Genomic DNA, 144179 nt, shown 5'->3' on the forward strand with positions numbered 1-144179 from the left:
AAATAAACTCTTTGTTTAGTAGTTTTAGTTTAGAGCTTTAGTAGTTTCAGTTCACTATTTTTTTTTCCCTGACACTTACTTTCTTCCATAGCACACATCCCCACAGCCTCCTCATTATGTCAACAGGTCTTGACCAAAAGGATACGGAAAGAAGTAGTTTACTGAGAGCAGCCCAGAGGAGAAGGATGTGGGAGTGTTTGTTGACGAAAAACTCAACATGAGTATTTTTTGTATTTAACTGCTGCCTAGTCAGGATTTTGAATTTTGCAGTTAGAGACCTAACTTGCCATTTCCGAATACAATACTTTACACTCACATTTTAAAGAAGAAACATACTAGAATTTCTAGAATCTCTGATTCTCTGTTCTGGAGGAGAAACTCCTTTCTGATTTCAAATTTAGAGATCAGTGGGACTGATAAAGTGAGAAATCTTACTTACTCTTTCATGCAATTTATGCCTACAGTCCAATGCTGTCTGACTGCATCTCAGAAAATGTTCTGTTACAGGCAGAGCAATGTCTAAGCACAAGCAGAAGTCAAAATCTGGTGTTGGTAGAGGTCCTGTTAACTTGCAAGTGGTGGTGTAACAACCACCTCATGACCAGTCTGTTTTAGCCAAGTGGGATTTATTAAAGCAGTTTAGTATTCATTTGAAGGAAAAATTGAAGGAAAGTTAAAACTAAGCAGATCTAGCCTTCCTACGTGGCTTGCAAAAATTGTGTAACTCACATAGTCTCTAGGGATTCCTGACTTTGGGAGAACACATAACTGCTATCTTTAATTTCCTAGATTTCTTCCCCAAAGTTCCTCATCCTGAGCTCCCACTACGGACACTAAAATTTTGGAGTATTAATGATAATTCTCAATATCTGGCCCTATTATCATTTCTCTGGACCTGTTTCTACAAGCACTTAAATATTACCATTCTCTATTGACACTGTTGGGAGAGGAGTGCTTCCCATGCTATACGGCTTCCATCCAACCTGTGAATTTCCAATGCCATTCTTAAAAAGCATTTCTGATTATCAGCTTAGAAGAATATTTATTGGAGGTTCTTATTTATAATTTGGCTGATTACTCCATTTACCATAGCTTTTATGCCTTTCAAAAATGATTAGTTTGTCACTCTACTATGTTCCATTCTGTTTAGTCACGCTTGGCTTAGCTCTATTAGTTTATTTGATGCCTTTGATTCTAAATCTTCACTGGCATGATCACAGTATATCCATTTTCAAATTATCACATAAATATCTCCCATTCCTCAGATTTCTTTAAAACAAGTAATTGACTGTAATCAAGGGCTTGAACGTTTCTGTGCAGCTGCACATTCATCTGTCTGCCAGAAACTTTTTATTACAAACTAAAGAAAACAAACAAAACCATTTGTTTTATCAGTTTCTTCCATGAAAGGATGTTGCAATTTGAAAAGGCAACAAAGTTAAGCTACACTCTGATGCCAGTCTTAGGTTATTGTCTCAAAAATTACATCGTTAATGTAAACTCAATCACTGTGAATACCCTGATAAAAGAGTAAAACATGATGAAAACAGAATTTTCTTTTACAACAAGTTTCACCATTTGAATCTCTACCTCTACCATCAATATTGTTATTAAAAAAGGACTATTCTATACTGTTTAAGATCCTGAAAGTTTATCACAGGGTCACAGCCTAGGGGTGATTAGGATCTTGTTTCAATTTTTAAATTATTTAAAAAGACAAGTGCTTCCACCACGTCTGCTCACAATTAGATACTTTGGTTTTATATCTTCCAAAGCCTGTTTGGTGATATCCTTGTTTGTGATTAATGAGATGGATGTCACACATACAAGTTTTGAAATCAATATCTGATTCTTGTTTTTACGGAAAATAATTTTGCGATCAGCCACTTTTACGTAACCATAATTAAAAAGATACACATTTGACAAATTATTAGTGTTTAATGAGTCAGTGAAGAAACACTGTGTGAAAATAAGTTAATCTTCCAACATCTCTTTTTAATAGGTAACTACTCTCATTTAAAAAAAAAAAAAAGAGAGAGAGAGAGAGAGAGAGAGAGAGAGAGAGAGAGAAAGAGAACAAGAGTGAAATTAATTTCCTTCAGTCCAAGATGCTAATACAGTATACAAGGAGTCAATGGCAAGTAAGAGTCCTATACATAGGTTCACTCTGCTACTGCAAAAAGTTTAATATGTGTATATAGTTATACATAAAAAATTTAAGATCATCAAATTCTCACACAACTTTTTAAGTACCTTCTCAAGACAAAAAAAAAAAAAAAAAAGGAAAAACTTTAGGAAAGGGTAATTCAGCCCATTTTCTCAATGTCAGATAGACAGGACACTCTGTGTGGGTCTGTTAATTATAGAATCATAGAATAATTAGGGTTAGAAAAGACCTCCAAGATCATCTAGTCTAATCATCCCTCTACCACTAATATTACCCACTAAATCATGTCCCTAAGTACGACATCCAACCTTTCCTTAAACACCCACAGGGACGGTGACTCCATCACCTCCCTGGGCAACGTGTTCCAATGCCTAACCACTCTTTCTGAGAAGAAATTTCTCCTAATTTCCAACCTGAAATTTCCAATCAATCCACTAAATTCTGAGCTTCATATATGACAGTCCCTTTACTGTAGGTTTTCCATTCTTCATTGTTCACAAAGTCATGTGATGGAGCACATTTAAACATTTATTTGTATTTATGTTACACAAATAAGTGGTTTGGTCATTGGCAGGCCCTCCCACAGATCAAAGCTACATGAAGTTTCTGTGATATTAATCACTGGTGAATTCCTCAGGAACAATTGTAACACCAGCCCTTAGTCCTGAAGAGAAGAACACACTCAACTTTTCTGGATCCAATACTGTGGACTAACCTTACATCAGGTCTTCAGGATATGTGTAGATGTAGCACTTAGTAGAATGGTTTAGCAGTGCACTTGTCATTATTAGGTTAAAGATTAGACTAGATGATCTTAGAAGTCTCTTCCAACCTGAACAATTCTATACGCCTGCATTTAAAATGCTCTGTAAATGACACCTTCCACTAAACCTTCCAGAGCCTTTCAAATTTGCTGATACTGTGATTAGATTCTGAATGCCAGCCAGTTTTAATATTTTTATTTTATTTGGCTTTATTCCTAGGACTCAGTCCAGAGTGTCTTTTGGTCTTGTTAGTTTGTCAAATTAGCATATACTGTCCATAAATGATATTGCTCTTTCTCCAAGGACTTTTCTTTCATGATATCAGATGACCTTATCATAGACTCAAAAGTATTGTTTTCCATATTATTGCAGAAATTATTATAAATTATTGACATTAAAGAACTGAATCATGAACCTGGGGCAATCAACAATTATGCTGAGAAAACAGGTTCTGCTAAGATCTGGATCATCTATCTTCAGGTCAAGTCCTTCTGAGCCACACGAAGACTGAGAAAAATATAGGATATAAAGAGAACTGAAGAACAGGCTCTTGCTGAAAGCTTCACCGAAAAAAAAAAAAAAAAAAAAGGTTGAGGTGTATTAGATATGTTTCTAGAGTATCCATTTTGTTAATATTTATAGAGCCTCAATTGCAAAGTTTTCACATAATTTCTCTAATTGCAGCTATTGCACTTGCAAGAACCTTGCTAAGGGTCTTTCCCTTAAAGCACCCACTGCTGAAATATTTTTCCATACAGGTTTACGCTGCTTTTCCTACCACTCAGAGATTCCAATTTGATTTCTATAAACATATCTGATTTGCAAAATACTATTGTCTACTCAAAGTTGTTCTTTGCTTTACATATTATTTTATTCATTTTCGTAGACATTCTCTCCCTCTTCTGGGAGAGTCCTTATATCTTTTCTTCTTAAAACTGAGACAAACTGCAGTATTTTGTCCATATATTGTAAATATATGCAAGCAAAAAATGTCCCCAAAGCTTGAAAAGAACTTTGACTTCATAGGGCTATAGCACTTTGTAAGCACATAATAAGTTGAGACAGACCTCTTCTGTTTTTATTTTCATCTACATGGATCAGATCAGATGGTGTTCAGGAACAGAAACAAAATAAAGAAGAAACGAGCAAACCAAACAACCCATAAAAATACCATCCATAACTTTTTCACCTAACATAATTTACCTGTACCATGTTGGTATGGGAACACTAAGGTTCCCCAAACAGTAATATATGTGTAATAAATAAATAAATAAATAAATAAATAAATAAATAAATAAAATGATCTACAATTTAAATGCTGGACTTCATATTTTCCACAGAAAAATTGCAGCCTCTCATAACCTTTGAACAATGGCTTTTGTTTTGAACCTGGTATTACTAGTAAATTTTATGTCATACCCTCCAGGCCTGCATGAGCTGCATAGTACAGGAAATTCTTAATGTTTGTATGTCTTAATCCTGGCCACTACTAGTCCTTATTACATTAAAAATTTGTGACACTTGGTTCTTTCTCCCTTTCTTTCTGTTTGTGGGGCATTTTAAAATACTCCAGGAGAATTTGTCATATCTCAACATTCCACTCAATCATATTATTGGAGCGAAGTGTACAGAATATAATAAAATGGTGTAGAATAAAGTCAAAGAAATTGGATGTTTTGTAACTTATTTCAGTAATTCACATTAATACTTTTTTTTTGTCAAGGTTTGACAGGTAATAAAAACTCAGAATTTTCCATTACAGAAAATGTAGAAACTAACATTTACAGGTAAAGCACCCATCCTACAACCTGGTGGCTTTCTATTACCATATAATGAAAAAACACTTTCACAGGAAATGCACCTAGTTGTCTACTAGACAAAAATAAATTTTAAAAGATAAAAATAAAATAAAATTAAAACAAATAAAGAAATCCCATATATGACCTGATTCCTGTTGCTCTGATTTGAACAAATACTGAACAGTACAGTAGTGACAGATTTTATAGCATGAAATCAAATGAGATCGGAAAGACAGCAATATGTGAGATATCATATAATATTTGCTAATAGATAGGGACATAAAATGTTTTTTCAGCAGTGTATGGTCCATGTAAAACTGTTGATAAGTTATGCAATTTATTATCTGTTTTAAATATCATTTAAATATTCTTAGTTTAAGGGTACAAGCTGATCATATTTTCAGTCCTTCAGTGCAGAATGCATTATATCAGAAGCTGTTATTTAATAAAATAAAATTGAAAAGTGATGGCATTAGAGAACTTATGTTACACATACAAAATTTCAAATGAAGGCTCTGGGAAACTACTGAAAACAACAATGGTAACCTGTGCCTTTCTTGTCTTCTCTGGCCTCTCACTTTATAGCAAGAGTCAGTAAATACATTTAATATTCCAACTACTTATTCATTTCCCATGTATGTTGTTTCTTTCATTTCTTTCCTCCTTCTTTTCTGTTTATTCCCTTTTTCTTCTTACCTACTTCTGTTAGACGTTGACATTTTTATTATAGTAAAATATGGTTTAAATTGACACGTGTGAATCTCTTTTACATCCCCAGGACAGGTCTTTTACTCATCTGTACACTGTCCTGTATTTAAACTGTGTGCTAGACTGAACGCCTAAGGAGACCCCTCGTTTCATCACTAGACTTTGCTGCGTGACCATCTGGCTTCTCTATTGCATGCATTGCACAAGACCTCCTTATACTGCCATATATTTACCCAACTTAACCCCCCCCCCTTTTTTTTTTCTTTTTTTTTTTTTTTTTTGGCCTAGACACATATATGGGAGCTGCTACTCATTGGGGTGCAAGATCAGATATCCAGGTGGAGACAAGTGATGAGTGGTGTCCCTCAGTAGTTGGTATTGGAACAGGTGTTATTTAACTTGTCTGTCAGCGACATGAACAGTAGGATTGAGTGCATCATCATTGGACACCATTGGTGTGGATGACACCAAGCTGTGTGGTGCAGTCAACTTGTGGAGGAAAGGGATGCCATCCAGAGGGATGTGGACAGGCTTGAGAAGCAGGCCTGTGAGAATCTCATGAATTTCATCAAGACCAAGTGCAAGGTTCTGCAGCTGGGTTGGGGCAATCCTAGGCACAAATACAGACTGGGTGAAGAATGGATTGAGAGCAGCCCAGAGGAGAAATATGTGGGAGTGTTGGTTGATGAGAAACACAACATGAGCCAGCAATGTGCACTTGCAGCCCAGAAAGCCAACTCTATCCTGAGCTGTATCAAAAGCACAGTGGCCAGCAGGTTGAGGGGAGTGATTCTCTCCATCTACTCTGCTCTTGTGAGATCCCACCTGGAGTACTGTGTTCAGCTCTGGGACCCCCAACATGAGAAGGACATGGACCCATTGGAGTAAGTCCAGAGGAGGGCCATGAAGATAGATGATCGAAGGGGCTGGAGCACCTCTCCTATGAAGACAGGCTGAGGGAGGGAGGGAGGTGGTGTTGTTCAGCCTGGAGAAGAGAAGGATCCAGGGAGACATTATAGTGGCCCTCTAGTACCTAATGGGGGTCTACAGGAAAGCTGGGGAGGGACTCTTTTGTTAGGGAGTGTAGAGATAGGACAAGGGGTAACGGTTTTAAACTAAGAAAGGGTAGATTTAGACTAGATAATAGGAAGAAATTGTTTACTATGAGAGTGCTGAGCCACTGGAACAGGTTGCCCAGAGAAGTTGTGGATGCCCCATCCTTGGAAGTGTTCAGGGATGGGTTGGATGGGGCCTTAAGCAGCCTGGTCTGGTGGAAGGTGTCCCCGCCCATTGCGGGGGGGGGGGGGGACGGACGACTAAATAATCTTTAAAGACCCTTCCATCCCAACCCATTCTATGATTCCATGACACAGGTCACGCTGTAAGAGCAGGAACAGAGGTAAATGAATTTTTATATCTTAGTTGGCCTTTCACCTCGGACCAACTTTTCCTACCTCAAACTCCTTTCCTCCATGCAATTGTAACACTGGGTAAAAAATCTGGGCTTGAAGACCAGCTTGTGCTGGGCTTCCCTAAAAGGCTTGTCAATATTGCCCTTTCTACATGACACTTGCATGACACTTGTCATACCAACAGTCTCAGGATAGGAAGACTTGTCATAGAACCTCAGTCTAAGAGATTTTGTGGACAGATCTGTCCTCCACAATTTTTTAATGGGGCTGTCACATGAAGCAGACTGAAGAAGCACTCTTGTGGGATGGGGCAAGTGTGGCAATTACTGGTTCACACACACCTGGTACATAACTAGGAGCAGAAGCATCCTCTTGTGGGCCAAGGATCCAGCTCTCATTACTGGAAGTCAATTATCACACCATGAGCGAAGTTGATGAAAGGCTATGGGCAGTATCCAAGGCTAGATCATCTTACTTTCAGCCATACTCAATAAATCCACACTCTTAAATTATATATCTAGACTCTACAGTCAATTCATAGACAGGTTTCAGTTAATAAGTAAAAAATGATAAAGGCAACAAATATCAGGGTCTTGTAATCAAGTTGCTTTGAAGAGGCAGGAATAATTCTTCTTGGCTGGGATTTTAAAACTGAAACAATGTCCTGGAGCTACATGTGGTCCTCAGACCTTCTTTATGCACCACCACCTGAGGAATAGGTAATTGTAAGCAACACTTCATATAGCTAATATGCTCAGCCAGAAATCATCAAATAGGTTTCATTCCTTCCTCTGACAAAGGGAAGTTAAAACTCTTCTACTTTGCAAATAATTGAATATTAACTGGGCTGTGAAAAGAGAAAAAACGGACTTCAGGAGGATTACAGCATTTATACATTGCTGTATTCTTAAATATTTTATAATAATTATCCACTGGAGCTGAGCATCTGTTCTCCCGGGTGAATGTCCTTCTAGTCTACTTTGTGAGTGGCCCAGTATGCTTTGACATCATCTGAGTCTAGCTGGCTAGACAGGTTAAAGATAAGAATGAATGAAAAAAAAAAAAAAAAAAAAAGGAAAGTATCTAAAGTGGGTTTCCTGAACTGCATTACATAATCCTGCTGCATCACTTCCATGTTTTCTTCCCTATTGATCTCCTTAAACATGCAGCAGCAGCTGTGTTTCTGTCCCTCTTCTTTTGTTTCCCTACCTATCTTCTTGTGAAAAAAGAAGCTGTAACATCTCCTAAAATTCACACACTCAAGAACTCAAGGTCAGGATAGAAAAATAAATGAATAAATAAATAATTCAAATAAGATTTTTTTTGCAACAAAATTTGTCATACATCTACAATTGGAAATTTCTATAATTGATTTGAGTCTTAGGTACTACCTTTGTACTACTTAAACAATATCAGGGATCCCTCAGGTCTGCACTTAGTATTTGGATAGATACAGGTGTTGTTATTTTTGCAAGTTCATGGTAGACCTTGAAAATCTTGTCCCACAGAGCTGTGAAGAGTCTTTTTACTTCACTGGTTGTTCACAGACTGATGCAAAAGTTAGTTTTTCAGAAGAGAAAAGATAGGGTGGGAAAATAGGTTTAGTGCTTCTTAATGGCAGGTCACTGTCAAGCATATCCCAGCTTCTTTTTGCCCTACGTGAAAAAATTATTTTTTCCTGGCACCAGAAGATATAGAGAAGTAGTATCTACTGGAGTTTATTTGAAGGAAGGGGTGTGAGGTGTCCCAAAAGGGAGACTAAATATTCTGAGTAGTGGAGTTAAGGTCCTCATCAGAAAGCAATGATAGACAACAGGGTGGAAAGCTGTGAGACAGAGTAAAAGGAGTTACCGTGTAATTAAAAATGGAAAATGTGCATTCTGTATGTTTTAAAGAAAGCCTCCAAATTTGCACTGAAATTGGAATTGAGCAACTGCTCTATGGCAATGCTGAACTAAGACAGCACTAGCAATGGTTGTGTCAGTTATTTTGACAGCCATCATTTTTGTCTAAAGTTGGAAGCTGCTGTTCCCCAAGCTGTCATTGGTTCAGAGACATGTTCTAGATTTTATGAGACCAGCAGTGACATTTAAGTTATTCTTCAAGCAAATAAGCAATATGGATTTTAAAAAACTCCTGTTCTATAGAGCATTGTCCATATCAATGGTAGTGGCCTGTGTTAGAGACAAGAGACATAATATTATCTTGAAATGGAGTCACAACCTTTGATGGAAATTTCATCTGCCAAGCCAGGGACATCCCTTTAGTTGAAAAAAAAAAGAAAAAAAAAAAACCTAAAATTTATTAACAACTTTAATGAACATTTAGTACATCTAAAAACAGTGATAACCCTTCTCCTCCTAAATTTTAAATATAACTAATGAATTATAGTTCATTAATTCAACACCTCTGCTTAATAAATCAGAACAGTAAAAAAATAAGTTATTTATTTTTAATATGTTTCAAATATCTATGTAATTTAAGGTTAACTAAAATTAAACAAATCTGATTTGCAAAATGTGACAAATATCCAAAACTGCATAAAGAGGCAGCACAGAAAAAAAAAAAAAAAAAAAGGCACAACTCTTTCTGTGTTAAAAAAAAAAAAAACACAATACTTTCAGAGGCTAAAGGCAAAGATTTTTCACGTTTTGAATGTCACTGTCTTGCTAACAGCTCTTTAGACTGCAACTTCACAGCAATAATACACTGTTTCATGATTACTGTCTCTATCTGAATTCCATCTTGTTTTTTTCATTTCAGTTCCCTAGCACTCAACTAAGTAACACGATTAAACTAGAGTATTTTAACTCCAGACATGAAAATGTTGAGATTGGTGCTTTTAGTCCAGTATTTCCTTTTAAATGGTACTTTTCAAGAGAAAAACACTTCAGGAAAAAAATAGTAACTCTTACAACACAGTATTTACATATTACCATACTTTAATATATTTGGAACACAAAACTAAAAAAAAAAGAGTAGAAGGAGAGCATTTTAGCTGCTGCAAGTACTATTAACTATATACTATTCACCAAGGCAAGCTAGTCAAACTCAGTCCTGCACTTAACAGGTACAGCTACACAATAACCTGCATCACATGGTTAATGTTAAGCACTCCAAAGTGTGCATTTGTGAATATTACTTACTTTTTCTTCAGAAAATTCAAGAAAAATAGGAATTGAAAATCATATGTAGTAAGATTTAATCATCAGAACACAGTCCAAGGTCAATGACTTCTAACCTTGATTCTGATATTTTGTTCAACCTCCTTTTGTTTTTTTCTTGACCTGTAAAACAGAGATAACATTTTACTTAGGTATTAAGATCCTTAGATATAAAATACTGCAGAGCGTAGAAAAGAGTGTTGTTATATGCATCATACACCTCTTTCTTCATAATGCTATTTAATTTTTCCCTGGGGTACATACTCACAAATACATAAAAAGACCCTATTTTATTCATAGTATAAATTCTTACATACAACAAGCCATAACAGTCAAATTAACTTTGAGAAGTGAGAAAGAAACTCATTCATTTTTTCTTGAACTGAAGAATAAATTTTAAATCAACAACATAGTAACTTGAAATGGAGAAACGAAAATTGAGTTATGGATGTGAAAACTACCATGAAATTCATTTAATACATGAATAATTTTCATTAATATGTTTGTGAGCTTTTTCTCAGTCTTTTATGTACAAATACTATAGCAAAACTATTCTCATGGGAACAGTTATTAGTTGTCTCAGAGTGCTAAACTAACTGTAGATTAGAAGGGTACTGTTACATTATTCAGAGGTGTTAAATCTTCCTATTTTTCTGTGAAGTGTAAGTCTGAAATAAAAAAGAACATAATATTTCATTTTTATAGGAGCATAGTAAAAATTCATTTAAAAAATAATATTTAAAAAAAATCATAAAAACTTAAGAGCCCAATGTAGTGGCTGTCTGCACATATATTCAAATGTTTGTACCAGCTTTGAATAACTAAATGGGATATTAAATCCCAAATGATAAACAAGTCCTAAGATTTTGACTCTGTCTCATTCTCATTATTCTGCCATGGGGAAGTGATAGCAGCCTGCACGGGGCAAGGAGGTATTGCTGCTACCCAAGTTGCAGCCATCAGCAGCCAGGTGGGGATGTATCCTGGTTTGGTCTCCAGCCATAGCAACAGTCTTTGTCAGAAGCAGTCCAGAAAATAGCCATTATCCCAAATGACATGCCAACAGGGGACTGCCAAAAAAAACTACCAGGAGATGATCAGCTTGTGGCCTGGCTTGGTTTGTGCTAGGACAGAAATAACGATTACTAAGTCTGGTGAGATAAGTGACCTGGGCTGAGGATCTTAGCCTTGATCAGCTCCCAGTTCAGTCTTTCTGAATCTTCCTCAATGGATTTTTCTAATTTATGAAATGGGAGTGAAATCCTTATAACTGTTTTGTCATGAAACTCTGAATGTAAGCAACTTTTTACATTTCATTACTTGCTTTATTTCTGATAATTCATGTGGTGATACTGAGACAAGCATTATACTCTCTAATATGCTCAATTTCTAATGTAAGAAATTGATTTGTTATTTCTGCTCTTACTGAAGCATATAAACAGACCACACACCAAGCAGAATATATGGCCTGCTCGGTGACGTTAAGTCATAAGCTTCTGTAATACAAAATTACACACACCCTCCAGTGTGCTTAGGAATTGTTTGCTTGTTTGTTTTATAAAGCTTTAACAAAATAAGTAGTAAGAAATAAAAACACTATTCAAATTGGTAGAGCAGTTTTAGTACAGGTGGCAATGGTTTTCCTGGAGAACTGTGGCAGGTTCTTTTGTCTGAAATACAGTTCAACATTTTAGGTTGATACATTGTTGGGACTTTCAAATTTTTCTTTTACTTTAAAAGTCAGTTCAAACAAGCAACAAGAAAGCTTGGCACACAGAGATCACTCTTTGCACTACATGGGGCTCTAAGGGGTCTCCTGGAAAAAAAGGAAAAAAAAAAGTAAAAGCAAAATTGCATGGCTCTTAGAATAAGCAGAGCAGCCCCAGGGGATGGCCAGAACACAGGAGAGGTCTAGGGGGCATTTATCTTCAGCTGCAGTTGAGGAATTTCTGGAGAAAACCTAGAGGTCAAGAGGGAGGTAGGCTTTACCTTATATTTAAATGACATCTGTTAGTAGCTTCACTCTGGTAACAATCTTACCTAAATGGGGGAAAGCAATGCTGGTGAGCTCTGTATTAGTGGAAAGCCATTAATTAAGCATTTAGAGAGCCTTAGATGGCCTTTGGCCCGTCTGAGGTTGTCAAATCTCAGTTGACAAAACTGCTCCTTTGCAAGAAGCAAAATAAATATTCAGTTGTTCAAAAGATCTTCTGCAACTTCTATGTTTTCCTCTATTTTTAGGAAGATCTATTACGAAAATATCTCCAGAGGTAGAGTGAGAATATATATCTGGAACTAAGAATATTGCTTAATAGTAAATAAGTCTGAATCTAGAGAAATTTGCACAAACATAGTAAAGAAAAATTTACCTTCTTTTCTTCTCATCTCTTTTTTCTACTTCACAACGATCTTGGAGTTTTGGAAACTCTTTCAGTTATTGATTGAAATCAACCAGTCCTGTTTATTGACATATGTGTCATATTTCTAAAATAAACTAAAACATTTATCACGTCTTTACATTTTCATTTCCCCACTTGCAAGACTTGAGTTGCAGTTTATTTTAGACATGGCACTTCAGTTTTAGAAACCCAGTTTATTGGACTCATTTAAAATAATAACATACAAGCGATACACTCAATGGAGCATAGAATGTCTTTCTGCGTAGAGCATAGTAAGGATTGGTTTTGCAAACTAGATTACTTACATGATGCTGTATCTAATGTAAGCAAGATCTGAGAGTAGAAGTTGTTTATGTGATTGAAATAGTTTAGTCTGCTTCCATCCTTTTAAAATATTCTGCTGGCTACAAGGACAAGTAGAACATCGGTTAGAATCTTGTGTTGATTATTTCACCCCATATTTTTACATGGATATGAAATTACTCTTGCAGTAACTGCTGAACTTTTTCTTTTGATCATCTCTGTTACCCTCTCAGCATTTCTTTCCCTTCAATGCCTTTGAGATGGTTTAATTTTAACTTAATATTCCAGGCCGAAAATAATATTTCAAGATCTGATTCTTGAATGGACAGCACCAGTCAATATAAGGCTGCAAGTCCAAATGGGACTTCAGCACAATAGTGTCAGCTGTTGGAGAGCTGGCAGCAGTCACAAAGAGACGGTAAGGAAGCTGGGATTCTCCTATTTTTTGGTTAATGTGCCGCAAGTCATAGAGAAAAGATTTCAGTGAGGTGTGCACAGAATGCCTTTCTCTCGCATGCTGACATTACACACTTTCTCATGGACAGTAAATCAAAGCAAGGCTCATTCTACATGGGAGAGTTCATGAACAGAGCAATTTTCATTAAAATATTGTCAGGAACAGTATCTGAAAAACTAAGTATTTTATGCACCTCTAAGAGAATTCTAGATTTTTAGAGATATGTGAGCAACATGGAAGAGTGAAGGTTGGTTTAAAATGCTGTGCTTTTCTTTACTGAGAAACAAGAGGTAGTCATTGGAGGATTAGAAGCAGTAACTTTTGAGAGAGGGTAATTTATCTATAGTCTGATGACTGATTCAATATAGACAGGGTGTTTTAGGAAACAAATGGAACCAAATAGGATAGAATAAGTAGATAGTAAGAACAATCCTGGATTACAAAGGAAGATAAAAGAAAAATACAGAGAGAGAGAGAGAGATAGGGAAAACTGCATATGGAAGATTAATTTGTCCAAATCAAAGTAGATAACATACATTACTTGTGTTTTTTCTTCTTTGGACCTGGTTACATGTGAGATCTCAAGCCTTCCTTTTTAATCAGAACATGGCACTTGTAAACATGCTTGCATTATTATCGTACTGATGAGTTGAGATGGATTAAACCAACTTCATGTACCCCATACTGTGTTTTCTTTGGTTTTGTCAGCCTCAAAAGCGACCTCACCAAAGCCTAAGTATTGCTTAGGTAGCTCATTAGCTCTACCAGTCTTATCTTCCTGCCTAAGACTGTCTACTATTACTAAACTCTACTATTACTAAATTTTTATTTAAGATCAATAAAAAGAAAAGCAACTTTTCAACTATAGCTGAGTATGTTTGAGGAACATGTTTCATGAACAATCTGAAGAAAAGTAAATGAAAAGTACATAAGGTGACCAATGATTTCCTAGAGGAAATGAAGCAAAATGAAGAAACAAAATGTTGCTCAGGATTTCGCTGTTAGTAGAATGAGGTAAGTAATTTTTTTTATAAAGTAATTCATTAGAATACTATATCTTGGTGTGACATAACTGGCTGCTAATACCAGGCAGTACTGAATAACACTTTCCCAAAATACCAAAAAAATGAATGACATTATCTCTGACAAGTCTAGAGTTCAGCTGTGATACAGAAATACCTAACACAAAATAATATTACATATAGGTCTTTTATGAAACAAAAATCCTTGTAAAAATCAAAGGGGAAAGAAAAAAAAATATTTTAAAAACTCCATTAAGATAACGAAGAAGAAAATTTTCTCACTTTTCTGATTCTGTTTGATTTCACATTCCTACAGTGAAAAGTTAAAAAGTTATCGAGGCTTTGAAGGTAACATTTTCAAGGAAGATAAATTATGTGCACAAAGGTCATATAATCAGCGGTTTGAGCCACTTCTACCTAGAAAAAAAAGAAAAAAGAAAAAGAAAGCAAAAAAAAAGAAAAAAAAAAACATAAGAAATAATACAATGGGGAGTTTCCACAATATATATCATCAATACTTCAGAAGGCCTGAAATGAATGTGCAAATTATATGAACATCTATTCCTCTTGGAATTGGTGCTAGTGAGTAATATTACGGGAGAAGTCATATAAAATGATATACAAGCTATGAAATATCTTTTCATATACAAGAAAAACAAATTATTGTAAATTTGAGCATGAGAAAAATGAGCTTCTCAAGTGTAGTGCTGATTTCAGTCACCTGTTCGGTGAGCTTGCATTGTTACACATAACCGTAGCAAATATGCAGCGTAAAAACACCCTAACTCAAGTAACTCTCTGCTGGAAATCATCAACCACTACTCCAGAATAAAGCAGATTCATCCACTTGAGCTGGATATGCAAGAGCAGATGTTTCCTAATTAGAGTCTAATAGACAGTCATCAGCATTATATATCTATTAGATTTACAACAGAAGACAAATCCCTCTTTGATATCTCTCAAAGCTATCAGCCAAATATATTAGCAATTAGAGCACAGAAAATTTTCTGAAGACTATGGTAAAATCAAATACTATTATTATCCTATAATGGTAGTAGAAAGGGAAAGCTTTATGATTTCTTGTCCACTTAGACCATATAGAACTACAAAAAAAACTTTGGAAATCATCATCATTATCTTTCTCTGGACAGAGCTTTAAAGTCTGCCCAAGGGGTGGTTCACAGGCTTGCAGGTGAATGTTATGTTGAATAATGGTGGATATGATCTGAGCTAATTAATATTGCTAGATATAATCTAATATTATATATCTATGACATTCATAATACATAATGAATTTGAAATACAACAGACACATTTTTAAATGAATTATTAATAGCCAGAATGAATAATCTGCTGTTCAGTTTGTGGTATATATTAATGCTTTTGGCAGATTTATAGGCTATTAAATATTTTGTCACCAATCTTGATAGCTATATACCAAAAAATAACTAAGTTAGTAACCATTTTAGAACTAATATATACTTATGTCTTTTGGGTATTATTATTTTATTTTTTTTAAGAGGCAACATGAACAGGGTAACACCATTTAAATGAAAACTAGTGTAATAATGATAAAAAGCATTGTTAATGAATGATACTTAACAATGAAATTTATTTTGTGTGTCTGCATGTTCAGTGCATGCAACATATAAAGTAACTTCTTATTTTGATAATGAAAATGTTACCTGACTCAAGGTTACATACATGAAATGAATGTAACAGGCAGCTCCAAGCAAATTTCTCAGTCTTTCTCCCAAGCTGTTTTACTCAAGGTGGGGTTTTAAGATGCTCTCGCAGTTGTCCCAGTGCTGATCAGTTGGTAATTTTCTCATTAATTTGGATCTGCAGGCCACCTAAGATGACAAAAGATGAATGCCATCTAAAGGAAGATAAGACTTTTCAAAGCGGTATGAAATTCGCAATAAATACTGTGTAAATACTTTATGTCATCCAAAAATCTAGGGATCAGAAATCAGTACAGATTCAGAAATAATATTAAATACTTAAAATTTATGTAACAAAGACTCGCTTTTCTGCTAGAGAGTGGTTGTGTGAAGAGAAGTCTCTTCTAGTTTTTTGTAACTCAATTAAGAAAAAAAAAAATCAGATTGGAATAATTTAACTGAATTTACTCCCAGAACTTAGAGAATAAACTGCTACTGGTCAGAGCAAACACCTTCACTCAGAATATCGCTTCTCTCCATTAGCAGTAAATCTGACATTTACATCAAAAAAAAAATTCTCTGTTTAGATGGACCCAGAGAATTGTTTTGATCCTGCTGTTTGGGAGCCATAAAGCACATAAAAGCATTTAGGAATAAGTAAATGTACCGTAGCTGTTTGGATTTAACAGAACACAAATTTGTAACAGAAGAACACAAATTTGAAAACTTTTGGTGTTCTAGAGATCGTATATTAACAAAATATCCACAAAATTCTTCAAATCCTGTAGTATAAAACAATGAAAACTTAGATGAATATATAGTATGACACAGTTCATTATGCCCCAAAACATCAGATTATCTGAAACATGTAGCTCTTTGATATTTTTGGAATTCCTCATTGCTTTATTTGTCCTGGCAGAAAACTTAGCATGCATGTCATAAGTAGAAATAAATAAATAAATAAATAAAAAATAAATAAATATATGTATTTAATTTTAAAGGAAAGTTTGCTAACTTTGTTGGGTGTATATATTTATATGTAATTATATATCGCACACAGGCAGGCTAATTATTCCAATACTAATGGTAATTCCAAAAGCTGATTGTTCCAGGAACAGTCTTTATCTTTATAACCATCACTTACCATCACTTTAGTTGTAGTCTCAGTCATTTCAGCAATTAACAATATCATTCTAAAAAGAGCCAGCAAAATGGAGTCTCTTTTTTTTTTTTTTTTTTTGATACTTTTGACTTTCATTAGTAAACAAAACTCTCAACTCTGCTCTATCCATATTGGTACTTGACACAAATTCATGTCATAGCTTGAGAGAACTGAATGTAGCAGGCTGTACACTTGCTGTCTGAAGTGTACTAACTTTCCATTTACTATATTTAATACCTCTGTATGTCACTCAGAGTGTGTGAGTATACATGTGTAATAAAATAGTCTCTGCTACAGATCTGAAACAGCTGGTTTTCACCTTTTTTAACAGCCCAGATATCAATAAAATAGAAAGAGCTGATGTTTACTTGATCAAAAGCTAAAAATGTGTCAGCAACATCATGATGTTGCAGAAAAGGGTCTTGTATGCAGACAGACATGAGAGCTACTGGTAAGACCCATGGATAATCCTGCATACTCTGATCAGGACTGTGGACACAGTGGTCAGATCAGGACTAGGACACAGTGGAAAGAAATACTGTGTCCAGATTTAGGTAGTATATCTCAAGAAAGGTATTGACAAAACGAAAAAGACCAGGGAAGATCCAGGAGAAAAGTCAAAGCTATTGGAAACACAATGTGGGGAGGAAGAGAATCTTTAGGAGAAACAGTTCTCTATTTTTTGTTTTTCTTGTGTTTTTTTTTCTTTTTTGTTTTTTTAGAGAAAATGTTCTCTAAAGGCTCTCACGGAAAATACTAACTAACTAAATAAATAAATAAAATAAAATAAAATTGTGGACAAGATAAGTGCTTTAATCATTGGCTTTGGCAGCAGGAAGAAAAAATAATATATATATGCAGGAAAAGATCAAGCTTTATTAAAAAACAACAACAAAGAACAACAAAGGGAAGATGGGGTTGTTCATGTAGGCTGTGGACTCTCCTTTGCTGCATGGCTATGCCAGGAAATATCTCACAGGAACAGTGTAGATAGCTGATCTGCAGAAGAGAATAGCAGGTAAGCTCCAGAAGTCCTCTCCAGACTTCTCTGATTCAATTCTCTGATTCTAGGCGTTAGTAAGAAAAGAGCAAGGAGAGGGGATTGAACTACGATAGTGTTAATTCTTATCAGAGAAGATTCAGGGTGTCACAGAAATTATTTCTTGCATTCGGCAATGGAGATATCAGAAGAAACAGAAGGAGTTGCTAGGTAATTGGAGCCCAGAGTTGGAGAAAAATAAGCTGCATACATGACAGTTATGTACCTGGACATTTTATCAGTAAATGTATTGTCCGAACTACAGGACTCATTTTTTTAAAGATTGCCAAAGAGAAAATGAGAACCATACTTCTGCATGTCATTGCAATTAATTTTTTTTCTGTGCTGCATGCTCATGTCATCAGTTGTAGCTTGCTGTTAAAGCTTATAAACACGTTTCTACGAAGCACATTTACTGCTGTCATCATGCAGTATTCTCTCTGCAACAAATACGCATCCTTAAATTGGCAATAGCTGATTATTTTCCTCAAAATCAAACATCCAGCACATGCTTCAAAGCCTGTGTCCAGTGGCTTATAATTATAAGAAAGGTATTATCACTTACATTAATTAATTAATTAAAAGACTTAGTATCTGCCATTATTCATCCTGTCCATACACTTTCTTGTACACAGACATAGCAGAGCCCAGCTCAGCTGGAAGTGAACAGTTTGGTAGCTTGTCCTTCTTCAGTGATACCAGAAGGTATCATGCTTTGTGGCACTGATCTGCACAGAAGCACTGGTCTGACTGTGGCAATAGTGTGCACCAGCTGTTGGCAGCAGGCAGGGTGCCCTCTGCTGTATGGGGTGACCCATGAAGCTGCAGGAATTGATAGGTGTAGCTTCCTGGTACTAAGTATGTATGTCTCAAGAAGGAATTTGAAAGATCAATGAGTACTGGGAAAGAGAGAAGTACTGGTGGTGCTGACCTTCTAACTTTCAAAGAGTAAACAGACTTTCTAAGGAGAGGTGAGGTCTGTGATATCTTTTCCTCATAATCAGGGGGACAAAAATTGTAATTACATGAGCATTTTTTACAAGCAGGCATCATTTTGCTTTTATTCATATGCAGGATAGTTCAGTCTCAGCTGGGTTTCCTGAGTTTCCTGAGGTGGTTTCCTACATGTTGTTGGATAAAATTGTTCTTATTTTTTAAAATTCTCTTATGTTAGGGAGCAATAAAAATTTCTGCCAAGCAATTAGCTTGTTTTAACATGGAAGATAATGCCATGACAATTATATCATTTTAAATGTTTTTTTTTTATATATATATATAAATTAAATTGTTTCTGAGTAAAAGACATTCTAAAGCAAACCACAAAGAACCACCTGCATCTACTTATTTGAAAAGTATGAAAGAGAAGACAGTACTTAGGGTTTTATTTTTGTTGTGCTGATCCTTAAATTTTGAATGGATAATTGGATGTGTATATAAATAAATGTATCATCAACATTATGGCATAAGATTTAGGCACTTGCAGTTTATTGGAGAATTTGTTGAAGTTGCTTTAGCAACTCTACCTCAGACCTGTCATGAGCACATGTGAGATGAGGACAGCTGTGTGAAAATCAACACCTTCAATAAAAAGTTCATAAGTTCATGACTAGTAACAGGACTGAAGCTCACAGATTGGTTCAGCAACTACTTAAAACCCTGCCCCCAAGATACACGAAAAAAGTGAAGTATTTTATATTAACACCTTCTGTTGTATTGCCTACAAATATCTTGAAGCAATTTAATATGTTATAATGAGCCAGAAACTGGAAGTTAAAATGAGGAACATGAAGGCCCATGCATTTGCAAGCACCTTAAGCAGGCTTTTAGATTTCTTTTTCTCTCATTTCTCTCATTTTTGACTATTTGGATAAGCAAGTTTGCTTAATTTTTTAAGCTGTTACAAATGACTTCCTTATAACACTTTAACAACTACAACAGGGCAGAGACAGATTCTGAATAAAAAAATAAAAATCAGTTTCTTTTGTTTGTTTTTAATGGTATTCCTCATATAACTTTTTTTTTTCTTTTTTTTTTTAATTCATTTGTCACAGTATTAAAATTCCCTCTTTCTCTTATTCAGAATTATGTGATTCATCAGGGAAAAAAAGAATCATATTGTTCTACCTTTCTTCTACGTAAACTGTCATTGCAAAGACAAACTTATGTTTCATGAATATCATTCCCCATATCATCTACTTCCTTTTCATAGATCAGTAATTTTTTTCAAAAATAAAACAAAACTTAAAGATGCATCCCCCAAAAACATATTTAGAAAAAGGTGTTTCCTCAACTATTAGTTAAGCCCCACATGTGAAAAACAGTAAATATATAATGATTTGCTCTTCCTTTCCCAACTCATTACTAGCTTTTTTTTTTTTTTTTTAATTGATCAAAGTTTTCAAGACCAAGTGCTTTGTATCTAGTTAGTTGAACGTATGGTATGACTCTTGTCACCAGTTGTGCCATGTCCTCATAGCTCTTGCTGAACTCTGTAACCTCTCATGGATTTACATATTCAGAAAGCTATGGTCCTTTAACCTGTGATTTAAGCACAGCTCTAGACTCCAAGCATTAATCAAAGGAAAAAAAGGAAGTTATGTAAGAAAGCATTTGCCTTGCTCTACAGTCTGTAATCTCCAAACCCCGTAGAGTTAGTGTGATTGTTTGGTAGTTAAATTCAAATCAAACAGCTTGCCATTTCATCTCTTTAGTTTTTACTTTGTTTCTCATTTCCAAATATGACCACTCTGAACTTTGCTGTAGCAAAAGCTGAGAAGTGAGCTGGTAAGACTGACATCATGGAAATCTGCTCATTATGATCCCACCCCATCCCCCTTATTGGTGCTCTTTTGTTTGTTTGCATTAAATCTGTAAACAAAATAGTTTTGCTGAGGAAATAATGTAGAAAGGATGTGATTTGATATTGTGGACCCTTAAAAGAAGAAGGTCTAATATCCACTGAAGCTTACTGGAGGACTTCTTCACTCTGATGGTCCTAGAAAAGACCTTATATCAGAAGTTTTGTTATATTTAAACTGTATGAAGCTACAAACCAGCTTAATGGCTTATGCTTGTGGAAGTCAATTGGTTACACAGAATTTCACATATAAATCTATTTCCTGTAACTAGAAGAAAAATAGCAAGTGAAAAATTACAGATGCTACTGAAGTTAATACTTTCAGATTTACCTTATTTGTCCCTGTCCAGCTCAGTGTATGTGATTTTTAACTCTGAATGAAGGAAAAAGATTGTATTGTATTCTGTTTGCACTGCAAATTGGTTTAACAAGTGATCTTGGTAAATCTTAACATTTTTGTAAGGTTGGAAATAATGAAGGAAAGTTCTATGTTTAGTAGGTCTAATTTATGCATTCTCAGTTTAGCCATACACTGCATAGGCCTAAAAAGAAAGCTCTAGTTTTAAAAATGTCTTAGATATTTCACTGAAAAACTTTATAATCTTTTAGCCTATTTAGTTACTTCTATGTGTTATGCTCTTATTGCATATTCAATGACATTTCATTAAAAAAAAAAAAAAAGGAATGCAATCTAGCATAGCAAAAGCAGCACTCAGAAAAGAAATTATTTACTCACGAGGGGAATATAGCATTTGAATTGAAATCAGTATCCTTGGCAGTTAAGTTGATGACATTATATGAAAAGTTGTTCTTTGAGCAGCACTAGAGTGTGCTTCTGAGTTTTAGTCTTTTACGTATGCCTACAGCTGAGACTGTCCCTGTAGGTATGCTGCAGTCACCACCTGCCCTGCCAAACAGAGCCCAAGGTTCACTCAGCAGCTGCAGGAAATTTTACATACACATGAATTTCCAGAAAGTTCACAAAAATGCATCATGACTTATGTTTGCTGGATGTAGTTCTGTTTCTGTGACATGCAAATTAAAAAACACATCTATGGACTGAATAGTAAAAAATCACCCAGATCCTTTAGTCTAGACCTCTTGCTTGCTGTCTAATGCCAGCTGATTACCTTTCTATAAAGGTAACGTGTTCTAAAGCAGAAAGTCCAAGATTTGTCCTTTTTGGCAACTATTTTGTTTCATGATATAAATAGTATTTCAGGAACAACAAACATGGAAACACAACATCCTAATCAGTAGTAACACGATTCAGTTGTTATTTGAATTCCCCATGCATAAGGAGAAGAGATTGTCAGGGTAAGGGAATGAGCTGGAGCTGCAGGTGGTAGGCCTGCATTTTATTAACATCACCAGAGATCTACAATTACTAGTCATATGGCTCTCTGTCATTTCACTGCACCGGCTTTTATTTCATATCTTTGGGAAAGTGATTGCTGGGACAACCACAGAATGTCTTTGTGCACTGGAGTTTGCTTTCTATATTTAGCACCTACATTGTGCTTTCCTTTTCCCTGAGAAATGGTTTGACATTATAGTTTCAACTTCTAATTAAAGAAATTTTTCATATTCAAAGGTCCTCGGAAGATAAAAATGTCACTGTGCACTGAATGTTGCAAACTCCACCAGCAGAAATCTTGCTGCCTATTAAGAGCATAATGGCAGCTGCACCATAGTGGAGATTGGCAGAACTTGGGAACAAAAGACCTAAATACCCTTCTTGAGGTCACGTACTACTTTCTGTATCATTTTGGCCCACTTTTCTTGTGCCATTTTGTTTCTTTATACCAAAGAATTTGTGTTAATTTTACTTGATTTCAGAATGTGTTTACAAAACAAGGCTGTTTGGCAGAGTGTATGGCACTATTCAATTCTGTTATGTGCCAATTCAGAGATATGTCTGATTAGATTATTTCAGACCAACTCATGCAAAAGAACTACACAAGGCATGTGTGAGTGATATTGCTTGAACCAGAACTAACCTGACCAAAAGTTGTATTTATTTCTAGCTAAATGGACATCTCTTACAGTAAAAGCTAAAATTACTGTGTGTTGGTCTTCAAATCAGATGCAAGCAGAGTAATTGCCAAATTGCCATTACAATAGCAAAGTAAACATGAAAACAAGCTAGTAAAACATATCTAGTAAAAACTCAGCGTCCTCATTCTCTCCTGTAATTCAAAGTGATGATTCCATTTTAAACTCTTTAACAACAGTTAAGAGCAAGAACACAGATTTCTTAAAATAAGGAACATACCAGCTTGTTCCAGGAAAGAATTTGACTTATGGCATTTTCATGACACTTTTTAGCAACAACAGAAACATGCAAGCTTAGGCTATGTAGTTCTGGAAGGACTGGAAGGCTAAATCCTGCTCATCTTCTTTACACCTGTGCCATCTTTTAAACTATTTTTTTATTGCTTCTTGTTACATAAAGATATCTGAAAGACCCTTTTTTTTTTTTTTTTTTTACCCCCTGCATGGGGACCTATGTCTGTGGAACAGACTAGCATGGTAAGGGATAATTTATCAGATGAAGTGTTTCCAATTATCATTATGAAGTGCAACATGTCTTATTTTACACATAAATGTAAAATGGATCTGTTCAGCAAAGCACTGAGCAGTACTCACACATATTTACATACTAATTAAGATAATAGTTTAGTTCTAAACAGTACATGTAAACATTGGTGACTTTTGATTTCAAGTACATTGTAGTTCCTATAATTTCCAGCGGGGGTTCACTCAGTTTTCTTCGTAAACTCAAAAGGCCCTTTAAGTCAAATGTGAAGAGATCTTCTTAAGCATATGGGTAAGAAGACACTATACAGGCTGAACACTATACATGTCCTGAACATAACAAAATGCATCTAATAAATATTGAAATCTTTCACATGATTTTTCAGTGAGACCATTGCAAACAGAATTTGCCAACTCATATAAGTTTAAGGGAATAACTAATTAATATGATTTATTTTTTTCCTTAGAAACCTCTCTAATAGTAATCTGAAATAATTAATCTTGACCAATAAACTTTGGACTACAGATGGCAAAGAAGTATTAAGGGAGAATAATGTGTTTTGTGCATACATATGGGGACATATGGGGATATGTATGGGTGAACACTGATATACCCAGTCTTGGTAGACTTGCAGAACCTTGCTGTGTCTAATTGTAAAAATATTATTCATATAGTATACTTAACTGGCAAGATTCATTCATGTAAGGATGCATGAGGAAAGCAAACAGTTCAGTTGTTTCGTACATAAATTGTGCCCATGAGCTGACAGTCATACATCCATGTTGTAAAGGAGGAATGTCAGAACATGTGGGTCCAGCAATCCCTTTAAGACCATAGAATCATAGAAACACAGGGTTGGAAAGGACCTACAAGATCATCTAGTCCAACCACCCTCCTATCACCAATACTACCCACTAAGCTACTAAATTGTATGTCGTAGCACCTCATCCAGGCACTTCTTGAACACCGCCAGGGACGGTGACTCCACCACCTCCCTGGGCAGGCTGTTCCAGTGCCTGACCACTCTTTGAGAGAAAAAGTTTTTCCTGATATCTAATCTAAATCTTCCCAGGTGCAACTTGTGGCCATTTCCTCTAGTCCTATCATTAGTTATCTGTGAGAAGAGGCCGACCCCCTCCTCATCACAACCTCCCTTCAGGAAGTTGTAGAGTGCACCATGAAAGGTCTTTGGTGAGCTTCTGAAAAATATGCCATACGCACATTTTCTGTACATACGTACAGAATGTCCTAGTGAGCTTTACCATTTTTCTCCCAAAGTGATACTGCATAACAAATGCTGTATCCAAAGTAGTCAAAAATTGTTCCCAGATACTCCAGGATGTAAATCCAAGCAACTGCTCAAGAGGTTTTAGAATATGCATCTGAACTCACTACTCTGCTGTGGATACAGTTCCAGGACAATCTTTCAAGTTGTGATACATTAGGGGGAAATACAGAATGTTATCTTTCCTGTTCAGTCTCACAGAAAGGAATATTATATTTTTCTTATTATCTGCTTAGCTTTTTTTCTTCTTTTTTATTCTACTGTTTTTTTTTTTTCCTGACAGTCAAAACAGTTTTTGTTTTGTTTTGTTTTATCAAGTAAGAAAACTTTCTTCTAAATGGGCTTGAATGTATGGGACCTGCCTACAAGTTTATTTACTATATTCCCTTTATTGTTTTCATCTTATGAATTTGCAGTATAAAACCATCATCAGTACCCATTTTGTCACATGAAAATTTAAAGCCAAAAAATGTTGTTAAAAATATCATTTAACATAAATTTGTGACAAATTTGTAATGCTAGTTGTCTGTTGACTGTAATGAAATGTCAAGTGGCCTTATATGCATACTTTTCAGTTTTGCTGTTGGCAAGCAGTCCCTTTATGGAAAAGCAGACAACCTCCCATGAAGAAAAACTTAAGAGGTATTTTTTGCAGGAGACTGGCAGAACAGAGAAGTCCTAAAGTTAATTAAAAATCATTCTCACTTAGACAGAGAGAAGTAGCAGTAAATATATGAAAAATATTTTATTTCTTCAAATTTTCAGCTTCAAAACTGAAAACCCTGATATGAAATGCAAATATATTAGGTAAATTACTAGATTATGAAGTCTTAATACTTCAAGTGCTCAACACATTTACTCAGATCTTGACAGTAGAAGAATAAGGAAACTTTCAATTTTTTTGAAAAAAGATAGTTTGAAACACCTTCTTACTTACTAGATGCCTTTGTTGAGCTGAGCTATTCAAGAAATTTAACTGGAAGTAGATACCTACATAAAGACATAGAAAGATTGCATAGACTAAACTGCAGATATCTAAACAACAAACAAAACCACCACCAACAACAAAAATTATGAATACCAAGTATAGTGCATCTAAGGTTCTCTTCAGAGTAGACCCTAAAACTAGTACGTATGCTCAAACTCAGCTGAAGTGAATTGGAATTATGCTTTCATTTAAAAACATAGCCAAAATAATAATAATAGTTGCATGTTTGCAGACGTCTTTATTCTCTTTTAGACAATGGGAAGATTTAAAGAATTATGGATATACTTTAATTTGCATACATATAAGTACTTTATGATAAATTTGTGATATTAATTTATATTTAAAATACATTTAAATTCCTATTTTAATATTTCTGTACAAATAAAATTGAAGAAAGGAATGAGTAACTCTCTGTAATGTAAAGCAAATAGTATTTTATTTGCCTAAATCATTCTTCATTGGCTGACAAGCTGAAAATTTGAAGCAATGCGCAATGTTATTCTTGCTTTTCCTAGTTGAAGTCCTCACGTTTAGTGTTATGATATTCCTAGGATTTTGGCCATTTCACAACCTAACTTAATGTCCTAACTACAGTAAGACTGATTGTTACTTAACACATGGCTGAAGTTTTGTTTTGTGTGCTTTTATTAACACACAATTATTTTTCTTGCTGATGACTTGTAAGTAGCTGATGATAAAAAACTGCTATTGTAACAATTGTGATGTGCTTAAGATGCATGTTTTACACTTTTAAAATCAACTAGTCAAATAAATTAGTATAAAACAAAATAAAATAAAAGAATAAAATAGAAAATCTCAGAGGTTTTGATGGTCACACAGTAAGTCCTGCAAGTACTAACAGCAGGATATTCAGTGAGGTGGTTGGGCCTGCAGAGCAGCCTCATTGGTCCCATTGGCTTGAATACCACCTTCTGCCTCAGATTCATTTTTTTCTGCTCAGTCTTATTTTGTTCCACATCAAAGTTTACCTAAGTGGGGAAAAGACATACTTCTTATGGAACTATAAGGACATTTCAGCTTTCCACTGTCTTAAGACCACTTAGGAAGCACACAGTGTTGTGGTAGAATGCTTTTTTTACTCTTCCATCCTTCAAATATTTAGGGCTTTTCATTATGTCTACTACTATGTTTTGGTAGTGTTTTCAAAAGCACTTCTTCAATTATTCCAATAAAAGCATTTTTACGTTCCTTCATTATACAGCATTTATGCTGTATTTGAACGTTTTGTTTTTTCTCCTGATGATGACGATGATCCCTTTTCCTGTTTCATTTTTACCACGTTCTCTGTCTTCATCTTTTTAACTACAAAATGTGAATTTTAACCTCTTTATTTAGTACATGTTTAACTCTCATAGTCCTGTGTTAATTTGCACTCTCTCATCTCTTTCTAACATTGAAATAATCTCTGATAACTCTCCATTTTGTCTTCACTTTATGCTATGAACTGTAACATCTATATGGGTCTGGACTAGAAATGTTGCCTCCCAGGACTGGGAGACGATGGCTCTCTGCAGAAAATTGTGTTGACCTTTTTTCTTGTCAAGGTAGAAAAGGAGATATCTGCAAGGATCCATATGCTTTAAAATGGGAAGATAACAGAAACGTTATTTGACTATGCTTAATACTAAGTCAGCCTGTTTTGGATTTCTTGTTAGGGGGAAAGCTATGCTAATACATTGCTATTCTTTTTAGTACAATGCTTTTGATTTTCACTATTTGAATTCTGATTCTTATATGTCCATACATCTTGGCCGAGCATTGTACCCATTCTGGGAGTGATTTTTACCATATTTAGTTCTAGAACAAAAGAAAATTCCATAGAAATGCCAAATGCCCCTTCTCCTTTGATGTCTCTGTTACAGCTTTGAAGAGCAAGTTTATTACATATTAGGAAGGATAAATAATCAACAGTCATTAAAAAAAAAAAAAAAAAAAAACATGGCTTGGTGAGTGAATTATGTCCACAACACAGGACAATAGTTGCTGATATGCACAAGAAGTTCAGAAAAATAGTTACTGTTGTGCTTCTGTCCTACTCCATGAGAAATGCATCTCATACGGTCATATGGCCTACTATCTAGTCACATAGTGCCAGATTCAAATATGACATTCTGTTACATCTAGAAAGAGCAGCCCTGAAATTCCCCTCTGAGATGTTGCCCAGCTCTATTAGTGCCTAGATTTAAAGTCTGTGAGAGCTGTTCTTTTTTATGTGTTTCCTAGTTGCTCTAGTAGTGGCAATACTGGGAAGCTTGGCACATGTTTCACATTCAGAATAGCTAGGATTTCAAAAACAGGCATTCTCCAAACAGGTAAGTACTGTACCTATTTCAAAAGCATGTCTGAAATGTAAGTTTAGGATCTGGATGTGAAATAATTGACTTGTTTTCTATCAATGACACCTGTGAGATAATAGTCAGAGAAGTCTTCAGGAAAGACACATAGCTTGGTATCTATCACCCTCTAGGAGAATGTATGAATCAACAGACTAAGGGTATTTTCCTGTTGTTGAAACAGCTCTGTTGCAGCAAAGATGAGTTGCTCTGGCTGGAAACAGATAACGTGAATCTCTGTCAAAGTGAACTCTCCTCCCTGGCTTAAGGAGTACATGTGTTTCAAGGAGTAGATTCTTTTAAATGGAGGGCAAAACAAACAAACAAACAAAGACTCACAAAATGTTACTGTTAACTATTCAGAAAACACCAAGAGGTAAATCATGATGCAGTTTTTAAACTTTTCTATTATTAAACATATATCATAGATGTATCTTTCCTTCCTTAAGCAGAAGGTAACTACTGAAATAAATTTTGTTCATACATTTTTTCAACACAGAAAAATTATTATCTAAACTTTGACAAGACCTTTGACAAAAAAGGTCTTGAGAAAACAGGCCCTTCTAGTCACAAAAATCTGATCTCCCTAATGGTGGTGAACACAAATGTATGGGACATCACCTGTGGCAGTAGGTACTTAGCTAATGAGTCTAATTTCCTGCATTAAATGTAGCTGCTCTAAAATTAAACTAAAATAAAAAAGTAGAAATATTTTTTTTCCTCATAACATTCATTCTGTTTTTATTTTCATAGTACAAGATACATTGTCATTATAACTAATAGCAGACTTGCTATTTGTCCCTGTGTGGGGACTTACAAATTCCCTGTGTGGTAGCTGAAACTGAATTTTCTTTAACCAGATTGTATGAGTGATATGATGGGTGTAAGAAGAAGAGTTCTGTTTGTTTTCTTAGTAGTTTTATTAGGTTCGTCATTCAAGATTTATCTATAAACTACATTCTGTCAGAAATCCTCAGGGTGAAAATGAGGTGACATCAGAGGCAGCAAATGACACTGACTTCTTGCTCAGAGTGTGGTAAAAGAGTTGCACCCACTAAGATAAATTGGAAGAGTTTTCTTGTTTTGTCTGTCATTAAAACCACTCCCGACTCCATGGTTTGTCATATACCCAAACTGGGTTTTCAAATAAGTGGCCCAAACAAAAAGTAGAAACTATAGAACAGGACTGAATTTATTCAAAAATTCTGTACATTTATTTAGGATTGCATTCCTTTGAATGCACTCAAGAATAAACTACTTCATCTATAAAAAATGACTACTTATTATAAATGGAAAAGCTCAAGTACAGAAGGATATGAACCATCTGCACAAGCTCTAGTTCAGGAGAAGTATTTTAATCATTATGCATCCAGGGAGATGAAGCTGCTGCTATATCGCTACAACGGTGAAGAGTGGTAATACACTTTAATTAAAAGTCATGGCCTAGTACAATTTTTTAGTCATCATTTAAAATCCTAACACATATTTTATTTCTTAGTCCAAAAGAAAAGAAAGGGCTTCATTCCTAACATCTGAACTCTCAAAAATTAATTTAGTAAGTGTACAAAAACATGTCAGAGAGTGTTCTGGAGACTTAAGTGTCTGGTATTCGCAGGACAGCAGCACTGTTTTTAACTTTATAAGCATAGTTCAGAATCCTGGTTACACTAGCAAAATTTAATCCCAGATGCATACAGCTCCAGTGAGCAAAGTATTCTCTGAACTGAAAACTGAATTTGAAAATATTTTTCTATCAGGTGTACTTCATTACAAGTTTGAGAAAACCAATAAACCAACCAACAAACAAACCTTCTTTTTAGATGAAAAGTTAATTTCATGTCTCTGAATTGTTTATTTTTTGCTAACTTTTAGGCTGACAATATCAAGAGTAATTAAGGCTCTAGTATATATATATATTGCCTTAGCCACCAGAAATTTGATGTAGTATAGGGTCACTTTTCATACAGGCTAACAGATAACGTTTGACTTAAACCTGTTTTAAATCTTACTGAGACATTGATTTTTCTCTGGTGACCTAGTATAGAGAAGTCCGTATTCCTGAGTTCCAAAAGGCAGAAGTGACAAGGATACTGAGATTACAGAAGCATTCTAGTCCTTTCATTATTTGTTCAGGTGCTGCAATGAAGTATAAGGCAATGGAATGGTTATGAATGATGGAAATAATGACACCAATAGTGATTGGAATCATTGCTTCGAGGCTTATCATCATGAAGGACAGAATGAAGGAAAAATAAGGGAATAGAACATAAAATGGAATAGGCAAGGTGAGAAAAGATATTATAAACATGATCATTTTATATAGTTGCGGGGAAGCACAGAAAAAGGTGTCATACATTTCAGAGATAAAAGAAGTAAAGATAGTGGACAATGAATATATATTTATTTATTTTCCCTTTTAATTCCTACTCCTAGTTTGACTTTGGTAACTATTTCATGTTGTTTTTCTGCTACCTTTGCCTTTCTGTTTTTTTCAATATTCCGTTATTTGTAAGTGAATGAAATGCCCTGTAGTACATGAACCAGTTTTGCCTATAGCAACATTTGAAAGATGTGTGCAATGCAGCTAATTAAATAAAAAACTAACTTAAGCACTGCCTCTGCTCTACTTATTTTTTGTTGGCTTTGTGATTACAAAGCATCATCCACTTTCCAGATGAAAAACAGGCTTAGAATAATACAGGCAGTATGTAGAATAGCAAATTCTGTTGGAACTTGGAACACCATCTGAAATAATAATGAATATAATATTCTGCAGATAATATTTTGATGGAAATAGGCACAGTCAAATTATCCACTGCAGATGAATAAGAATGAATCATCAAAATGTTCTAATTCTGCCAGAAGAGTAAAAGAAATAGATAAATATTTTAAAGATATTAGCTATTTTAAATAGTTAGTAGTCTTTAATGGAGTTATTAAATAGTCAAGTTCATGTTTTAAAGGTCTTACCTAGCTCTTCAGGTCCTTCAAAGCAAATATGTTTTGGAAGAAACAATTTCAAATACTTAAATATCTCAAATTTTGCCACATACAATTTCCTGTAATTAACAATACAACACAGATAAGATTAAAAAAAAAAAAAAAAAGAATAGCACAGAGGTAAGGTCAGGGTTGAAAAAAAACAAAGGTGATTTGCATTGTTTTAGCCAGGCTGAAAAAAAAACCTGAAAAGCCAGAAAATATCTAAATAGGTTTCAGGTGCTACGAGTAGGGTTCTTCAAGGTATGTGGTAGATCCCAGAGACTGGCTGGAGCAGGAGATATGAATATATCTCTTTGAACACAAGTACAATGTTTCATGATGTTATCTCAAAATGTTATCTTGATATCAGCAGTGGTGGACCAGTGTATGTAAATGTTCCTTAGCCACTGCAAGGCAACATGAAGTGCTCTAATTACAATGGAGATGAAAGAGCCTCATGTAACTGTCTTACTGGTTGTTCTGTAAGGATAAAAAACTCTGTGCATAAGATTTTCTTCATTAAAAATGTCATAGGATATATTCTGCAATCATTACTCATACTGAACAGTAGATTAGTATGTGAATAGGCTCACTGAATTCAATAGCTGCTTTGAAACAGGTTTTAGGATGGGAATGCCTTTCAATAAATGACCCAAAATCGAGTCCAGGCTCCACAGGATGGGGTCCGGGGCAGCTTAACGGAATATGATAATTATCTGCAAATGTACTGGCAGGAAAAAGTAAATCAGTCCTTTGTTGCTGTCAAACCTGGAAGGTACAAAATTCAGAAATCTCCTATTTTTCTAATATGTATTTTAGTAATAAATTGGATCGCTGAGGTGTTAAATGTCTGAGATGAAGCTGATGAAGTCCAGTAATGTAGCTTGACCCCACCTACATCTTAAAATGTAAAACTATCCTATAGTTTTGGTCAGTTTCCTGCAATACAAATGTTTATCAAATTAAAGAAACTCACAAGTGGAAATCTTAGAAAAAAATAACATTTTCATGATGATGGCTGCTTGAAAAATTAAACAAAAATTATGTGCATTGAGAAGACAGTATAATCTTCTTCAAAATGCTTTTTAGCATTCCTTGATTTGAAGTCAGTTTGACAGTCAGTGAACAAATTAAGAACACATTTTGTTAGGAAAATCTGCCATTGTCATAAAACATGTAAATACATCAGGTTGATGGCCCCTTAAATCTACACAAAATGTTTGTATGAGATTTGAGAATGAATAGAGTCACTTTTGGAGTTTTGCACTGAGCAAAGTTTTTGAACTGGAATTGCAGTATCTCAAGTCAGCATACTACTGATACGGAGTTTAGTATAGCACAACACCTGTGCTAGACTCAAATAGGGGTTATTGATTTTTAGTTTCAAAGGAAGACTTGGAATTTAAAATCTATGTGTGCAAAAGCAAAATTCAACACTAACAAATCCAACAAAGAATAAAATGCCAAGCATTTGACAGATATTTCTCAGCTCATGTAGACTGTTGTGGCAAGAAGTTGTGTAAAAGGTTCCCATTACCCTTCTAGTAAATTAGCAAGAACCATTGTCTGTGATTCATTTTCAAATAGGCTGCAAAATGAAAGCTAATCAGTGTCTGCCAATGATGAGTGTAATTTTGAAGGTCAATTACAATCAGTGACTATTTTATTTGAGATATTAGTTTGCAAATAGTTGTGTTCTGGCATGCATTCACAGCATTGATTCTGATTGCTTGCTCAGTGTGGGGAGTTCAACCCAGTCACCAGCAAGCTGCAGTGAAGCTCTCTGAGCACTGGAGGATTTAGTAGAATGACAGGACATTCCATAGAGCCTGAGATGCACTTTTACCATCTGAAATGTCTGCGTGGGTGTTTTTCTCTTGGTTCATTGCTTCACCAGCCACTGTGTCTAATTTGGAATTACTTTTCATTCTACATTGCTTCTATGTTCTTCCCTCCTTGCATTTCTATAAGCCCAGGGCTGCAAGTAGAAACTTCTAAAATCACCTAAGCTAAACCCAAGTCTTACACTAGTGGTGCAGGAGCAATGCCTCTTTGCTGTTACAGTCAGAGTGATGATTTTCAGACATTTGTCATATTTGGTCTCCTTCAGTCATTTGTAATCATGTATATGCAATATAGATCACCCCTTCCCTTCCCTTCCCTTCCCTTCCCTTCCCTTCCCTTCCCTTCCCTTCCCTTCCCTTCCCTTCCCTTCCCTTCCCTTCCCTTCCCTTCCCTTCCCTTCCCTTCCCTTCCCTTCCCTTCCCTTCCCTTCCCTTCCCTTCCCTTCCCTTCCCTTCCCTTCCCTTCCCTTCCCTTCCCTTCCCTTCCCTTCCCTTCCCCTCCCCTTTTGATCTTTTGCACTTTGTCTTCCAAGATTTTCTTCCTGTCAGTCAGGGTGACTCTAAAAGAATGCATCAATATCCAACAACCAGGTTTGTGAAGGGTGAACTGTGACACAACTTGTGAAAGATTTTATGAAGGGACAATGTACTGGGAAATTGATGCATTAATGGATGTCACCTATAAATCACACAGTACTTTTAAAATTAATACCAGTATTTGTGAATATGCAAAATAAGACTGTTACTATTTTAATAACAAATCAAAGATGGAACTGGCAGAAGTACTATATTTATAATATGCAAAATGACAGTGAATAGAGTATGGCTAAAGAAAGGTTGGTGATACTATGTTTTGTTTTCTTTCTCTAATATGTAGCTTCTCATCTGAATTCCTGTGAAAACAGATCCGTTATTGGGTGACAGCATTTGGAGCTGGGAACCAATGCACCAGAAGCAGGCTGGGGTATTACTGTAGATGGCATGTGACCTGCACTCTGACAACTACAGCAAAGCACCTACTGCCAGACTCTGCCTTTAAGGATCTGAGTCTAAGGCTGTTGTAGCAATGTGTTTACACATAAATGAATGTGAAATGTACTACCAAATTTGTGTAACCAGATGTCTCCCTGCAGGGATTCCTATAGACATCTAGGTTCCAGGCGGTTTTTGTTACAAAGCTTTCCAGTCTTTCCCCAAGACAGAACAGTGCTACTAGCATATGTATTTACTGGCCACTTCTTTCAAAGCTGACTGAAGACTTACAGTAATTTAAGGACTACTTTCCAGTGAGTAGATACCTAAACCTGTCTGAAAGTTGGGCCCAACTGTAGCTCACAAGCAGAGAGGAAAATCACCCAAATGTGCATTCTGGAATATTGTTGACATATATATTTGTCAGCCCCTTGCAACCAGAGGTTATAAATTAAGAGCAGCTCATACAAAGGCTTGATCAGTCCCTAGCTGTTCCTACAGGTGTGCATACTTATATGCAAGGGAGGATGCTATCTACGTTGAGACTTCTGATTTATGTGAATAATCTCAGTTTAGGTAGTCTGAAAACAGTCATTTTTTTGAGTCCACTTGCTAAGCATGCTACATCACAGAGCTGCAAAAGATTTTAAGCTCAGGTATAGCATAGTCACACTGCTTTGAGATCCATAGTTTGCTCATGGACAGACAGGTACCAGCTGTGCATTGCACAATGTAGTCATCTTCTGCTCAGCTGGGATTTAGCACGGTCATTCAGAAAATTGAGAATGCACACTTAAACTAAATATTTTCTAAATGGTTGGCTAGGGACTCTTTTCTTGGAGAGCATTCTTTATTACAATTTCTCTGTGATATATCTCCAATTTCTCAGTAAGTATAACGGTAAGACTTCACATAATATGAATGTTGTGAAATATAGCTGTCTTCACAAAACCCATAATTAGTTGCTCTTCTGAGTACCGTAAAATCACATTGTATAAATGACAGAATTAAAGGACATATGTTAAATGATGAAACCAGAATGAAACAAAGAATTTCTGATCGCATAAGTGGCAGTGATTTTAAGCTTATTACAGGACTTTGTGATATAATGCCATATGCATGTGGAATAATGGATGAAAAGCTATGGAATACCTGAAGACAGTATTATAGCAGTTTCTCACAAGGAAACTGAATTAAATGTGTATTTTCATCTTTAATACTGACATTTTAAAATATAGTAAATATTTTATTTATCAAGCTTTTGTATAAAACCAAAAAGTAAAACTAATTTGTAAATGTTTTTCTTTCTTTTGCCTGCAACATTTTTTATTTCTACCAAAACATGCTTCATTAACTAACGTATGTAGATGGTGTGAGTGAAGGAGTGTTCAAAATTCTCTTCTAGTTGGTCTGATCTCTGAAGTCAATGAATCACACTGGTGCATTCATAAATAATTCTTTTGGGTCTCAGAAACATCAAATACGCATGATCTCTCATACTTACTTTCCTTTACCCACCACCTTCATGCCTCTGAAAGCAAAAGAAAATTCCATACAGATTAAAAATCAGGGTGCAGGTGATGTTTCCTCATTCTGGACTACACGCTCCATTTGGAAGCACAGACCATATCCTACCTCCATCAAAATGGTTAATGTTTAAAGTAGCTTTAATTTTACTGCAGGTTTTGTGATTTCTTGCTACCCTTGTCCACCCCACATCCAACAGATAAATATTTTCATAGATCATTTTGCAAAACAAAGTTTGGGGAGAGATTAATAGTAACTTCCCCTGAATTATACACCATTTGTAATTTTCTTTTCTACAAGTTTCTACTAAAATCATACATTTGAAGTGTATCAGATACTCTAGTAAACAGGAGTGTTTTGTTTTCTTTTGTTTCCCTTCTGCTATTTCCACCATGGAATAATAAGTGTTTATGTCTGGGACTGCAATATTCATTCTCTTAGCTCAAACAATGTTGTAGAGGTAAGAAGACATTGTTATCCCCACATTATAAATGAAACAAACAAACAAACACACACATACACACACACAAACTGGAGTCAAAGAGATGAGATCATCTAACAAGAAATACATGAGAAAAAAGTGTGGTAAAGTTTGTAGGTATCTTATGCAGTGCCTTGACCTCTCCATTGCTTCTTTCCAGGAATCACTGAATAAAGAACAGGATAAGATAAAATATTTTGTGCTTGTTTGTCTAAAATATATAGAGAAAAAGGAATAAATAAAGAATGCCTGGCCATTTTCATTTTTTCTAGGCATCCTGGAAGAAAAATTGCATTTAAGAAGGAATTATGAAGAAGATAAACATATAGTTTTACAGGTTTTAAAAAAGACCAATCTTTCCAGTCATGTATCATGTCTATGAAAGCACATGCATGTCTTTGAAAACATAAGGAAAACAGCTTTGTGTCATGATCAGAGGTAAAAATGGATCTCAAAGATTTAATAAAAGTGAGAAATAGCGAAAGGTCCAAATTATTAATATATATATATTATTTTTTTTTCCAAAGAAACGGCAAAATATTTAAAGTCTCTTTGAGTATTCTTTGTTGTCAGTAAAAAAGAAATTAGCTCTGAGAATGAAATTTCCAAATGCAGATTCATTGGATATTGTTAAGCGGTCAAGCTAACAATAACAGGACCTGCCTGAATCTGGCAGCATGACCCTCCTTCTGACGGCAGTCCAGATAAATTGTGCCATGCCCAACATTACAACATCCTTCTCTCCTTTGTAATGAAATTAATTCATTGATGCTAAACAAAAACAAAACAAAACAAACAAACAAAAGATACAGTCTTATTCTTAGAAAAAATAGGCAGGAGAGAAGCTACAGACTTACTATAAGTTGAGTTCAATAGTCAATATAATATCTTGTATCACAGTCCATTTAGATGGCCAAAATCTTTGCTATCGGGTCCTGCATCCTATTCATTCTCACCTGCATATTCCAGTTTTCTATGTTTGAAGCTGGGAACATGAGAAAAACAAATTGGGAAAGAAACTAGCTACAAATTGTAGACTGTAACTACAACACAATAAAACTTATTATTTTCTATAAGAAAAAAAAAAGTAGAAAAATCTACCCAAGAGGCATAGAGATACATCTGTTTCAAATAGTAATGTCGATTAAAAAAATAAATTACTGAAAACAGAATCAATATGTGCTGATCCAGTGCTATCTATATATAAATTAGTAAATTGCAAATTTTATGTTCCATGTTAGATCTTCTTAGAAAAGACTTGATTCCTGAAACTTTGTCACAACACAAGTCAAACAAACTACTTTGAATAATCTTAATAACATTAAAAACAATGACTCTATGGAAAAAAATAAAAATAAACATTTTATATCATCTTAGAAAAATCTTCTAGTATGATATAGAAGAAACCGATTCCCATATTTTAGCAATCATTGGTCTGTACTACCAAAAGAAAATATTTTTTTTCTTGTGTCTTTTCCCTTATTGAGTATCCTGTTAAATTTGAGCTTAACATCATCTTTTTATCCTACCCTTTTCCAAAATCATTTTCTCATTAGCTACAGATGTACTGCTAACTAAATTAAGAAGGATTCTTACTACTAAAGGATATATTGGAGAAAATTAAATTAATTTTTAAAATGTCACCGCATGTATTTTGTAGCTAAGAAAACAGACCACGGTCAATTACAAATGCTCGCATTTGCCTAATGTTTAACCAGCTTACTGTAGCTTTAGTATAGAATAGACTTAGACTTATTAGAATATTCATTGTATTCATAGAATAAAATTCTTCTGATTTTTAAAATGCAATAGTTTCAGAGTATCAGAACAATAACATTTATATTTCTAACATTTCACAAACATAGCTGGCTTCACAGCTTTGCAGGTGGGAGAGCACTGAAACCAAATAAACCATGTATGAAATCATTACTTTCTCATAGGCTTCTGTCATCAGTCCTACCCACAGTTTGTCAATATTCATCTCTCCCTCTTACCAGCCAAAAAAAAAAAAAAAAGTAATACAGGGATTCAAGTTCTTGTTCTCTTGTCTTTTGTAACTTGAATCTGTCACCTTCAATAATACTTTTTTTTTATCTCTCTCTCCTCTCTTTTTTTTAATGCAGTCAGATTCTTTATATTGAAAGAATATACATGAGAAAAGTTTTGAGTCTCAAAGGAAATGGCATCACTCCTTACCTTCAAGACTTAATGGATAGTGATTAGCTTTCAGTTTATTACTAAAAGAAATCTTTCTGAATGTGAAACACATTTCAAACTTTTAGAAAAATGTGGTAAGGGAATTAGTGCCAGAAACATTGTTTCAATTGTTTTGGGTTAGGGTAACAACTATGATAGTAGTAGTAGGAGTCTGTCTTTCTATATAAGAAATGAAACTGAAGTTAAGTACCTCTATAAAATACACACACAAAAATAAATAAATAAATAAAATCCAATCAACAAAATGTAATGGTTTTCTGTAATTCTTTGCCTACAGTTCTTAGTTTGATATGATTCACAATTCACTTTCATGAAAGATATATTTTGATAATACCTTATCAAGACAACCAAATACCACTTATAGGAACATAATACTATAGTAGCTCTGGTCAAAGATCATAAAGCCCAATATTGCATCTGAAACACCTAACAAAGAGCAGGCACATGTATCACTTTTCCTCTTCATCCTCTGTCCACTTTTCCCAGTCTACAGGTATCCTTCAGGGGATTTCCTGGGACCAATAGGGTTTGCTATTAACCTACTATATGCCTCTCTTCCAAGTGCATGTTTAGTTTCTCCTTTAGCTCCACTAAACATATTGTATCTACAGAAGTGAGTTCTTAAATTACAGCATGATGCTCTGGCACAATATTTCAAGCTATCTCAGGAGAAACTTCACCAAAAAATTATCACCTCAGATTTTTGCAACACTGTCTCTCCACAGAAAAGTCCTTGGCCTTCCTGCCATCACAGAGCTTATGGTAAGATCTCCCTTGGTCTTACAGCTTAGTCTTGCAGCTGTCTTCTCACAGGATAGCTCCATTCTCATATGTTCTTTCTAAGAAGGTGGTAACTTGAAGGGGAAAATTCATCTTAGTATACTTCATTCCTTCTTATCTCCTAGAACCAATACAAGTTTCAGTCCCTATTCCTGTCCTCAGCACAACTGTCTTCCCCCTAACCCCAACGCTATGTTCAGCTGTGAGAATGGATCTATAATTTACTGAAATGCTACCCTCAAGTTACTCTTACAAAATCCTTTCCAGTGAATCCATTTTTTTTCCACTGTATGCAGCTAGCCATTGTTCTTCTTCAGTTTCATCTCTTGCCCTATGTTACTAATGACATATCTCAAATTAGCTCAGAAACCTATTATACCCAATGTTATAGGCACACTGTCCCATTCATCTTGGGTGTGGAAGATGCAGATAATCTTCAATATGGGTTTTTCACAATCCAGCTAAGTAAGCTTATTCTTTCCTTAAAAAGTTCCATCAGCAGTAAATTGCAAAACTGTGTCCAGAAATGATAAAAACATATTAAAAAATTCCCATTAAAATATAGCTGAAAGTTGTTTAGAACAAGGAAATATATATATATGTATATATATATATATATGTTCTTTAAATCCCTATTACAGTTTTGGATATATTTTAGGATAATAAAATAAATAAATATTAGAATATCTGTCCAGGAGGTTCCAGTTTCCTTTTTCAAGACTGTTCAACAATACTAAAAAAAAAAAAAAAAAAAAAGATATGTAAAAAAAAAGTATGAACTGTCATTATGTGCATATGGTGAACATGAAAAAAAATGTACAGACTTTTATAGAAAATTCTAATTCAAGTTTTTCAAATATATATATGTCTAAGATGATTATATTGAGATGGTTATAGTTGGTTCTGAAGTTATTAGTTTATGCTTATTTACCTTGGATTGTCAAAATAAGATGTCAGAAAAATCTACATTTAAAAAGATGTTTTTAGGTTTTTTCTTCAAAATGCAGGCCAAACTTATAAGTGAAACTCCAATAATATATTTCTTGGTTTTGAGGCAAAATAAGGAGTACTTGGACAGTCTCCAAAATATGGCTTATTATGTTTGACAAGTCAATTTATTGTTGTTGAAAAACAAAAGGACTTTAGGTTCAACATTTTATTATGTGTGAAATTATAACTACATGATGCAAAATACTTATAGAATAAGACCACAGTAGTACTTGAATTTTTAGAATAAACGACTCCAAACATGTTCCAAAGATAAAAGATAACACTTTTCCAACGATGGAAAAAATATATATATATATACAAATACTGAAATAACTTGTTTGATTTCCTGATCCACAGAAAACACAAGAAAGAGACGTAAACATAACTTATTTTGTAAGAGCTACATTATGGATGTGTACGTGTGAAAGAAATATAAGAAAAACCAAATATGTCAGGTTGAAATGAGTTAAGATAATTGTGATAAAAGTAATTCAATTTTTAACATATTTTTTTCACATTAGTTGATACATCCACCTTCTTTTCTACAGATACATGGTCAATATGTATAATAAATTATCAATATATACTACAGATATATATTTTATATTATCATTTTACAGCTACATTTTGTAACATTTTCTGAGTAAAGATAGTTAAATCTTTTGATTAAATATCTTCTGTGCTGTTGTCAAAAGTACTGACAAATCTTACATATATATTTTCTTATACATCACCTTTAAATTCACTGAAATTTTCTCAGAACATATGTTCTGCAGAAACCTACAAGATGAATAAAAACATCTATAAATATAACTTCTCAAGTTGTGTGTGTGTGTACATAAAGGAGGAATGGAACGTATAATATTGAAGCTTAAGCTTTGGAAGTCAGTAGAATGCTGACAGCATTTCATAGAGAAAGAATATGTAATTTCCTGGTAGAAAGAAATATCGAAAGACAAGAGCTGGTTTCATCACAGTCTTTTCTGAATTTTTTTCCATCTGCTTCAAATATGTGAAACCACTTTTTATTTATTTATTTTTTAAACAACCTTGGCATTTTCTACTAGAAAATTGATTTCTCCAAGAATCTCCACCTCATATACTCTGCACAATGATAAAGCTGTTTCACAGTTTCCTGTCAAAACTGGTTGCAAGTCTAAAGATTGGAAACTATCTGATTTTATTATTATTATTATTATTTTATTTATTATTTTTACCATACGATATTTCACAGTGAGATCCTATCAGTTTTTCTTAAGAACTCTCTCTAGGTATGGAAGAGCAGTTTGATGAACTCTTATTAGAACAGACCACCCGCAGTCTCTAATACAAGCATGCTGATGTGCTTGGTGCCATTAATACCTATCTACAAGCAAAGTTTAAAAAAATCAGATCTTAATTGTCCACAAATGGTGGAAAACTGAATTGAGCTTCAGGAACATATAGGTCTCTTGTGGTATTAAACACTCTGGGTTTAAGAGAAATAATAAGAAAGTAGAAGGAAAGAAACCCAATTTCCAAATCAGTTCTGGCCCTTTCTAAGTAGAGGTACTCTACAAACATGTACAACAACATCAACAAAAGAGATGAGCCAAAAAATAAATTAATTAATTAATTTTAAAGCACATTTGTGAATGAATTGATAACCATATTGAAAAGATGACCCCAATCCAGAAAAACACAGAAGTACATACTCACCTTTCCATTTATTTATTTATTTTTCTTCTATGTATATTAAGAATGTATGTTAGAGGAGTTGAATAGATGATTCTTTAGTTCTGGACTATTTTTAGTAATATATCTAGGCATAATGATTTCTGTAACCACAGATTAAAAATGAGTACCTACTATTAAACAATATCTTTCTTCAAGATTCATTATCCTATGCCTTCTTTGCATTAAGTGTTAACTTCTGAAAGAGATGCTGTTTTTTTCCAAGAAACAAATATTTGTGTTAGTTCACTGGCAAATAGGCTGAATTTATTTCTATAGCAATAGATAGTCATTTTCACATATTATTATTTTTTATTAAAGCTGTATTCACAGCTGTACTCACAAAAATATATTTGTATAGCCAATTATAAAAACAGCTGGTTAGAAGAAGCTTTTGTTTATTTATTATTTAATAACATCATTTTAAATTATATGCCAGCTTCTGCAGCAGCTCACCAACAAACGCATGATTCATTCTGAGAAAGCAGAGGTATCAGAAGGACAAGGCTAGGAGTACATCTAAACTATGAAACACTCTAGGTGGTGTTCTGTTTTGGTTTGTCTTGTCTCATCCTGTATTTGTAGGGGAATTTCCCAAAGAGTTCTGGAAGTGTCCCTTTCCTCGATGACTATTGCATGTTTAGGAGATATACAGATATACATATTCTATTTTGAAATGTAGAAACAATTTATTGTTTCTACAATATGTATTTTTACATATTCTTTCTACAATGTATTTTTATTTAGCAAATTAAAAATTGATGAGCAGGGTAGAAGCAGAAGAGGAGCAGCTAATGAAGGGACAGGTCAGTTGGTGAGGACAAACCTTGCTGTACAGAATGTGATTAAATCTATTGGGATTCAGTAAGCTTCTTTCAATAAGAATTTGTGGAAAATGATTAAATTCTAGTAGAATTTTGCACGTAGGTATGAGCGTACACTTAAAGAAGAAATCCACATTTTTGGTTTGGGGCAAAATTCTGAAAATAAAAGCTGTCCAGGGCAAAGGTTTTGTTAACTATGTAAACCTTTGTTAACCTTTTTTTTTTTACTATGTGTAAAAATGTATAAGTATATATGCAGAACATACACATGCATATATGCAAAATATGGTGAGACAAATTAAGTTGCATAAATTATTATGGATAGCAACATATTTCCTCATGTTTATACACATTCCAACTTAGTCACAGAGATTGTAGTGATTTTTGACTATGGCTTCTTGAGGAAAATCTAACTTTTTATTAATAATCTTCAGGGATGTTTTGTATAAATACATATGAAAAATGAGTAGCTATCTATGCACATCCTTAGGCCAAGACTCTTTTTGTCTACTAATTGATAAATATTTTTAGTTCTCAGTAAGTCCCCAGAAAAATATTTGAGAAGATCATCAAAGCCCATAGGAGGCCAACAGAGCCTGAGCCAAGCAGACGTGGAGGGTAAAGGGACGTGGAGGGTAAAGTAGATCTGTAGGAAGTAAAGGCACAGTGCTGGCAGCTAGGGTGACAGCCCAGCCTTTGTTTCACTGAGTAGCTATCCCTTTAGGAAAACACTATTGCTTCATATTAAAGACTATTATTTCCATTACTTCTTACATGAGGGAAGTTAAGCTTTATCTGTCACACCTGTGAAGAACAGCAATAAGTAGTGCAAACGCTGACTAAATCTTCTTTCCAATGTCAAATTCAACCCTAAGTTTTTAGCTTTTTCACAGTAAATTACCAGGAAAATAATAAATATGGATGTAGCTTCTTATGTAAGACTTTTACTGTGGAGAAAAGATGTTGCTCTAGGCATTTGTTATGAACTTACAAGAGAGGTAAGGTAATATCATGTAAGAAATACAATTTGTGAAAAGATTAATTAATGGCTAAGTGGCAAATGCTCATTACATCTAGTTGATAGCATGTTATATTGCAATTATTCTGAGAGTAAAGTGGGCAGACTAGAGTCGGGCTGAAAGCATGGTGGTAAGCCAGCTCTTCCCAGCACATCCTGGGGGAAGTTTCTCTAGAGAGACCTTATCAAACAGCAAAGGAAGACTTACTGCATTGCGGCACTGGTGGCTTTTATGTTGTTCAGCAGAACAGTCTGACTTGCTTGATTAACCCTGCCCATTTGAATAAAAACATGTAAAACGTCCAAATGTGAAGGTTTGCACAACTGAGAAAAAAAAAAAAGACAACAACAACAACCAAAAAAAAAAAGAAAAAGAAAAAAACGGAAAGCATACAGATAGACCAGGAAAATAGTAAAATAGTAACTGGAGCTGCCATTATTGTACTGCATCAACATGGGCTAATGCATTCCTTAGATAAAAACAGAGAAAAAGATTGAGTAGAAAGCAAGAAGTGATTTTGCTTTTGTCTGTTAGTACTGGAAGGTGATGTAGGATTATTATTTTTCTTCTAACATTTATAAAAAGTGTTGTCAAAAATGTGAAGAGATGCCAAAGAGAGATGTGAAAATGAGTTGAGGGGTATAGAAAGTGCCTTTCAGGAAGGTACTTGGAGTTTAGTCTGCTTAAATCATCAAAAAGAAGTCTGAGAAGTGAGTTGAATGCTGGGCATAAAAACCTTTACAGCAAGAAAATACTGGGTAGTGAAGGGCTCTATTATCCAGGAGAGAGAAGCGCAACAAGTACCAGTAGTTGTAGGCTGAGCCCAGGCCAAGTGAAATGTGAAATAAGCCACATCTTTTTAAACAGCAGAGATGGTTAATCATTGGCAAAGAGGCTTTCGGTACCCTAAGATCTTCATAACCAGAATGGAAGCCATTCTGGGTAATATTTATTATCTAAGCACAGTGATTGACTCAGTAGTTGGTAGAGGGAGAAAAACAGCAGATTAACTGTTTGACTTCGAGGCAACCTAAAACCCTGCCCAGAGCAGCCCCCGTGTAAGTCAGAAATCTATAAAGCATCTTTCAGAATGTCAGAGAAGCAAACACTGGGGTCAAACTACACTTTGCAGCTCTGATCTCTGGCCACTCCAGTCTAATTCTAGCCCTAGACATCACTTTGGATTTAGGAAGCCAGGCAAGACCTCAAGGTAGGAAAGAGAGGGAGGAGCTGGGCGTAGTGCAGGTTTAAGTACCTGCTTCTGCCACAAGGCTGTGGCACCTTGGATACAAAAGCAGAAGGAAGCACCTTGCGATATGCAGAGACAACAGCCTGAAAGGGAGAGTGGGCACTGTCATTCCTCTCCAGTGTCTGTACCTCCGGGACCATGTTACTCACAAGCTAGAAAGAAGCCTGCTTGTTTAAATGAGTCACTACCACAGGCATGGGCAGATATATGTATGTAATCCCCCACCCACTAACAAAGTTACAAAGCTGCATAATATTCATGAAAAAAAAAATCAGTCATCCTTCCTACCTTTACTCATAGTTTCTTTTTTTTTTTTTTTTCGTATTTGTGTTTGTTTTTCCAACAGGCTAGTCTCCACTTTCATTAAAAAAAAAAAAAAGTTCTAAGGCAGGTTAATAAGTTTTAAATGTTTATTCATGTTCTAAACTATTTTTCCTTAAATATACATAGAGATAGTTCAATTCGACTTTCCAATATTTTTATCTTATTTTTTGCCTTGCTGAACGAAAACTTCTAAGAATTTCTGCTTAAACAAATATTTTGTAATGGTGTATTCATAATGAAAGAAGTGAAAACAAATTTCTAAAGTTTCTGATAGAGTGGTGGCCTTCATTTTGGAAAATAAGTTTTGGAAGAATTAATCTGAGACCTCCCATTTTTGAAGCAGATTTCTTCTTCTGCAGGATAATAATCAGTTTTTTGTTTGTTTGTTTGTTTTTAATACAAACTCCAAAATTCACACCTTAGCCATGGGTGCTTTTTTTTTTTTCCAAAGATTTTTCTTGAAAATCGTGGTTTCACTTTTATAATTTTTTCTGTTTTATTATTTCTCTCTCTTTTTTTTTTTTTTTTAATGTTGTTTAATGTTGTTTTTGTAATGAAAACTGCTGTTGATGCTCGTACTTGCCTTATAGGTAAAGAATATGATTAAGCCACTCTTCTTTGATATCCAGATACTGCCAGATGATTTTGGTATTGTTAAATCCTGAAAATAGATTCCCTGAATACACTGCCCTGAAAAATATATTTTATCACAAGCAATGGTATGTACAGAAGGTAGTTTCACGGCTTCATGGACTGAGCGTGGCTTGGAAGATTCTGCTAGGCTTTCTACATTAACATTTTAGCTGTCCATGTTGCTCAATCTTTCCTGCTATTTTTTTACTTAAACTACCTGAAAGCAAATGTAACTATTTCTGATTTTAGATTGAAATCTCATTTCACATGTGTTGTTACCTTCTGAAATCTGTGCATTGACACATTTCAATTTTTTTTTCGCTCCATTTAAATTTGAACTGAAAAACTAAACTCAGATGTCATGTATCTACTTACAAAGTAAACAATAATCACCCAGACATTAGGGTATTCTTCAGCATTTTAAAAAATAGTTCTTCTCAATAAGAAAACTTCATTACCAAAAAATTAATAAATCCTATAACAAGTGTTATAGTAACATTAGTTTAACATTTATTTCTCCTGCCCCAAGAAAGGAAAACAGCTTCAAAATTCTATAAATCTCAATTCTTACAATATTATACACCAAATTTCTCTTTGGTACTTCTGTCAAAATAAATCTTCAAACCAACACATATGCCTATTCTGAGATACATATTTAACTTGGTGGAATCAATCCAACAACAAAAATGTCATTTTTTGACAATGTTTTCTTCTCAGCCTTTACTACCCACTTGTTTTTTAATAACAACAGCAAGTTAGGTGAGAATGATAGCTTTCAGCCCATAGCATCAGAGTCAGCCAGTAAGTGGGTAAAAATGTGGTGATGGAACTGGAGCCTCAAAGTAGTTCCCTCTAAAAAGTGATGGTGCAATGGAAGGGCGATGTTAAAAGAGTCATTGACATAGTGAGACTGAGGCATGTGTCAGAAAAACAAGGGTGTTTGGTACAGTCTCTGGAGCCCAGCATTAGGCCTGATTCACGTACCAAGTTATAAACCTCAGGTTTAGTGCAGGTGATTGGCTGGCAGCCATGGCATGTGCTCTTGGTGACGTGAATTTCTGAGGTAGCGCAAGTTCAGCCACATGACCACAACAAAAGGATGAGAAAAAACTTTTCCTGCCTACTGGAAATACACGTCTCAACACACCATCATGTCTTCCCAATCAGAAGTGCTTGCTGCCTCATTATGTCTGCAGCTGTGAAAGACTGGTAGGAATCAGCACAGTTGGCTGGAGGAGTGCTTTCTCTCTAACTTTAACTTGAGGGACAGAACTGTCAGAGGAAACAGTTGTTTTGCTCTTTTCATAAAATTAAATTGTATAAGCTAGCTCAGGTGAAAGGCATTACCTTACATAGTACTAGGATAGTTTTACAATTTCTGAAAATAGGCCAGCTTAAATAAACCTGAAAGGGGATTAGTAAATTTAAGGAAGAGGAATAATAATCACGTATTCAAACCGGAAGCAAACTTCACCCTGGACTAGAGTTGCATCTTTAAACTGGTAATTAGGCTCCAAGAAACAGTCAGTGACTATTTTGTTCTGTTATATTGATGGATGAAGATTTATGTGCTGATATAGCCAACACTAAGTAGTCACAATGAATTTAAATCCATTTTTGCTATTGCAGAGAGGTAAGGACAGCCCAGCTCTGAGTGGGTTGACCCAATGAAGAGGAATTTAAAACAATGCTTTTCTGACCAAAGCCGATATTAAAGGATTAGTTGTCATCATATCAGTGCATCTTTTCCAGGAAGAGAAATACAGCGAAGGTTTAATACTTTCCTTCTTCAAGAATGAGGGAAAGAAAAGTATCTCAGAAAGCATCTACAGGGAGCCTTACTTTGCCAAAATGAAGTTGGAGCTGTAGCAGCAGAGTGTGAGGCTGAGCTTGTAAATTGTTTAATTTTAAGGCACCGAGAGTTCTTTGCAAGCATTTATGCATATTAGACCATTATTTCTTAACAATCTCAGAGGGCATGCCCTGGTTAACTGGTGTGGCTGCTAGTGTATTCATCAGTGAATTGATTTGTCAAGGTGACAAATTTTCAAGTGGGGGCACAATATAAAGCTGGTGGCTAACAGAAGAGCAGTCCCTCACACAGGGCTCTAAAGGAAGGGAATTCAGAAGAGAATACAGATGATCTCTTGCTTTCTGCAGCAAGAGAACTGAACAAGCACAACCAATGGTCAGGCTTCAGACATATTCCAGTTATCTGTATGTTATAGCATATTTTGGGGCTAAAACAAGCATATAAATCATGAGCCTGAGGTGATTATATGAATGCTGTGAAGTGTTTATGCTCTGGACCAATTGGTTGTGCTTAACCATGTCTGGTGACTTAGTAGCTTGCAGCCCTAGAGAAAATGAAGCAGACAGTTGTCCATTTATGAAACTTGACACAGGTGGCAAGGACATGATCCCGTGTACAGTGATGACCTGTCTCCCTAGCATAAATCTACTACAGTGCCTGGATGAAGCTTTGAGACAAGAGGAGCAGCTACCAGCCCACCAGTATAGGATGCAGCACCCAGCTGACTGGAGAGCAAACAGACATTCCTGTGCTGCAGGGTAAGCTGCAGCCATTATGTCCATCCTGAATAAAGTTACATAAGGAGGGCCTGGGATTTCACACCAAAAAGTCATGACTAAGACTTTACTGGAATATGGGATATAAGTCAGAAAAGCTAGTTGTTTCCTGACCAAGAAAACAGAGCGAAAGGCTTCATTCTTTAAGAAAAACTTATCCTTTTTTTTTTTTTTTTTTTTTTTTTCCTGTTTATACATAGAGCACGAAGACTTGTAATTCAGGGGAAAAGGTCTTTTTATACAAAGCACTTCTATGGTACAAGTCATACCAAGTAACTTGTAGGCTGAAAGATGCATTAAAGGGCCCTTGTCCGTGGGTAAGGAAGATTTATTTGCAGTTTTTCTTCAGCATTTTAAGCTTTCTGAATTAAAATATCTAGATTTGACCTTGTGAAAGAGAACTTCACTGCTTGAAACTGCCAATGAGTGCAAAGGCTGCATCATATTTGTTGGGAACAGTAAGATTAGGTCTTGTTATTGCAATGCCTTTTTGCCCTCATGCCAAAGTCTGGCAAAGTGGAGAGTGGGAAGTATAGGAGGATATCTCTGGGACCAGCTCTATTATCTGTAAAATGAAAAAAAAAAAAAAAAAATTAACAAAGAGTTTAATGAAGCAAATCTATTAATTATTAGGCATTTCTTTATTCTGTGTATCTTCTCCATTGTTTTAAGGGGAGAAATTAGTGGAGAGTAGGCAAAGCAGGAAATATGTCAGGATTTTTTCCATGCAGGAATGTATCTAATTCTTGGATGATATTGTCTTCTTACAATTGCAAATGAATCAACAGGATGTGAATTGTCCCTTGATAGTTAAATTTGATTTCAATGATAAGAGTCTGTTTGGATCTGAAGCAAAATGTCTTAGTATGAGTGTCAAGTAACTACAATAAGAATTTAAATTTCATTTCCTCTGGCAGCCTCCTTTTTGCAAGAACCATCTACATTTCTCTTTTGTGGTGGTCCATAGCAAGAACTAAAAAGTGATTGCCAGGTGTTCTGCTTAAGAGATGCAGTACTGGAATTTCATGCGGTTAGATAGGGTCTGAAAATATGACAGGAAGACCACAGCAACTCTGATTTAGCACATTCTTATAAAATACATATGTAAATGGTGTCTCAACTATTAGGAAAAAGATGATTTAATCTTACTGAGGTGTCATTTGAAGACTAGTCAGCCCTTGGTGTGTCAGTACTCAGTTATACTGAGAACAACTTTCAACACAATTTCTGATACAAATGTTATTAGACATCTCAGCAAAGGCAAGGTTGCACCATTAAAACCCCTGCCATTGAATTATGAGTCAGCTGTGCTGGTAACTATGCATGAGAGGAAGTGTGGCAGAGACAGAAAAGTCCACCCAAATGCCTGCAGCTGTCTATAAGAAGGGTAGCCACGTCTTAAGAAAACATTTGAACCAAGGGGTGTACAGAGTCACTGTCTCTCACAGCTTTGCTGCCCCACACTGAGATATCTGGAGGGAGCTCTCAAACTGGCCCTTATTTCTTGCTTAAGAGAAAATTCAGGAAAATAAATCCTTCTGGATAGATTTAGCCTGGAAGATCATTTTAGTCCACATGAATTTACCCAGCAATATATAAGGTGTTGTAAAGCTTTCTATGTTCAGGTATAGTTTTTAGTAAGCTGCTTTTGGTGGTTTTCAAAACATTCTTTTTCATTGTCTTACCAAAGTCTTCAATGCCTTACTGTGCTAGACACAATGAAAACACTGATTACACAAAAATGTAACACAGAATCAGATCATTCTGAATGATAATTTTCTTTTATGCAGGTGACAGGCACCCGTACTGTATTGAGTATGCTGTGTAGTCCATTCAGAGACAAACTGACAAGGATTGTTTGTACCAGGAATTACGTTGTCTGTGCCTTTTGAAGTCTACTTCACAGAAGATCCGTAATACAAATGAGTTTCCTCCCTTGATAGTTACAGTTCCTGGAGATTTCCCTTCAGCTTTTATTTTCAGTAGAGGTCCACAGCTATCAGATGTTTAGATGTTTTCTCTCCTGTGCTTGCTGCATCCTCTTTACTAGCTCTCAGTTAAATTAGGAGCAACTTTGGGGGCAACCCCCAGACCTCACTTTTCCACTTCCTACTAGCCAAATAGACTGTCTAAACATCACCACAGTCCAGATGCTTGACTTTAAGACAAAGTCAGATGAGATGGGCCTGACCTTTGAACAAAAGGATGGCAGCAGAAGAGAAATGGTGAGGTGGGAGAAGTGCATTTAATTTTAGAAAATAATAACATTTGTATTTACTTTAATAAAAGATACTCCATATATCAAACTTCTTAACTGATAAAACTTCAGTGGAATATAAGAATACCTTTAGATTGTTTCCCTTATTTTATTTTAACTGAGAATATTGAATACGCATGTCTATGAGATTCAACTTATTTTGTCCTATAAACTGGAAGATAATTACTGAATGGGACTCTATGTCTAAAGTATGCTTATTCAAATGTTAATGTCCTCAATAAATGAATTGCGTTCATTCTCTCTCTGACACATCAGGGCACTAGTCTCACATTTTTCACTGACTAATAAGAATAACAGTGATACAGATGAAAGTGGAAAATACACTGAAACAATATCAATACACTGTTACTAGGACAATAACATTGCACCAAAAAGACTAGAAAGAATTAAAATCCAAATAGTTTATCTCCAGGCTCGTAAATTCCACTGATGAACTTAGTTCCCTCATTAACACTAGTGAAAGACAACATTAGATGATAGCATTTACCAAGCCAGTTTTCATTCAGAATGAAAAGTAAAAAATAAAATTGTATAAAATATTATGCATGAGTGAAGTTAAAACAGCATTGCATGGCATGGATAAGTAAGAAATTAGCTCTCATTAACTAACAATGTATTTTTAATATTTCTTTATGTCTTTATGTCTTTAATGCTTAGACATGTTTCTTTCTCTTTAAGTATGTGTATTAAATAGAGTAAAATTTACAACCACCCTCTCCATCTCATTGCTTTATAAGTAAGAAAATGCAGTATTCTCACTTTAAAAGGCATTGCTTGCTTTTCAGTTTTATCCACATGATTCACAGCATAATGAAGTCTCAGTGCAGCTATTAAATAGAATACATGGGATGACAATCACATATCTGTTAGGTCAGGATTCAGTGCAGTGAAACCAGGGATCATTGTTTTTGGCCACCCTTGCAGGTAACCAGGGAATGTGAACCAGTGGATGAGAGCAGTGCCTATCTGTTCCACAGCTGGCCCTGCAGGGGAATCCAGCACCACACAACATCAAACCCATTTCTGTTCAAGAGAGAATACAGGTAGTGAATAGTTAGCTGTTTTTTAAACCTGGAGCAAAAACCTTAAGAGTACTGGGCTGGAAAATGAACCCTTTATTTGCCACTTAAATAAAGAAAAAAAAAATTTGATTTGAATTAAGTAGGTTCTTATCTGTCTTGTAACACAACATCTGTGGAAATATGAGAGTCTTATTCTGGTGAGAAGAGTTTCTGTGAGCTTCTGGGTTTGCTTCGCTTTCTGGGTTTTGAAAGCCAAAAAAAAAAAAAAAAGCCTAATCCCAAAGATAAAAAGACAAAACCATGTGAATTAATTAAAAAGAGTGCTGAGTGAAGCAATGAGCATAATAAGTCAGTTTAAGAGGAAAGTAAATACATTTATGGAGAAAGAGTTGATAGTTGATGGAAGGTGGTGATAAAATAGGAAAGCTAAGTAGAGACAAATTTGTTGTGTCCTCATGCGGACCTAATATGTAGACATTAAAGAGAACGGCATTCTTTTCTATTTCTTTATTTTCTGGTTCCAATATTATTTTGACTCCTGTTGATGAAATAGGAATTGATGAATACCTCACAAAGCATTTTACAGAGACAGCAATTAAACTTAAAAATAGAAAAAGCAAAACAATCTTATATAAAGCTTCTCAAAGATGAAATCACCTCTAAATGACTTATGTTAACTGGAAAGAGATTTCAGAAACAAGATGTTCTCTGGCCTTGAATCTTTGCTGAACAATAACACAAAAATCTACACTCCATACTATAAATCAAATGTTTTGTGGTTTACAAAAAAAAGGAATAAATAAACACTGATGATTTTGATTTTGTGCTATTTTTATTTTTAATATTTTTTATTTTATTTTTTAACAATTTGCTTTCTCTCTGTGATGAGACGTGCTAGCATTCTGGCCTTCCAGCAAGGCTTATAAGTCTGGAGAAAAAGAAAATGGTATAGTGTAATGACTGATGCACAGCGATTTTCCTTTAGAAGAAGGAGACATGATTTTTAGTGCAAGAATGAATGTCATAATTCTAATTGCCTATTACTTCTATCCTTTACTGACCAAACCAGAAGGAAAAAAAAAATATGGTGTGGTGCTGTGAGAATGCTGGGGTGGGAAAAGAGGAGATTTGGAAAATAAAAAGTAAGGAGATTAGCTTCTCGAAAGACAGATAGAAACTTAGAAACTGTATTCATAGGAAAAGAATCCAATACTTGTTTGATCTAAGACCTAAGAAAATCTGGGAATGTTGGGGAATCTAAGAAACAAAAATGAATGTGAATGTCTATTTTCCCTAGATGCATACATATGCTTTTCCTCTGCTAAGTGATTGATTGCAAAAGCTCCAAACAGGAGGGTATTTCCACTTCCACTTCTAGGTGCTTCAGAAATTGAGATATACTGGTTTGGGCTGGAATAGAATTCATTTTCTCCATGGTGGCTTGTATGGTGTTATGTTCTGGATTTGTGAAGGCAATAGTGATGATAACACAACCAGTGTTTTATTTGTTGCTGAGCAGCGTTTGTATAGAGCTGGGAGCTTTTTTGCTTCTTGTCCTGCCCTGCCAGTGTGGAGGATAGGGATGTAAAAGAAGCTGGGAGGGGACACAGCCAGGACATCTGACCCAAACTGGACAAAGGGATATTTCACACCATATGGTGGTTTACCCAGCGATAAAAGCTGGGGTGAAGAAGGAGGAAGGGGAGGGACATTCAGAGTGATGGCATTTGTCTTCCCAAGTAAATGTTACGCATTGTGAAGCCCAGCTTTCCTGGAAATGCCTGAACACCAGCCTGCTGATAGAAAAGAGTGAGTGAATTCTTTGTTTTGCTTTGCATGCACATGCAGCTTACCTTTAACCTTTCTCCTCTTCCTCATCCCACTGTGGGGGAGTGAGGGAGCAGCTGTGTGGAGCTTGGTTGCCTACTGGGGTTAACCCACAACATGAGGAAAAGTGTATTCCCAGAGTGCTTGAAAAGCTGAAATACAGACGAAGGTCTTGAAAGTCTGGGTCTGGCTCTCTAGGTAAGCCATGCTGCAACATTCCCTTTGCATAATGAGGTTACAGAGGTAGTGTCTGCACCTGGCATCCATTCAGATCAAGGAAAATGTATGAACATATGGTCCAAATATCATGGGATTAAAAAGAGCAGCTCTGTGGGTAATCACCTGGGGTATATAATATGTTTGTTATATAAGATAATTACAGGAAAATAAATCATTAAAACAACATGATTAAAGTTGCAATCCAAAAATCAGAGTTATTAATTTCTCTATGATTTTGCTGTTGTGTTCATAGTTGTTCTATAGACATGGTTACTTATATTTTTCACATCCTTTTATTTTTCACATTGTCTTTGTGAACAGAGAAAAGGCCTTGAGTACACAGTCTAAAAGGTATAGACTAAAGCATCTGTTAAGAGGGAAGAGTGAAATGAGTTAGGATTCTGTACAGGCATTCTTGATGTTTTTGCCTAGACAGGAATATTATTTACAATAGATGTTGTAAATGGCATGTCAGAGTTGAAGATGCCTGACTTGGTTTGAATTTCTGAATGAAGGACATATATATTTTTATTGACGGATACAAAGGCCTCAAAGTATTTTCAACCTCATTGGACTTTCCATGTGGAGGTGCTGATTTTTAGAAATGTAATCTGGATAGACAATTTTTAGATGTGTTCTTTTAGTTATCTTTATCGAAGATCTCTTTGGGGAGAAGTAACAAGAGAGAGGATGCTAAGCACAAGTTGTCACTTGTGCACCGTTCTGTTAGGGTGTACAGAGGACACGTGCAATCTCTGATGTAAAGTGCAGGACCACTACTACCTTTGCAGATACGTATCAAGGAAACAACCAAGAGTCCTTGCCTGAAAGACCCTCAAAGGCAGAGGTAGAAAGAGAAGCTGAAGAGTTTGTGAATTTAAAGACAATGTAAGGTGAAGGAGTTAGTTCTGAGCACTATCCTGTCGAGTGGTGAAGAAAAAAAAAAAGAAAAAAAAATACTCTTTATTACACAAATGTGAAACTGAGGCACTAAATGAGACCCACTGGGAATTCAGACCCAAGAAATATTTCAGTCTGTCTCACACATTTTTGTCCAAAGACACATTGCTCCACGCTCCACTGGATATTCTTTCCAAGTTTTCCTGAAGAGTCACTCAATATTGAAGAATTTAAATCTGAATTGCTACTGTATCTTCACTTTTTTTTTTGTGTGTATACATTTCCCTTATCATACTGCTATTACTGATCTCATGGATCTAACCTATCCAAAATCACAGAGTCACAGAATGTTAGGGATTGGAAGGAACCTTGAAAGATCATCTAGTCCAATTCCCCAAAATCTACTGCCACATTTAGTTTTATGACTAACATGTCACTTCATCAAAATTGTTTGATTAGAGAAGTAGTTTGTTCACAGGAGTGAATTTATACAAAAACATATATTTCCCCAGAAAACAAACTGAACCTGCTCCATAAACTTAAACTGTAACTAATTATTTCTAGCTTTCAAAATTATTTGACAATCATGCAACTTTTACTAGAATTAGAAGTAATTAAACATCACAAGAAAGGCCAAATCTACTGGAAGCTTTGGATGAATTTTGACTCTTGTGCATACAAGAGGCTAGTTATGCTTTCAACTAACAATCATGTGAAACTGGATGATTTCTTTTGTGGGAAGGGGAAATTTGTCCAGATTAGGCAGATAACTAGAAGACAGACATCCCAAAGTTCCACTGATGGTGTTTTTTCTTTCTGATTATTTCCCTGTTTTTAATCAGTTCAAACAAGAAACTTGAAACAAAACCCAAGGAGTTAAATCCTGGCTTGGCTGAAGACAGTGAACTTTTATTCTTGCAACTAATAACACTGTGAACTGACCCTTCCCCCCCCCTCCCCCCCTCTCCCCAATTAATTGCATTAATATTTGGGAAAAAAAAAAAAAAAGTTTTGCCTCTGTCTGCGAAGCAAACTGGAAAGTTGCATGTTTAAATATGGTCATTCTTATGAATTACTGAAAAAGTATTTTGGAAATATTCCTATCAAAGCACCTGTGTCCTTTTCACTTGGATCTGACTAAGAACCCTGTTTTTCATTCACATTTCAAGAGCTGCTGACTGTAAAGCTGTAAAAAGGAGCTTTCAAGATTGCTTGGGCATACTGAGGCAAAACTTCATTCATTAAAAAAATATTAAAGTGGCTTTTTTTTTTTGTAAAAATACCATATTTAAAAATGATTATCAAAAATCTATGAGGATTTTTGATAATCAATTTTAAATCTCTTTTCAACCTCTTAGTCTTAATAAATATCTCTTAACAGTTCCCTTGCTACCAGCCAGTTCTATCACTACTTTATTTTCTGTTTTGCTTTGACATTTGTTTTAATGAGTATTAAATTCAATATTATACCATAATGAGGTCTACATACTTCAGATGAAGACAAAAACATTATATAATACTGGAAAGTCAATAAAAAGACTCTATAAAGACATGAAATTTTATATAAATGGCAAAAATAAAAAATAAAATAAAATAAATAAATAAATAAATAAAAACCTTTGTGGGATATCAGTAGACCTGCTGAAAGTTTGTTTTTTTTTTTTTTTGCCATCAGATAATGAATTGTGAACCTTTTAACTCTCTGAGGAAAAAGGTGAATTCTATGTACTGAGAATTCCAGTTCATATATAAAATTCAGTATTTCAATCTAAACTTTGCTGAGACATTCTCTGAAATTGGATGATTGTATGAAACAAGCCACAAGTAACTGGGCTCAGTAGAAGAACTGCAGAGTTAAATACGAGGACCAATATTGTAAAATACAATAGGAAGTCAAGATGAGTTATAGGCCTTGCTATGACTCACTTTCAGTAAGCAAAACTGTCCTCTAGAACTTTAACATTTTTCTTATGAACTTTCTTATTCCAAAAATATGCAGTTCTGTGAAAGTATGAAGCTGCTGTGTTAATAAAGTAGCTTATCCCTCAGTGATATTTAAGAATTCAGCGTTCCAGCAGTAATAGCTAGATACAAAATTTTCCATATCCTTGACTCATTGTCCTCTTCAAATGAAATGAAGTAGCCTTAGTGGCTAAAGTAAGATAGATTGAACAGAAATGCATTTCTCTTTAGTAATGGAAAAAATAAAATACTATTTTGATAATATGGAAATGATTAAAAGAATATCCCATTGATGTACTACCAACTATGAAGCTCTTGTTCCAGAGGACTGACTCAGGAAATTAGAAAAACAGCCAAAATGCTATTGGCTCCTATTTCATTACTTTGCTTCATACATATCGATTATAAACATGTTACTCCTTTAGTATGCCTGCGTCACTTGAAAACAGTATTGGTTTTCTTTTCACATCTGATTTCTCAACATCTGAAAACTACCATATGTGAGGTTACAATACTGAAAAAGATAAGGTTGTTTGTTCATTATTTTTTAATTATAAGGAGAGAACATAACATAATATTCTATTAGAAATTCTGTTCTTCTTCTGGTAATCTATTCCCAGAAATATATTTATTGTTGCATTATGTAAAGACTGAACCTTAAGGAAACAGAAGAGTATGTGTTTGTCAGAAGAAAATGTTTCCCAAATTTAACTGTGCTAGAGTACACTAGACATTCAAGGAGAATCATGATTTTTTTTCATCTATATATTTTGAAACTCTTTGCAAGGTAATTCTGATTTTTGTTTGTTTTCCTTCTCAGAAATCAAGATATATGGAAAATTAGTTTTAAAGGAGAGTTATTTTGCTTTTTTTGTGACTCAATTTTGTCATAATGAATACTTATGAAGCTATTTAATGTTTAAAATATTTCTATAGTGTTTTTTCCTTTATTGCTCTATAACGTGCAAGTCAGCAAATTTCACGACTGTCTTATATCTCTTGATCCAAAGACTAAATTCTAGCTTTTCTCTGATCTAGATAACTACACAATGAGAAAATTGGAACAGCTGTTGCTTTTAGAGAAATTCTTTGCCATATTAGAAAGTGTTATAGCAAATGGTTTTTTTTGTTGTTTGTTTGTTTGTTTTAACTAGCTGTTGGAGCTGACAAATAAAAAATCATTTGAAGCAATCTGTCTTTAAACAGATTTTTTCAAGGGTATGGAATACACCAACTACCTCAAAGAGGTGGAATAGGCCATTCAATATGTTGTATCAGCCACTTAAATATATTCAAACATTCAACCACTACTCCATTAGATCCTCTGTTTCTTGCAGGTCTTATATCTGTTATCTGAACAAATGTCCTGGTTATCCCAGATATTGATTATCATCAATATCTGGCACAAGAAAACTGCCCCAATGGCTGATGTTTATTTGTTTGAGGAGCTTCTATTTTCACTAAAGTTTTATGGACTTCATATTTTAATTTTTCCAGAAATTCAGATTTTTTCTGAAATTTCTCATAATCTATGTGGTAAAATAAGCAAACAAACAAACAAAAAGGTACAGAAATGAGTAATAAGATTATCACAATCTTATGTTGTGGGAATACTTCTATATTAAAGATAATTCACTTGAAACTTCTGTTTGGAAAAACTGTCAGCAGAAGGAAGATTTAATAAAATATATATAGTTGTGAAAGATATGGAAAAAGTAGATAAAGAATGATTATTTATTGCTTTTCTTAAGCTGAGTGTTATGATTGGATACCAGACTGAAAACAAAATGGAAACTTTTTTTTTTTCCCATGAGAGAACTTATTCTTACAGGAAGTTTTCAGACACAAAAAGTGCAAGCAGATTCAAATGAAGCATTAGTTAAATTCACAGAGGGTAGATTCAGCTGTGGCTGTTTTCTATGATAATTTGAATTCATAGTCAGGAAATTGCTAGATTACTGACTGCTGAGAAGATAAAATAAACCAAATATCTCTGCTCTATTTGTTCTTATACTCTAATCCTGCATTGCTAGACGCTCCTAGACAGGTGGCTTGCTACACCAATGATCTGACCTGGTTTTCTCAGTTGTGTGACCTGTCAACCTGGACGTAACCTCAAAAATAAATTACAGTCCTTATGGGAACAAGGGGGGTGGTGGTGGAGATGGCGCTAACCAGTTTGGTTGGGTCTATAAGCAAGTCTCCTTCACTTGCCATGTGTAGGCTACCACCTGATTGTGTGTAATGGTTGGTGAGCACACATGACACATTTCTCCATATGCTTTGTTTCAAACCTAACTGCAACTTTACCCACACAGCAGAAACCAATAAAGTTTGCTTTGTTGCAATAGCATTGTATCTTGTGTTAGTGATTCTCTTAGGAATTAGACTACGTTATGCCTCTTTGCGTACATCTTCCACTTGTGTTGGATGGTTGTTTGAATTGATAAATATACCTCACCTTAAAACTGAACATCTTAAACATTGCTTTGCCTTTTATTTTCTGTACCACAGCTGAAAGCATAAATGATTTGGGTCATTTCCATTGCTCGACAGATTGAAACTGGAGTGGAAATGCTACCAACCACTAACCATAAGCAAGACTGGGAGTAGTAATAATCCACAGCAAAATTAGTAGCAAATGTTTTCAAAATACGTTCTGCATTAATTCCTAAGTCCACTGAAAAATAAATTTCAAAGAACAAGTTCTGATACTGATGTTGAAAAGAAATAGGAAAAAATAATAATAAAGTAGATAAAAATTGTTTCCACCATTATCTCTATATTTTAGTTTTTTTCACAGAATCACAGAATCGTCTAGGTTTTGTTTTGTTTTGTTTTGTTTGTTTGTTTTGTTTTTTTTTTCCCAGTCAGCTATATCTGTGAAAATGGTTAGGGTGTTTTCAATAATTGTTCTTTGCTGAAACATGAATGCTAGAAAACCTTGCCAATGATTGCACATGATTAATACTCCTGGGACAATTCAATTAGAAAATATGAACTACAATCCATTTAGCTGTTTAACAACAGTTTTTGATTTCCTCATAACTCTCTTTTCAGAACTTATCCTTCTGTCTTTGTAAAAGGAAGGTATTTTTTTGAATGAAACTGACTCTAAATACTACAGGTGCAGGTTTTCCTGGTTGTGCTGTACAAAGTATGACTAGCCTTATTTTAGATATATTTTAGATATAGCCTTTGATAAGTAACCTTCTCACTCTTATCCACTGATTTAGGGATCATAAAGATCAATTACTTACAATGTAAATATTATAAAATTATATACCATTCTTTATTCTTTTAAAAATTTCATTCCTTTTTGCTATATTTATAAAACAATCTTGAGGTTCACATATTTGGATCCAGATTGAGTAAGAGATTTAAGCTTAAATGTTAAACTCATTTCATTAAACAGAAAAAATTCCCGTTAATTTCAGAGAAGGAGTTTTGACTTAAAACATTTATGTTTAGGGTAAGATTCACTAAATGTTTACGAGTCAGGCAAGAAAGGCCAAACAAGTCATCTCATCTAGGCTTCCTACATGAACAACATAGGTCACCTCTTGATATGATTGATCTGGCACTGAGAGTCACCCAGACAGGGAAGAGGACTCCAGTCTAGAAATGCCTCTTTCCCTCTTCTGACTGCGCAGAATTTCTAAACAACAATGTTGAACTAGATGTCTATGTTTGGGTGTCTAAACACAGAAAAAATAAAGACCACTCAATGTTAAACATCTCATAGCTTTAAATGTAGGCAAAATTAATCCTTAAGGTCAGGAATCTCACAGAATCAAATCTTTTTTAATCTCTATGCATATTTACCTCTTGAATTTTAGGAGAATTGGCTTTGTTTTTTTTTTTTTTTTCTTCCCCTTTCCTTCCAGGAGAAAAACCCATTGCTTATCAGTAAATTCATTGATTTATTAAAGGACCATCAATTACATGATGTATCAAACACTAGTAACTAACCAACTTGAAGGAAAACTGCTATGAGAAAATGTATATAGATACACAAAGCATCTTCCAACAAACAAAAAAACATCACTCATGCCACTGAAAGGCTGTAGGTACGTAAGCCAAAGAGGCAAGAATCCAGGACAGAAGAAGCCAGAAGAGAAGGAATGGATGAGGAAATCTACCAGAAAGTAGGCCTGAGTGTTAATTTACAGCACACCTGCTATTTCAAAAGAATTGGCAGAGCATTCCACCTGCCTGCACTATGACAATACAGGTAGCCTGCTTCTCACAGCAAGAGGCTTGTGTTTACCAGATGCAGAAATCATGTGTAGAAACATAAATTCCTACTATCCTAAGGCTCTGAGGTTGCTTATGCACTGAAACATTCCTGCTTCCTTTTCTTGCTAACACAGGAAAAAGAAGAAACTACACAAACATTTGTTTTGAGTTGAATTATGTCAAGCAAGCTTAAAAAGAGAACACTATGTCACTTGACGGTGTATTTAATAATAATAATAATAATAATAATAAAGCACTTACTCTTGGGTTTGTAATAGTGTGATGTCTTGTGGCAAACATTTCCTTTCCAGGAGAGTGGCAGGCAGCAGGTGATAATCAATCGGAAGATGAGTCTAAGGGAAGGGGGGGGGAGGGGGAAGAGAGATGAGAACTAAGGGAGAGGAAGGAAAAACAAACAGAAGGGATCCTGCCCCAAGCTCAGAGTGGCTCAGTGAGCTTCCCCACACTGCAGTAATTACTGACCCTGCTCCTGACATTGCAGCTGTCACAGGGGAAGGTGAACAACACAGAGGAGCCTCAGCTGGGGGCTTGTTCTCACTTAAGTAAGGTGTAGGGGGCTGGGCACTGGGTCCATAACAGAGAGCCCACAGCTCTCCTCTGAGAGCCTCTCTCTGTCACCAGTGTAAGCCCAGATGCTTGGGAGATGACTGTTTGAAGATACGTAGCCAGGGAGATTTCTCCAATACTGCTTCAAAGGCAGTCGGTTAGAACTTCCACAGCAAACAGGAGATGATTACTTTCCTGATTATGATAATAAGAAATATGAAATGCAAAAGCTTCAATTTGCTTTGAGGTAGCTGACATTAGTTTAAATCACTTGTCACTGCACTAGATGGACTGCAAACACCTTATGAAGAGACAGATAATTTTCTCTGAATATAAATCTTAGAAAGCACTATAGACTGCATATTAAAATACAAAACCAAAATTAACCTCTAAAATTACGAAAGATAAAATGAATACTTTGTATAATTTTCAGGACAGGATTCTACATTTTTATTGGAAATATATTTTTCAGATACATTTTCCTAGACTTTACATAACTGGTGTAGAATATTCTAAGGTAGACAAGTAGTTTCTTGCTGCTTTCTTTCTGCATAATGAATAACAGTTATAGTGTTTTCACATAGATTTCAATTAGTTTTATGATAAGGAACATTGCTTTGTTGATATTAAAAAGGAAAAATAAGCTGTCTAATCTCATCTGGTGTAAGGAAATGACTTATTTCACTAAATTGCATGCATGTACAATGTGTCTAATTCAGAAAAAGAGATGTCTTAATAGTATAATGCATATTCCATTTGGATTAGATGTGACCAGATGCTAGAGGAGTAGCAATGATTGAGAGCCTAATAGAATAGAGAAGATAATACTCTTTAATGCCTTTCTTGCGGATTCCACAAATCCTCTGGATATCTTCATGTGAGAAGTGTACAGGATGCCCCAGGCTCCAGAAGAAATTGCTGTACAGACTGAGTGTAGGCCTGTGACTGACTTCTAAACTGAAGGAAGTCTGTGTATCATTTCCCTACTTGCCAAGTATATACTGTGTTTATAATCTTGGAAGGGTTGGAAGGACTTGGTCACCCTTAATAAATAGCAAATTTCAATTATATCCCTAATGCTTTATTTATAGAAATTAATGTAAATAAAATGTCTCCCCAGTTCCTGATAAAGACAAATATGTTTTTGCTTTTGATGTTCTATGGTATTTTAGGAAGAACAGAGTAGAAATTATGTAAACTTGCATGTCTTCTCTTACCAGTATTTCAGAAGAATGATTGCATAAGTTCTGTTAGTCCTTATCTGCAGTTTTGATACCTCCACAATCACAGAATCACACAGAACGGTTGAGGTGGGAAGGGACTTCTGGAGCCCATCTGGTCTAAGCCCCCTGCTTGTGGTTTTACTCAGGTGGGCAGCCGAGTTCCACCACGGCCATTCTCTCACTCCCCCTCCTCAAAGGGAAAGGTGGAGAAAATACGATGCAAAGGGCTCAAGGGTTGAGATAAGGACAGGGAGATCACTCAACAATTATCATGACAGGCAAAACAGACTCAGCACAGGGAGATAGTAAGATTTATTGCCTACTACTAACAAGCTAGAGAAGTGAGAAACAAAGGAAAGAAATCAAAAACACCTTCCCCCCATCCGCCCTCTTCCACCTCCTCCCCCCGAGTGGTGCAGGGGAACTGGGAATGGGGGTTCTGGTCAGTCTATAGCGCTTCATCTCCACCACTCCTTCACAGTCACCCTCATCCCCTGTGCTGTGGGGTCCCTCCCACGGGATGCAGTCCTTCCTGAACTGATCCTGCGTGGGCTTCCCACAGGCAGCAGCTCTTCAAGAACTGCTCCAGATATGGCTCTGTACCACGGGGTCCATCCCTCAGGAGCAAACTGCTCCAACCTAGGTCCCTCATGGGCAGCAGCTGCTCCCAGGTCACCTGCTCCTCTGTGGGCTCCTCTCCACAGGCTACAGGTCTGGCCCAGGTCACCTGCTCATAGGCCGCAGCCTCCTCCAGGCCACATCCACCTGCTCCACCAGGGGCTCCTCCACGGGCTGCAGCGTGGAACCCTGCTCCATTGTGGTACTCCATGAGCTGCAGGGGGACAACCTGCTTCACCATGGTCCTCACCCCAGGCCGCAGGGGATTCCTGCTCCAGTGCCTGGAGCACCTCTCCCCCTTCTTCTTCACTGACCTTGGTCCCTGCAAGGCTGTTTCTCACTCCTCTCTCTCTCTCCCAGCTGCTGTGTGACAGCAGTTTTGTTGTTGTTGTTGTTGTTTGTTTGTTTATTTTTGTTTTTTTTTGTTGTTGTTTTGTTTTGTTTTTCCCTGTCTTAAATATGCTCTCACAGAGGCAAGACAACATCGCTTATTGGCTCGGCTCTAGTCAGCAGCGGGGCCCTTATCTAACATGGGGCAACCTCTGGATTCTTCTCACAGAAGCCACCCCTACCCCTGCTACCAAAACCTTGCCACGTAAACCCACTACACTGCTCCAGAAGTGCCACCCACAGCAGGCTGCCCAGGGCCATGTCCAGGTGGCTTTTGAAGATCTCCAAGACAGGAGACCCCCACAGCCTCTTTGGGCAACCTGTGCCAGTGCTCAGGCACCATGACAGTCAAAAAATGTTTCATGATGTTCAGACAGAACCTCCTGTGTTCCAGTTTGTGCTCATTCTCTCGTATCTTGTCACCGGACACCAATGAAAAGAGCCTGGCCCTGTCTTCTTTGCAATGTGTCCAGAGAAGGGCTACGAAGCTGGTGAAGGGCCTGGAATGCAAGTCCAATGAGGAGTGGCTGAGGGAACTGGGGGGTTTTTAGTCTGGAGAAGAGGAGGCTCAGGGGAGACTTATTGCTCTCTACAAATGCCTGAAAGAAAGGTGTGGGGAGCTGGGGGTCAGCCTCTTCTCACAGGTGACTACTGATAGGACTAGAGGGAATGGCCTCAAGTTGTGCCAGGGTAGGTTTAAGTTAGAAATTGTGAGACAGTTCTCAAAAAGAGTGGTCAGGCATTGGAAAGGGTTGCCCAGGGAAGTGGTGGTGTCATCGTCCCTGGGGGTGTTCAAGGAAAGGTTGGACCTGACAGTTAGGGACATGGTTTAGTGGATGACATTGGTAGCAGGGTGATGGTTGGACCAGATGATCCTGAAGGTCTCTTCCATCCTTAATGATTCTATGATTCTAAACACTGATAAGATCTCCCCAAGCCTTCTCTTTCTTGAGGCTGAACAGTCCCATTTCTCTCAGTCTTCCTCCATAGAATTGATGCTCCTCTCCCTTCGTCATTAGTGGCCCTTTGCTGGACTCTCTCCAGTACGTCCCTGTCTCTCTTGTAGCAGGGAGCCCAGACCTGGGCACAGCTCTCCAGATGTGGCCTCACCAGTGCTGAAAAGAGGGGAAGGATCACCTTCTTCAACTTGCTGGCAACACTCCTCCTAATGCATTCCTGGATATCATTGGCCTTCTTTCCCAGTTAAAACAAACCTAATTAAGAGCCTTACTTAGAACTGATCAAACCTTGCTAAGTGCTTCTATTATGCTGTTTTTACTTTTATTATTATATATGTTTCAGGGAAAAGTAAGGTATATCACCACAAAAGTCTTAAAGCAGGAACATAACAAACAACTTAAAACAAGATTTTAAAATTCTTTGGATGAGAAAGGACATCATTCCAATCATTTTCCTATCCCCTTTGTGTTTCTTTTCAGACTTCACCTCAGGAATGATATAGGCAGAATAGGGCATTTATAAAGTTTTCAGTTATTGTTTGCAGCTTTATGCATGTAGATAAATGAAATGCAAAGCAGATAAAACATATCCACAAACCCTGTCACTCTTTTGCAGATCTGAGAACTGCAATGATGTCTCTACAATTCACTTACTCTCATGTTATTTGAAGAACTTGAAAGCCACTGTAAATGGCTGTACATGGTAGAAGATTGAAGAAATGTCAGTTAGTAGTCAAAATTCACTACAGCAGTTGGTAACTACATGTTTTTTACATTTCCAATCCATAAACATATTATCTACTTACTCCTTAAGGCAATAAAATTCTAATTAATTTTTACCACCAGTCACACGTAGCTTTTAATAAGGTCATTTGTAAAGGAATATTTTTGAAATACTAGAGCTCTACAGGTGCAAAAGAACAAAGAGAAACAAAGTTTTTTGGCTTTTTCTCAAGCAAGGCTGTTATGCTTTGTTACAAAGGAATTGCCTTCAAATGATGTACTATATGCTCGTTATACTGCTCACTATAATTATGATCACAATTAGACCTCAAGAATTGTTACTGTCACTTCAAGATGTATGAAGCTGAAAAGAAAGTTTGCACTATGATGACTTTTATTGTTATTAAAGACTAGTTAATCATAGCCAGCTGCATTTGATCAATCTTGAAATCTCATGAATTTTTTAATATTTCTCTCAGCTGATTTTCTTATTTTTTGTTTGTTTGTTTCAGTTAAATCCTAGTTATATCTGTGGAAAGAACAGTCTTAAATGTCTTTTCTCCTTCACCGCCCTTGTACAACAATCTTGAATTGATTGAGTACTTTCTTAAGCAGTTTATAATGCATATGGGAAATTTCTTGTGATCAAATAGATCCTGTAATGTTATCATTAAAAAGAAAATAGTGCATGCATATGGAAGTAAAGTATGAAATAACTTTACCTTCTCAAATTAGGTCTTGGAGTCATAAATTGCATGTATAATATTATGAGGAATAGTTCAAAATTTATAAGATTAAATCATTTTTCCATAGTTTTTTAGATTCATAGGTTTTAAGTTTAGTATTAGTATTAAGTTTAGTATAGAACTTTAGCGCTTTATCTGATACCACAGTGTAATGCTCGACTATATATTCAAATATGTAGATTATATTCTAGCCACAACTCTTTATGAAATAATGGAATAATTTTTACTCTCTAGTTGTTTGGTCCAACTGGAATTGTGAAGTGAGTGCTAAGGATTTATGCTTAGATGAAAGAGTACAAAGTTAAATATTTAAAATGATCATCAGAAATTTCAGTGTTATTGTATTTGTTTTTAACTTAGGTAAATACATAAATTTTCATGCCACCTTTATTTCTGACCTTTGACAGCAGGACGTATTTCAGTTTCTATGTTTGATCTGCCCCATAGATTCCAGTCTGGTTAACAGATGAAAGAGTCGAGCCCTCTGTTGACACCTGCCAAGAACTACTAATGCTTTTGAGTTTGTAATATTTGACCATTTTTATAAAAGTTCTGTCACATATGCCAATTTTCAGTTACTCATTCCTTAACTTTCATTCGACCATAGTTCTTTGTGTTTGGGATAGTGAGAAAAATACAGGTTAAATCTATGAGAAATCATGAGAAATATTTTCTAAAAACTTAGTTACTTTTTAAAAGTATGTCATGAAAAATAGTCATTGCAAGATATTGAAGGGGAGCACAGATTTCCAATTGATCTCTATTATTTGAAAGCTTATTTAAATAGAACTTTGCAATACACATTACACCACTGCTATTTCTAAATATAAAAATTAACATGTTTTCACACCCACCTAATAAACAAAATCAATGACTTTTAAAGATAGTGTCCACTTGCCAATTACAAAAATTCATTTTGAATTTCCTGTGGTATACTCAAGAAATCTATGCACTATTCATATGTAAAGAACATCTGAGAAAGTGGGGGTCTCAAGTGGGTGAGAATGGGATAGAGACAGAAATAGAGGTAGAGTAATTTCAGGAGCACTTGGACAGGCTTTCTATGTCCATGACTATTTAAAACACTGACCCTAATGATTTTGCACAGGAATATGAATAGCTTCTCAAAGCACTCTATTGTCATGAAATTCAGAGTTAAGACATACCGTATTTATTTATTTATTTATTTATTTTAACTTTGTCCCTGAACAATACCTTCAGGAAGATATTAAAAAAAATAATAATAATTGTTTTGTGAAATTCTGATTGTATTATAAAATGGAATTTCTTAGATGATTTTGCCTGTTAATTCACAGTATCAAAGTATTTCAGCATTCAGCAATATTCAGAATCTCAAAGTCTTATGTCACTCTTTATCTGTGTTTCACAGCTGGACTCAACAATTTCACCTGAAGTGATTTTTGGGAGTTTTTCTTTTCTCACAAAAGTTGTTGCCGAAGTCTCCAGTGATAGACTTGTGCCTGAAGACAAATATAAGATCTTGCACTGATTTTATTTTAAAAGTGGGCTGTCTTTTTACATTTGACTCTGTTTTTTTCCCTTTCAATTCACTTCAAACTGACAATTGTGCCTGCTTATAACTATGGCAACAGCCACAAGCTTGCTTTATTGGTTTTCTTTTTCTCTGTATACATCAAATATTATGCTAGTTTTGGTAACATGACAGACATTAATAAAGACTTTGTTTTCAGTAGTGCATTTAGTGGTTAATTTCCTTTTTTGTTGAAATAAACATGCCTAATAGTTTTGAAGTTTGGAGTACTATTACTTGTTGTTTGATATTTTAAATGTAATCCTAAGCTTATTTCATGCAGAAGAAAATATCTGCAGTATTGAAGTGATGCACAAAATACAGACCGTGCCACCTGTCAGGTGTTTTCTGTAGGTTAGTCACTGCAGTTGCTCCTCCAGTTGTCTCACTGGATTGGGCGGGTTGGCAGAAGGACACGGTGCACTGTGGCAAAACAGATACTTCTGCCAACAGCTCTGTACAGCTTTAGCTTAGCAATCTAAAACCTTTCTAGGTGAGCACTAGTTGTTAATTTTGCTTCCTCCTGTCCTTCAAAGTATATTTGCAATTCATTTTTAGTTTGTATATATTTCTCAGTTCACATGAGACTATACTTTACTATTAAATGCAAAACATTATAGCAAAAGTTTCCTCACCCCAAATAATCAAGCCCAGAAATTTACCAGTTTATTCAAAATTTGATTCAAATTTTATACTAGGACTATTCCATATTCTGCCTAGCATGGTCATTCTACCTCATCTACCTCTGCTACATCTACCTGATGTAACCAGCCCAGTTACTTTGACTGAAGTCTAAGTTGTACTGCTGATGACTCTGTATATGCTCCTTACAAAGGTACAATTTTATAGCAAAACATCATACTTCAAATCACTCATTAAACGCTTTTGGTGTGTAACTTTTGTAGCCGATAGTAGCTCAAATACTAACTTCCTGAAGGTGAATTAAGGAATAGAGTGTGAAGAGCTTGCATGAGGATAAATAATAATAGGAATGAAAAGAAAATCCACTGTTCTCGCTTCTTCAGAGGTCTTCAGCTCTATTCACTAATTTGACTTCTTTTTAGCTTGGTTTAATGTTATCAGTCCTATCTTTAAAGTTCACAACTTTCAGTTGCATATCGATGTTTATTCTGTTCACTAATATATGAATTATAAATGCCTATGACTTCATTGCTGCATGTAATACTCAGATTCCTAGGCAAACCTGAGTTGTGTCCTGAACAGCAAGTATCAGAATCCAGCTATAAGAATTATTATTAAACCTGTTGTATTTTTGTACATTTTGTACATTTTGTAATTTCACATGCTATAAAAACAATTGTTTTCCAGTGCAAAGTATGGCCCCAGGAAATTACTAAAGATTTATTGTAAATCGAATATCTGCAGTTATAAGGGAAGTGACTGGAAAACCTTTAAGATATGTTTATCATACTTTCTAATCCATTCTATTCCATTTTTAATCCAAAATATCTCATTTATCATATTACAAAACATAAAAGATAATTAAATAATCTTCTTGTTACTCATAAGAAAGCTGCAATAAAAATCAGAGACTATTTCCCCTTGCTCATGTCTTTCTTTGAGCATATCCAAACCAATATGATTATTGAAAACTTTTTCACAGTTATCGGTATACAATTTGTAGCAATACAGGGCAAATTTTCATTCTGCAATTCTCGTTTTAGATATCTATAGAAAATATTGGATATTACTAAAAGTTATAAATTGTCTTTATTCTTCTTTGTTGTTTCAAGAGCAGGATCCAAACAATATGTCCCTTTTTAATGTAGCAAAACTAAAAGGAAGATATTTCAGAACGGAATAAAAGATAGTATCCAAAGCACACCCATTACTAAATTGACCCATTTCCAGTTCACACTGTCTCTAACACAGAGGATCATGCTTGAAATTATGGAATTTATATGCACTGGTAGAAGTTATTTCCTGGAGGAAGCTCTGTTGCCTTTAAAACAAATTAGAGTTTTACCATGGAGTTCACTGAAGAAATGAAGCCATCTACCTGTATATATAATGTTAAGCCAAGGCACAGAGTCCCATTGTTAATAGCTAATAGGTACTCGTAGGGCTCTTCAAGCCACATGACAGCAGACTGCTGCTTCAGCTGCTGTCCAAATTCACCCTTTGCTCTGCTTCTGGATGTAACCTGAAGGTGGACAGGCTTCCCTCCCATGCAGGCTTGCTCCTCCTGGCCATCCAGCACGCCTACCTACTGCTCTGACAGTCTGGAACAAAGCACTTTTTGCTCCCCTCATAGAGTTTTGCTTCTAAGCAACATGATGGCAGTTATTCACGGTCACCTTTTCTTTTTTTTTTTTTTTTAAGCTAGTTTCAGAGCAAAGTCAGAATTTGCATCCCTCTTAAAGGTGTGTATTTATACTGGGTAAAGCAAGGAAGCATAGCATGGAAAACAGCCAAGATCAGTCTGTATATTCTGTCTATTTACTTGATTGGAAGGCAAATCTTATGCTCCTTTTGTATGAGAAACTATTTTTCATCTCCATCACAGACTGCAATTTTAACTTTCCCTCTCTTGTTGAGAATATAATGAGCTTGAAACAGTTTTTTTTTTTTTTTTTCCCCCCCGGGGGAAAAATTGGAGGTGTTCAGTGTGAGAATGTGGTGAAAAATGACAGCAATGTTACTATTATTGTACGCATCTCTCTGTTCAAGTAATAAATTTTATAAATAACCCATAATATGAATGGAAACAAATAATCACCATATCAATATGTAAATAATCTCATTTCATTGCAAATAACAGAAAAATTAAACTTTGGGATTAGCAACTCTTCTATGACAGTAAGATCACAAACAGATTATTAATGAGTACATTTGAAAATGCACCTTTCCTTATGGGCTGCATGGGTTTTATCTTTTTGACACATACCTTGATAACAAAAACCTCTGAAAATGAAATTACAAATGCTAAAAAGAAGTTATATTCTATTTTATACCTACTTCAAAGTAATACAATTGACTACAAAATAAAAATGGACACATCTTTCAACACAAAGCTTGATTTTTATCATTTGTAATTAAATTTTTTTTGGTGAAAGACTTTAGTTTTTGTGATGTGCACCTGAAGCTCAATGCTACTAATACTGAATCTTTGGGATTTCCAGAAAATTTTTGATGTTATTATTATATTCCCCTTAAAATTTCCCTTTATATATAAATATTCCCCTTTATATTTTCCCCTTAAAACAATAATTTAATCAAAAGGTGACTTCTGGAATAACAAGAATTCTTCAGGAGACCTCATATGGAGATATGAAGTAAATTCATCAAAACATTAAATATTGTTTGATGCTGAGAGTGATGTTTTTTTATATGTAAAAATTAAAAATAAATAAAATAAATTAAAAAAAAAAAAAAACTTTCTTCTTGTTTCAGCAAGGCCATAAGGGATAAAACCAGAGTCAAACCAGTTGGAGGACATAAAGATTAAAATTTTTAATTGAGTTGTTTCAGAATATTTTAATAGGCATCCAAAATGTCACACTGATGAAAGAAAATAAGCTACGGTCTTCAAAAAATGAAGCTAGATGAAATCAGAAGCAAAAGCAGTTATAATTAAATTTTAAGAATAAATATAAACAAAAGGAAGAAGTTGATAGCAATAAACTCAGAACTCAGAAAATTCAAAAGCTTTTCAGAAAAAATATAAAGAAAATTATAGATAGATTTAAGGATAAAGATCATTTTGAAAAGGATGAAGGAAAAAATGAAACTTTTTGCATTGATCACAATTTTGCTTGATTAAAGCGTTCATCTTTTGACTGGTAAATCAAATCTAATTGATCAATGAGACTTGACAGCTCTACCTTTTTATTTCAAGTATGTGACAGGCAAAAGTGTTCAAAATATATATAGTGATAGACGATGTTGGATGACTACTTCATTCCTACCACATGACAAAGTGTTTTACATTGCATCAGTATCTTGGAGAGATTTAAACTACAGTTACAGGAGCTAGACATTTTTTAAATGAGGATTTTCATATACTTAGAAAACTCACACTTATCCAGTTCAGGAAAAATTTCTCATTAACAGTAGCTAATTTTGATTTTCAATAATTTGTGGAACAGCCAATATTTTAAAAAGACTAATAGGAAGATCAAACTAATTCTGTCTTTCAGCCTGTCATTGAGCCTGAAGAAAAAAGTGGACAACCTGATAAAAGACTTCATTAATAAAAATTTAAAGGAAAACTGTGTAATAATTAATGCAATTTGGCATGATTTATGGAAAACAGATCTTGTCAGATCATCTTTATACCTTCTTGTGCATTTTACTGTTGAAGAAAATAAAACCGATGATCTATGGAGAAAAAGGACAAAAAAAGCAGCTGTGTGGATTGGTTCTTGGAAGCTGTTACCATGAAGGCATGCAGGCTGCCTGCCTAAACAGGGGATCCCACTGGAATAAGGAGAACAAAGCAGCAATTCCTAAAATATTAGGATTGGAAGGGATATATCTGTTTTTTCTCCCTACCCATGTCCTCCCTGTCTTCCTTCAGGATTAAGTCCTACTAAATTTTTTTTAATATAGGAGATACTCTGCTAATAAACAACACTGACAGAGTGACTACCACTGATAGACTGAGAAAATGTCACAGTAAAGACATGAGAGCAGTGGGCAGACTGGATGCATGCTTTAGAGTCTGAGAAGTCATTCACTATGTGTGGAAGCTTACCAAAAATTAAGGTGTGTTTTGATAACCTCTTATAAGTACCAACAGAGGAAATGGTAAGTTGATAGTGGCAAATTGATATCTACATTAATGATAACAATAGTAATAAATAAATAAAAAGATCCCATAGTTATGAATTGATATCAAATAGTTCAGACTAAAGAAAAAAAGATGTTTTTCAACTACAAGAGTTATAATAAGAATCAATTGGCAAGCGCTGAAGTTTTTGTTTTGTTTTGTTTCCGTTGCTTGTTTTAAATAACATGATTACATATTTTCATTCAAGATATATTTCATACAGAAGGGAAATAAGCCAACGTATCTACAGGGAGAGTTAGAACAGATGTGCTAGAGGTGTTGATTGTGATTCAGCTCACAGGTGCAATACAGAGGCTATTAATACCACCACAGGTTGTATGCTGCAAACATCTGTACAAATATTGTGGAGAACAATCTATTATTTTTAGACTATTAGCTGCCCAGACTTTTGGACCTACTAGCCAGCTGGGAGGCATAAGAACTTGCTTGGGAAATAATTTCAGAGCATGCTATTACTAACTTCAAAGGTGGAATTTCATTAAGAGACAACAACCAGGAAGCAAGTAGAAGCAATTACCCTGTACCACTGGGTGTCTAGCAGGAATCATACCCTGGCAGGTACCATTGTGCGCCTGTCATCTGGCTCACAGCAACAACAGACAGAGCTACATTAATTATTCCACTGACAGTCTAGTCTAGAAAGCAGAGGCTTCTTTACACTCTCTGAATTGCATCAAATGTATGTTCCTTCAGCGGAGGCATGAAGATCTTCCATTGTGGGCAGCAGTTTGCACCAAGTGAAAAAGAAAGGGAAAGAAGAGGTGTATCATCAGAATTTATCCAAAGAACGTACAAAAGCGAAGTATCCAGCTCACATTGGGAGTCACCCATGAGTAGATATTTAAAAGCAGAAATGGCAGTAAGCTCTTAAACACCTTTGCCTTGCAGAGGAAGTAAAGCAATGATGCATGACTTGACCCTTTGGAATTCTGTGCTGCAAATACCTCACTTCTTTGCAAATTCCAGATTTAGGACTAGCTGGCAGGCCACAGAAGTAGCTGCATTTGTGGCCAAAACTGTTCTATGCTCTACCTACACTTGGGCTCTTTAAAGCAGTAAATATGTCTCAGGAGAGCTGAGCTGTACTACGTATACATATAAACCTATTCCTCTGAACTAGAGCCCTTATAATACCTTCATGCTACAAGTCCATAAGTCCAAAGCTGAAATTTCAAATCCCTTTAAATTTGAAATAAAAAAAAAAAAAAAAGGCAAAAAGTAAAGGAATTTTTACAATCCTTTTGAGAACAGTGAGAAATAGTCAAAACACACTTCCTAAACTTATGTTTCTAAACAGCCTCTCTAATCTTATTAGGCAAATAAAAGTCTTATTCCTTTGATGTACAGATGTAACTCCCACTGGTGCTAATGAGAATTATGTGTACAATTCAACAGAATAAGCCCTATAATTTAATTTAATGGTTATTTGAGAGAGAGGGGGGGACTTCAAAGAAAACAGCTAATGTCTGTGATAAATAGTCTGTGAAAAGGTTGAACATTTGAACAGCAATAAATATTTTTAATGAGCTTAAATTTTGTAATGTACGCTAAGAATCCTAGCATGCAGAAGTTCAATGTGTAGATGTCCAACTAGACTATAGTAATCTAAAAGGAAAAAAAAAACATGAACACATTTCAGACTTACATTTGCAAAGGCTTCAGACTTGCTCCTGTTCTCATGTTTCAGATTTTACTGTTTGCTACATATAAACTTGTGCTTTTCAGTCTGAAAATGCAACAGAAGGAATGGTACAAATAACAATGAGCATTCTTTAAACATGTTTCCATATCTGCCTTTAAATAAATATTGGTTATCAGTAAAAACACATATCCATAGAGGTGGGTTAAAAGTGAAATAAGACATAAAAATCATATTTTTATTATTTGTAGAATCACTTGCAGAAAACAGCAAAAGACAAAAAAAAAAAAAGTGAGGTTTTGATGTGAACTTTTTTAAATATAATAGGAACCCCACATCAAACCCCAAGTTTGGTCCCCAAGTGGACCAAATCCCCTAAAAAGGCCAGACAGACAGAGGGAGAGAGACTAAAGTTTCGATTTCCTCTGCATTTCTAAATCTCCTCTTTGGTATACAACTTTGATATATCGTGGGCTCAGTAATGTATATGCAATGATTACACAAGAAGAAGCAATTTTAAAACTTAGACTGCACAGTCAAACAAAAGCTGAGCAAAGGCACTGTGCTCTCCCCTTCTTGTGCAGTTATGATCCATGCTGGAATCACAGTATTCTATGAAAAGAATTGCGATAAGCCTGGTACTCATACTTCAGGATTAATACTTTAGTATTACCAGTAACTGTGTAGACCTGCTTGTATGTGTACCAGATCCTTTCAAATTGACAAGCCTGGTGATGAACGAGAGAGATTTTCCCACCTCCAGCTATCTGGAGTACAGATGTCTGCATCTGTCTCATCTACAATCTCCCAGGTATTAGTAGAGCAATCCTGGAGAGAAGTTAATCTCATCACACAATAAACATCTACAACAGAGCAGATTAATCAGTCATTATGTTTGTCCATTTAATTTTGTTGAGTATACAGAGTAGGAGTGAGATAGCTCAGACACAGATCTAAAGCTAGCCAAAAAGACTCCCACTCCTAGTTTATCCACAGATACAGATTGACTTCCAACAATGGAGATTGTAACAACCAAATTAATAGATGTATTTCTGTGTTCATTATCATATGAAAATGATTTATTAATGTAAATCTGTAAAATAAACCAAATGTTTTAAGTCTACCATAGACAAATGAATTGGAAAGTCATCTTTGTATTTTAAATCACTGTTTTACATACTCGAACAAAGGTACATCTCACTTCAGATGTCCTAAGCACATTTTTTTCTGCATGGAATATATATTTTGAGGGAGTTCTGGTTTTCTTTTTTTGTTTGTTTGGTTGTTTTCATCTACATATGATTATTCATTCTTGTTCTGCTTGTGATTCATATTATTTTTCAGGTCTTTTTCAGCCCCTGACCTGGCTCGCTTATTTTTGTTTCTATATAACAACTTACCCCAGAAAAATATCACGTGTTTTTTTTCTTGTTTTTTTCCCCTGCCCCTTTAAAAAATTACCAAGATTTCATTGAATTTCATGTTAAAAAATACAATTTTCTTGCCTTGGTGGCACTTCATACTTAATGAACATATCTTCTGTTTGCTTCACTAGGGCATTCATGCAAGCATTTAATAGTTTTATATCTACCCTGAAGAGACGCTTTACAGAGTAGAAACTGCTGTTTCCCACTTACGTGGTGCTTTTTCATCTAGCCCATGCTTTTCTGGTTTCTTTTAGAAGCATCTGAGCCAGTGTTTTTGAAAACCTTACTGAAATTTTGATATGACATCAGCTGTTTCTCCTCCATCCATAAGGCCTTTACTTGTCGTAGGAGGAAATGAAACAGGTTTGGCATGATTCATTCTTAACACACAAAGGTTGGTGATTATTCATTTCTCTTCTTTACTCAATGTGTTCACAGATTGCTTGTTTATTTGCTCCAATATGTTTTGCAGGAATGAAAGTTAGAATATCTGCAATTTCCTGACACTTTCTTTATAAAGCAAGGCACAACTTTTGGCTTTTGCTATTTTTTCATATCCATATGTCACAGCTTCTCAGAGCAAAGTGTTAACAACACTGAGATTTTATTAATGAATTCTTCAGTATGGGGGGGTAGAGGGGGTAGTCATCAGCTGAAGGCAGTTTGAAAACATCTGATTAAATCAAGTACCAGTTTGTTCTTTGTTATACTATGCTGAAGTCTTGATCCTTCATGCCTGATATTAATTATGATAGTGTCTGATAGTAAATGAGCTTTTTACAGACAGTGCGAAAAGTCATTAAGCATTTAGAAGCGTTTAGAATCTTATGTCAATGCTTTTCAATTTCTGTTGGGGCAAACTAACCATCTCTCTTGTTTTCAGCTTACCCCTGGAATACTTTAAGCTGTTTTTTGTTGCCATTCATTTCCTCTATTAGTTTTCTTTTGTGACTTTGTTTTTCTAATCCAAACTTTAATTGTTACGTTGTGGTTCTGTACCCATCCATGATAGTTTGACCTGGTGTCCATTTTCTACATATTTCATTTTTGTGCTTAAAATGTCCAACAAAATATTTCATCATATGTGGAATGATTTTATTTTGTGCCCTTCATATTCTTTTCATTTGCTAGTATCTTTAAAACCTTTTCCTCATAAGAGCCATTTGAAACGATCTTTCTTTCTAATTCTCAGATTTCTTTGAAGTCTGACTTTCTGAAAGCCATTGAGTTTGTTCTGGTCTTATTTGTGCTGTCTGTGTCAAGGGCCATGAAGCTATAATGTCATGTTCATTCAGACCAACTTTATCTTTCAATCTTATGATCTCAGAATTCTTTCCTTTTTGTTGAAACAATATGTAGAATTTCCCTCTTATAAATGTCCTACAATATTGCTGCTAATTGGAAGAACTTTGCGGGGCATTCAGTGTCTCACAATGTTCATTTTTCACATTAAAAAGCATGAAATACATTATTAAACATTTTTACTTATGACTGCTTGTTTGAAGGTTTTGAAGGGTCAGAATGACATCACCTGTGCTGGCTTACAATTGCAACAAATATTTCTGCTTGAGATTCTACAGTGGGAAATTTTATATTTTGAAACATTTTGTCACTTCTATTTTCTTTATTTACATTTTAGTGCCAGTTATCAGTCTCAGCTGTGGCAGAGAGTGAATCTTTTGAGACACTTCGCTATCATCTGTTAAGACAATAAAAATAAAAATTCCTGTAGTTTTCATATGCTTTCACAATAAACTTAATTCTGCTCCTGTTTTTCATTTGTTGCCATTTTGTCTCTTAACTTCTTGTTCAGCACTGTGAATCTATGCATGTGTGCATGTATGCACTTATATTGAGCTAAGAGGGCCATAGTGCATCCTAGGGAGGTCAAACAAATTGCACTGAAGATGGAGCATTTGTCTAAATCCTAGTGGCAATTAAGCTGCCTAAAATCTGAGGATTTAAAACTTTTGGGTAAAACAGGCCTGAGAAAAGTGAGATGCTTATCTGTCTTGGAGTTAAAGTACTGAGGACCTATAATTTTAAACAACATTAAAAGCAAGGTATAATTCTTAACTCTGTGTGTCCTTAAAATCCTGATTCTACAAGGCTCTTAAACACCTGCTCTACTATAATATATGTGCACAATTGCTTTATTGGATCAGGTTCTGATTTGCTCAAAACTATAAATGGACCTTAGTAAAAGTCAACAAGCTTGTGCTTTGTGGCTTACTTTCAAGTTATTTCATTTGAAACACAGAGATCCAATTAATTCCAATGGAGCTGTTTACAGATATTAAATTTACATATTAAGTAATTGAGGTCAAATTGAGGATTACTAATGGTCTAAAGGCTTTTGATTCTATAGCTGTCTGCAGTGCCAAACTATTTTTGCAGAATAGTTTCCTTCTTCTAGACAAATTTATAAACTACAGAGACATAACTTTACTCTTTCCATGTAGTATTCACTTCATAATATCTGCATATTTTTAAACCACCTTACCAGAAAAATGCTACCGTATAGTCATGGCATAATATTCTGATGTAGATAATATAAGTTAGCATAAACAAATTATAATGTTTATCCACTGGAAATACTAAATACTGAAATAGCCAGAATTAATTTTCAGAACACTAGTTGTGTGTTGTTAAGATGAAGGTTGATTCTGATTTATAGGATCACTGTGAGTTCCTTATTAAACTGTCACTCAGAGAGTATAAGAGTGGAAAACCTATTACTGTGTTAATTAGGTCTGTGGTAGTTTTCAGGCTGGTGGTGACAGTTGCCCACGTGCAACCTAGCATAATATAGATTATGAGAATGGTAACACTACCTCTGCTGGGGCAGAAGACTCTGCATAGTCATGACGAAAGGGAAAAGGATGTTGCTTTGCCCCTTGGATGGCAGTATCACAATCCAGGAAAGAGCTTCAAAGGTTAGTTTTATTTTCTTGTAAAACATGTGCAATGACAAAATATGCTGCAGTTCCATTTAATTTTCTTCTTTTTTTATTTCTTTCTCACCCAGGGGTAGCTGCCTGGTACAAACACCAATTTATGTTCCTCTAGGTATAAATTATAGCGAGGGAAAAAAAATAGAGAAACAAATACCAAAATAAATTGTTCAAAAACATTGTGTTTCTTGCATGATCTCAGCCACAGCAATTCAGGAAATAATTTCATACTAAAACATACTTGGTTTTCTGGACTATAACAGGTTGGATTTAGGTGATAGGTAGCTGCTCACCCTCCACCCTCAACTCTAGGTATCCTTCAGTTAATTACTCTTAGTTTCAGAAAATGGGGATGAGACAGAGCTTCCTAACATGCCCATCTGACATGGAGACTAGTCAAATTTTCAAAAGTTATTTTGAAGTTTGGGCCCTGGGCTGCACTGTACATATTTGTTAGGTTGTGAAGTAACTTAAGGTACAATATTCAGATGCTTAAATGCTCTACAGGAAAAATCTTTTTTTCCTCCATATCCTCACTAATAAAGCATTCACTTGTTCATGTAGCCAGCACTCCAAGGCACGTTTGAAAAAAATGACTATTTGCTAAGTCTTTTCAACTAGTTTTAAAAGGTCTCTCAAAACTAGACACAATGAGACAGGTCAGGCCCTTCAAAAGTGATACCATCACCGCCTGAACCCTAAGCAATTTATCTTTTTTTTTTTTCTGTTTAAAAAAATAAAATAAAATTAACATTATCTCTTTTTGCTCTAGCTTTGCACTGGGAGATGTTGTCCAGCAACATCACAAGCAGATACTGTATACAAATTAAACCATTAAGTAAGCAAGTATTTGTGTGCTTACCCAAATACCTATATTTAGGGGAGCATGCTAAATATTTATTTCTATATACATTGATGTTTCAGCCCTTTAAAAAGTAGAGGAGGCCAAGCAAATCAAACCACTGACTTCAGTTGGCATTCTCCCCCGAACAGTTTAGGCTATGTGTAAGGGTCTCATGCTCTGCCTTTCTGTGAAAAATGACTTAATACATTTTTCCCCATCTCTGATTTCACTGATTCCCTGATGTTATTCCCTGCATTTGCCTTCCAATCTCACTTTCTTCTACATACCTCATTTCATCATATTTTCTGTCACATTTTTAGAATTCATTAGTTAATACTGGAAATTATGTAGAATTTTTTGACATTTAAAAAATCAGGGACTGCTCAGCAGAAATAAGCAAAGTCAAACAGTCAGAAGACAGGCCCCAATTAGTGTGCAGAGAAAACTTCTCCCATGCATATAAATTGCTCCATTTCCCAAAGTCAGAAAGAATAGGTAGATGAGAAATGACTTCCATAAAGTACTGTTGACTTAAACAATGAGCAATAACTGGGACAGGAAAAATCCTTTTGCTCTTCACTATTCAGGCTGAGCTCATGGAGTTGCTTTTAGTCAAAGGACAGAAATCATTTATCAGGTATATCAGGTAGTCTGGAAAAATATGGTTACAGTCAGCTAGCAAATAAACTAATTCAACCAGAATATTTGCAAGATGAAAACCAAAAACAAACAAACAAACAAAAAACATTAACTATATTTGTCTGAGTTCTTTGTGGCCACTTAAGAGGATGCTTGACAGAGCTAATAAATTTGAAACAGCGGCAGCCAGAGCATGAGAGAGAAAAAACAACATTGTCCCAAGATTACATGCTCAGTGTTCATGGTCCATCCACTCCATGTGGAAGAATTTAATGGTAGATTATTTTTTTCCTCTCTGAACTAATGAATCTCTGCTCAGAAAACTCACACATTTTCTTGCCACCATCAGCTCCCTTAGAGGTCAAAAAAGTGTTTACAAGTGGATAAACCACCTTAGAGCAAAGAAATTTGAAAAATATCTTCCTTTTACCCACAAGAAGACAGTTTACATTGCAATCTTTTCTGAATTACTTTTCTGACGTTGTGGGTAAGACCTCCAAGACAGACAGTGGATGAAGAATCATGTCTCCACTGAAGTAGGGATGCTAAGAAACAGTGAATTTTCAGAGGAAGGCAAAAGAAATCCAGAGCTGCTATGAATGTTTCAGACATTCTGCTGATTTTACTGAATTCATTTTAATGTCTGGTATAAAACTGATTTCAAACAAGGGATCACAATGTTTCTTAGACTGTGTTCTCAGGAAGAATATTTGCTCTCCTGAAGAGGGTTTGGATTATTTTGTTCACCTCCATATCTCAAAACATGTATGGTGTACAAATTATCAGAGTGAACAGAATGTAACTTCATGTGGGAGTGACAGCTGGTAGAGGTTAGTACATGACCTTTAGGTATTTGACAACTATCATTCAATACCAGGAATACACAGCCTATTTTCTATCAGATTTCTGATTTTGATATAAAGAAGAGTTTATGTTTCAGAAGTAAGTTAAATGTTCTTCTTACTTACACCCTACCAAACCAAAAACTTCATTGTTAAAATCCATAGGTGTATGCTGAACTTGCAGGTTGTTGAATAGGTGTTAGTGAAGACAACGTGATTTAAATTATGAAAGATTCATAGATATATCATAATTCAGGAGTCCATTCACAGCAGAATGCAGTCCAGCAGCTCTAATGAAAATGGTAAAATGCATCAGCTGAAGTTATGATAAATTGCAGTGTATGCATTAAAATGAATTCATTGCTGGTTGTCACTCCTGAACTAGTTACCTTCATGCTTATGTTTATTCTTCTTTCAATTACCACTCTGCATAACAAACAGGCTCTTTTGTTTCCAACAACAATAATTTGACAAAGGAGGTGGAGATCTATTTATTGTTATTGTATATTCTAAGAAGAAAATATAGAAACCTCATTAAAAAAAAATGGGGGAGGGAGGGGTAGAGGAAGGGGCCTTTTTACCTTAACTGATCTCTTACTACCAAAAATTTTAATTTAGAGTATAAAGTAGCAAAACAAAAGAAAAAGTATATCATACCAATATATTTATTTCCACGTGGGAGGTTAGAAAAGTATTAGATTTGTAAAAGCAATGCTAGAAGGAAACACTTGATCTCTGAGCTGCTATAACTATAATAAGACGCAAACTTACTGGGTTTTCTCTTATTAATTAACTTGGCACAGAATTAAAATGCAGGTTTACCCAGTTATTTATCCATCTGTGTAGTGGCTTAACTCTGTAAACCATGATATTAAACAAAATTCATATTAGTTTTGAGGAATACATAGTTCCTGGTCCTGCAGTTCAGTTAAATAAAAGTGAAGTCAGTTGAGAAATTGCCATAGTTGGACTAATTGTGTATAATAGTATAGGAAAATATGGGGATTATAGATGAAACTAAATCCTTCAGCAAAGTCTCCTTATGCTAGCTTTGCTTTGTATTCCCCACCCCCTCATTCTGCAGTGAACTATGAAAAATTGAACCTCTTGCTAAATTATTTCCCTTTAATTAGTCAGATTTCAAATAGAATATTTTTCATCCCTTGTCTTCATTTCCTGGCAGAGAGCAGAACAAATAAATTAATTCCATTAAGAGCCATTAGAGAAATAATATAGAATACTAAATCTGGTCAATAATAAACTGACCTATTGAATCATCTTGTAGTAAATTAAAAATCATTTTAACAGCCCACAAGCTAACCTAAAACAACATCCAACTCCTTTTGGTTTCACGTGTAAGAAGTAAAGAAACCAAAGGGCTGATATCTAAACACTGAATTCTCTGCTTATTTATGCATGTGTGATTCCACCAAAAGCTTGTTTTCCCAGAACAATTTTTACACAAATGATACCAAGATCCTATAAGCCAGCATAATGTCATAACTGTATTTATCTGCACTAGTCTACATTGCTGGGGGTACAGTCTTTTAAGTAACACACCAGAAGGATCAGAATGTTCAGAAGAACAGAACTAACAATAGTACAGACAAACTTAAAAACAAAGTTAGTTGGGTTGTTACTCTTCCTCCCTGAGAAGCCAGCACATTATTTTTATCATTTCTGATGGGGTTAGATGAGAATAAATAAACTGATTTATTTATATGATTTTATATGATATTTATATGATTTATATGATTTAGCAATTTTTTCAAATAAAAATGTCTCTCAATAGAAAATTTGTTTTAAAAAATGGTATCCAAAATTAAAAACTGTTTCTTATGAACACAGCAAGGAATCATACAATCCTTGTTGACTGATATACAACTAAAATTTAGGAGACATAATTGTTTTATCAAGGCATTTTTCTACATTTTCCATTTTCTCTATCTTTGTTCACTGGGTGGATAGATGTGTTCAGTTTATATTCCTTATGAGCTTTATGTCTATATGTATATATAAATAAATGAATTTTCCTCTAGGTAAAGTGTAGTCTTCAAGGATATTGAAGGTTATTGCAAAAAGAAATTGAATGATCTATTAATGTATGTGGTGGATCGGGTGATAAACAGTGGATTTAACAGCGTGAAGGCAGATTCAGATTAACCTTTATTAGAAGGGTTTGTAGATTACATGCACTGAAACAATAATCAAGAGGGAACAAACTAGAATTGCGTGCGAGGTGATAGTCTCCATTTTTGAAGGTTCTTACAAACAAGCTAGGAAATACATACCAGTAAAAATATATTTAATCCCACTTTAGGGGAAGGAAGTGGATTAAATGATCTAGAGCTGTGTACATTCATCTGGAGGCCAAAGACTTGCTCAAGTGTTTAAGTGAGCAGCCACATGATTGTTTTAGGTTGGCTCAGGAGCATGCTTTTGAAATGAATTTTGCAATTGCTCTCACTCATTGCATCTTGGTTTGAGTAGCAGTTAGGTCTCATACTGGTTGAATTCAGTTTGTTTTACATAAAACTGAACTGGAAGCTGCGCTCTGGGATCATAGTAAATTTTAGCTGCTAATCGGCTATCAGTTTATGAGGTCAAACTAAATTTAGTCTGAAGTACTGTGACTGTAGTGAAGACGAGGGTCCTTACACCATCTATTTTGCTCTACTAAGTCTCTGCTGTTTGACCATTCTTCTTGCTAGTGTAGCCTTTATTTAAAGATTTTACTAGTTTTATCCATAAGTTCCTGAGGAACTGATGCAGACAGGATCTGTTGTACTTCTGGGTCCTGCACCACAGATAAAAGGAAAATCAAGCAGAGGAAAATAAAAGGAGAAACAGAACTTTTTTGTCACTTTGAAAAAGAAAGAATAATTTTATTAGACAATATTTATGTATATATATATAATTTATGTATATATATAATATATATTCAGTATTAGAATATCTATATGCATATCTTTCTGTATACATGAAAGTATATCCATACCACTGAGCTCATCAGTTGAAGGCAAGTCAACATCCACCAGGAGTCAGCTAACGCACCTCCATTCTTCATCATTACTGAATGTATTTTTCAAAGTAAACATTTCATACAGAATGCACATGAAATAGAGAGCTTTTTGCTAAAATATGATGTCTTTAGCTCTTTTTCCTGAATCATATCTGAACTATTCTTAGTCTTAGAGAGAAACTATCTTTTGAAAAATCACTGTTAGAATACAAATCAGTAGTTCACCTCACCATATGATGGTGTCTCTGTTCTTACGAGCCCTCGTGCTTTCAGCGTCCTCAGGCTACCAAGATATGAAGCCCAATAGACAGGCACATAAAAACTGTAATGACTGGGGAATTGGCCTGAGTTCTTTGTGATTCCTCTCTCTTTCTGTTAGATTTTAGCCTTATTTCTAAATGTATGAATGGGTCTCAACTCCCTGGATGGTTTCTCAGGGCATTTCACACTGGAATCCACAGAGAAGCACAGTCATGGCCACTCTTCCTCTTTATGAAAATGTATGCAACATAGCTTCTGCATATGAGAATTTATTTATAATAGGGAAAAGCAATCTGTAGTCAGGAGAAGACCCTGACAGAGAAGCTGGAAGGTTAGTAATGGCAGGAATGGCTCTACTTGCAGAAGTTTTTCTGAAGACTGCAAGCTGCAGAGAGCTGCCAGAGGTACTGGATGAGAGAATCATTTGATAAACATCAGTAAGCAACGATTAGCCAGTGAATTTTGCTTTCAGGTTGGTTACTATATTCAAAATTTAGTTGACCATACATGCTTTACCACTTAAGTAGAAAGATAAAGTTAAAAGAAATTTTGCTAGCTTATGTCTAATTACTTTTGAAACTGAATGTTCTTGTAAAGAGCTAAACAGTAAATCAGTATATCTGCACCTTGATTGAAGTGCTAAGATAAAGTGCAAGTGTGGCTGTGGAGGTTTAGGGACAGCCTTTTTTGCTTTCGGTCTACAGATTACCTGACTTCTAGGCATTCTTCCCACAAAGCCTTGATATTCTTCCCCCCCAAAATATTAAAGTTATTTAATTAAAAGTATTAAAAGCAAATTAAAGCTGGGGGATAAAATCTGAGCCAAACTGATACACTGTGCGGAGGGAATGTCAAAATGCAGATTTCTGTACGTACGTAAAACAAATATGTTTCTTCAAGGCACACACACACAGTGATTACTAGAAAGTTAGCAATGAGCTCTGATAATAGTTCATCAGAAAAAAAACAAAACAAAACAAAAACCTAAAAAGTTAAGTAGTTATTTGTCCAAAACACAAGAACCAGCTCCTCTGACCAATTGCATTATGACAAGATAAGATTCATAGCTTGTAGTCTGCTGTTTTTCTCTGATCCAGCTACAAGGTGTTACAGATCTATCCTCCTCCAGATCCTCTCGTTTACTAGGGACTTCAGAGTAGCTTGGGAAGCCAAAAGGAGGGTGGACTACTACTTGAAGATGCATATATTTAGGAAATCATGGATTCTTAAAAGCCCACTGCCATTAATTGCAAAATTTTAACAAAAAGCCATTTTTCTTTCTCTTAAGAGTGCTGCTGACTGTTCCTATAAGCTTTGATTACAGAAAAGCACAAATAATGAAGGACTGTCTTCTCTTTTTAGTATACATTGAGCTCTGGTAGGCTGCAGCATTTCAGTGAAGGCTGAGGCCAGTCTGAAGATAGCACACCTAACAAGGAAAAAGATAAAAAGAGAAGCACATTCCTGAGTGAAATGTTATATTCAGGTTGTCTCAGAATCAGATAGTGACTTCCACCCGGTGGGTACATGGGAGTGGGCCTTTGATACTGTGGCAGGGTATCGTTTCCTCCTGCCCAAAGCCACGGTGGCAAGGTTTTGAAATTCCACCTCTGTTTAACTCTTTCAACAACATTCAGCACAATCTCACCACCTGCTTACAAGTACCTGTCCAGCAGGACTGCCATAAATGCCACAGAAACAGCAACTGCAGGAACCTCCCTGTGGGACTGTCCCTCCCAAACACTACCTTTTACCTCCCTTTTAAGGTTGTGACCTTAAAAGCTTAAATGTCCAAAGCTTGAGAAGGTTCAGCATCCAGAAAGCTTTCCTCCATAGAAAATGTTAGGCATTGGGAGTGATATTTTTGGTGAGGAACAGATTTCTAGCTCTGCTAGATAATAAAACTCTAAGTAAAACTCACTTTTTACAAACAACAAAGAAGCCTTTATTCAGACACAAGTCACTGATCTTGACTGGGTTGTATAAGATGACATTAATTTCATAATCAGTGTCCTTTTTCCCCCAGAAAGAATGAATGATTCCTTAATCAGAAGCTTCTCTTAAAGATACAGAACTTTGTTCTCTCCACAGTTCTTTTGCAAAATAATCCTTGAAACTAAAAAGAAGATCAAATAAAATAATAAAAAAATTACTTCACTCTCATGTTTCATACTAGTATTGTGAACTATGACACGTGAAGTTTTGCTCACTTACTTAGGGAAATGTCAGAACAATATTTAAAGCAAACATGACAAAGGAGTAATCTTTTATTTCATGCCTTTACAGGCATCACATCTACTGGATTTTTCAGAGAGAGTTCAGGAGAAAAATGAACATTGTGCATCCAGCATGTAAATATTCTTTTGAATATTGTCCATGACATCTGGCTTTCATAAAAGAACAGGTGGATTCCTCACAGCCATGTAAAATTTTGAGGGAGTTACAAATTGCTTCAATAACTGTAGTGAATACATAGTTCAGGTCAGAAATTTGTATTAGAAAACAATGTTACAGATATTTTCCAGAAAGCAGAAAACAAAAGACTGGTTGTTTTAACACTCGAAGTCTTGGAGGACAGGAGAGACAGTCAGCAGTGTGGGGGTGTGAATAATATTATGCGCTTTCTCAAGGGAACAGTTTTTTGATATGCAAAAGCTCAATTCAGCTTACTCACAACAATCCAGAAGTCTAGAAAGATTTTTCCTGCTCCTACAGTAAACTGAAGCAGTTACTATCCTTGTGAGGTGACTTTTCTGTAAGTCTTATTAGAGTAGTCTCTAATACAGTAATATCTACCACTTCACAGAAACCATGAAGTTCATAGAATCATAGAAGTTCTTCATGTAAATGTGTTTGATAGCTTCTTGTGAGAAGAAACTGTGTAAGAGTTGTCTTTTTGTTGTTCTTGTTTGTTTGTTTTGAATAAGGTAATTACTGCATGTCACTCACGAGGTCGTTGGAGACCTCTGCACAATGGGGCTTTGTTCCCCGCTTTGCTCAATGATTCTGATCACAGAACTACTTAAGAGAACAGTTGCTGCCCTCCCTTTAGAAAATCATAACGAGAGAAGTTTTTATTTTGAAATAAATTGGCTAAATATAGAAAGAATACATGTTGTAGGTACTATGTTCTACTGTCAAATAGCAAAGTTACACTCTCCAAAGCCCATTCTCTGATTTCCATAAAAAGAAACTGAACTGACAAGTAAAAACAAAAAAAAGTTGAAGTTATGAATCTGACATCCAGAAATGGTTGGCTTAATAATATGCTTCTCTTCCCTCTTTTCTTTTTTTTTTCTTTTTTTTTTTTTCCTTGCAGATATAGGGAAATTTTTCTCTTAGAAAATAGAGAATAGTATGGACCGATAATTTATGGCTAAATGCAAAGTGGCAGATATGGCAGAAATCATGAACATATCAAACTAAAGTCACCTCAAAATTCCTGCTTGTGAGCCCTGATTTGCTTCCAGGATAACATAAGATGTTCATGAAACAGTTTCAGGAATGGTTGACATGAGGAGAAGGCCATGTGGTCAGGCACAAGATATCATTATGCTTGTACTCCTTGTAAGGCAGAAAACCTGTGGTGAGGGCACACTACTCCTTCTCTCCCTTCCTCTGCCATCCTTCTGCACCCTTCCTGCCCCTTTCCTGAGCACAATACACAGATCAGGTTCTTTTGCATTCTTTTTAACAGAAATTACCCCAGCAGACTTTTTTAAACCTAATTTATTGAGGAAAAACATGTATCTTGTTTACCTCATCACAGGTTGCGTTGGTATGTTCCTTCTCCTTCCACTCTTGCTTTCTCACAGTTTTCAGACCTACCTGTTTTGTAATGCTGTGAGTGATAGTTTCTGCTAAAACTGGAATACCAGCTTCACTGACAGCAAAGTAAAAAATAACACGAAAAGGTCACCTCTGTGATAAAGTGACCCTGCACCTTTCCAATGGATAAATACAAGGCTTCTGTTGACTTTGTAGAACTAATCAGAAACAGAGTGATTTGGATCCAAACTTCTCATTTCCTTAAGAGGCTGGAGGCCGATCCCCTTACATAAGCTGAAATATAAGAGAGTCAAAATACCACCTAATTTGTATTAGGGGAACTATCTGTAGACTGCAATATCCTTAGCTACACAGAGTGACCATGAATGGAAAGGGTAATTTTTAAGTATTATTGGCTGACCTTCATGAATCTAGATTCCGCTATGTTACCTAAATTTGAACCTAGACTATCTCCATTGACTTCTCTGCATTCTTACCAGGGTTACTGAAAATAAAATTGTAACACGACTCGCAGATTGTGTATCTTCTAATTTCTAAATGGAGATGTATGTCCTTCAAAACATCTAAGGACAAAATTTCCATTTTGAAGGAGATTCTCAAAGGTTGCTAATATGTTACCTGGGAATCATTTCACAATACAAAAAGAGATCCCACTGCTGGGAATAAATAAAAAAATAAAAAAATAAAAATAAAAATAAAAAAAAAAAAAGAGAAATGATGGTGTGATATTTATTCTACCAAAATATGTCAAATAATTCTGTTGGAAGAATGCATTAATTTAAATAAGGTTAATTAAAAAAGTGAGCATATCAAGAGGATAAATTTTGGTGCACAAGTTAATATTTTCCCTGAGAAACAATTTCATAGCTTGAGTGAGTCAGCAGGGTGTGTGGGAGAAGGGCTGGTGGAGGGCTACTGTGCAGTAGAAACAAACCTGAATAATTCTAGCTCAATGAAAGTGGTAAAATAAGGTAGCTCTTGCTAATGGAGTGTCTGTTCTCCTTTTTTCTTCTATCCCTTTTATCTCCCTCTCCCCAGCTCTAGCTGCAGTAGCTGGTTCTCAAAGTCTTTGACCCACTGTTTGGAAAGAAGGGTTTTGTACTCTTCAGTTTTGTGTTGCTGGGTAAAGTAGACAGTACACAGCCTGGCCAAGAAACTGCCTGTTTTGCCCATACCTCTGGTTACAGCAGTCAGTCCTTCCAATTAGAGGCATCTCATTGATTTAAGCAGATTTCCTGCCATATACTCATGAACAAGACAAGTCAAAGTCCTTGTGTAAGGGTACCCTAGAGTAACTATCTTCCTCAAATATTTAGAAAAACTGATCTCACTAGACATCTAGTATAAGTACCTAGAATTAAATTTCTTATAGCACTGCAGTGTTATGCAAAGATAATGTTATTCAAATTTCCCTTCTCCAGGAACTGTCCTGCTAACAAGAAAAGAGTTAGCTCTGCAGAAAACTGGCCATCTGTACTAGCTAATTTTGCATATTTTGGTCTTATTTAGAAGTTTAAATTTCAAATTTTGGTGATTAACAATTTTAGTGATTAACATCACAACCTTTATTTGGTGAATTGTTAGGAATTTTCCTCTGAAATCTAAGGATATGACTGAAACAGCAAGTTTTGCAAGTACCTGCAAATGATCTATGGAAATAAAAGGTATTGATTTTTCTTTATTGAGGATGAAATCTCGTGTATTTTTGCTTGTTTGCAAAAATATGTAAGTGGTAGAAACACAGGGAAGTTGTGAAGTGTATGTTCAAAGACAAATTCTTGGATTAACTTCAGAGGAAACTTAAATGCCCCATTTGTTCTTCCATAATACATTTTATGTAATTGGATTTATTTTTCAGTCTACAACATATTTCCTCTTTCTGGCAGCTCACGTCACCTCTTTTAATCCCCGAGATACTGACTATCTGGGTCTCAGCGTGTGTATTGGAAATGACCTTGTATCTTTAGCCTGGAGTTAAATCTCCACTCAGATATGAGTCTGCCATACTTTTATTTATTTATTTATTTATTTACTTACTTACTTTTATAACCTTAAATCCTGAGTCTGCCAAACTTAATTCAGAGAGAAAAATATTACATGATTCTTAACCTTGTAATGTGTAAATGAGTGAATATATACACGAGTGAATACAGAATTCAAAGTTAAAGTGAAACTTGTGTGTCTTTAGTGTCTGGCTTCCAGTTCTATTTGTACTGGTTATCAGGCACTGTGTATTAAGGTAAAGTGAAAATAAATAAATAAATAAGTCTGTGACTTGTGAGATCTGTAGCACCGAGTACAACTGAAAACATGACAGGAGATTTCATATCTCATTTGAAGTACTTTTAAGTCTGAATGTTCCCCTGTTGGTGACCTTGCAGTGTACTTACAATAAAACTGAAAACAAAGTTAAGTCAAAGTGATGCAGATTTGAGATTTTCGTATGAGTAAGCTTCAACAAATATACAAAAAGACACCTTCAATCCTCCTACAGAAAAATCTGAGCAAATTTAAGTAAAAGCTTTCTCTGTTGAAGGGAAAGAAGGTTCTTTACCAGAATAACAGAGAATGATGTAATATTTCAATAGAATAAGGTCCTACATTGTAAATGGATGCATTTGGAGTTAAAAAATACCACTGTTAACCAAAGTCATAATTGCTGTGTTTTGGAAAGGAATAGTCACATTATATGAAATATTATAGTATTTCATGTGTTAAAACATAAAAGAGAATAAATTTATATGTGAAGGTTTTACTTATATTTGCAAAGAAAACCTGTGACATATTTTCTGTTTGTTACGTGGCCGCCTTACAAAGAGTTCTTGCCATCAAATCAAGCTTCATAAACTCTTCAAACATATTTTCCATTGAGAACTCACTGATGTATGATGATTATGTAGATTTCCATTTTGTTTTGTTTTGAAGGAGTTATCCTGGTCATCTTTATAATTTTGGGGTATTAACATTAACATAAGAAAATGTGAGCAGTAACACCTTCTAGCCATAGAAAAATGGCAAAATGTATTCCCAAAGCCTTTAAAGGCTAATCAAATTTCTCTGGCAAATTCCTGTCTGAAAAGCCTTAATGCTACTTTAACTTCACAATCCAGTAACGTATATAAATAATAATAATAGATCAATAATAATAATAATAGAGCTTTAAAAAAGACATGCTACTTGTTTGTAGACATTCTTTTCTGGTACATCAAATCTCCCTTCCAAAGTGTAGCATTTACTGCCCTAGTTGTCAGAGCTGAATGGATTTAACATGGGGTGCTTATAAGAACTCATGACCTGTTATATGCTTGACATGTGGCAACCACTTAAAGCCTATTGGAAATGGAAGCTAAAGCAGTCCTCTGCACTGCAAGGGATGACATTGTTGGAGCAGACAACACTGCACCTATAAGGAGAGCCTACAGACACTACCTTTAAGATGTTGCTTTCCATCCTGCTGTCAGAAGCCTCACTGAGTGGTGTGAGATTTTCTGGGGAGTCTGCCTCTTATCTGCAACACTGTTACAAGACAGGTGAAGAAAAACAGCCCACACTCTCTCAGGCCTCATCAAACTGAAAGCATCTGCCTTTAATAGGAAAGGAGTCGTGTTCTCTTTCATCCAAGATGTCACCAGTGGCTGCATCAGAAAATGATGATGATATAAAATATGGTAGTATAGAGCAAAACCAACAAGAGACAGTGTTCACATGGCATTAAGATGCCAAGCACCAAGACTCTGCTTTGGAAATAGCAAAGCAGTGCACTGACCATGGAGATCGCACTGTGCCCTTACTTTCAAGTAGCTGCAGGTTTGAAGCCACAATTATTGGGAAAAATCCAGTGGTGCACATAGGGCAAAAGGCCCAATTAATGAATTTGATAGTCACCTCTGGCTTTAAATTCTATTAGACATAATTTTTAGGCATATTAGGCATAAATGTAAAGCCAACAGGCATAAAATTACTACTAAGTTAATCTTTTCTTTCATAAAATTACTACTACCTATACTCTTTCTATTTTTTTAATGCCTGAGGAAAACCTGTGGACTGTTATCTGTGAATTGGAACTGACTCATACTACGGGGGAAATTAATTCCAATCCCTCTCAGATAATATCCTGCCAGATCCTCTTTTGTTATATCAACACTCACTTCCAGTGCTCACAACTGGGAAAAATAGTACAAAAGGAGAGGAATTACTCAAGGATCTCAGATCATGGTGTATGAATTGTATTCTATGTATGGCAAATTGACTTTTTTTTTTTTTGGGCGGGGGGCGGGGGGGGTGGAGGCAGATATTCTGAAGGAATCTTGAAGCTGATAGTCAATAATCCTGTTGCTTTTTGGAGTTTTTTCTCTCTCTCTTCATGTGTACATCCTATTTATAACTGTATTCCACTTATACTTTTTCTTATACAAACAAACAAACAAAAAAAATAGGCAAGTAAAAACATTCACTAGAGATAATGCTAGAGATAATTTCCACATTGACAAAAATGTACTTTAGTGTCAATGTGAGTAACTGAAATCTCATAGTTTGGTCGCCAAGAAACTTATAAATTCAGTTGTAAAAATTAATCCATAAAATGCCAGAAATATGCTTTAAAATATGCAGGTGTGATGTATTTAATATATTCTAATATAAAATCATAAGATGTGTCACTGATACTGTGATTTCACAAACTTTTAAGTAAGGATCTTTTAGTGAAAAGTCAGGAAGAACTTCAGCTCTCTTCTGTCCATGGACAGGTATGTTCTGGATAAGCATGGCATAAAGAAATATCACAAGTATCTTCACCTATTTTATGCTGTTTTGTAACAAAAAATTTTTTGCATGTTTTGAGTAGTCAATACATTTAAATGGTTTATATTATTGTGATACCTTTTTCGTGCTCAATATCCCAAATATTTTGCTTCAGAGATTAATGGTTTGGGATGAAAATAATATGGTTGTGTTTTATTCTGACTTCTCTCTCAAGGAACTAGTACAAAGTCAATAGATATATCTAAGACTTAATGTGTGAATTAATACATTTTATTGTTTCTGTGAACAACTGTTTATAAAAACAGCCAGTGTGGTGAAAAGTTTTTCACAAAACAAGAATTTTTAATTTTTCAATAGCTTTTTACAGGTTAAAAAAAAAAAAAGAAACATATTAAGGATATTGAGGATGAACTAATGTTTCTAAAATGATTCATAAGTAAAACAAAGCTAGCACAACTGAATAAAATCTTGCTATCTCCAAAACTATGAATATCTAAAGCTGTCATGCCCATAGACTCATTTAACATTTATTGGTAGTCTTCAGGTTTCTTTACAAAGACAACAGAGCTAGGCAGAAGTATATTTAACCACGCATACTCTACACTGTTTTAAAAGAAGGTTTATCCTGTAATTCTTATACAATAGTTATTTACTAAATATAATCTATTCTAAGGTTAGTCTAGGTAATAAAATAAAAATATTTCCATTTAACTATAATTGATATATATTCATCCTTCCAAGAGATGGTGCTGAACTGTTGTGTTTTATGTGAAATATTAATTAGGCTTATTACCACGGTGTCTAAGCACCTCACATTCATTTGAAATACATTTTTAAGAAGCTTTTCAGTAAGGTGGAGAAAAAAACACTATCCCGAAATTACAAATAGAGGCCAATGGCCCTATCCAAGCAGGTATATCATCCTTTTAAAAGCAGAAGAGCATGTACCGAGGCTTCTTCTTCCTTACAACTAGTAAATAATTGGAGAGCTCCAGATAGATATGGAAGACATGGCTGCAAAATGATATTCGGACCTACTCACTTCTGAGGAGTGACTCTTAGCGTCAGACCATTTAAGGAATGAGAGCATCTCTCCAGTGCTAGTGTTGATATTTTCATCTTTAAATGACATATACTTAGCTTCAAGATCTCTTCAGCAGCTCTCCAATAAAGGGAAGAATGTGGTTTTCATCCCCCTTTGTATGGTTCTTATGTATTACTATCCTCTGTTAGTTTAAGGAAAAATAATTGGAGGGAGACCTTTGCACCCTTGTTTGCACTCCCCTGGGGACATGGCTATTAACCTTGTGTTGTTGTATTCTTCCTAGTTTTCACCTTCAAGCTCAGTGACTCCTTAAATAGTGTACTCAAACTGAATTTTTTCAACAAAAAAAGCATGGAAGTTCCCCGGTCCCCAGCTCAGCATGTGCCCAGCTAGGTATTTGAAGCATCTATGCTGGATTCCCTAGAAAGAGGTTTCAGCATCTTAGCCCATACCCTACACACTTTAATGGAAACCTACTTTACTGAAAACTAAGGTCGAGGTTTTATCTTCTAGGGCAGGCTCCTAAAAATATTTTTGTAGAAGTCACTTTCACTCCATTCATCATTTTGTGTAGAGCTTCAAGCCAATACTAGTGTTTGGCACCAATGAAGATGTGGTAACCACTAGGCACAAGCAGGACTATGAAATATTAGGGAAATACGTTTAGTGCTAGGAATCACCTTGGAGTAGTTTTTTAACCTTCTTTATATTGGAGTCAAGTGCTTAGTTTCTAATGCTTAGTATAAAAAGAGACTTTTCCAGAAAGTCTCTGAGGAAGAGTTGAATAAACTCATTAATTCAAGTCTTGGAGTTAACAGCTGCAACAGTGACATAGTAAGAAACAGTAATTCCTTTCAGTGAAGGAGCAGAGAGAAGCTGTCTGGCATTTTTGTATAAGGAAGAGAAACCAGGTGTCCATCATGGTCCACTCTGGTTTTACTAATCTGTGACAGAGGCAAACCTTGGTAGCTATTAACCAGTTTTACTGTATAGTTTGCTGACACATGAACAGCACTTTAGTGCTACCATCCTCCCTCACTCTTTCTTTTGTTCCATTTATTTTTTTGCTAACCCAAATCACCACACTTCACCTTCAGAGAGAAGGCAAACCCTTCAGGGCAGAGACCATCTCTGTTTGCTCAGAGAGCATGATCTTAACAGGAGCTGCACAGCCCTTGTGCCACACAAGCTTAATTCCCATCATCAAATACTCCTAAAAGGAACGAATAATTCTGAGGGAACAAACTGACTCCTGTGATCCTGAGAAGTGCAAGATGTTTTTCACAAGAATTGTCCAGTCAGAGATTGCTGTATTGACAGTGTTTTTCCTCTGGCATGCCAGTGCTGTATCTCTGTCACTCTCAGTTTGTGTCTAGGGAATCTAGATGATGAATTCTGAGGTTTGGTTTCTATTTTGTTTTTAATTCAAGATTTTGTTATCTAAGCAGATGTTTTCTATTTCTTCTTCTTTGAGATTCTCTCTGCATGTTTTCAGGGTACAAAATTTTTTTCCCTAACATCCAGGCAGCTAGCAATAACTGGACCCAAAGTCCTTCTCCTTCTCCTTAGGTTCCTATCACAGTTAAATGTATTATTTTTCAGAATTCTAGGAAGGGTGTAAGTCCATACCCATGAAGACATGGTTCACCAGGCACCCCATCATCCATTCATATGGTGAAGCATAATAGGCTAGGTTTGTTCTTTCCTGCTCACCCTTAAAAGACAAATCCCTTACAAATCACAGGAAACTGAAATTTTGATTTTTGAAAATAAAGGTTATTTCTACCTTATTGAGAGCTGTCTAAGCAGCCTATCAGGTGCTTCGGCTGCTGAAAATGGTTGAAGATTAACTATTCTCTCTTTTCTACAATTTTTGAAAACTGCATGAAAGCCATTTGAAAAAGTCACCATTCAGCTACTTTAGGTAATTACAGACTGTTTACCAAACCAGGTAGTTTTGCTGTTGAAGTGATCTATCTCCTTACATCTCTGGCTACTGGGTGGTTTACTACCTACGTGACTAGATTCAGAAAAAGAAGAATCAAGAAGATTTTGAGAAAGCAACTGCAACAGCAACAACAAAAGGCTGCATGTCCAGTAGCAGTTTTGGATTTTCCCAAGAGATGTATCTGTACCCAGCACTCCTGGGCTAGAAAGAGCAATTCCAGTAATCCCACACAAGCCAATGCCTTATTCTACCTACTGCTGAAGCATAGAAACTCATTTGATGTGCTTTCAAGCCACTGGGCTTCTGGAACTCATGAATAACTACAGCAATGTACACTACCTTTACTCTCTTAAAAGTTCAGTCAGTTTGAAAGTAATTTGCTGTTTTTATAGATGTTGTTCTTAGTTTTATACTCCATCACTTATAGTCCTTGTAGTAGTGGAAGTCATATAGGAGAGCGTATTCATACACACCTCTCCTGCAAGTAATCTGTCCCAGACTGAATGGAAGGCTAAGTATATGGCTCATTTCTTTCCTGTCTTTTATGACACTTCACAAATGCTAAGACAGATTATAACAATTCCCCTCAACAGCTGGTGAATTTTGTATTGATTTGCCCAGAAACTAGCAGCCTAATAAAACTATGGCATTCGACTAGCAACTCGTGTTAATGCTGTTTGCTGCCACTGTGACACAATATCATTATCATGTATCACTTTAAAAATAATGATACATAGTTTCTGTTACTTTTTTTTTTTTTTTAATTTCTATAAGGGACTTTACTGAGCCTTGAGCATCAGTTTTCTTGTAACTACAGAAGTTGACTGCAGCTAAATCTAAAGAAAATAATATTGTAAATGGAATAAAACTATGAGCCTTTGTGACTGCTATACAATTCCGCACACTGAATACAAACAAGGTATAGAAAGTTAAATATTATATCACAGTTCTGCAGAGTAAACAGCTTCTTGCTCTTAAGTCAGGTTTAATAAATACTGGAGACTGTTTCCCTTCTATACAAAATCCAGGTAAACGAGAATAAAGAAACCCAAACGTACAGCACCAAAGTGCATAGCTTTTGCCAGAATCAATGGGCTTGACATAAAAAAAAAAAAAAAAAAATCAACTTTAGTTAGCAAAATATGACAAAAACTGTGCCCACTTCAGCAGTTAGTATCTGCTCCCACAAGAACATGCAGCTGTTTTACACTGATTCACCCACAGCAAACCATGCTTCCTAAATCTGAAGGGAAGCTGCAAGTTGATCAGCAGAGATGAGTTTCAGATAATTCTAGTAGTTCGTCCTGTTTTCAACTGTCAAACAAAGCCTGCTGATATAAAACAAAGTATTTTCACAGGAGTTCTTGATTATACTCTTAAAATCAACATTGCTTTTCAATTAGATCATGGTGTACTCAGCCCTGCAAGTCAGAAGAAAGGATAGGAAAGTCATTTTGTTCTGGATTAATATACTAGCAAAAGTGTTTACAACGTTGTATGTCAAGCTGACTTAAACACGAACTGATAGAACACACTTACTATAAAAAAGTTGTGAAGGGGATAAAAATTAAGAGTCCCTCAAACTGTTTTCTGAAGTTTTCTACCATGCTTTTTTCTTCTGAACACTTCCTCCAAGCCATTGCAAACACTTCTCCTTCAATTTGTTCCTGTCTGCTGAGACAAAACACTTACCAAATTGTATTTGTCTTGTATGAGCAACAACAAAAAAACCTACTGTAAACAAAGCTGAAGTTGTTAGACAGGTTTCTACTTTTACAGACATTCTTATTGCTTTATAGGCTGTGAACTTCTAATGGCAAATAACAAGACTGTCTTTTACTAAGAACTTTGTGAGGTTTTGTTGTTATTGTTTGTTTGTCAGTTTTTGTTATAATTTGCAAGGTAAACCATAGCCATAACTGCCTCTTGATTGAGAAAGCTTCTTAATGAGATCCATTACAGATGAGAATCCCATACCCCATTAACGGTTTTCATTTGTCACACAATGTGCAAGAGCATACTTCATTTTGGCAGTAGACTAGGAACAGTCTCCTCAGTTCTAAATGAATAAATACTATGTTAGTACTTGAAATTCTGTTATTTTAACATTTTGAGATATTTTACCTATCTAAAAATGATGCTGGGTATGAGACCAAAACTGCACAATGCAGAACAATGGAGAACGAAGCATGGGCAACACTGCAGGGTTCAGCACTGCACAGAGCATACCCTATGTAGTTGCATGTTAACAGCTGTAGTGAACTAAAATCAAAGCTCTATATAAACATTTGTGGCAAAAATCCTTTTTATTCTCTAATTTCACGTCTGTGCTGAGATTATTGAAAGTTTATCCTTTAGAGAATACTGTAAGTCCTTCTAAATTTAAGGTACATTATGAGTGTACTCATTCAGCAAAAAAATATTTTGAAATCTATTCTAATAAGAGACTTCTATGTACACATTTACCTGATGTATTAAAAAAAATAAAAATAAAAAAATCTTACTTTGACTTTAATGAATATTGCTCAGATAATTAGGGCAGATCAGCTCTTCAGGGTTTGATACTTTCCTGCCCTTGCTGAATGAACAAATAAACCAACAAATTCCTCCAAGGATGTGGTATCTCCTTCTGTGTAGACTGTGTGTGAATTTACAGATAATCTACAGACTCCGTAGAGAAAGATTTGGAAAGGAGAGCAGATCACGTACCAAAAAAATAGATCATCTGAGAGTCTTTCGGTGAAGACATTCCTTGCCTCTTTTGCCAGCAGGAAGGTAGGAAATATGAAGGGGCAACACTCATATGAACTGATTTTAACTCCATTTGGCACAAAAGTTTCCTAGATTTCAAGTGCCAAAGGATGTATCTAAACATACTCAGGGAAAAAAAAAAAAAAAAAAAAAGAGAGAGAGAGAAAATTGCTGTTATTAAATATGTTTGATGCAAGGGCTTCTGTTTATTAAAGTGCAAAGAAAATCTCAAATTTGTGAGGAAGCTGCCTTAGAAAAATCTGTGGAATCTGTGTTTATAAAGGTTAAGATACATAAAATTAGTGAATTGTTTAATGGACTGTCTCTATTTTTCAGTCTCAGGTTCTTTGAAAATGGATGTTTTAGGAGATTCTTACCCAGTAATTCTGGATATAGTTACGCTGGTAAATAAAACATTGTCAGAGAACATTGCCTGGGCAGTGACATTCAACAACCTGTATAGTCAAACTCTGGTGATGTCCCTGGTCTTGTGTAGATTTAGTCTAAGAAGGAGTCCATTCATCTGTCCCTGGAGCAGTCTGGCTGACAGGCTGGGCAAAGGACAGAAGCTGGAGGTGGCTACCATGTTCTGGAGGAAAAGGGTATTTCATAGGACAGATGTAAACTCTCCTCTTGGTCTCAATGCCAATTCATGTGTCCCAGGCACGTGAATTTTTAATACAGCTGCAGCATAACCCTCCTAAAAACCTAAAAGAAGGTGATGATTTCTTACTTTCACTTTGATTTTCATTTCTTTTATTTGTAATTTTGGCAGATTTTTAAGGAAACTTGAGCTGCAGCAGCACACACTTCCTCATAGTAAATATAAACAAATTAACTAAATTGCAGCAGGCTAAAATAACCTGGTACAGACTTCTGGTTATGTATTACCATTATTCACATATTTCCTCAATTAATCTAGTGTCACTCCCTCCATGATTAGTCACTGATAAACTTCCTTTTTCAGAGCATAAAAGCAATATTTATCTGGTCTGTTATAGGTGACTATTGAGTTCACATTCACTAACAAATTACAGCGCCAACTTCACTGGCACAATTTAATTTTATTTACCAGGAAACAAAAATCTTCGAGAATGACTGGCTGTGCCTTTAATTTTTGAAAGTAACAATGAAGCAGACTTTCAGAGAATAGAGTAAATATTTAATTAATAACAAGTTATATAAAGCAATTACCTCTATAGGAAGTGTACTTTCCCCTTCTTTATGTAAGAGGCTCATTGTTTCTAAAGAGGAGTTTTGCCGGAATAATGACTGTACTACACACTTACATAAAAGCAGAGAATTACATCCATGAGTAGTGATCATAAGTAATACATAGCCATTATTGCTTTCTGTTTTGGCAAATGTTACCCAGAGTATCCACTGCATATTAAGGAGGCTTAGTTTGCTTACTGCGCAAGCCTCTCCATGTCATTGGTGTTCATTGTGTTGAAATCTCAGAAATATGTCTGTGTTTGTATAAATTGGCAGTTTGACTAACTGATATACTCAGAAAGTGCTGACACCTTATTGCTCTAAAGCATTTTCTACAATACCAGCAGTATAGAACAAGCAAATACCTGAAAAAGTATGTGGACATGAACTAAAGAGACCTGTCCCAAATTCTCTTTCTGCGTGGATAAGTTTCTGCTGCTCACTGTACCCCTCGTATACCCCAGGAGTCCCTACCTTCCTCCTGCCCATCACAGCTCGCAGCAGACTCTTCTGGCAAAGTCACAGAAGCTACCACTATCTTGTCTACCTCTACAGCTTCTTCCATGAGCAATTCAGGGTAATTAAGAGCAATTAACTGCTGAGAGAGCCTCACTGGGATAAGATTACTCTTTGTGAAGCTGTTCTCAGTTAATGACCTGTCACGTATAACTTCATTGACCACAGATTGCAACAGTCCGGAAGGCCCTTTTTAAATGGTTGTCACAAGCACTGGGAAAAGAGAAGTGGCATAAAGGATTCTAAAAGCTCAGCATTTACAGAAGAGATGCCATTCCACTAGCTGAAGAAGACAGTGAGAAATGTCCTCCTGAGGTTATTTGCAAGCCTGGCCAGTGTTGCTGGGGATCTCTGATGTGGGATGTTTCTCAGAGAGAAAAACTGGAGTGGCACTCTGCCCCAGGATTGACACAGTAGCTCACAGAGCAAGCAGGGACAAGCTGATATAATGCAGGCAGCTCCTGAGACCATCTATGTCATCGGCCTGCAGGCTCAAAAAGATGCCCATGCAGGGGCTTTTCCTTGTCTCTTGTCACTTTCGGCCTGAGTTCTGCACATTGACATTCAAAAGTGCAGGCCATAACTACATAAGTGCTTCAATGCAGAAGCAAAACCTAACATCTGTAATTGCTAAGGTCAAGGCTACACAGACTCAGGGATGAGTGCTGGGTCCTTGTTTGTTTACTGCCATTCGTCATCACTGTTAGGGGATGCTGAAAGTGCAAAGTCTAAGTCTACACTGTCTGGGACTGTCTCACTCATAATTTCTTCCAGTGAGTGCTGTTTTCTTAAGAAACTGTAGGACACTAACATCCCCCAAAGAATCAGATATGATAGGAGGTTACATGGGTTCTGCTCAGTAATACTTACCTTAATAGTTGAGTTGGTTAAGGCAGAATCCCAAAACTTTCTTCAGAGTAACAGTGAGATAGGAATCTGAAGATCAAACCTGTAAGTGCTGAGTCCACATCTGATTTATACAGGGCCATTCATGCTTAAAATTAAGTGCTGGCTGTGGGGTTGGTCTGGCTAGGGACCAAAGTTATTAGTGGCTTGGAATACCAGACCCTTTGTCAATTCAATTTATGTGGCATTTATGAGCATGGTAGAATTGAGGGAAGTGTTGTATTACAAATGAAAGCCACTATCTTTATTAAAGTTTTGTGTTTAATTATGAAAATATTTTACTGTTTTATCCTAATAGTTACCATAACTATAGAGATGCCTGTATAACATTGATATAAACTATCTATCCTTCCAATCTCAAAGACATGTAAATTGTAGAGATAGATAGTCATATTCTGAGGTTTAAAAACTACAATTGAGATATCTGGAAAAAATAAAAAATAAAAGGAAAAAAAAAACACATTTTTTTCCTTTTATTCTACTGAAACATTATTTTTAATTAAATTATCTAAGTGTTGTGAAAGCAAGAAATGATATATTGGAAATTCATTGATGTTATAATGCTGGACTTTCAGAGTAAAATTGAATTAATACAAAAAATCTTTTCTGTGATTCAACAGAAATATTATTCTTTTGTTTAATTGACCATAGAACTTAGTAATGGGAATAATAGCTGTCCCAGTTGGCAGTGTAGTTCTTTGCCTTTATGGAAGTACTTGCATGATTAATGTATCTCTTACAATGTAGTGCACTCCCTAAAGTGCAAAAACTTTACCATTTACACTGGTGCTGATTAGTAGTTCCATGTGTTTTTTTGTTTTTTTTTTTTTGTTTTCCTAGTTTTTCACTACAAATGTGATAATGAAAGTTATGCCTTTATATGACTGAATTCTCATCTGAAGTACCAAATTATGTATCAGTTTTCCACTTAAGAGGTTGGGTAAAACTACATGAGATGGGTACACTGATAAGCTATGAGGATTGTTATCATTCAGAGAGTAGACAGAGGCTCAAATTCTGTTCTTGGAAGCAAACAAAATCACAGTTGCAGATACCATAATTTTAGCCCATCTTGATCAAAAAAGATGTTATAACAAACTTCTCTGCACATTGAAGTTCATTCATCATTTTGAAATTAACGCACCGAGAAGATTCATTTTCAATCTTTCTTCAGTCTTCAAGCTGTAGAAAAAAAAAAAAAAAAAAAAAAAAGAAGAGAGAGAGGGACAAAGAATATTTATGACAGCTGGAAGCTACATACATGATTTCTATTATGAAGTTTTATTTTCTGTAAAACAGAAAGATGTATTTTTATTGGTTGTCATTCAGTTTTAAACAATCACATAAATGTTGTTGAATTCACACTTTTGAGTTTTCAAGTTTCTGGACACTATACATATATTTGCTATTTTAGGGAAATTATGGCATGTGGACATGTTATGTTCTACCAGTATTATATATATATATACACATATATGCATTCTATACATATATATGTGTATATATATATATACATTCTATTTCACTCCTATTTTCTAAATTCTATATTTTATATAAGAGAACCTACTATTACAGGCATACTTAAAATATATATATACTTTTATTTATGTTATATATATATATTCTTGTATTTTAAAATATGCACGTAATAGTAGGTTCTTTTTTGTAAATGTAATAGTACTAAAATGTTGGAATTATAATCAATACTTTTTTTGACCATACATACCTATTTAGATAATGATAAACATCTGACACTTGCCATTTTTTAAACCAAAAGTAAATTTACAAAGTTAAAAATCATTATTGTATTTGTTTATGGTTAGAAGTAAAAGTCAGAGCTAATGACTTAAATTTCAAACCAGAAGTTCTTGCACAAGTTGGGAATAAATTAGAAGTGAAATTCAGGCTTTTTTTTAAATTGCAGGGAGTTTGCTATTGACATTTTAAGAAAGACATTAGTTTCACATTTCTTGGCTACAGATAGGTAGCTCCTGTTTACTGCTTCAAGTGCTGTTTCTGGGGACATGATCATTCTGATACCCAGTGGATACCCAGCTTCATCTCCCCAGGTGTTTTACACAATCTTTTAAATTTACAATAAGGAAGTGTAATTTTTGTTTTTTGCTTTTGGCTTGGCTTGTACAGTGAGTCCTATTCTAGACATGTATGCACTTGTATCTATTTGTTATGTGTGCCCTAGGATAAGTTATTCTAAGATTTATAACAGTGCCAGAACTTTCTCCCTAAGCTATGAGACCAAATCTTAAAAAAAAATGTTGTAAGAGGTTGATAAGGCATCATCATTGACATATTGTCCACAGGTTATGGCAAATAATTAGCATATTTCTTTTCTGAATTATCTTTGTTAAATTTTACATTTAAATTGTCAAAGATGTGCTGTTGCCACTCATAGAAACATAAGTGAACCAAATCAGCAAAAATGTTGAATCTGTTTATACTAGAAATTGCAATGTTTGGCTCAGAAGCAGGAAGGTAGTAAAAGCTTGCATTCACTTCATTGTTACTCCTCTGAAGGACAGGCAAAAGTCTGGAAAATGACTTTGATGAAGTGAACCTAAGAGGTGCAGTACAGACTCTCCCCCCAAAAAGGAAAACTCAGAAATAAAACACAGGATACTTTGGTCCCATGTGTTTAATCAAAACCCTTGCTTCCTTCATAAAGACAAAGGTTTCTTTCACTTTGTGCTCCCCTGTTAACACTGCATTGAATCAAGAATTTCAGACTTTAAAGAAAAATGTATAGCAACCAATTATTTCACATATTAATAAGTGAAATTAACAGAGCAACATTTTTGGAATTGATTTATTCCAGTTTAATATTAATCACTGGCCGAAATGCCATATTGGGCTCAGAGGTTTTAGCCTCTTTCTCCATTGGCAGTGCTGTTAGTCAGTTATATTGTTTTTTTGTTGTTGTTGTTTTGTTTTGTTTTGTGTTCTATGGGGGTGTAGAAGACAGTGAACACAGGAAAAGAATGATATTTTAAGGATGAAAAATTATTAGTTTTTTGAAACAGCAGTATGATTCATATATTACTTCACAACATTTGACAGTAGCTATTTTTGAAACATGGAAGAAACAAGAGCTTTTGGCTCTTCCTAGGTTAACTTTAAAATTTAAAATGCTCTAATTTTAGTTTTTAAAATATCATGTCTCTACTAGTCTTCTGTCTCTACTTCTATGAGCTGAACAATTAAAGAGGAACCACTTAATGCTGTGAAAGGACACCAAAAGTGATATTTTCAACTTCAAGTAGGCATACAAAGGTAGCTATTGCCTTAATTTGTGACAAATTTGAAAAAACTCAATTTTGTAAGAATACAGTATACTTCTCAGGGCATATGTGCTCTTACAGTGCAGCTGATTTACGATTAACAGAAAAAAAAAAAAAAAAAAAAGCAGGGAAGAGCAAGTAGTAGTGAAACAGCCTGGATTGGGGTTTGCCCAGGAAATATTGAAGAGTCCTATCACTTGAGGTCTTGCTGTTGTTTCCTGTGCTAGAGGAGCACTACACAGGACTTGTGTAGGAACCTATATGTACATGAAGGAACTTATGGGAGTGGTGGGATGAATGTGTGTGTGTGTGTTTGTATCTAAAGACTCTTCAGAGGAAAGCAGAAGGAGACAGGAAGAGGAAAATAAGGCTTATGTGAGCCAGACACCTCCATCTCCCAGGCAGACTGTCTGGGAACAGAGGGTCAGGGCTGTCCATGGGATGGGGCCCATGAGATTCTGCTAGTTCTGGGGAGAGAGGGGGTTAGCTGGGCTGCAGGTAGGTTGCCACAATCAGCTCGAGACTCTCTGCTGGCAATGCAGCTTTTCTATTGCGGTCTCAGTGTTGGGGTGGGAGGGGTGGGAAGTCCAAATGCCTCAGGAGATTTTCAGGGTCTGTTCATAGCTTCTCTTCCCCTTGCTACAGCTGCATTGGGCAAAGCTGTATCCCCAGAAAGGTGCCTCCCAACAGTGGCACACAACAGATCCTCTCTGTGAAGCAGGACATAAAACTTCACCCAGGAGATTCCACTGAGGATGCTCTGAATAATTCCAGGGTTTGAGACTGCCACCCACATGCCCAGGCTGAAGCACGGAAAGATGGATGGGTTTTCTCACTTATTCTAGAGGAAAAGGAGACATTTCAGGGCTTCTCCTCTTCTGCAGATTTAACACGTGAAGTATCCTCACATTGTCCTTGCAACATCAGTAAAGGACTGTCTTTAGAGACAGAGTCTAAAACAGGGGAACCAGTAGAATTTCCTATTGCATGTTTTGGTTTTTAGTCAGTACTTCTAAACAAATGTTTACACAATCAGGGCTTAGGCACAGATTTATAGTGTTTTTTGCTTTCATTTGAACCTGAAACACAGATTCTCAAAACGTGATCTTTAATCAAATGAGATTTTGCATAATCTGACTTAAGGTTCTAAAAAGGCCTTGTATATTAAAGTAAAGGAGCTGCATTAGTTCCATGCAATATATTCATTCCACTAGAGGAAGCCCTTTGGAATATCTTTATCCTCATCTATGTTCTGCATTAATGAGAACTGCTTATAATGCAAAATCATGTAACAGATTATTTTCTGGTGCTGAAATTAAACATATATGAAAGGGCACAGACAATGGGGTCTTCAATGGAAGGAGAGCAGAATAAATTGAATATAACAAATTGCTAAAGAGCTATCAAGAGACATAGCAAAACACTGCTTAGGATATGGTCATATAAAAATTGAATAGACAAAATACTCAAGCATATTCAGTTCTCATATTTTCATATTTTCACAGACATGAGGAGACAAAAATTGCACTCAGTCCACCCCATTCTCATCTTGGCTAGACTGGGATAGAATATAGTAAAAAAGTATATGTTTTAATGTAAAATGTTGAATATCCAAATCTGAGCTGAATCCAAGACTTTTTCTGAAGGCTGTATCTCAACTAATGACTATCAGGGAATATTCTCAGTAGAATCATAGAACCATTTATATTGGAAAAGACTTTTAAGATCATCAAGGCTAACCATGACAACCAGTACCAAAGGTACACTTTGCCTTCTTAAACTTATCAAGATGCCCATTCTTCTAGCTTGAAACTCTGTCTTCTGTTATTATCACATGTTTAATTCTCAGACAGGTTATTTGAAGTGTATCTCTCAGTTTTTGACTTCAAAAAAAATCTCTCCAGATATTTTATTCTCTGATCTATTTCTTAAAGTGTAAAAATAATGGTTTCTTTTCTCTGCTGTGTTCTGAACAGAAAACACTAATCTATGTTTTTACTGAAATGATCTCATGTGGTGATTCCCCACATGAACATCAAAATTAAATCTCTCCAAACCAGTCTGCAGTAGAATTTGCCCTGAATGGCAACCTGCACTTCATTTTCACTTGAATTATCATAGAATTACTTTCATCTTTTTTTCTTCACTTTTTACTTCACCTTTTACAGAAAGCTTATTGGAAGTTTTCTTCCATAATGCAATAACATTTTCAAGAATTATTAAGACATATTATTTATCTGTATTTCTAATCTCCCAAAACATTTTTTATTCTGTTTTTGCCCTTTTGCATTTTAACTCTCAGTTAAAAATAATGTTAAGATTATTGAATGTTTATAATCATCTTTTTTTTTAAAAAAAATAAAAGTGGACATGTTAAGATTACAAAATAAATTAACCCCTGTAATATCTTTCCATGGCTCAATAGGTTATCTTTAATTATTGTTTAATATGCATTTTTTAGGAAGACCTATCCTTTCTCTTTAAGGATGTTTTCCATAGAGTACAAGAACTCTCCAACCTCCTGCACAAAAAGTGGGCAGGGAGGGTAGATACCCCTGCTGAGCAAGGGTTGGCTGAGCAAGAACCTGCTGGTCAAACTGGGGCACAAGAAGGAAATGCACAGGCAGTGGAAGCAGGGACATGTGGCCTGGGAAGAGTACAGGGATGCAGGGATGTGCAGGGATGGGATAAGGAAAGCTAAGGCAAGGATGGAACTGAGCTTGGAAAGGGACGCAAAGAATAACAGGAAGGGATTCTATAGGTACATTGGTCAGAAAAGAAAGTCCAAGGAGAGAGTACCACCTCCAATGGATGAGAAGGATGAACAACTAATGACAGACGTGGAGAAGGCTGAGCTACTCAACAACTTCTTTGTCTCAGTTTGCACTGGTAGACGGGCTTCCCAAGTCTTTCATTTCCCTGAAGCCACAGTGAAAGCTGGGGGAGAAAAGTCCCACCCACTGTAAGTAAACAGCAGGTTTGAGACCACCTGATGAAACTAAACAAGTACAAGTCTATGGGGCCTGCATCTCAGGGTCCTGAAGGAATTGGCTGATGTAGTTGCCAAGCCTCTTTCCATCCTATTTGAAAAGTCCTGGCTGTCAGGCGAAGTCCATGGTGACTGGAAAAAGGGAAACATCATTCTCATTTTTAAAAAGAGAAGAAAGGAGGACCCAGGGAACTACAGACCAGTGAGCCTCACCTCTGTGCCTGGAAAGATTATGGAAAAGATCCTTCTGGAAGCAATGTCAAAGCACATGCAAGACAAAGAGGTGATCCGAGACAGCCAGCATGGCTTCACCAAGGGGTAAATCATGCCTGACCAATCTGGTGGTTTTCTACAATGGAGTGAATGCATCAGTTGACAAAGGCAGACCAGTTTTTATCATCTACCTGGACTTCTGCAAGGCCTTTGACACAGTCCCACGTGACATCCTGGTTTCCAAATTGGAGGGATATGGATCTGTTGGGTGGACCATTCAGTGGATAAGGAGTTGGCTTGAAGGTCGCACCCAGAGAGTGGTTATCATTAGCTCTATGTCCAAGTGGAGGCCGGTGACAAGTGGTGTACCTCAGGGGTTTGTCCTGGGACTGGTACTGTTTAATATCTTCATCAATGACACAGACAGTGGGATCAAGTGCACCCTCAGCAAATTTGCAGATGATACCAATAAAATGATACTTCACTAAAATGTGTTCTAAAATAGTATTCAAAACTTGCTGTTTATAACTTTTTTAATACCAAACAAAAGTAAATGTGCAATGTGTGTATGCACATTTATTCCTTGACTATTGAGTCATACATAAAGTTCATTAAGTAATCAATACCTGGTTTTGGATTTTGGTGCTGTATTTACTTCCTCATCAGTTTTCTTTCTGAGTTGTAAAAATACTGCTTTGTGATACAGTAATTGACATGTTAGTGAATCTCCTTAATGGCATAGAGAGATCAGGTAGCCTGCCTGCACGTCCCATCTTTAAGTACTTTTTTTCTCCCCCTTAGCAGAGCATTTCTACTATTATTTTTTTCCAGGATTATAATTTAATTATCCTCCTCTAGTACACAATCTATGTTCTATCTTGCAATATTTTTCTCTTATATATTTGTGGGAAACCTTTCTTGTTTCTATTCTACCATCTCATTAATTCCTGATGTATGCATATCAGAAAGTGTTAATAATAATTAATATAATTAATAAAATTAAATGACTCTGAATGGGTATTATGGTTGTTGTCAAACGAAAGGAAACCTGCACATGAATATTCAAGCAGCAGAAAAAAGAAAAGGTTGTTAATCTTTCATTCGCTAGGTGCACAGCTTTGCTCCAAGCAGAAGATGTAATTTAGATTTCAGGAGAAGGTAACATTTGATGAATAATAAATAATGGCTTAGCTGCAAGAAAGATTCAGAATGCAACTTAAAATTTTAAAACTTGTCTGTTTCTGCATATGAACATGATATATTGCATGCATTGCTTTCAGATTTGTTAAAGTTACGAAACTCTTGGGCATAAAGACCTATGTTGAGTTGTTATTAGTGAATAGAAATTGACATTTAAACAATGAGTGAGAGCTGCTTTAAAAGGAAAAACACATTTTTGCTACAAATTCTACTGTTGTCATTGATTTAGATTTCCAGTTCTCTAAATGCCAAACTCTGGAATAACATTCTTGTGTACCTACCTGGTTTTACAGCTTTTCTCCTACCTTTGATACATAGGTATAAGCACAGATAGTCACTAGAAACAGAAAGCCAGCATCTACTGAACCTGAACTTCAAGATTGGGCATAGGGAACAAAACAAGAAGAGGTCAATTTCTTTGTGATTAAGGATGAGCCAAACTTTGGAATTCTACCATAAATAGCTTAATTGCAGGTGTAATGAGAAAGAGCTATTTATGACCTTGTCATCTCATCATAGCACTCAAATCTGCATTTCTATTGCTGTGAAGTAATCCATGTTGTATCCTTACTGTCATACCTGGCAGGGACTTTTACTGGCTATGAAAAAGACTGGAAGCTGTTTCACTGAAAATCTCTCACACATTTAGTAGTCAGGATAACAGCACTGTAGTCCTCACTGGAATAAAAAAATAAACCCATCTAATGAGTAGCAGTAAAACCTAAAGGCTTTAATGCTGGAAATACTTCACTGAATAAGCCAATTAATGTTGCCAAATGCCATATGACTCCCTCAGGGTGTGTTCCTGAAGAAAAGCAGTAACTCCGGTATGTTCATACACTCTTTATGTGCCTGAATAATCCCATTGTATTTCGTATGCTTTCTTCAGAGATGACCATTTCGAACCTAAATCTTCTGCTGTCCATAACAGGTAGATTTTGTGCTCTGTGTTGGGTTTCAGGTGATGTTGACAGAGTGTTTTTGATTTTACTGGAAATACACATTCACGTGGCTATATAACTGACACATTTCAACATAAACGTGTCCTAAAGATCAAGGCTTTTAAATGTCTCCAAAATTCTAGACCTGTAGGTTATGAATATTTCAGCCTGTTCCAGTATTAAGTGGTGTGTATAGTGGCAGAAAAATAAACATTTACAGTGCAAGGCATGAAAGTTGAGATTGAGACTTGGACTGAAAATGTCCCTTTTGATCACCATGAGGGGCACCTCATGTTTCACACAACGGACTCAGGGCAACTGGAGGAAATTTTAACCATACCACCATCTTGTTATTTTGTCTAAGTAAAGTTGTGTGCACTTTGCAGGACTCAAAACTCCTTTTCAAACCTTCTGAATACATTTTAAGGTTATTTTTGTTGTTGTTTTGTTTTGTTTTACTACGAAGGGCATATTTACATTTCTGACAAAAGCTAATAAAACCCGTTGCAAACTTAACTTCACATTTCCAAGTGCAGAGACATCATGTTTTTTTCCTGTTTCTTTTGTAGTAGTAGCCAGCTGTCCTTTAATCTGCAGTCCTAGGGGGTCATTTACTCCAAATGGTGAAAATTGCTGAACTGCGGCTCCTGTAGCAATAAATTTCCAACTGGGAGGGGGTTCTGGATCCAGCTCCAATTCCCAGGACAACTCACACATTTCACGTTAGGCAGTATAACAGGCCTTGAAGTTAAACTCTTATCTAGCAAGCAGTGTACACTTGTTTCAGGTTGCATTCAGTGCCAGACTGCTTTGGAAGCTGCTTTCAGCTTCCAAATTACACTGTTCATTTTGTCTTCTCACCTTTCTTCTAGCCAGTTGGAAAAGCAAATTTTAAAAGCAGACTGCTTAGAACTAAATAACTGTTTGGAAAGCTTTCTCTGAAATATTTCTTTGATTTTTCTCCTTCGGGAGACTTGATTAAAGATAAGAAATGTATTAAGCATTCAAGCTAAGGATATGTGAACCTGACTCTGGGGCAGCCAGCCAGAGAATTTGGATCTGAATTGACGTCCACCTTCAGCAAATCTCTACAGAGGTTCTGCTACCTTCTCTTGCCTTTTTGTTTTCCTTGTTAAAGAGGGGGGCTTTTTTCAGTCATCTTCTTTCCTGAAATAATACTTATAAAGCTGTTCTGAAGTAATATAGGTAGCAAAGCATGAATCATAGAATCATAGAATGGCTTGGTTTGCAAGGGACCTTAAAGATCACCTAATTCCAACCCACATACCACGGACAGGAATGAAAAAGTGTTGAAAGGTAGGGAAAAAAATGTAATAAATCTATCTATTTTACCTTACCCAGTAAGTATTTGATATGACATCTCCATATAGCATCTGTGATATTTCCCAACACTTTCTAAAAGATTTTGGAGCAAATGACTTTTGAGAAAAATACCAAAAGACTATGACAAGCTAAACTTGAAAAAGGGATGGAAGGGGGATATATTTTTGATTTCTTCTACTACTTCATGAGTGGTTATAGAGAAAGTGGAATGAGACATTTCTTAGAGGTGCACTCATAAAATCTGAGAGGCAGCAGACATAAACTGCAGCAGAGAAAATTCTAACTAGATGAAAGAAAAAAAAATCTCAGTAATGGTCAAACTGGTCCCCCAAAGTTTGCCTATTTATTTATTTTTTTATTTTTATTTCCCACATTGGAGATATTAAAAATTCAGCTGGTAAAGGGCAAGTAAACCCATCTAACCTTTCACGTGGTCCTGTTTTGGGCAGGGGGTTGGATCAAATGAACTCCAGATATCACATTCAACCTCTATTACTCTTTTTTTTCAATAACTTAGCAGTAGAATCTGTGTCTGAGGTATGATTAGAACCAAGAGAATATATTTATTATCTTCATGTTCCCTTTACATACTTACTTTGTTTTTTTTTTAACCTTCTTTTTATTCTCTACCTCTGATATATGTGGTACAACAGTATTGGACAGAACTTCTTTCTTCACCTGTCAAAATGATTTGTATGGTTGCTTCCTTTCTCTGCATTAGAATCATGGAGTATTTTAAAGATTTAGTATTACTTACAAAAGTACCGTTTATAAAGCAAAATAAAAATATTTACAAGAATCAAGACAAATAATTAGTAAAACTAATAAAAAGATACTTAAAGTTTTTAAAGTTCACTTCACCAGAATGGTTTGCCTTGATAATTTTTTTATCATTCTCAGATAAACCTGATATGTTCTTCACACTGTTAAGAAAGTCTCTTTCCTTATTGCAAGACTTCAGTGATATGAAGATCAAAGAGCTAATTAATGTTCATTATCATACCTAGCTGTGGTTATAATATTTCCACAGAACAGTAGGTAGTAACTAAAAAGACAAAGCAAATAGCATTTGTTGTGATTCTTAGAGATATCCCATTATGACACTCAGTGCTCAAGTGCATCTCCATTTCATTAGAACTTTTAAGTGTTTGCGTTAATTTTTCCATAGTATAGCACTGTTGCAAGTATAACACTTTTGGACAATTTTAGATAAAATTATTTGTCTACTTTCCAGAATGAAAGTAGACCAAAAAATGTTGGTGTTCATCCTGCAGTGAATAATTCTGGTTAACTTTTTCCTGTGCAAAAACTATACAAACACTATACTTTGGAAAAGAGACGCAGGTCCTGTGACATAATCCACATAAATCTGTATGAATTCTCCAAAGTTCCCAGCAGCATTGGCTGAAGCAAGTTTGCAAGGGAGCAAAACACTCTTCTTCATGAGAGTTTTTCACAGTAATTTGGGGTGGGCATGGTCCCCGCCAGATCACAGCTCTGCCCAGTCTGTGCAGCATGAAGGAAACTCCATCCTACAGCTCAGGTTCTCTTGTAGAGAAGGAAAAGCTCAATCCCATGATGAGGAGAAGGATGACAGAGGTGTCTTCTTAGGGGAAAGGTGGATGCTAAAGTACAAATTCTATAATTAAAAATAACATAAAGACACCAATGTCTGTTAATAAAAGGCTGACCACTAAGGTAGCCTTTCTTAAGAGTGTTTGTTGCTCCCTTATGAGATTATCCAATTTGTGTGACTTATAATATCTTAATCATCAAATAAATTGGCACTATTATAACTATTTTGATGTGCAAAGAGTCCTGAAATTATTAATTGGAACTATCAGTTTTATGTTAGCTAATTTCTGCCATAGCTTTTTTGTCCAGACTTTTAACTTGATTCTTACTTACACACATTTTAGGATCTTAAAATACTTATTTAACATAAAATATATATATATATTTATAATATCTAATATAAAAAGGAATGTCATGTCTCATGTTTTTGTCTTTATGGAAAGAACTTTCTGTAATCATTATACACTTTGTCCAAAAAAATTTCTATTATACACAGCCTAATTTGTGTTTATATTTTACAAATTAGTTTTCTAAACTGCTGAACAGCAGTACCTCATTTGCAAGACAATGTCGACTCACAGGGTTGCAGTGATGTTTTATCCAGTAGACTGGAGTATACGAAGTTGCATGTGAAGATAAGAGTAACCTTGAAACTGTTAAAACAAAAAATGAGCTAGAGAAAAAGGTCAAGATTTGTTAGAATCATGGAATTATAGAATGGTTTGAGTTGGAAGGGACCTTTAGGAACATCTATTTCCAACCCCCTGCCATGTCCAAGGACATCTCTCACCAGCCCAGGTTGCCCAAAGCCCCATCCAGCCCGGTCTCGAACACTTCCAGGGATGGGGCATCCACAGGTTCACTGAGCCACTTGTTCCGGTGCCTCACCACCCTCTGAGTGAAAGATTTCTTACTACAGTCTAATCTAAACCTACCCTTTTTCAGTTTAAAGCCATTATTCCTTGTCCTATCACTACACCCTCTGATAGAGTCCCTCCTCATCTCTCCTGTAGGCCCCCTTTAAGTACTGTAAGTATGCTATAAGGTCTCCCTGGAGCTTTCTTTTCTCTAGACTGAACAACCCCTACTCTTTCATTTGTGGAAGTACAAGTGCTTCCTTTTAGAAAACAAGACAGTTTTGTTGTTAACAAGGTCATACAGAAAATTCATTTTGTCTAACTTTAAGAAACCATTTTAAAAACACTAAATTTATTAGATTTAAGTCCCCAGGATGATGTAGATTTTTGTGACACCAGTAAACCTCTGGAGTTACAACAGCTTGAGATCTGGTGTTTAAATTTTTATTCTGTGTTTTACCACATAAATAGAAATGGATATGACAAGGGCTCTCTTCACAGACTTTTACAGGTAGGGTCACCAGTAACAGGAATTCACTGAAATTGTTTGCTACTTTCTTTCCCCACCCCAACACCCCCCCCAAAAAATCAGTAATACAGTCCCAAAGATGACAGAATATGTGCTATCCATGATGCTTGAAGGAACCTTGCTGGCCACAAAGATCCAGTAAAGACTACTGAGGCAGCTATGCACAGACCTGACCACCTACTCCTCCTCCCAGGGGTGTCTCCTATCTCCAGCAGGTACAAAAGCAGTCTGAATGTCCTATAGGAGAGGATAAATCGTAACACTGAGTTTGCCTTCCAAATGTTTGGAAGCAGGTCATGTAAGAAAGGGGCCAAATCATGGTGTATATGTAACTCTGGGCCCAGGAAAGCAGCTGTGCTGGCAAAACTTGTTAAAACAACACTGTAGTGGGACCTGAGATCAGTCTAAGGAAACAGGTAAAGTGTTAGAAAGTGCTGGAGCTAGAGCCACTCAATGATTAGGAAGTCAGGCAGCTGCTGGCTCTGTAACAGTTACCAACTCAAGGACTATGTATAAAACCCTTGTCAAGAATAAGTCAAAAAAAACCACCACCACCACCACCAACAACAACAATAACAAGTGGTGGTAAAAAAAAAAAAATAAATTAAAAAATAATCCAAAAAGGGAAACAAATGAGGGTAACTGAACAAGACCAAGTCTCAGCCTGCTCAGGGCTGCAGGGGAGGCTCATCCATTCTGACTGACAGCTACTTGCAGAAGTCTTTTGTAAGGCCTGAGGAACATATTAGTGTTTAGCATGGCACTGTGTTGGTCCTGGCCACCTATTGTTTGTGTTACCCAATAAATTCTGCACTCTCTCCGTGCTTGCAAAGTATCTTTACATGTGGTAAAAGGTGCCTGAACCAAGGTGACTCATGAGGGAGAGTAGTGCTATTGGTTTAAAGATTCCTGTTGACTTTACTTCAGTGTTTGCACTTCACTATAAATACTTTAATTATTGATAAAAGCATGATAAGAAGGGAATGGAAAGGGACAATTAACGGGAAGGGACAGAGAAATGGGGAGGAAGGGAGAAAAGCAGAGCAGAAGTATTTCCTCTGAACTTCTCTTGAGGCACAGGTCACTGATATAATCTTGTACTCGAGCCAAAGAGCACATCCATGCCTGAGCAGAAGGTTGCCGAGTCTTCAATGGTGCTCTACAGACAGTCCTGCACCCCTACTAATCCGGGCTGCAATTCAGCCCTTTCCTCACGGGGGGTGCACTGGCTCCTTCAAACTCAGTCTCTTCTGATGTGCTTACCAGGGTTGGGAATGAAGGAGGAAAAACAGGAAAACAGAAGGGTGTGAAGTATGAAGTATCTTTTGTTTCCTAGAACTGTGTCACAGATGAAACGTTTAATTATACACTGACCAAAATAAATCCCCCATGCAATGAATGTGAGTGCATTTTCTTTTATGCTGAAGAAAATTCTGTGTGCAATATGGCACAAAACAAATCATTCGGTGTCTTCTACTACAAGCCTCCATGGAGCATGGAAAATCTCAGATACCTCTCATTAACTTTTCTGCATGTGTGTCTCTAATTATGAAGTGCTATAGTTGATCATTTTCCTTTTCAAATTAATTTATGACATACGAAGATTTGATTGAGGAAAGGTACAAAAGGAATGTTTTGGTTTGACCTTATAACTTGTTCCAACTCTTTGGCTGATGTCCATCAGGATCATTAAAATCAATTAAGGAGTTAAGTACAGGACATCCATTGTTCTGTCAGAGAATCAATAGACCCTTTCAAATCTCCTGTAAATTTAGGGATAGCAGCAGACAGTTTAAAGAATTACTCTTTTGTAGAATCATAGGTTCTAATCTTGCATACAATGACTTTGCTGAGTTTATTTGCCTCTTAAAGGCAAACACATAAGCTTTTGGGAATTGGAAATTTAGCATGGTCTCCAAGAGAGACATTCCATACACATTCCATGTCTAATATCATGAATAAGCTGTGTGAAAACTGAAGTATAGCTGATTTCCTTGCTCCAATCAATTTCATTGAAATTGCTAAATATTCAGTCCACTAACATTTGGTCATTTGTAGCTATATTTAGGAAAAAAAAAAGGGGGGGGGGGGGGGGGAGGAGGGGAGAGGAGAGGGAGGAGGAGAGGGAAGATATTTGTATCCAAGCAACAAAGATATGGCCCATATCATAGCTACATGGCTGAATCAGACAGCGGCAACCATTGCTACACCCAAAGCAGGAACTTTGGGGAAGGACAGACTAAGACAATCCTTAGGGCCCAGAAACAACACTATTGCAATAATAACTTAGAGTCAGAAATAGGTTTAACCCTTTTGGTGAAATAGAGTTATTTCACATGAAATGTCGATCCGTTCAAAAACTGTAAACTCAAAACTCAGAGTATGGGCAGAGTTTGTTCGTATTTGTGTACTACCTCACAAATGGAACTTATAGCGCCTAGGGTCATCAGCAGTAATACTTGGTAAGTGTTAAATGATTCTTTTGCTTTTTATAATTTAACAGTTATGGCTGGGCTGTGGAGGATCTAGTGCTAAATATAATCAGTTTCAACAGCAATGAAATATTACAGACCAGATAGTCATGCTGGAAACAAAGGATGACTAGAGAATAATACCTCACTGCTTATTTAAGACCAAATTTATGAAGCAGAAAAGAATGTGTAAAGGAAATTCCTTGAATTCAGTGTCTACAGTTGTGTTCAAATCTAATCTAGGGTCAAGTAGGAAGCATACTTTACATATAGGAAGCAAAGAGTATAGTTGAAACTGAAAAAGTTCTAGTCCACATTTAACTCTTGCAGAAGAAAGAATAGTAACAGAGTTAGCAATGTCCTACACACACATCTTAGTTTCTAGTCCTTTCCCTGGGGTTGCTTTCCCTGGAATCAGTTGTGGGTGGGTGTTATGGTGAGCCATCAACACCTGGAGTCTTTCACTAAGAGGAACACTATGTTCATGTTGATGTGGGGTTGCACCTTACTTGGGGTCCATCTTATAAGTTTGCTAAAATATTTCTACATCTTGCTCTTTCTTCACTGGTCTGAAGCTCCATGTCACATCCATATCAGTTATATGGGGTGTTTTTTGTATATGTTAGATGCAATTTCTTTTGATGTTTAGTTCAACATTAATATGTTGTCTACCTGCAGTGAGAAACAATTACTCATTTTGTCTACTGAAAAGCCAAACTAAATGTGTTTCCATTTCCAGATACAGATATTTCATGTGACCTGAAATATACTGTCATAGAAGGTATCTACATTAAAATAACAAGTAAAATATCAGTAATGTAATTTCACTTGTATAATGTGACTTCTAGCTTACTTAAGAGTAAGACTAAACATAAGCATAATACTTTTCATAGTCCATAATGCCATACATATTTATGTTATCATTGAAAATATAAGGGTAACTGGAAAGCACTTTATTTGTTAATTTGGGAAGTGCTAAATTTCTATAACGGCAATGTTAGTGAAAATATTCCATGCTATGCTGTTCTTTTCCAAAATCAGAATGCTATTCCTACCCTTCTTTTCCACTTAAATTCTCAAGCCCAGCCAGGCTGCAATTATCCCTGTCTGAGCAGCAGCACCCCCACCACTCCCGGCATGCAGAAGCAGGGACAGAGACACTTCGTCCCTTGTGCTGTGCCTCCAGACCTGACTGCCGGCATGCCCTCTGATAACTTTCCCATCCTTTTCTGATGAGTAGCTTTAATCCTCTGTCTTGAATAAGAAGGGACCAGGTACATATCTGAAAATAGCATGGGACTGTCAAAATGAGAGGTAGGACTTAAACACCCTGGCACTGCTTGGCTTGCCCTAAAAGATAGCTGCGAAGATGCAAAATCCTGACAGCTGAAAATCCATCAAGAAGATCTTCAACGTCAGCCTTTCTTTACACTATAAACTTGATGTAAGCCCCCAGCATCAAGACAAGTAGGGTGACCTTGAAAAACAGCTGACTATTGGCCCATGTGTGCCAGCTATCAGGTTTCACTACTGCTGCCTTCTGTCTTAGCAGAGGTATTCCTAATTATGAGTCAAGCATGTCCTGCCTCAGAAGGTAATAATCTGTATCAGTAAAGAAATAAACAACCTAAACTATCTCTGTTGTCCTGTGTCTTTCTCCCCTAGCTCGGCACCGTACTTGAGGGCTCAGAACCCTACTTTGGGTGACATATGGGCAACTCCTAAATCTATGAAATAGAAGGGAATCAGAAAAAAGGAAAACCAGCACTTGCCAAAAGGCTTAAATACTTCAGAGTCAGCAGGAACTACAGGGCCCTCCATACAGCCATTCCTTGAAACACTTGAAACCAGAAAGGGCAGGATATGACAAAACCTTCCTGGGGAGCAGAGGAGCTTTGGCAAGAAAATGCTCTCTTAGTACTCATGAATTAAGAACATTTATGTGTTGTGTGAAATGCAGCACTGCAGAAAAATAAAACGCTGCATGTGTTCCTTTTTGTCTATGGAACAATTATTAAAAAGGAAGTTTTGCAGTTTGTAATAAGCTGCCTGATGTTTTTTCAACTCTAATGTTTTGATATTTTAAGTTGTTCCATATTTTCTTCATGAAACTCATGGAAAAAACATTTTCAAGTAGAAGCCCATGTTGAGAGAAGAAACTCATGAATATCTGTTCTATTAATGCATTTCTAACAGAACAAAAAGGATGCTCTTGAATGACAATGACAAGCCCAAGATCCTGGTTTCTTATAGTACAGTTGCCACACCTGAACTGCTTATTCTGAAATTTTCACTGGGCAACAGTTTGCTGTTCATACTAGGAAGATACAAACTTTTGTAGATGTAAGTGGCCATTGTTTTCAATGTTACAGAATGGGTATTCTGCTTCCTCATTATATTCTAAGCTTTAATTTATTCCAGCCTTTTCTCTTTTCTTTCTAAATTAGACATATAACATATTACGTTACTATTACAGATCATAAATTTTGTTCTTCATTTTATTTTTCAAACAGTTTGCTCTATGTAAATATTGGGTTCTCCTAATTCTACATATATCTTAACACTGTCTTAACAGCTGCTTATTGTTTTAATTAACCATCTGCTGGAGCAAACATTAAATTTTCTTCTCTTATATTATTTAGATAACCTGGGAAAAAATCTATTAGGTATTATTATTATTATTATTAAGAATTGAACTATATAAATTTAATGTTGTATACATATGTTTGTATATTACATGTATTGCAGTTAAAAGGGATAGTATGCAAGTTCCTTATTTTTCAATTAATATAGCTACATTCATAAGAAAATAATTAAACATATCAGAATTGAAATAGAAGAGGTCTCCACATTTAACTCCAGTTCCTCTGCTGTTTTTTTTTTCCTGAAAAAAAAAAAAAAAGGAAAAAAAAAAAACTTCAACAAAAGCTCTCCAGAATATTTTAAAATAAAAATTCTATGTAGTTACATAGAAGGAATGGTTCAATTTTCATTTTTTTCTCTTTTATATGCAACTGCCTCCTAAATGAAATCTGGGGATCTGTATATTACAGACTCTCAACCTGTTTGTTAAGAAAAGGTTCATTGCATATTTAATTCTGTATAAGAGGAAAACCTGCCTTTCAAATGATCTTGAACTGGAACTTTGAATGCAAATTAGCTTCCCACACAAAGTGAAAAGAAACAAACAAAAAGAAACAGCTGTAATTGCTCATTAGCTCAAAGTCAAAAGGATTAAATAATTTTTATCATTTTTACTCAAAGCCAATATCAACAAAAGATTTGTTTATAGAAATTTTTATAATCATTTCAAACTAGGCTCTCGTTCCTTACCCTTTTTTCCTGATAATGTTCAGTTAAAGCAATAGGCTTTGCTGCTGGATAGAGCAAAGCAGAAGTGCAGCAGGCTTTATGAACAGAAGCAACTCTCTTGCACTTTGTCAGTGTGTTTGTATTTGCAATTTCTTATGCATGGGAACAGTTAATTTACATTTTTGCCATCTCCAGTTTTCTTATTCTACTTTTACATTACTACAGGCTGTGAGTGCAGACAAACCTAATATATAGCTTAGGCAGTGCAAACGGGTGTGTTTTTTTGCATTATACTGTCATCAGTATGATTTATCGCAACCACTCCCAGAATAAGACATTAAATTTACTGTATTGTCCCTCAAGGATCAAGTTTTAGAGCTTATAGTGGAGAGCAGAGTAGAGTAGATGAAGGCTGTAAGCCTTCCCACAGTCACCAAATTGATTTTTATATCCCTGTGGTGCTCAGCCACGGATTCATAAAGTTAGGTTGAAAGAAAGGTTTTCATGAGAACATTTCAAAAGCTCTGGTACACAGTGATATGTCCTCCTTTGTAAAACATGAAAATGCCAAATGCTGTGTACTTGCCATCCCAACTACCTGGCACCCTGCTGATGCAATAACACAGGAGCTCTGTTAACTCTTCCTTGCCACAACTGTAAATCAACTGAGAGTCAGAATATTACCGTATTATGTTAATGAGGCCAAACAAGACTACGCAAGGAAAAGCTTATTTTAAATATTTCTGGGTTACCTTTACTTTCTCACAGAAAACATTGAGTTTATCCTCATGTGTAACCAGGTATCTGTCATCGGCCTCATGAAACTGCAGTCTGCTGAGATATTCCTGCCTGCTGGTGGGAGAAGTGACTGAGTCAGAAAGAGGCAGCCACCTACATCTACACCTAAAAGAGAATTATTTTTATCTTAAGGAAACAACATGAGATTATCCAAGAAACAAAGTGATAGTTCTCCGCCTTTTTACACGTGGAGACATGACAGTTCCCTGTGACTCACTTGCTTTTTTTTTTTTCTTTTTGTGTCCATTTCATCACAAAGGGGTTATATTTACACACACACACACACACACACACACACACGGGAGGTATACAATAAAACTGTGAACTTGTGAACCAGAAGAGATTTTTATGCACAAAGCACAACACTACAGAAACAAGCAGATGAAACACGAAAACACTCAGAACAATCTACAGCTCTATTCTCTGCCCTTCTTTTGTGTTATCTGTGCCCTTAGCTGAATGCGTTTTCCAGCAGAGAAGCCAAATGATTTACTCTGCTGTGCTTAGCTTTTTTTATTATACTTTCCATCTAACTACAACCCCAGACCAATGGTCCTACAAGTTAAGTATGTTTTGGAGTTGGATACATCTGACCCAGTGAACCTGCAAACCAAGCCAAACCTCAGAATGTAGTGCATGTTAAAGGAATCCAAAAATGCACTTTTTACTGTGGGTGGGTTTTTCTGACACAATTGGGTTGCTTTGAGTAATGATAGCACATTATGAATTTAATAAACAGTAAACTAAAATTTCTTACCATCTTCATTTTAAAAAATAAATGTTTTAAGGACAGTAAAATTAAAATGTGAGCAAGTAACTTCTGTGAACGTTCATGTTTTAGAGATTTGCACTTTAATTTTTGGTTATAAAAAGGTATATATGCTTTTATATATCTCTTCAGAAGTGTTTTATATATAGACTGGAAAAAGTAAAAAATTACAGAAGAACAAAAGAGAAGGATGTGTTGTAGGTTTTGGCAAAGAGGAACCACTTTAAGAACAGGTGACTAAATTTTGTATTTTTGGCCACAAAAAACTGTGGTAATCATAAACTAAGATTCAAAAAGGAAGAAAAATAAATAAAGATAGGAAAGATAAAGACATTGAGCGTGAAGCACAATGCTACAGATTAATGAAAAGCGATTTCAGAAAATCAGTAGTTCAGGAAAGTCAGCTTACAGAGGCATCCATGTAATGCTAGCCCATCCCTATGTTTTCCAGTTTGACATACAGAAGAATAAACTTTCTGCAGCACTTTATACAAGAGCTTTTAACTCACCAAGTCTATTAGCAACCTATTAGATGTCAGTGCTGCACAAAGGCAAACACAACGGATTCCTTTCAATATTGATAAAGATGCATCCTCCTGCAAAGCAGCAGGAGCACTCTATCACCTAACTACAAGTACCAAGGCATGAGGCACAGAGCAAGAAAATATGGGCTGAAGATTCAGTCAGGCACTAACCTAGGGAAAGACTAATCCTGCTCTGAGACAACGGGCCACATTGTTTTGGTTATATCAGCTGAACTCAGCATCTCAGCTGCACATGCCATCTGTGGCAAGGTGTCACCTCTAGTCAGCCCCAAGGATGAGGCTTCATTGCCATCACTCTTGTGTTAGATACCTTCGTTTCTGGGTCAGCTTCAACAGGAGGGCATCTGATGCTCCAAAGAAAAGCTCCTTTAGGCATGTTTCTGCCATGCTGTTGGGGAGTCTAGGCGGAAAACTAGGGAAACAGATATTCAGAGGTCGCCAAGAGCAAATAAGAAAAATGGTAAAATGGGTTTATCTGGTTCTGAGACATTTGAAGGAGAGATGCAGTCTCTGGGAAACACGTGATGGTGAAGAATTTAAATATAGCAGAGAAATAGCAAACCAACAATTGAAAGGAACTGAGCAAGGAAATGGATAACATAAAGCTTAAAAAATATCCAGCTTAATGTGCATTATGCATATGCTCCGTGTGATGTTAGGCAATAGCCTGAAAGAGAAAAGTTCATCACACAGTTGCAAGACAAGAGAATATAGCATTGCAAACAGCCCAGACATCCAACATTATGACTGGAGATATGTATAGGTGGATTCAAGATATTTCAAGATAAATTCTATTTATGTGAGAGCTGTCCTGTATTCCTCAACACATAAACAGTAGGCTAATTTCCAAAAATATGGTCAGAATTCTAGAAAGCAGGAATTTCAGAAGAAATTCTTTAAAGTAAGGTCTTTTTAGGTGTTAATCATCTAAACTTGGCCATTCGTCCATAGCAGTGGACACAATAATTGTATCTGCCTTATGAAGTCCTGATTTCCCCTACTACATAGCTGGACAGCATGCGGTAATTTCAATATTTTTATTAACCAGAAAACTTCTGCTTAAAAAAATAAATAGGCATACATTCTCCTGAAAGACTGTATATTTTATAATAGGAAAGCCTTTCTGACTCATGTTTGAACTGAATAAGGGAAAGCTTTTCTCTTCCCCATGAGACTCTGTGTATTAAATCTTGTGTATTACAATATCTGCACTGAATGTAAAGTCAAAATAGAGAATTATCACCTTTAGACATTTTTCACACATTTTTCAAATTATTTATTTGTTTTGTACTTCTGCCTTCTTCCAAATCTGTATAATATATGAAAATAATCCTTTTGATACTCTCTAGTTTATTTTGCATTTTCTCATTTAGTGTCTTTCGTACATCTGAATGCAAAATATTCTTTAATGTGTGTCTTTAACTTGTTTCAGAACATCTCATTTCCCTAAACAATTATGGTGATTAACACCATATCTAATACTAATGGGGATAAATAATTTAAAAAATAAAATAAAATGAGATGAGATGACAGAATGGATTCTCCTCTAAGATCTTCTATAGCTTAACTTATTAATAATACTTGATTTCAAAACTACACATCATGATGAATTAAAAAGAAAGCCAGACACTGCACATGTATAACTGCACTGATAGTCTGAAAAACAAACATGGAAACACATGAAACAGAAATCAGAATCCTGTAAGCATTCAGTCTGTGGTGCTACATACAAAGGAAATATTTACCCTTCAAATGAAACATAAACAAATTAGTTCCATAGAATGATGCTCAAAAATTCCTCTGCACGTCTACACCTTCAGCCTAAATAGTGGAGGTACTGTATTCTTATAGTATAACTCTATAACTGTTCTTAAGAATACCCTCTAGTAGCAGACTGACTGGTGTTGCTCTGAACTAAATTTCCCCAACCAAGTGAGAGGACACAAAAATTCATTTTGAAATATTTTCATATCTAAATATTGAGATAATACCCATTTCTCATGGAGCCAAGCTGTTCCCTGTTCAAAACCACTTCTAAAAAAGGTTAGTAAATCCAGTAAATGTCATAAATGTCTTGTTGATGTTCTTTGTTTTCATATTTCAAAAGCTTGCAACATCCAGTTAAGAAATATAAACAGTACCATGTGGCAGTGGAAGCATTCATGTCCTACACCTCACAGATTTTAAATTCTCTATATCACCACTGTGTTTGAACTATTCATTAATACACCCATAAACTGCAAAGTGGTTCTCACATATGGTTTGAGCCTTGAAGGCTTGCTACTCAGCATAGCCTAGTATTACGTGTGCAGGCATGGGATATGGTTACCCGGAGTGGACTGAGGCAAATACTTGCACTCTTTGCCAAATTCAGGTCTTTGTTAGTGTTAATAAATTCATGAGTATGTTAGCTCAGATGAAGGCTGTGTAACTACAAAAGTGGGCAATTGCATGAACACAAGAATGATGAAATTCCTAGATAATGCTCACAGAGTGCTGCCAAAAAAATGTCTTCAAGAAGTATGAAGGAATTAATCAAGATTGCTTTATTAACAACCTACACATATTCCACTTCCAGTGCTCGGATATTCCTCTTTGGGACTTTCTGTCCCCAAGCTCATCATGCAGCACTCACAAAGAACAACAAAAATGCACTTGCTTCTAGATTTAGCAATTTCTGACTTACATAAAGACACACTGATAGATGGATGTCTGGACTCAGTAAATGAACTGGACACCACTTTATAGGAAGTGGCAGCTGGTCTTAAATAGCTGCTTTGAAAAAGATTGCTGTGCCTTTGCTAGCAAGCAGCTCATACATTATTGTAGACAGGAACCATGCTTACATTAACATATTAGGTAAGATACAGCTCTACCAGTAGTTGCCATATTTGTGTTTGCTTATGTTATAATAAATCACTATTTAGATCAGGATAAAAATGAACACCAAAACATCTTTATGAGTCTATCTATTTGACATTGGCAGGCAACCCTCAAGTAGTTCTACAGTATCTCTACGGAAGGGAACCAGTGACCTGGAAACTCATGGTGAAGAACCTCATGTTGGTGTTTTCACAGGGATACTAGCTGAGACAAAACAAGGGACAACTGCTTCTTTGAAAAACAAATATATGGATCACGCAAAGGCAATAATATTTCAAAGTCAGAATTGGGAACAAACTTGAATTTACTTGTCCCTGTTCTATTTTACTCCTGTGCCCTGACAGAGGCGCAACAGAAAATTTCTATCATAGAATCATATAGCCGTAGAATGGTTTGGCCTGGAAGGGACCCTAAAGACCATCTAATTCCCTACCTCACCCACCCCCATGAGCAGGGACCACTTCCACTAGACCACGTAGCCCAAAGCCCCACCCAGCCTGACCTTGAACACTTCCAGGGATGGAGCTTCTCTGGGCAGCCTGTTCCAGTGCCTCACTACCCTCATAGTGAAGAATTTCTTCCTTATATCTGATATAAATCTACCCTCTTTTAGTTTAAAACCATTACCCCTTGTCCTATCACTACACTCCCTGACAAAAAGTTCCTCCCCAGCTTTCCTGAAGGCCCCCTTTATATACTAGAAAGATGCTATAAGGTCTCCCTGGAGACTTCTCTTCTCACACAGCCTTAACTTTGGAAGAAAAAATTGGAGGAGAGCTGTGAAGAGGCAACTCTGCCCAGAGTTAATTTACAGACCTTAAATGAGAGACAGAGATAAAATTTGGTTACAATGTATAAATAGATCATTAGCATGTTCAGCCAACTCTTATTTTCCTAAATGAATACTAACTTTTAACATTGTAGAAAAAAAATAATAATAATCCTAAGGTTATATTCCTTGTGCAAAAAGAAATAATAGTCGTTTGCTCTTAAATGTTGTGTGCTAAGTGATATAGAAAATTTAGGGTCATATCAGCAAAGGTATCTGGAGGACCAGATTTCACTCTGATTTTAAATTTTACTCAAATTTCCCTGAGAATTTTCAGAAATTGCTCATTTTTACCTGTGAAGATTTGATACATGATTTTATAATGAATATTTTGGAATATATAGACGGCTCACATGAAACAGATGTTCTAAAAATATTCCCTGTTTTTCTCCCTGTCCAAGGAACATTTGCATACTGTCTGTAAATATTTACAGATAGATATGTAAAACAAAACAAAAACAAACAAGAAAACAAATGAAAGCCTGATACAACAAATTAGGAATGTCATGTCATTTGGAGTGAATGTTTCTGACATGCTATATGCATTTGACACATCGGCACTAGGTGTAAAATAAAAAGTCTCACATTTCAATATAGCCTTTTATTTCAAAGCTCCTCAGTTCTCACAATTATACTCCAAGTCATGTTCCTCTTCTGTGACACCCAACAAGCCCTTACAACTATGTGAGAATCTCAAACTTAACTCTTGTATGTATTTCTACAGGTTTCTACACAGGAAGGTTGTGGAAAATGAAGGCTAATTTGAATGAATTTTAAAACAAACCTAGGGAAATAATACAAAATATTATAACTACATGTTGTTTTTGTTTTTGTTTTTGTTTTAAACCAGAAGTGAGAGCTATGCCACTTTTGGTGAAATCAGACTAGTCAATGCAGATCTCTTGAGCAAGGTTTTAGTATTACATACATCTATCTACATTATAAGGACTAGGCCAAACTGTCATATCACAACTACATCATATACATCCAAGCCCATTCTCAGACACAGGCTTAATAAAACCTTCAAAGTAAGAAATTTTAAAAATATAAGAAATAATGTATTCTGTGTATTACTTATGACAGATTTCAGTGAATGTGTCTTTCCCATCCAGGTGTAAATATCCTCCCTTAAGTCACATATCAGCAGGCTCTTCTTAGAAGGAAAAAAATGAGATAGGTGTAAGCTAAGGATTCATATGAAATAGTAAGTGCAAGATCAACATAACTGAGCAGAGCTGGGTCAAGAATCAGTCTGGAGCTGAAGGGCATGGTGACTAAGATCAAAATTATCTGGGCAATTAATCTGGGCACGGTAGCTAAGATAAAAATTATCGTTGACCTCTCTTACAGTGGTGAATAGCAAATAACTGAAGAAGACTTATCAGAACAGGTTTTATGCATCAGTGCAGTAACAATACGAATAATTTCTTGAAATTTCCTTTTGCTTTTGAGATTGTTGTTTTACCTCAAGTAGCATGAGACTCAATGATTGCTCTCAAAAAGTTTGTTGAAAATAAGCAAAAATGTCATAATTTCTGCTCGAAAATTTTATAAAGCCACCTTGAGTTCATGAAAATTACAACTTCCAGAGCTTGCTGACTCTACATTTTAGGCGGATTCTAGCATTTGTATATACTCCCAAATGATCTCTGACAGATTGTCATCATTTCCTGAAATGTCTGTTAGCATTATGGTAAATTACACATTTTAATTATAATTTGCTCCTGCCTGCTCTCAAATTTGTTATTAGTGTTTCAGGTAAGATTGTTACCTTGTTTTTGAAAAGGTAAAATATTTTTTGTAGTTGATTTTAAAGGCATTCTTGCCTTGATATCTAAATGGCATATGCACTGATGAGTTCTAAGGATGACATAAAGAATGACTTTTCTTAAATAAGATCCATATATGTATCATCAGTTAATCAAATACTGAAATACTAAAAATGTTTCTTTCAATATTCATTTTAAGTATGCCAGAAACTGACCACATAAAAAAAGCAGAAAGGTTTTTTATCAAGCTAAAACAGGAACTCTCACTTATGATTTGTAGTATGATTGCCACGGATTTCCTACAGCAGTGGGAACTATTCTCTGTTGGTAGGACCTGAAACAGTTTCCCTGAAGACAAATTAATCTCTTACTAAAGGCTGGTTACATTGCTGACACATACCAAAAGCTGACCTGAATTTCTTGCCTCAGTACTGCATCTTGTATTTTTAACTCTTCTTACATTTCTTGTCAGTAATTGTAGTGCATACAATGATGCCTTGACATACACACAGTACTGCAAACAGAACTAATCAGAAATAAGGTTCCTGTGTGGAAGAACAGCTGGTGCAGGTGGTGACTCTGTGGATGGCACTGCAAACAGATCATCCATCTGGGAGCAGAGCTGAATAAATGTAGCATAATGGGACTTCTGAATATTTTTGTGAAACCTGCCGGATTTCACACCAGTGTCATCTAAGGTCTCCCTACTCCTTTGTTCACTGAACATCATAAGTGGAAGTTTTCTTCACTATTAATGTAAAAGAACTACACTTACAATAGTTCAGGTGTAATCCAAAGGAAATAATGGAGCCTCCATCTACAAACAAATATAGAAATATTTGTTGATCACATAGTATGTTATGAATATAAAATGTTCATTGCAATCAGTAACAGACAATATACTTGTCTAAGCTGATGGCGCCAGTAGTTCCCCAAATAATTATGAATCGTGCATACAAAAGAGTATTTGTGGTTTGAGAAAAGATTATTCATACACAGATACAATAATTATATCTAGTAATTGGATGAAAGTCCAAATTCAGTTCATTCTTAGGTTGGCTACCCCTGGCTTTGGAGCCTGTGATCTTGAAGACCACAGCTCCTATGTAGACCTCATAGACCTGTTAGTCAACTGCACAAAAATGCCTGTAGAGGACAGACCTTCAAATAATTTAATTCTCTCTGTTTGGTGGTTACGAGACATCATTAGGCCAACTCACCTTCTAAAACTCAGCAAGGAAATGTCATATATCTTCATTAACAGTTGATATTTTTTCCCTTGAAACTTATAAACATACAGTGGACAAGAAAGCCAGTAGGTGGAAAAGTGTTAAAGGAGGGTTGCTACTGGGTCATCATCAAAGTAGAAGGCTGTGCTCTTTGGTGTGTTTACTGTCAAGACTTTCATTCGTTGTGTTGGACATACAACAATCATATTTATTTGTATATTATTTAAAACAGGAACAATGTGGAGGACATGACAAATGCAATGTCTTAGACACCATTTTCCTAACCCATGTATCTATACGCTTCAGTTTTGCTCATACCTGGTTATTATTATTTAGCAACACCCTGATGCAAAGGACTTCAATTCAAAACATATTTAGATTAGTTTGAATCAGATTTTATTTTGTTAGAAATAAATGCAAGTTGTTATATTTTAGGCTAAGGAACTGACTGACTGCAAGTTCTGTAAGTGACTATGCAGATGATAGTGGTTCATAAACTAGGCGTGTATCAAGTGAGGCATGATCTGAAAACCAAAGCAAAGCATCTCACTGGAATGTGTAAGTAAGACATGAAGTAATCTTCTGGCTTTATTTAACTGTACTTCAAGGGCCATTTTTAACCCCCCCCTTTTAAAAAACGTTCTGAGCAGCCAGGATAGCATCAAGAGGAAGGCACAAAAAGTGGTTAGAAGTTTAGGAAAAAAAAAAAAAAAAACCTTCAAAGAAGGAAATAGAGCATATCAAACAAAAATCTAACAAGAAAAACATAGAAACTATTTCAACGTGTAAAAAAAAAAAAAAAAGGCTATCAAGAGGAAGGAAATGAACTCTTTCTGACTAGTCATAAGCAAAGAATTTATGGGCTTGAATTACACCAAGTGTAGCTGAGGGTGGTCTGGGAAAAACATTCCCAGAAAAACATAGTAATGGTGCTGAAGTCCTAGGATGGAAAGGCAATGCTGCAGAATCTCCTCCTGAGTGAGAAGTTTATAATAACAAATAAATTAAACAAGAATCTGGCAGAAATGATTTGGGCACCATCTGAAAAATAGAATAGATTGGTTCTAACTCAACCCTATTTTCTGTGTTCTTACACTCCTTTTGCTGAAACAAATAAGGCTATTTCTTTTATTAATGTAAAAGAAAATAAAATATAAAATTATATGATATTTTCCAAAACACAGGGAAACGTATATTTATGATAATGGAGAAATGTGATGCCAATAATGTTCTTCAATACTATTTCTAGGTATATTGACTTTAAGGCAGTTTTGATTCATCCTGATGATTGACAGAGTGGAAGTAATTTAAACCTGATGGACGCAAGTTTACTTTATTGACGTCAGTAGATCCAGATACGCACCTTGGACCTAGAATGGGCACTGAGAACATGAGTGACTTGACTTTCTTAATTAAAAAAAAAAAAAAAAAAATATTATTCATTATCAATTCCATTGGGACAAGCCCACCCATTCATTGTTCTAAGGGTTAACCCAACCGTCCATTCCCTTTTCTGATCTCATTTGTTCTATTTTAACTTGTCTTCTGTATTTCCTTCTTGAATTTGTAATATTTATTTTAAACTATAAAAGCTAATAAGATATGCCAGAAACTTAAAATTCAAAACTAGAGATTACAGGTGATTAGAATATTATCTGAGCTGTTATCTAATAGTTAGCAGAGTACCTAGCAGAGTAATCATTAGTTAGCAGTTACTCCTAAAAACTTCTGTAAGTGACTGAACTTATTAAGCCAATAGTAAACAAAATCAGTAGATTTAAAATGAAAACATTAACCATTCTTACAGTACGAAATGAATTAATATTGATATTTTAATAAGATACAGAATAAAAGTGGATTTTCCACTCTGGAATACCATTTCTTCATTAAACAGAAATAATTTGTTATGTATGTACTTAAGTATTTTTAAATGTAGTAAATACAAAATAAATAAAAACCCTGCCGTTGTTGATAACTGGGTCATCACATATTAAAATAATAAAACACTTATTCACTGGATTTTAGTTTCATCAGTGTATTCCATCTACTGTGGCTTGAAAACTAAGTTGCAACTGAGGTACACTAACCGAACTGACTGTATTGTGTTACTGCACTTACAGTGTACCATGCCTCTGGTGAGTAAACTATTTTTTTGATACAAGCAAACACATTTTATTCTGTACTTGTAAAGGGCTAACATCATGCATATGGTCAGATTTGATGGCTTATCTAGCAAGTGATATCATGATTGCTTGCAGCTATTCCTTTTATCCTAAGATAAATATTAGGTATATTGGTTTTTACATCACAGGCTGGAGTTGTAGACAATGATGGATTTATGACTAACAGAATTTGATACAAACCCACTGAATTGAAAAAAGGGATTTTACTAGTGTAGGAACAACAACCAACAAATGTTGAGGTGTGACTGAGGTGGAACTTGTTGCAAAGACAGATCTGAACTTCTTTGGGACACTGTCATTACAGGGATTGCAACCACTAAAGTCTGACCAAAATGCTGCAGAGCCCAACAGACTTCTATTCTCTATGCCTTGATCAGAGAGCTACCAGCTTCCTTTGGTGACAGTAGTTTGCTATTTTGGACAATAATAAACAATACCAGCATCTTTTAAAGGATGCATCAGCATGATATTAAGAAAGCGAACTGTCATTTGAAAACAGATTTTAAAAGAATCCCTATATGTAATGGTGGATGGCATCAAGTTTTAAACTTAAGTTTGTAAATGTAGCCTTTTTTTTTTTTTTTGTAGAAAGTGTAAGCTTTCTGTCCTTTGAATCAGCATAAGTAATATTTAGTACGTCACATTGCTTCCTGTTTTCTATATCTCTCATGGTACCTGAGGAACAGTTTAAATACAGGGAAATGTCATGAACAGTGTCCTTTAAGACCAATTAGGAAAATTTGAGATTTCCTAATGGCAAACACTATCCTTTTGTTACTAATGATTAGAGAGTCTAAATATGATCACATATTGTTATAAAGTGTCATGGTATAGTTCTTTAAATTAATGTAAAAGGTGTGCAAATAAACTCTTAAAACAATGCCACTAAAATCCATCCATGCCACATCAGTTTTGCTCACTTTTTCACTCAAGTGCTATGGTGACACCTCGCACAACGGTGAAGGTTTTAAGTAGGACCCTTCTCTGAGATTATTTCACAGAGAATTCCTACTGCTGCTGAGGACTATAGGACTATATATTTATTTATTTGTTTGTTTATTTATTTATTTATTTATTTTCTGAATCATCAGATTAGCAGAGCAGGCTGAGGTCCAGTTTGAAAATGAACTTGTGAATTTTGCACCCAGACTCCACCTACAGGATCTTGGAAATAATGGGTTTTGGAGAAAATAGAGACAAATGAGATAGGGAGAAGAGACAGGGATTGGAAGAGTGCAAGTCACAATAGAGGTAGTACTAGAACACAGTCTGCTAAGACGGTGAAAAAATAATATTTTGAGATGCTGTGTATAAATATATAGTATCAGTAATGGCTTACAGATAGCTACTATGTTCCATGGTAATGCAGTAATGAGAAATGTCTATTTTCCACAGAAATTTCTCCAAAATGTCATTGTATATCATGCAAACTTCATTGTTAATATTGTGTTCATTTTTACTAATATACAATTTGCTAATAAAAACAAACAAACAAATGCACATAATAGATATGCAGACTTTTATTGTGCCATTTCAGAACTTTTTTTGGAGGAAGCATCTGAAGTGTGTGAGAAAGTAAAGGCTTTCCACCAAACACTCAGGGTTTCTGACACTCACTTATGCCACAGGAACTGTAATTTGGAAGGTATGCTCCAATTCGTGTCTAGTTACCTATAAGAACATAATAAGAAAAAGAGACAGAAAGACAGAAAGTCATCTAACTATTTCCAACAGCAAATATTGAGAGAAACTTACTATGAAGAGGACAACAGCTTTCTAACTACAAAACCCACTGGGATGTGAAAGAATTAAATTAAAGCCCCTGGTTTGAATTATTAAGCTAGATTTTTCTTATTTCACTATTCTAACTGAAACCTGAGCCTCCTGTTTTGCACAGGAGCTGAGCTTTTGTCAAAAATAATACAGATCTGTATATTCTAATGAAATGCTTTTTTATCTGAACACCCATAGAAATACAAAGGCTAAATCTTAACTTTTCTTCTCAAAACTTGTAAAACGTTTAAGACCAGAATACAGAGGTGTCTTTATCCTTGACTGGCTTGATTGCATATAGAGGATACTGAGGAGCTTTTAGTTTAATGAATGTTTTTCCACCCTTTCGTTCAAAATTTCTGAGGCTCCTCTTTCAGATTCCATCCCTTGAAAAAGTATTTTCTAATCAGTGCCAGCCTGGCCCACTTTACTAAAGCTGGTGATTTTCCTGATTCTGTTACAGCAACTTCTGGAACTTTGATGAAGTTTAACTTCTTCCATTTTCTATTTTGTGTCCCTGTAGTGGAATAAATTTGCTCTTTTGCTGTCCTGAAATTTTATTTACTGTTCAATCATCTTTGTGCACAGGAAAATTCTAAATGACATGTGTGACTATGCCATCATAGGTTTTTCAATTTTAACAATGGTATTAATTGTGGGACAAATTATTTCATTATATTTACTGTTGGATGGGAATTCCCTGCTCTTTCTGTGTTCTGCACAGCTGTCCATCAAAGCTGTCAGCAGATCATGCTAAAAGGGAAAAAGCATAAGGAAGAGGACTTATTCTCCATTGACAGCAAATCCATTAAGAAACTGGAAAAGCTTCTGGACTGTTTAATAAATGCTGAAGCCATGTTCTGGCCCTATGTATAAAGAAATTGTAGCAGGTTTTCTGAAATGAATTTATTCACTTCCCATTGCCCTAGCTCGAAAAAGGAGATCACAGTCTGTCTTGACATCTTTGCAATCTGGTCCTGATTCTTTTATTACACAGAAGCCAAAGGGTATGTGAGACATTCATAAAGAATTCTGTTCAGTCTTCTTCAGCAATGATATGCACTACTTCTCTTCATCTCATGGGAGCACATTTAGGAACATCCTGTAACAAAAGAGAATATGAACAGCAGTAAAAATATAAAAATATGAAGCTAGTAAGTGATTGTCCTCTCAGTGGCACTGACTCACCAAGATGTCATTTCTCGGAAGTGTCCATATCCTATCTCAAAAATGATGGAGGTCCTTGAGAGCCAGGACCTTGTTGCACATTACAACTAAGTCACTTTACACCTTGCTAAAATGCTATTCTGTATGTGTGCATAGCATATTGCCACCCCTTTCAACCAGTTCATCAAAATGAGTTTATTTGTGTTCCTTCTGTATGAGAGAACTTGATAGTGGGGCCAGGTATTTCTTTGCACACATTCTTTGTAAATAAAAAGGATTACGTCAAAGTCTGATTTCTCTGAATGCAGCAGGAATCAAACAAGAAAGGAAAGTGTTTACTCTCTCCTATTCCAGTATTCTATAATACATACTATTGAAAGACTTTGTCTGAGATTCCTTTCAGGTCACCTTATAATATCTTTTTTTGGTTATCCTCTGCTTTTTGCTGCCCTTTTGGTTGTTTCTCTCAGACATAAATACGCTGCTGTAATCCAATCAATATCTCACCCCAACTCTGTTAACAGAACCTCAGGATCTCATTATGGTATGTCTTAAGTCCTGCTACATACTATCATACATAATCCAATTATATTGTTTTGTATTCCACAGAAAATATAAATTCCTAATTTCACTAAATTAGTAGCTGCCAAACCCAGTTTTCATGAGGTTTTCTCATACATTATGTGTGGGGTTTTTTAATGGAGTCAGAGTAAACCTCCTCCCCTAAAAGATACTTAAGACTCTATCTGCCTTTAACGTTTAATCACTGTGTTCAGAAGAACAGAATATTGGCTGATTACAAATATCCTACACACTGCTGTTTTGAGGAAGTACTCTGTAACACACCCCATCAGTGATAGCTCAACTTGCTGGTTGACTGAAATTATCTACTTTATCTCCTTGAAAGATTGGCAGTCAGTTCACAGCGGAAGACAGTGAGAGAGATCTCAGCCACACTGAAAGTCTGTTCATTTCTGCTGAAATAAATGAAGAAGTCTGAGTATCTGAAAGCCAGAACAGGAGTAAGGCTTTTGTATTTCCCTGGCTGGGTGAGTGATACCCATCTCCAGAAGTGCTAGACATGTTAGGGTTTTCCCTATTGATAACCAAAGTTGTATAAAGAGTGACACAACTACCTCTTCCTGAAGCATCTCAGGAATTTATAACTTGAAAAAGACTAAGTTGAGTAAAAGCGTTCACTAGATTAGAATAATACAAAAATAAATAAATAAATAAAAACAAAAAATCCATTCACATTAAACGCCAGCAAAACTCAAATCTTAACTAATATGGAAATATATTGACCTTGAAAGAACATATTGGATGACACACTGAGAAAAGATCAGACAAATATGTGGTGAATGTTATACTGACATTTAGAGTTAAACTTCATTTAAGCAATTACTTAGAAGTGCTGCTTCTAAACAGGTAATTTATATGTGTCAAATGTATCTGCCTGTCTCTGGCTTAGTATAATCAAAAGTATGATTTTTCAAGCCAGAGGAGAAATAACTGCACAACACACATAGTAAGAGAATATGAGGAAGAGTGGAATTGGCAAATATAGCTTTTATACCTGTGTCTTCTTCATTTTGATTTGGGTTTAGGAAAGCTAATATTTATTTTCAGATTATTTTCTGGGGAGACTTGAAAAAATAAAGACCACATTCTTTTTCTGTGCCTTTCACATGTGCCAAATTAACATCAAAATTAACAGAAACTGTTTATAACAGCAAATAACTTTACCCCAAATAATTTGTTCAAAATCAGCTCATGAGTAGTTCACAAGGTAGCTTACTCCACAGCAGCAAATTTGCAGTGAGTCAGTAAGTCTTACCCTGCAAATAAGATGACTCCCACAAAAGTAATTCTCTCTCTTTAAAACAATGACCTTTTTCAGACTGTTCTTCATCTTGCTGGCAAGAGATGTATAAATTCCAGCTTCCATTGTCCATGTGGATCATTCTGGAATGAATTTATTCCTTCTGTCAAGGGTATAACTTCTACTGTGCCACTCCAGCTATAGCACAGCATCCACCAAACTGGGGATTTGTTCCAATTTTGTGAGAATCCTGCCACTCCCCCTCTAACAGCACCTTTTTAAAACCATAGTGCTTATGGAAAAATTATGCATTAGTGGTGTTTCCAAGACATGTATGTGGTGGTATTAATAAATCAGGACCAAAGCTTTAATAATGCTTTTTTCATTCCCAGTTATGAAGTCTCTGCAATGCTTTTAATTTACATTTAAATCTTGCAAGAACTGTTGTTTAAAAAAGGATGTGAGGTAATTCATACTTTAATTCAGTATGAAATAATTACCTTAAAAAGCCATGATGGGAATTGATATTTCATGTACTTAAGATGCATACGCTATGTTAAGCACTGAATGCAGGTTGGTAGCTTGGTGTTAGTCTCATATGGAAGACTGCCAGTGAGACTGAAACTAGCTTTTTGACACATCAAGAATTGCAGGAATCCTCTTAATGAATAATTATTTCTGCAGAATTGTTTACATTCAGAAGTTTTAACCAAATCTAGTGCTGGCCTAGTGCGGTTAAGTAGAACAACATTCATCTTAACTTGCTGTTAAAGCGCATATAAATCCTAATTTACCTTTGCTGTGTAACCTAATGCGATCTATTAAGGAAATAGTTCTTTTAATAACAAGACTCCAGGAAACAGAGAGCTCAATCACACATAAAGAGACAATAAGATTACTGTTAATACACTTTTAACCTCTTAATAGCTTACTCTGATTAGCACACAGAGATGAAGGGTCAGTGTGGGTCCTGAGCATGTACCTCTGAGCAGCTCCAGGGCAGGCAGATCGGAGACACCTAGCACTACAGAGCTCATCTGAGCAGAGGTGTTTGACTTTGCAATTGGGACAGCTTTAGACAGGTTGCACAGTTCAATCCATTTTAGGTAACTCAGTAGCTCCCATAGTTCAACACTTCTGCCTGAAATACCATCCCCTAAGATTTCTTCTTTTGCCTTTATCTACACTCGATGTAAAATGTATACATTTCTTCCATGCCCATTCCCCACATCTTTATTAAATGTCTCAATTTTTTGGAGAATATTGACATTCATAAACATTATTTTTCTAATTAGCAGAAACATTTTTTTAAAGAAAAAGATGCTATTCCAATGTTTATTCCAGTATTTTTCTGTGGTCCAAAACATTAAAAACATCTATTAGTGCAATCAGTTAGGTGCTAAACAAATATAGATATATAATGTGATGAGGCTATTTTTGAAGTTCTCATTTGGTCTTTTAGTTGAAAAGAGACATTGTACCTAGCTAAGCAAATAATTCCCTCCTTAACTCTGATCTTAAATAGTTCACTTCTAAACAGCTGTAAGAGACTGAAAGTTTACAAACAAAATATTGATTTGCTTGACTAGGCAGGTTTACAATGTTCTGCTGGCAAACAGAAAACTGTCCAAAGTTTAAATGATGGATCAATATAGGAAAATATTGATAATTTGCAGTGTTCAGACCTCTGGCATCTGTAAATCTCAGGAACAAACTTCCTGTTAAGACTGACAGCACCTCTCACTTCTGGTCTCGAGTTGAAGTGCCAAACAAGTAATTTCTATAAGGACTCTTTCACAAAGTCTTAGCGACAGTTGAACGTGAAAGCTGTGTGCATTTATTCCCAGCTGTCAGAATGTTTGGTCCAATTTTCATTCTAGAAATGTCTATGGGTAACAGGAAGCTGTTGTTTTTCAGATGACTTTTTTACATTCAGAAGTACAAGTCAGTTTTCACAGTGCTTCAGTCTTCCTTTTTATTTTGTTTCTACTTTCAAGTAACCTGCTTTAACCACTGGTAGCTCACAGGAAACCCTGAAGTTTGTTTCAGAACAGTAAACAATATTTTAATCTCTCTCTGATTTATTATCTGACTGGTTGCTGGCTGCTGAATAGCCAGGAAGCACACAGTTTACAATCTCACTAATAAAATACAAACAAAACAAAAGACATATTTGACATTAAGAGAAGCATATACAGATTTTTACTTTTTTTTTATTTTATTTTTTTTAAAGTACCTGCACAACTTGGATCTTTGAACTTCCTTCCAGGAAAGGGATGCATTCATCAAATGTACCCAGGGACATCTTGCAGTCACAGACTGAATACTGGAAGTATTGCACTTTGTTCTGGCTTATTGTGTGTTCCTCCCATATTTTGCTGAAGGCTTTTACATTTAGCTAGCTCTGGTTCTACAAGACACATTGGACTGGTGGTTTCATCAGTGTGTCTTTTAGGCATTTAAGCTCAAGAAACATTATAGGTTGCAGTTAAATTGAAAAGTAGTACTTAACAGGCAATTTCCGGCTTCCTGCTATTATAATGACTATCAAGATGACTGCAGATTTTGAAGTTGCTTATTCAAAATATAGCCACCTTTGTAGCTAAGCATCCTGGGTAGCTGTGCGGGACACTGAGAGCATTTAAGACCATTTCACAGGACTCTCCATGGACCACCTGCTCCCTCCCGCACCACCCCTTCATGCTGCCTCCTCTGGGTTTTGCCCCCTCTCCACACCACGCGTGGGCCCCCAGAGAACAACCCCAAGCACATCAACCCTCACGCTGCCTCGGGGACATCCCACACACCCTGATGTGTTGCCAAATGAGACAATCTGAATAAAGCTTTAGAAGACCCTAAGGAAGCCTGACATTAGCTAAAATACTACAATATTTTTAGGAAGAAGTTTGGGGGAAGGTAACCTTTTCTTCAAGTGATGGACTTGAGCCATTACTATTGCACCACAGCCTCCAGGAACAGTGCCAGCAAACTCCTGCAACTGATCTTTTCAAGGTGTCATACAGACTCTGGGAGCCTCAGGTTTATGACAAACACTGACTGCCTCTGTATCCACAACAAACGGCAAAAGCCAATCATGTGCTGTTTGCACAATCAAAATGGATAGATAAGACCAAAAGCACATACAAAAACAACAAAGTAAAATTAAGCTTGGGTTAAAAATTAAATAGCTATATATACGTGTTAAAAACATGTGAACAAACATATATATTATATGATAAAATCTCTAGGTAAGCAGAAAAATCCTAGAGTTAATAATAATAATAATAATAATAAATTTGTCTTACGCATACATCTTGCTTCTGTATCACAGTAACAGGACTCGTTACAACTTTCTCACAGGGGTATTATCAAATGAAGTGAGGAGTACATTAAAAAAAAAAGGCAGAAGTATTCATGTTGTAGTGCTCCCATACTCTTCATGTGAAGAGAAATGCATAAATATGGTTACCATTACCTAACACCGTAAAAATAGCAAATTGCTACAAAATTGTTTCCAATGATTGTTTACACATTTTGAAAAATGTATTTATTAAACACTAGAAGTAAATTGCATTTTGCTCAGTGATACTGCACAAGCAGTAAGCATTTAAGTGAACTGAATACGTAGATTAAATAATCCTTTCAGTTTTTCTTCTCAAATATTGGCAGGCAGAGCTCTGAAACACTGGATTTAGACTTCCTTTCCCCTTCAGTGGACTATTTAAAAAAAAAAAAAAAGGAAAAGAAAAAAGAAAAAAGCAAACAAACAAACAAAACAAGGTTTTTAATAGCAGAGTATTTGTAGTCTTCCTGCATTTCATTCAACGTCAGGCTTGAACACCTATCACACCAGGGAGAATTGATGCTGCTGCTAGAGGCTGAGAGTTGTGGGTCTGGGATTTTTTGCATTTGTCTTTCTTTTTAACATTTTACAAAACTGTCTGGAATTGCTGAATTCTCCAATCTGAAAGTTTTGTTCAGGAACATACCAGTTTAACTTTAACTGACTCTGCCATGAGATTGTTGACCAATACGGAAGTGATGGATGTCAGAATAAAAGTAGGTAGGTGGTTGTTTGGAGACTTGGAATGTGACGAGCTGAGATGTGAATACAGGCTGCAGGTAACTAGATACCTGAAAAGGTTTTTCCTTTGTTCCAAGTGAGTATCCTACCTGATAGGCATTTTGTTATCTGAGGCTGTTTCTGTGTCTAAAAAGGTTCCATGGAAAACTTTAGTTTTATCTCTACATGCGGTTTTTGAAGTCTTGAACTTCTGAAAACTTTTGGAGACACTGAAAATGAGAGATGCTCATACTGTTGTCCCTCTCCCGTGCAAAGAACAAAGGTCTGTTTTTTTTCCAAAATTGGGCATGTCTCCTCTCTATCTTTGGAGGTACTACACAACTCCAAAAAGTAGTTGCCATTTCATGGCTATTTAAAAAAAAAAAAAAAAAAAAAAAAAAGGAAGTCTTTTCTTTCACACTTGGATGAGTAACTCTTGTACTCATCTCTTTACCATCTGTAGCCTTTCAGGAACCCTTTGTTTATTTCTAGGTGTGCTTAATTTCCAGAACATCCTTCTTTGAATGATATATTTTCATTCTTATGTATTCACTGCATACTAAATACTTGCCATTTAAAGAGACATTTTTTCTTAATAGAGAATACAATCTCAATATATATGGTGAGTAATATTGAATAATAAAAGTAAAGCTTAAAAATGATAAAATGGTTATAAAAACACTGAAAAGTTTACTTTCTTGTATTTAACTGAAAGGTGCTTTGGAACATTTTGGTTCACTTGTTCTCTTAGTAAAGCTGATGTCATTTCACTTAAGGGAGGAAGACAAATCCTGTTTTCTCCACTTTCAGCTTGGCTTCTCTGGTTTGGGTTAATGTGTTTTGGTTATAGGAGAATATGACGACTGTGCTTGGATGTCTTTTCCAATTTATTAAGATGATATACTGAATGTTACTGTAGTCTTCATTCTCAGTCTATAGACCAGACATAGCAAACAGAAATATGCACATTTTCTGAACTGTGGTTTCTGGCTCAGCTAAACTTCATATGGTCATGATTATCTGGTCTGCTGTATGAGCAAGGCACCATCAGACAAACTAGACCAGAGTAATATAGATAATATAGATTATATACTATATAGCATGGCAATACCTCTAGGTGGCATAACCTGATGACTTTTCCTGACATGCAAAGCCAATTTATGTAACCAGAGACATTACCATGCAAAGGAAATTCACAGGATAACACAGAAAAAGTGTAATAAAATAGTATAGTAGTAAAGTGTAGTAAAGTAGTAAAAAACTCTATATACACCACAGTATGTTAAGTTCATTCCATATCACTAAAAATATTATTTAGTGGGGAGATTATGCATAGTTTCGTTAATGGCTTTTTGCTGAGGCTGGAAGATAGCAATTGGGAACGGATGCTATGGTCTATGTCACTTAGAAAGCTGTCTGTACAAACAGTGAATTCTCTCCCATCCCAGGGATTCATTGTGATGTACCATCAAGGTCTGCGGTTTCTTCCAAAGAAACCAGCCAGGAATTAGATGGATCCTCTGTGCTTAAGTTCTGTGCATAAAGCAGAATTTCCATGCACTCACATTATATAGTTACTTTCCTGGCCTTCTCTTAAGGTGTTCTATAGTTTTCTCATGCTCCATGTTGGTCTCAAGCCATGTTTTTATTAATATGGTGCTGAGCCAACATTAACATTCTTTACCTCTCCAGCAGGTTTTATTAGATTGGGCCAACCTTAGTTACACAACTTCCGATTCAATTCCAGCTCACATCTGGGTGGTTTAGAAAGAGGATAAAGTCCTTTCCTAGCTATCTGCAAAATTTCATGCAAAATTTCACTGTAGCTTCCATTGAAACACCAGGTAACGATATTTTACTGGCTCTAGTGTTAATTTTTTTGATTGAAATCAGATAATTACAATTTGAAAGCAGAAAATTTTCACAATTACTATCATTTTAAGTAAGATATCAAAACGCTATTTTAGGAATTTTTGAGGCAGAACTGGCTGACTGTTCACAAAAGAGAACTTCATGATCAGCATTTCTTTAAGTTGATAATAGTATGAAAACATCTTCCTTTTTCCTAAATAAATAAATAAAGGGAGACAATTCTTGTCTATTTTTTACTCTTTTCTTTTAAATGAGCAAGTTTATATTGTAATTGTAGTGTTTTGTTTTGTTTTATTTATGAAACTATTCTATTGAATTCAACTGAAATATTGAAGATTGTGAAATATAGGGAATTACCGACATGAAAATAACATATCAGCATTAAGAAATAAAATGGACAACAGGTATTCATCATATAAGAAACAATCTATAAAGCCAATACAGATGGTAAAAAAACTTCTATACTTCCGCACACACATCGTAATAAAGTCTGACAGTGAGAAATTGGAGATTATCCCATAATACCAATGGTATTGACTATATGCAGTGTGCCGTGAGCCTTTGCAACTGAAAGGAAAATTGCAACTCTTCTGTAGAGCAAGGCTCCTCAAGTGTGGTTTGCAGTTTAGCTGAGGTTTGTGAAACCATAATATGAAAACTCAGAGGTGACACTTCTGTTATGGCCATCCTCGACAGAACTGGCTCACTTTCAAGTCTCTAGTCTTCAAGCCTGTATTTCCCACTGTGCTGAGACACAGATAAGCATGTGGCTGTGCCAGGGACAAAGGCTGTGAAACATTGCTTCTGCAAATGCAAAAATACAACCTGCCCCTGGCAACAACACAGATGTGGGCCAGAAGAACTGGAGCCTATTCTGCAGCTACCAACATCAGGAGCCCCCAAAGAATAGCACAGCAAATGGGAAAAGCCCTCCACCTTAGGTTCTCATTACTGTTTAAAAATAAAATAAAATAAAGTAAATATGATGACATGATATACAGCGGAACTATTTCCTTTAGATAGTTAAAATGTTTGTTCACTTTATAAAGGCAGAATATTTTGTTTTCCTAAACACTACAGGTGTGTCACGACAGTAGAAAGGAGGGCTGTGTCGTTACACGCTCCTCACTGCTACAGTCCAGGTTCAATAGCTCACAGAGAAGCAAATCCTCTCCCTTCTCTGATGGTTAGTGTGTATGCACAGGTAAAAGTTCTGGAGCTCAGAGGGGAGCTCACCAGGGGGAGAGGCAGCATGCAAGGAAATTTTCAGCATAAGGGAAAACTGGGAGACTCCTCAGGGGAGCTGGGGTAGGGGGCGTAGCTGCTGGCAAGGTACGGTCGTAGCTGTGCCCCCGCAGGATGGAGAGCAGGGAATCAAGCAGGTTGACCAACCAAGCAGGGGTGTTGTGGTTTTTACACAACCTTGAAAGCTATAGAAAGAGCTTGAGGGAAGGGTCTGCTGTGCAAGAACACAGTGAGCAGCTGCAAGAGATTTACTTTATTTTTTATCAGCCACCTCCTTTAACAGCCTCCCTGACAGAATCCCATAGATTTCTCTTTCTTCCAGTTTGTTATTCAGTTCAGTTCAAAACTGTCCTTAAAGACAGGGAACCTCTTAGCATGCTCATCTTAAATGAAATTCTTTTGCCAGTTCAGGATGCTGTCACAAATCGTTGCCCCTTCGGTTTTTATTCAGAAAAATACTTTCCTCAATTGAATGCCAGAACTTTTTTAAAGCTTTGGAGCTAGCTCCTCAGCATAACAGGGTGCACTGTGTTTACACACAAGTAAACACCTCGAGTAGTCAAGGTCAGCCGCCTCAGAGCCAGCCCAGCATCACGGCCTGCAGTGCCCACCCACGAGTTACAGAGGGATCTCAGGCCCTTCCTTTGCCAGGGGTGGCCCGGGACAGTGGTGCAACCAGGCCGCACCTGCCAGCTCTCGCAAGAGAGGCTGACAGGGAGTGGGCGTTCCAGGGCAATGGCGACTGTGCCCATGGCCTCTGCCTAGAAACAGCCTCGGGGAGGGTGGCGACACCTCACTGCCCACCGCGAGCAGGGAGGGGCAAACAGTGCGTGTGCACCCCCCACAGCCTGCTGCAGTGGTGGGTGTGGGAGCTCACGCGGCGAGGCACAGGGATTCTGTCCCTCCGCCATTTCGAGTCCATCCTACCTACTGACAGTATCAGTGACCGCAGTTTTTACCATGGTCTCCACCAGGCAGACAGCTTGCCGCAGAAAAACTGTGGTGACCCAAAGGGAGGGTCTGTCCAGGATTGTGGCTGTACAGGTCTCTGGCAGCAGGGAGTACCAGAGCCTGCTGCTGCCAGGGGAGGGAGGCAGGTATTCCACCTGTGTGAGGTGCGAGCAGGTGGGAGGTCTGGTCAGCATGGTGGCAGAGCTGAAAAAGGAAGTTGAGAGACTGAGGGCCATCAGGGACTGTGAGGGGGAGATCAACTGGTGGAGTAGCTCCTTGGCGTGCCAGAGGAAAAGGCGCCAGGGAGATACCCCACAGTTGGTGGTGAACCCACTACACTGTCCCTGTTGGGCGAAGGACAGGGACCTGACGGATGGAGAGGGTTGGGAGAGTGTCCCTGCTCAGCATTGTGGGCGAAGCCCCCCTTCTGCTTCCCTTGCATCCCCAAGTCCCACTAAGCAATAGGTATGTAGCATTGGACATTGAAGGGGAGGTAAGTGGAGAGGCACGGGAAGGTTTCCCAAAGAGGTTACCAAGGAAGAGGCAGTCGACTCCATACATTCAGACTGCCTCTGCCAGGAAAGAAAGAAGGGTGGTTGTGGTAGGTGACTCCCTTTTCAGAGGAATGGAGGGCCCCATTTGCAGACCAGACCCGAGCTGTAGGGAAGTGTGTTGCCTACCTGGGGCCCGGGTCAGGGATATAACTAAAAAACTCCTGGAGCTGGGTCAC

General features: G+C 35.9%; 2 long non-coding RNA genes across 5 annotated transcripts; both read right to left on the reverse strand.

The window, feature by feature from the left end:
• Positions 1–8247: 8247 nt before the first annotated feature.
• LOC310895944 lies at positions 8248–31073 on the reverse strand. Of its 4 annotated transcripts, XR_014581064.1 has the most exons (7): positions 31054–31073; positions 15900–16048; positions 14478–14612; positions 12719–12817; positions 12384–12471; positions 12004–12054; positions 8248–10137 (listed from the first exon to the last, which is right to left on the reverse strand). It is a non-coding gene; the product is annotated as an uncharacterized lncRNA (long non-coding RNA). The 4 variants fall into 4 exon arrangements; XR_014581063.1 differs by lacking the exon at positions 12384–12471; XR_014581065.1 differs by having other exon boundaries at positions 12384–12817.
• A 16792-nt stretch (positions 31074–47865) lies between these two features.
• Positions 47866–61625, reverse strand: LOC310897653. The gene is made up of 3 exons (XR_014582462.1): positions 61158–61625; positions 60936–61027; positions 47866–48792 (listed from the first exon to the last, which is right to left on the reverse strand). It is a non-coding gene; the product is annotated as an uncharacterized lncRNA (long non-coding RNA).
• Between the last annotated feature and the right edge of the window lie 82554 nt (positions 61626–144179).

Source organism: Anser anser (assembly GCF_964211835.1).
Source record: "Anser anser genome assembly, chromosome: 3".
Taxonomy (NCBI): Eukaryota; Metazoa; Chordata; class Aves; order Anseriformes; family Anatidae; genus Anser; species Anser anser.